The sequence below is a fragment of the Cajanus cajan genome, chromosome 8 (genome assembly GCF_000230855.2).
Source record: "Cajanus cajan strain Asha chromosome 8, NIPB_CcT2T_4, whole genome shotgun sequence".
NCBI lineage: Eukaryota > Viridiplantae > Streptophyta > Magnoliopsida > Fabales > Fabaceae > Cajanus > Cajanus cajan.
The window spans coordinates 803,558-925,453 of record NC_138524.1 but is presented as its reverse complement, the minus strand read 5'-3'; the positions used below and the strand labels follow the sequence as shown (position 1 = coordinate 925,453).

At 33.2% G+C, this 121,896-nt stretch overlaps 14 protein-coding genes, 2 long non-coding RNA genes and 1 pseudogene across 30 annotated transcripts; 11 read left to right on the top strand and 6 right to left on the bottom strand.

Moving 5' to 3' along the window:
* Positions 1 to 271: 271 nt before the first annotated feature.
* LOC109798449 (uncharacterized) lies at positions 272 to 12,328 on the bottom strand. 11 transcript variants are annotated; one of them, XM_083062562.1, is made up of 11 exons: positions 12,179 to 12,328; positions 12,002 to 12,063; positions 11,027 to 11,276; positions 10,712 to 10,927; positions 7,363 to 10,635; positions 6,932 to 7,116; positions 6,674 to 6,816; positions 6,539 to 6,591; positions 5,948 to 6,208; positions 5,717 to 5,886; positions 272 to 3,436 (listed from the first exon to the last, which is right to left on the bottom strand). In XM_083062562.1, exons 3-7 carry the CDS (start codon positions 11,231 to 11,233, stop codon positions 6,735 to 6,737), a joined length of 3,963 nt encoding a protein of 1,320 aa, XP_082918688.1. In that variant the 5' UTR covers positions 11,234 to 11,276; positions 12,002 to 12,063; positions 12,179 to 12,328; the 3' UTR covers positions 272 to 3,436; positions 5,717 to 5,886; positions 5,948 to 6,208; positions 6,539 to 6,591; positions 6,674 to 6,734. The 11 variants fall into 11 exon arrangements, with proteins under 11 accessions (XP_082918688.1, XP_082918689.1, XP_082918691.1 ...); XM_083062563.1 differs by having other exon boundaries at positions 5,717 to 5,875; XM_083062565.1 differs by lacking the exon at positions 5,948 to 6,208 and having other exon boundaries at positions 272 to 3,105; positions 3,300 to 3,436; positions 5,717 to 5,875.
* A 4,070-nt stretch (positions 12,329 to 16,398) lies between these two features.
* LOC109798264 (uncharacterized) lies at positions 16,399 to 21,681 on the top strand. Of its 2 annotated transcripts, XM_020358470.3 has the most exons (13): positions 16,404 to 16,614; positions 16,906 to 17,155; positions 17,282 to 17,408; positions 17,725 to 17,852; positions 17,949 to 18,018; positions 18,140 to 18,242; positions 19,086 to 19,203; positions 19,373 to 19,454; positions 19,623 to 19,684; positions 19,874 to 19,946; positions 20,060 to 20,140; positions 20,525 to 20,605; positions 21,283 to 21,681. In XM_020358470.3, the coding sequence occupies exons 2-13, from the start codon at positions 16,953 to 16,955 to the stop codon at positions 21,448 to 21,450; spliced, it is 1,296 nt and encodes a 431-aa protein (XP_020214059.1). In that variant the 5' UTR covers positions 16,404 to 16,614; positions 16,906 to 16,952; the 3' UTR covers positions 21,451 to 21,681. The 2 variants fall into 2 exon arrangements, with proteins under 2 accessions (XP_029127082.1, XP_020214059.1); XM_029271249.2 differs by lacking the exons at positions 20,060 to 20,140; positions 21,283 to 21,681 and having other exon boundaries at positions 16,399 to 16,614; positions 19,874 to 19,998.
* A 368-nt stretch (positions 21,682 to 22,049) lies between these two features.
* On the top strand, positions 22,050 to 22,534 carry LOC109798900 (photosystem II 5 kDa protein, chloroplastic). Its single transcript, XM_020359332.3, has one exon. It carries the CDS (start codon positions 22,107 to 22,109, stop codon positions 22,425 to 22,427), a length of 321 nt encoding a protein of 106 aa, XP_020214921.1. The 5' UTR covers positions 22,050 to 22,106; the 3' UTR covers positions 22,428 to 22,534.
* Positions 22,535 to 27,175: 4,641 nt separating this feature from the next.
* LOC109813658 (uncharacterized) lies at positions 27,176 to 32,467 on the top strand. The gene has a single exon (XM_020377885.2). It carries the CDS (start codon positions 27,176 to 27,178, stop codon positions 32,465 to 32,467), a length of 5,292 nt encoding a protein of 1,763 aa, XP_020233474.2.
* Positions 32,468 to 37,033: 4,566 nt separating this feature from the next.
* Positions 37,034 to 41,333, top strand: LOC109798690 (40S ribosomal protein S27). The gene is made up of 3 exons (XM_020359044.3): positions 37,034 to 37,320; positions 37,391 to 37,650; positions 38,799 to 41,333. The coding sequence occupies exons 1-3, from the start codon at positions 37,143 to 37,145 to the stop codon at positions 41,022 to 41,024; spliced, it is 2,664 nt and encodes an 887-aa protein (XP_020214633.1). The 5' UTR covers positions 37,034 to 37,142; the 3' UTR covers positions 41,025 to 41,333.
* Positions 41,334 to 42,551: 1,218 nt separating this feature from the next.
* LOC109798808 (actin-related protein 7) lies at positions 42,552 to 49,399 on the top strand. The gene is made up of 7 exons (XM_020359205.3): positions 42,552 to 42,767; positions 43,452 to 43,667; positions 43,925 to 44,066; positions 45,071 to 45,315; positions 46,000 to 46,183; positions 48,645 to 48,712; positions 48,895 to 49,399. Exons 1-7 carry the CDS (start codon positions 42,690 to 42,692, stop codon positions 49,045 to 49,047), a joined length of 1,086 nt encoding a protein of 361 aa, XP_020214794.1. The 5' UTR covers positions 42,552 to 42,689; the 3' UTR covers positions 49,048 to 49,399.
* A 2,242-nt stretch (positions 49,400 to 51,641) lies between these two features.
* Positions 51,642 to 54,482, bottom strand: LOC109798775 (cytokinin riboside 5'-monophosphate phosphoribohydrolase LOG1). The gene is made up of 7 exons (XM_020359170.3): positions 54,098 to 54,482; positions 53,875 to 53,972; positions 53,147 to 53,177; positions 52,956 to 53,055; positions 52,779 to 52,849; positions 52,232 to 52,375; positions 51,642 to 52,071 (listed from the first exon to the last, which is right to left on the bottom strand). The coding sequence occupies exons 1-7, from the start codon at positions 54,257 to 54,259 to the stop codon at positions 51,970 to 51,972; spliced, it is 708 nt and encodes a 235-aa protein (XP_020214759.2). The 5' UTR covers positions 54,260 to 54,482; the 3' UTR covers positions 51,642 to 51,969.
* Positions 54,483 to 56,099: 1,617 nt separating this feature from the next.
* On the bottom strand, positions 56,100 to 57,565 carry LOC145950735 (purple acid phosphatase 10 pseudogene; annotated as a pseudogene). The gene is made up of 3 exons (XR_014428601.1): positions 57,561 to 57,565; positions 56,947 to 57,070; positions 56,100 to 56,737 (listed from the first exon to the last, which is right to left on the bottom strand). The product of XR_014428601.1 is annotated as a purple acid phosphatase 10 pseudogene (transcript).
* A 35-nt stretch (positions 57,566 to 57,600) lies between these two features.
* LOC145950734 (uncharacterized) lies at positions 57,601 to 59,061 on the top strand. The gene is made up of 3 exons (XM_083062423.1): positions 57,601 to 58,038; positions 58,360 to 58,711; positions 58,874 to 59,061. The coding sequence occupies exons 1-3, from the start codon at positions 57,601 to 57,603 to the stop codon at positions 59,059 to 59,061; spliced, it is 978 nt and encodes a 325-aa protein (XP_082918549.1).
* Positions 59,062 to 60,718: 1,657 nt separating this feature from the next.
* On the bottom strand, positions 60,719 to 66,261 carry LOC109798774 (purple acid phosphatase). 2 transcript variants are annotated; one of them, XM_020359167.3, is made up of 9 exons: positions 66,101 to 66,261; positions 65,685 to 65,921; positions 65,073 to 65,273; positions 64,831 to 64,942; positions 64,048 to 64,277; positions 63,745 to 63,883; positions 62,668 to 62,888; positions 62,291 to 62,412; positions 60,719 to 61,169 (listed from the first exon to the last, which is right to left on the bottom strand). In XM_020359167.3, exons 2-9 carry the CDS (start codon positions 65,850 to 65,852, stop codon positions 60,968 to 60,970), a joined length of 1,395 nt encoding a protein of 464 aa, XP_020214756.1. In that variant the 5' UTR covers positions 65,853 to 65,921; positions 66,101 to 66,261; the 3' UTR covers positions 60,719 to 60,967. The 2 variants fall into 2 exon arrangements, with proteins under 2 accessions (XP_020214756.1, XP_020214757.1); XM_020359168.3 differs by lacking the exon at positions 66,101 to 66,261 and adding an exon at positions 66,000 to 66,015.
* Positions 66,262 to 73,537: 7,276 nt separating this feature from the next.
* LOC145950749 (uncharacterized) lies at positions 73,538 to 74,623 on the top strand. Its single transcript, XR_014428610.1, has 2 exons — positions 73,538 to 73,878; positions 74,322 to 74,623. It is a non-coding gene; the product is annotated as an uncharacterized LOC145950749 (long non-coding RNA).
* A 4,315-nt stretch (positions 74,624 to 78,938) lies between these two features.
* LOC109798514 (uncharacterized) lies at positions 78,939 to 82,712 on the top strand. Its single transcript, XM_020358832.3, has 2 exons — positions 78,939 to 81,829; positions 82,164 to 82,712. Exons 1-2 carry the CDS (start codon positions 79,300 to 79,302, stop codon positions 82,472 to 82,474), a joined length of 2,841 nt encoding a protein of 946 aa, XP_020214421.1. The 5' UTR covers positions 78,939 to 79,299; the 3' UTR covers positions 82,475 to 82,712.
* Positions 82,713 to 84,533: 1,821 nt separating this feature from the next.
* LOC109798265 (uncharacterized) lies at positions 84,534 to 87,916 on the top strand. The gene is made up of 2 exons (XM_020358471.3): positions 84,534 to 87,220; positions 87,364 to 87,916. Exons 1-2 carry the CDS (start codon positions 84,697 to 84,699, stop codon positions 87,663 to 87,665), a joined length of 2,826 nt encoding a protein of 941 aa, XP_020214060.1. The 5' UTR covers positions 84,534 to 84,696; the 3' UTR covers positions 87,666 to 87,916.
* Positions 87,917 to 90,866: 2,950 nt separating this feature from the next.
* On the top strand, positions 90,867 to 92,467 carry LOC114915898 (uncharacterized). Its single transcript, XR_003804088.2, has 2 exons — positions 90,867 to 92,077; positions 92,167 to 92,467. It is a non-coding gene; the product is annotated as an uncharacterized LOC114915898 (long non-coding RNA).
* A 12,656-nt stretch (positions 92,468 to 105,123) lies between these two features.
* Positions 105,124 to 107,593, top strand: LOC109798377 (NAD(P)-linked oxidoreductase superfamily protein). Its single transcript, XM_020358617.3, has 5 exons — positions 105,124 to 105,332; positions 105,635 to 105,810; positions 106,194 to 106,437; positions 106,614 to 106,793; positions 106,916 to 107,593. The coding sequence occupies exons 1-5, from the start codon at positions 105,213 to 105,215 to the stop codon at positions 107,141 to 107,143; spliced, it is 948 nt and encodes a 315-aa protein (XP_020214206.1). The 5' UTR covers positions 105,124 to 105,212; the 3' UTR covers positions 107,144 to 107,593.
* Positions 107,594 to 108,344: 751 nt separating this feature from the next.
* LOC109798865 (P-loop containing nucleoside triphosphate hydrolases superfamily protein) lies at positions 108,345 to 115,109 on the bottom strand. Of its 2 annotated transcripts, XM_020359280.3 has the most exons (16): positions 114,840 to 115,107; positions 114,689 to 114,772; positions 114,500 to 114,573; positions 114,380 to 114,413; positions 113,893 to 113,951; positions 113,380 to 113,494; positions 113,102 to 113,139; positions 112,485 to 112,582; positions 112,239 to 112,294; positions 110,911 to 111,187; positions 110,684 to 110,796; positions 110,156 to 110,212; positions 109,875 to 109,940; positions 109,470 to 109,544; positions 108,931 to 109,012; positions 108,345 to 108,604 (listed from the first exon to the last, which is right to left on the bottom strand). In XM_020359280.3, the coding sequence occupies exons 1-15, from the start codon at positions 114,975 to 114,977 to the stop codon at positions 108,962 to 108,964; spliced, it is 1,335 nt and encodes a 444-aa protein (XP_020214869.1). In that variant the 5' UTR covers positions 114,978 to 115,107; the 3' UTR covers positions 108,345 to 108,604; positions 108,931 to 108,961. The 2 variants fall into 2 exon arrangements, with proteins under 2 accessions (XP_020214869.1, XP_029127081.1); XM_029271248.2 differs by lacking the exons at positions 108,345 to 108,604; positions 108,931 to 109,012 and adding an exon at positions 109,074 to 109,390 and having other exon boundaries at positions 114,840 to 115,109.
* Positions 115,110 to 117,648: 2,539 nt separating this feature from the next.
* On the bottom strand, positions 117,649 to 120,633 carry LOC109798819 (F-box protein At5g07670). The gene is made up of 2 exons (XM_020359214.3): positions 119,105 to 120,633; positions 117,649 to 118,263 (listed from the first exon to the last, which is right to left on the bottom strand). Exons 1-2 carry the CDS (start codon positions 120,259 to 120,261, stop codon positions 117,993 to 117,995), a joined length of 1,428 nt encoding a protein of 475 aa, XP_020214803.1. The 5' UTR covers positions 120,262 to 120,633; the 3' UTR covers positions 117,649 to 117,992.
* Positions 120,634 to 121,896: the final 1,263 nt, after the last annotated feature.

Genomic DNA, 121,896 nt, shown 5'->3' with positions numbered 1-121,896 from the left:
TAGGTTGGAATTTATTTTTGGTATCTAACAAAAAAAAATCTTCAAACTATATTAAAAATTAGTAGACTGCTTATACGTTCTACAATTAATTGTATATTTAGTATTTTTTAATAGTTATCAGCACAGGTTTTGCACATCCCATTTATTCTAACACCCAAACTTTTTTTAATATTACATTCATTTATAGTTATTTAACATTTAATTTTTACTTGTTCCAAACAACATTAATAATTAAATAACTTTTTAAATAATGGGAAGAAACAAATCAAAATACTGATGAAATATGTTAACATTACATAACATAACACACCATAGTGAAGATAAAATATTACAAAATAAGTGATCATTGAGCGCAGGTGCCTCATGAATGAAAGGGATATCCGTCAAAAAGCCCTCCTCATGAATGAAAGAGATATCCGTCAAAAAGCCCTCCTCGAATGCTTGTGCAACAGCCTTAGGCCTCTACTATCATTGAGTGTTCATAATACTTTTCCACATTCATTTGAGAGGATGGATCAGAATCTCCGGGGGCCAGGCTTGATTTGTATTGAAGGAATTCTCACCATTGATAATTTAGATTTTCATCTTGTATTTTATTTTATATCTCATTTTCACTTATTTTGTCATATTTCATGCTATGTTAACTAACTTCTTATAAGTATGATAATTTATTTTGATTTGTTTCATATTTGTGACTCATTATTTAACGAGTTAAAATTATTTAAAATAAACAAAAATTAAGCACCAAAATTAATTAAATATTTTTTTAAAATTAATCATCCTAGTAAAAATATTTAAATTAAATTATTTGTATAAATAAGTTAGATACACAAAAAAACATGGTTCTACTGTATATAAGCTCCAACTAACACAACAAAACAAGTTTTGTCTACAATGAAAACGTGTTTTCATCAGGTATTATTATTCAATCAATCCCCCAATTTTCAATTATGATACAACTAAATCAAGATTTCAAAATAAATTTTATACAGCAAAAACATATTTTACTCAAGGATATTTTTGACAATTTTTTTAAAAAAAGTAAGTGTAAGAATAGAAAGTCTAAAATAAGATTTTGGTCCTTTATTTTAGTTTTCGGATTTAGTCAAATCTCCTAAGTTTAAAAATTTTCATTTTGTTTTCTCACTGTGTTTCTGTTAGACAAATTAGTTTTTCCACTAATATTGTGACCAAGAGTATAAATTTTTGTTAATGTGGCATTTCTAATAATTTATCACGTTGGACCAAATTGACAATTTAAAGGATGAGATTTATGCAGATTATCACAATCCTACATTATGCTTGGAGAGACCAAAAAGTTGCTGGTTACGTAATTCACTATCACCCAAAAGTACCCTAGTACAACTATACTTAAAATTGCAAAGAAGACGTATTTCTTCTTATCTACCACCCTAGTACCCTACATGTTCTGCATTTCAAACGTTATCCCTCCAAATCCTTTCTACTTCCTATCCATGGCTTTGGCAGACCACCACCAAGAAACATGTTTTATACTTTTAAATTTTAATTCTTTTAAATATATGGTTGAATCCTCAGGATTTAAATTAGGTTTACAAGGGAAGCCATAAAATACAAGGACAATGTTTTTTTTCTTTTTCTTTCAAATAATAAAAATTGAGATTTTCTTAAAATTTGTTATTGAATAAATAAGAATTTCTTCCCTTCAAAATTTTAAATTTTTAAATTTTTTCCCTCAATCTCTAAGCGACTTTGATTTTTCCAGCCTCCAAGTTAATACATTTAAATTTAAATAAACTATAAGAAAAAGGCCTTTCATGATATTGCTATTTATTAGGTCTTTAAGTTTTTTTTTTTTTTTTTTGAAAAAACGACCAAGATTGCTTTTTTATTTCCCCCAAAACTTAAACTAAAATAATCCCAAACATAAATTTAATTAAAAAAATATTTTCTTTAAAAACACATAAAATGAGCCTTATATTTATGGCTAATATTCATGGGTATTAAGATTTTATCGAGTATTCAACACATGACCGCATATCTCAATTACTGATTCTCTTTTGACTAGGTTTCTTTATTATGTTTAATATTTTTAAAGAGCGATCCTTATATTTTTATATTATTTTTTTTTAATTTCAACTTTATAACTTTTTACTTATTTCACAATAACCATAATTTATACATTCTAAATCTTTTTATTTGTGATATTGTTTTTTTTTAACGTTGTTCCTTGTCCTAAGATACAATCAGACATACACACATAATCACAACATAAAATTATTTCTATTGGTATCGTTTGCAGTAGCTTATTGTTCCATTTATTATTGTCCATTAAAACAATACTCTAGTACAACCTACGACATGGATAGTAATTTTCTATCATAAAACGTAAATGTTCACATTAGAAAGGAAACTGATAAACTAGATGATGTCTCCCACAACATAATATGATTATGAATTGTCTTGGTTATATTAAGTACACAATCTAGAAAGTTTTAGTAATTTGTCATGAGGATTATGAATGCATTTTAATCCTGATAAATCGTCCATAGTTATCTTTTTGCCACAAAAACTTTCCTTATAATATATATTTTATACTTATCCTAAAATAAAAAAAAACTTGGCTACCCCTGACCTTACGCCCAAAACTGCCTTACATTTTCCAACTACACTGCTGAGTCAACCAGAATCAGTTCAGTGTAAGAAAAAACACGATTTTCCTCCGCCTCCCCCTAAATTTTCAATCCCACTCCATAGTTACCGTTGCCACTTGCAACCACTTAATGTATATATAAAAGGTCCAGAAGTTTTTTCCTATCGAATTCAGTTTATTTGTTTGTTAAGTATTTAATCCTCGACTAGTTTTTTATTCCCATTACAAGCCAACTAGATTTTCTTGCAGTCTGTCTCTATTTTGAGGAGGTACATGCATCAGCGAAGAGAGAAATTATCATTATTGTAATCAACAGCTTCAGAACATTTTTATAACTCATTAAGAGGCCAACAAAAGAGCTCTCTTGTTTATAGGAGGGTTACGTTGTAAGTATTGTTGCCCCTATAGAGTTCAAAATCACCCTCTCAAAATGAGTGCACTATGACACGAGGGTTACTCATCCTACATTCCTACTGGATCATAAAATTTGTATCATTGTTAAAATTAAAATAACCATGGCATATTTTACCACAGAAGGAAAACAATAAAGATCAAAGAGATATCATTCATTTATTCAATAGATAAAACAGCCAGCCTAAGGGGCAGGCTGTTTTTGGGTTAAGAAGGAATCTGTTATCATAAATTATTAAGATCGAAAATCACGAACCTGATAAAAACACAATGACAGGGTAGAGATTGAAGCCCAGAATCGCCAATCAAGAAGTCTATCTCACCGCTTCAATGAGCGCTCCCAACATTGTGCAATAGAAAGACGGGATAATCTTTAACTAAGAAGAAGCGGTTCTAGGAAATAATACAAAAAAAAAAAAATCCAACAACCTCTAAATTAGAAGAATTTTAAATTATTGTCACTATTACCACTACATACTATCTGAATCCAAATATAGACTGCAGGTTACTTAATCAAAACCAGTGCACCATAGTGGAATATCCTTAAATATATACTAATGAAATGAATATATCCTTTCCATCTGTCATAAAAGGTTACCATAAACCTAAACTGATCATAGAGTCCACTCCCCAGGTCTCACACCAACTATGAATTTAGACTTTGAAACTTCGGATTTCACACCAACTAGGTTGTCAAAAGGCAACATAACATAATTGACTGAGCATGACATGAATCAATGATACAAATATTGTTTTTTAATTAATTAAAAAAACATGTATAGTAATTTTGGTACACCAATTCTATCATCATTATATAGAAAACTCATATTTTCATGTAATTTTTTCCATTTCATAGGCTGGCACAAAATACCCTAGATATTTTGAAAAGTTGTATCCCCGTATTGTATTTAGTCAACAAGTTCATAAAAGAATTCTTCTTAAACCAGAGGCTTATATCACCTAGTTAGTGTTATGAAATACATCATGCTAAAAGCCAGCCACCAATCTGCCCACAGTCCTCTCAAAACAACATTACAACTCCCAAGGATGAACTGCATCAATATATAGGGTAATAAAGAATAACTAGCTCATAGCCTTATAGTGCTCAAATGTGGGAGATAATAACAAAACTATTGTGTACACTCTTTTCTACTTCATCCATCAATCAAAATGAAATTTTGCTTCATAGAAGTAAAATATGGCAAAGTTTGAATAAATTGTCAGATAATATTGCTTTGATCATTTACTCTAGGTTGATGGTAGACTACAATCATGTACTAGTTACTCCAATCTAACAGAACAGTAACATTTCTCCTAGTCCACAGGAAACCAAGGATTTGTATGGATACTTATAAAAATGTATGTCAAGGTAATTCTCCTAACATTCCTATATTGGGAATATCCAAATTTAGTGCTGAAATAACAGACTGAAAATTTTACAATTTGTTGGAATCATCGACAAATGATGTTTACAATTTCCCATTATTAGAATTCCAAAACCCAATCAAGGTAGTCAAAGGTGAAAGTCACCAGACCCCCAATTGTTGAGGTAAGAGGTACCAAAGATGCACTCCTAATTTGGGGAAAAAAGAAGGAAACTACAAAGAAATGAAAGTACTATAAGCAATAAAAAAGACTTCAATGTGATTGAATTACTTAAAATTAAATTTACATAAAATGGTAATGAATAAAGATGGAGTTTAATGAATGGTCATAAGTAGTTTCAGTTCAATATTAATTTTCCAGTCTTAATGATGCATCATGTCTTTTGTTTAGAGCTTATTTTTTTTTATTCTTTTATTCAATAACAACTCTCGTCTTCTCAACAGTTAATTGCTATTTAATTAACATATTTGAACGTTCTCTCTCTCTTTTTTTTTTTTTTTTATCTCACTAAATTTAATCTTCTATCACCTTTTTACCATTTTCCCCAAAGAACTAATTCACTCCTTTCCTCGAACTAAACATCATCCTTAATTGAGAGCTACGGCTGAGGATGTTTGATACATTCAAACTTAGTAAAATAGGTAAGAATGGAAGTAATTAATGGGGATTTTACTGGAGTAATATATAGTTCAATTTCAATTTGTTTACATCATTTTTTATTATTTCTGAATTTAAAAAATAGGGGATCTGAGCAATCTTCATTTTGTCGGTTGCAATCTAGTTTTTTTCATCTTAAGAATCAGAATCACAAAAACAGCTCAACTCCTGCAGATTTTAAGTGATTGTAGCCAAAATTCAGTCTGTTCCAAGCATTTGGATCACCAGAAATAAATATGCTAAAGTTTGCTAGGGCAGCAAAGCCAAATGTGAAGAAAAGAATTGTGTCATAAATATCAATGCAACACCCTTCCATCAGCTTGGTTTAGCACCTCAAACATCACTGAACCCAATAGGTCATTACTTATGGCACTTGGGATGTGTGTAGAGGAAATATAACTTTGTAGAGACAATTTTTGTAAATATAATAAATAACTTAAGAAAAAATCCTTATAGTATGATGGGTAAGTGGTATAGCTTTATGGTTAATTTGTAATGACTATTTTGATCTCTTCTGTTAGCTATAGTACAAACAAATGTGGGCATTCCTTCCTATAATATAATATAACCATAATGTTCATCAAGAGATTATAACCATGAAGACAAAACTAGACTAGAATATGCAATTACCATCAATGTAAAGTTGTCAATAGAAGAAGGCTTCTATGGCAAGTGAAAAGAAGGGCTATTGATAGTGCACAATAGCAACAGTTGGCTGCTACAGAGCTGTCGGCCTAACTTGGATGATTTGCATGCGTTGGTGCTGCAATGCTTGTTGTTTCAAAAGCCCTGTTTTGACCCTGCTCAAATGTTATTTTGTTTTTTTATAGGGGTAAAAATGAGACTACACTCAGGTAATACCTAAAAGATGGAAAAAAAATCCTATTCCACCCTCCCCAATTAGAGCAACAACTATGTCCGCAGGGAGCCAAACAGAGCCTTCACTATTTCTCTTCTCCAGAGACCATCTCTTCTCTCACCTGCCTACCTTTGCTGGAGAGAATCACTTCTCTGGCCATTTTCTGGTGACTGCAACAGTGCAGCCTTCTCTCTTCTCAGGCCATTTTCGGTCTGTTATTGTTTCTTTCATTTCAGTCATTGTTTACTTGTGTGTTTTTTTCCCTAGAACATGTTATTGATAGTTACCAATATGTCATAGATCGTGACATTTTTTAGCATTAGATACCTAAATATAGTAGAAACAGATTATATATATGTGAAAAAACAAATATAGCAGCCATCCTACTATTGTGATTATGGGGTCAGCTACTATTCGGGATTAATAACTATGGTCAAAAGATTGCCAGCCATCCATAAAAATTGTACTTAACAATAGCATGTAAACAACATAAACAAAATGAAACAATAGAAACTGTTAACAAAGCACCAAGGTTGAGACAACTATTCCAGTTATGAATTATGGATTCAAATTCAAAAGCCAACAAACTTAACTGCCACAGTACTCCAGTTCCGAAAAACATCTCCATTAACATGAAGGCAGCAACCTGAAATAACATAAGTAGCATAAATAACTTTGAAAGAAGGAAAAGGACATCAAATGGTAAGTATTGCTAAATGCAATAATACCATAACATCTTTTGATGACAACTGAATGAGAGGGTATCAGATTACAGCAAATCATAACTACTTAATGCTTATTTCCTCGACCCTCAAAAACAGCATTGTGCATCTTATTTCCTTCATCAACAGAGCCTTGTTCACTGGGTATTCTACAAAACAAAAGATATTTGCGTAATGAAGTGATAGAAGATTTATCTTCCAAATTTAATTTTTTTCAGATGTGTTAAACAGCATTAATAACATCATTAAAAACAAATAGCTTACAATTTCTGTTTCTTTGCATTTTGTTTGATTGTTTTAACTATATCCATGGCCATCATCTGGTGCTCCTTTGTTTGCGAATGCAAGTCCAAACCTTCTACTGTTTCACAGTCAACTTTACATATCCTGCACCACCCCATGCTAGAAGCCTTCCTTCTCCTCAAATTATCAAATGATCTTATATCTCCCTGGAAAAACCACGATGGTAACATGAATAAAAAAAAATATTAAAAAATGAACATCACTTCAATATTGCAGTCAATTTACAACAATAAAATACTACATTCCACCCAAAACATCCGCATTCCATCTACTCAACTTCAATTTTCTAACTCTTACCTATATAATAATAATAATAATAATAATAATAATAATAATAATAATAATAATAATAGCAAATACAGAATTTAGTACAAGGGTAAACAAAACTTAACTGATAAAAATCCAGCATCATTAGGAAATCCTGCAAGAGAGAAGCTGCTCCTAAACCCAGGCTCACCAAGTTGTGGATGACCTGGCCGGTTGCCTTTGTTGAAAGATTCAAAACTACGGAAACCACCAAGTTCAACTGCTCTCATATGACCAGGATGGGCACCAAAACCAACAGGGTCCCCGAGCTGTAAATGTCTAGGAATATTATGTGGACCTAAATGTTCACCTCTCCTAAAATGGCCAGGAAATTCATCTTGACCAATGAAATCACCACTCCTTGGATGTTCACCCATTCGAAAGTTACCAAAACCATCAAATTCATCACCATGTAAATGGCTAGGCAAACGAGGAAATCGACTATCACGGAAATCACCAAAATGACGTGCAACTCTGCCATCAAAATCATCTATACCTGACTTACCAACAAGACTGCCAGAGTGGGGCCCCAATCTCCGGGATGACATCTCAGCATATTCACCAACAGGACTTCTTGGAGCCATACCATCCATATGATGTCTCCCATATCCAGGACCTGGTCCAAGATAACCAGGATGAAGAGTAGAACCTAATTTCTTAATGACATTGTCATGAATACCAACCGGTCTCTTTCCAGCTTCATGTGCCCCTAATGAAAAATTTCCAAATTTTGAAACTGGCTCAGCATCCAAAGGCATCCTAGAAAATTTCTTAAGATCATCATCAAACTCTCTTCTATCAATATTTTGTTGATTTGGCACATGGAAAGGTTTGAACCTTCCATCCTGCAAACCAAAACCTTCAGGGGCATGTGGGGGTACATTGGCTGTCATTCGACCATGCATATCTCCAGGAAGTGGTGCACCAAATTGAGGCCCTCCAAGGCGAGACAAATTGGATGCTCCAGCATGAAAAGGAGGCTCATGGACTTGGTTAAATGGTCGTGGGGGTCCAAGAGACTGAGATTGAAAGCTCCGCCCTGGATTATTAAATTGGATGTCAGAATCTTGCTGTTGCTTAAACATGGTTTGTGGAAAATTCTCTGTTAAGGGCTGTCCTGAATGATGAGCATGGGCAGATCCATGATTCCTAACAAGGGCTGAAGAGTGCTCTGAAGACAGTAACTGATTAGGAACTGTTGGATGTGGCAATTGTGATGCTAACATTGCAGAAGATCTCTGCTGGACAGAAGGAGGCCCATAATTAATCATTTGTTGCTGATGCTTACTCTGATCAGAAAAAGTGGCTGTATGAGACAGCTGGGCAAAACCCCCGTTGCTTTGAGAGACAGAATGTGCGGGATTATCATCATTACCCAATTTATCAGATTCTGAATCAGGGAGTTTTGTCTCTGTCTTCGGTGGATGTCCATCTTGAAATTCATTGCCTTGGACAGAATGCTCATTACTATCATTTTGAACCTCATGCATTGAACCAACTGATTTATTACCAATTGAGGGCTTCCAATTGCTTTCAGCAGACTCCCCCATCCCAAGATTCTTATTCACAGAATCACTATTTTCTAATGCATTGCCATTTGGTACTGAAGTCTTCAGAGAGTGTGGATCTTCATTATTTTGCTTATTCCCAGCCTCAACTGGTTTCAAATCTGTTTCAACTTTTTCAGATTTCAACTCAATTGCTGATCCAGACACTATGTCCAAATCTTTAAAAAATTTACCCTGTTTCCCAGAGGCAGAGTCAGTTTGTTGCTCAACAACATCACCTTGTCTATCAATTGATTCGGGTGCCCTAGACTGCAATTCAGAAGGTAACTGTACTTGATTATTGGTCCCAACCAACAATTTCTGATTTTCAGGCAGGTAGCCAGCACCATTTTGCCCAGGTCTCACTGGAATGGTATTGGGAGATTGTGCAAATGGCTGTAGGTGTCCTGCATGATTAGGAGCTAAAGGCCTTCCTGCAGGATTCTGAGATTGACTGTGCTGAATGCTATTTGATAGTGCAGCATTACCCTGTGACTGCGGATAAGCATGCTTAGGAAATGAATGTGCTGGACCTTGGGGTCGTAAATGAGGTGGCATAGGCATTTGGTGTTGTGCATACGGCTGCTGAGGTATTTGTTGAACGGGTTGTAATGTAGGACGTTGGTTAATTTGCCCAGGTTGTTGATTATGAGTATATATTGGTTGCTGTTGCAGAGGGGGGTTAGTTTGGCCCTGAACGGATGAAGGCAACAAAGCTGGCTGTTGCTGGTTAGGAAACATAGTATGAGATTGATTTGGACGTGTAGTTGGAATTTGTGGAGGGAACTGATTCTGCATCTGTACTGGGTGTTGGGCCTGGGGCTGAGGCCCACTTTGAGCATGCATATGCATAGTATGATGAGGGATTCCTGGTTGCATATTTGGGTGAGGCAGAGGTTGGGGATAAGAATGATGCCCTGTCACTGAATGCGACGTTGCACTTTGCACTTGAGGCTGAACATTGGGAGTCACTGGCTGGTGAGGAGGCATTGGGAGCTGAGACACATGTTGAACTGGAGCATTAGGTTGCAGTTGTGGATGAACTTGAGGTTGGGGAACAGGATACTTCTGAACTGGTTGTTGAATTTGAGGTTGTGAATGCTGCATTTGAGGAAGAGGCTGCTGATAAGGAGGCACTTGCATATGTTGTTGGGGCTGAGGTTGGACAGAATGAGGCTGGACTTGGGGGTAAGGATAAGGCTGAGTTTGAGCCTGAGGGAGGGCTTGCCCATGGCCTGGTGCGTGATTTGTCTGACCATGTGGCTGGACAGCAGGTTGAAGTTGCTGCGGTTGTTGTTGAACTTGCATCTGATTCTGAGATGATGGGGCAACAGGAGCCTGAATATGTGAAGGCGGTTGAGATAGTCCTTGTGCTTGAGGTTGTGGTTGGAGTTGAGGCTGAGATTGGTGTTGGGTCTGTGGCTGGGGCTGTGATTGAGCTTGAGGTTGGGGCTGACCATAGGCCTGCTGGTACTGTGGAACCCCAGATTGTTGATATGGGTAGTAATGTTGATACTGCTGTTGGTATGGATCTTGTCCAGGGTATTGCTGGTAGTATTGTTGATATTGTTGCTGCTGCTGATACCATTGCTCTGCTGTTGGCTGCACAACAGCTTGGGTTTGGGAAGCAGAGTTAGGTAGCTGATTTGAAACCTGCCCAGGCATAGTTGTGACAGCAGTTTGAGAAGTGAGAGCTTGTGAAGCCGTTGCTGCAACTGGAGCAGTGGTCTGGTTTTGATCCGTAGAAGCAACAGCACTAGTAGCTGAAGGATCCTGGGTAATGGCCACCTGCTGTACCTGACCTTGCACACCCTGCCAATCAACAAACATAAGAACCACACAACCAGAAATAGACAGAAGGAACTAATATATTATAAATGGCACATACAGGGCAGTTTTGTGCATGTTCTTGTACTTGGCGATGCACTATTTGGATCCCACACCTGTTGCAAACAACAGGAGAATTGCCAAAGGCACATCCAGAACAATGAGATGTGCACTCAGACAAAGTTCCTTGCCATGTGCATCCACTCCTATGGTAAAGACAATGAACTGCTATTTTTCCAATAGTTTCAGCAAGTGCCTTATTCGACTCTGTCAGAGGCTGCAATTAAGGCATACAAATAATACACATTCAAAAAAGCAATGGGGAAAATGTATATATTGCACAGGAGCACTTTGGAATGAGAAGTAGGAAAAGAACCTTGGAATCTGCCTCAGTAACCAAGTACCCATCATATGGGCAAGCCCTTGTAGTGCTCACAACGTATGTCAAACATGGCTTGCAGTATAAATGAGTACATTGTGACTGTAAAGCTTCATTTGGAAATACAAGCAGCCGACAGACAGGACAGAAGTACTCTCCAGCGAGAGATTGAATGTTCACTATGCACTCATTATCAAATCCCATGCTTACCTACAAGCACAGCTTCAGTTCCAGGCACGCATAAAACCTAAACAAAATTAATTCAATCAAATATACAGTGAATTAATACTTCCAAGCCAGGAAGTATAAATACAACCATGACATGCATGCGATAAGTCTCGGACAAGAGGCTATGATTTTTTTTATTTAAAAAGAGGTGATTATAATACAAAGTATGAAGTTAATTTAAATTGAACATGAAATAAAACTTTTAAACCACTCATGCACACTGCTTAACCCGAGCTAAACCCCCTTGGAATTACAAGATTAGAATTCGTGTCATGAAACGCTAAAATAAAAGTAAACAATTATAAAAGTGCGATTAAAAATATTCAGAGTGTTCAGCAAGGATACGTGGCAGACCTACAACACGACACTGCTAACGTTTACAAGTACCCATGCTTCTAGCTTCCAGCACACTCTCACGTATTTCAAACAATAGGGAGAAGAAAATGGGACTGGAAGTAGGTTACCAGACATTAAAGAAGTGTTATTTATCATTACACATCACGCAATAGGAAAAACAGATGGAATTTACGCAAAGCATTAGCGTGTCAACAAAAACACGAAAACTAATCCAACACGCGTCTCTGCGTGCTGCATCTACCAAATTATCGTGAATGCAAACGAAATGACGATGCAGAGAATGCGGATTCAGGTAAAGGGGGCAAAAACCATGAAGATTCTGCTCTAAACTAAAAATTAAATAAATAAAGGCGTAAAACCTAAAAGTATTCACCAAAAAATCGGCACCTGAGTTATTCTTAGCGACTCCGGAATCGATTCGAAAACCTAAACCTCAAACGAGCTAAAACCTGCTTCGGAAACAAAAAAAAAAAAAAAAAAAAAACCGCACGAAAAAGTTATAGAAGATCGTGTTGTGTGATAGATGAGAGTGAAAAGAAAACGGAAAAGGAGCTTAATAGTAACTTGAAGGATCGCCCAGGCACGAGGACAAAATTTGCGTTTCGAGAGAGAGCGGTGCGAGCGGAAGAAACAAGGTGTAACTGGGAATGTGAAATGTGTTGTGTATTTATTAGTGAAGGATATGAATAAGGGTATGCTACCTGTAGTACCACCGCAACGACTGCGTTGCCTCTTTTAAGTTCTCCCACTGCTTGATAATTTTTATTTTACTTTAAATATATTTTTAGTTTTTCAAATTTTATATAAATTTATTTTTTTTATTTTTAAATTTTATAATTTAAATAAATCTTATTTTCATTCTTATACTTAAAATTTTATAGAAAATTTATTAAATATCATCACATAAAATTATCTATTAATATTTTTATTAATATTTATGAAAATATCATGTTCATTGATAATATATAATTATCTCAATTTTTCATATATGTTGTTGGTAACTTGGGACACTAAAATAAATTTTTTAAAAATTACATAAACTAAAAATAATAATCTTAAATTTTAGAAACTAAACATAAATTTACCCTAAATTTAAAAGACTAAAAATATATTTAAGTCTTTTATTTTTTTTTCATCATTTATGTTTAGGTTTTGTATACCCAACAAATAATTGGTACAAGTGTAGCTATATTTTTTTTATAATAATATAGTTTATTTAAATTGTATGAAAAAAAACATGATTTTAAAAAATAGTTACAGGAAAAAATTCACTAAATTTGTCCAACCAAATTTTTTATCAAAAGTGGTCATTAGATATTTCATATCAATAATCGATAGTAAAGAAAACAATATATTTAAATTTGGTTAGTTTAAGTAAAAATGTGTGAAAGAAAATGGGTGAATAGAAGTGGACAATAAAATTTAATTATTGCTTTAAAAATAAAAGGAAAAAATGAATATGAGTGACATTTTTTTTTTATACATAAAATGATAGTTGGAGATAACACCCCTAAAATTGTTAAACAATAAGTTAATAACATGTTGAAAATCTTTTGACTAAAAATTATTATTCACTTAATAGTTAATCAGAATTCAATACTCGGGACTTATTTATTGAATTGACAATAGAGGTTCAACGGGTGAATTTCATCCTTAATGTCAAAAGATCTTCTAAAGCAAATATGTCTATTAAATAAATATTTTAATAATAGTAAAAGATATCAAACAGACATCATACAAATTATAAATTCAAATAACATTTTAAACTATTTGTGTCAAATAACATTTTTCCCTAATTTACTACATGCAATCAAATAAATAGGAGCAATAACTATGGCTTATTCCAATTTTTATGTTTTGACAAATTTTGGACGAAAATAAAAGGGAAGGAGATGTTTTATTATATAATAAAGTATATAAAAATTGTTTGTTACATACAACCTAGCTTAAGGGAGATATTCACTTCCTCACTCACATGATTGTAACCTTCTATTTTCGACATTTTCTTGTCTACTAGTGATAAATTTACATGCATGATTTCATCAGAAATAAAAATAAAAAGAATAAAAGTTTGTAGTCAAAACATAAAATAGTTTGATTTTAGTTTAGTTGCAAATAAGGGATGTTTTTATTGTTTTATTTAAGTAACACACTTACAAAAAGTTAGTAACTAAGATATTGTTTTTTTTTTAATAAAGTAATACACATGTAAAAAGTTAGTAACACCAAAGTTAGCACCATTGTAAAATAGTTGTCCTTAATTGTCTAGCATGAGATGTTGGGTTTGTGTATGCTTACACATTATGATTAGTGGGATTTGTTGAAAGCACAACATGTGAGATGTGAAGATGTAGGAAGATGTTGGATGAGATGCAAAGTCACATAAAAATTCATTAGGATTAGTGAAATCGATTAGAAACACAATATGTAAGATGTTAAGATGTTGGATAAGACACAAAGTCACATTAGTTTTATTGGGTATCCAATGTTCAAGACATTAGACTAGCTTATAAGGCATTAGATTAATGTCTAGCTTCTAAAATATTTCTTACTCAACAAACTTGTTGGTAGTGATTTATCTCGACTTTTACAAGACACATGAAAAGTTGAATGTGTTAAAAAATGACTTATCTCGTTACTTGTTCTAATTTTAAGATTTTTTTATTTGCATTTCACACTAAAAACTTAACCATTAAAATATGGATTTGAACCTTCAATTATTTCAATTTCACTCACCGTTACGTCTTCTTAATTGTAATTCTATTATAATTTTCTATTTTCATTATAATTAGGGTTAGATAAATGTTATGCATTTTGTTCATATAAATCTTTGATTTAATAAAATGTTGGTGATATGAGTAATTTTTTTTTTTAGTGTTTTCTTACAATCAACACTTGAATCACTTGATAATATAGACATTTAGGAAATTTGTGATGAAGGATCATGCATGTATGTTATAGTATGGGTTAAATTACCATGTCCTAAGTTGATGTTATGCATAGCACTTTTTAATACAAGTGTTCAAAACCTAATCATCTCAATTGAAAAATAAAAAATTATCAATTTTGTGTATTTTAGTTGTATAGTTCGATTTGCAAATTGAAAATGTAAAATCAATCTAAATCAATCGAACCGCAACTTACGGGTTAAAATTTATTTTAAAAATAAAAAAATCATTTATAACATTGGAAAATGATTTTTCAAGTGACTAATTATATACGTGAGAAACAATATTTAATATGATAATTACAATTATATTAAAAAAAATCACCAAAATAATAAGATAAAAACATGATGCCAAATAGACAATGTTAAAAGTTTAAACTATTTTTATATTTTTAATTTAATTTTTGACATAAAATTTTTAAATAAACAAAATAATATTACATATTTTATATTTATTTATTTTTTGAATAACAAGTTTTTTAAATTGCAAAATCCAAATCAAATTGGGTTGATTTCAGATTTTCACAATACATTTAAACTCTAAAATTTTCTATTTAGTTTAGATGATAAGTTAAAAATTAAGCTAAACCGCATTAGAAATACTTGTACTTTTTAATAGAGTTATTATAATTTTTTTTATGTATAATCGTAAGCCTTTCATAATATACCTGAATTACAACACACGTTAAGATATTATATTATGTCATCATTTATCATATTTTTATAAATAAGAATTAAAACACAATACATGAAAGAGGTCACATTAAATAATTATACGATGCGGTTGTCTAAATATAAAATTATTTTTTCAAATTTTACAAACGATAAATTAACTTTTAATCATAAAAGTTAAAATTTTAAATATAAAATAATTAAAATTTAGGGAAGTGTATTGAATTAGAATTTTAAATGATTTTTTAGTTAAAAAAAGTTTTATAGATTTTAAAAGATCTTGCAGGATTTTCATGACTTTTAAGATTTTGTAAGATTCTGCAAAACTTTCAATCAATATTTTAATGAGATAAAAAAGTCTTATGAATTTTAAAAGATTTTGCAAGATTTTCATGATTTTTAAGATTTTGTAGGATTCTGCAAAACTTTTAATCAAGATTTACATATAGAAGTTTCACCAAATAGGAGAATGGAATGAGAACAATAGTACAATATTATATATATTATTAGCAAGAGAAAAAAATAGAGAAAACATGAGAATAAAAAAATAATAAAAAACTCACTTGAAAATTCATAAAGCACTTGAAAAGTAACCTCAAGCGTGTAGTTCAGCAGTAGGGGTTGATCCACGCTTAAGCAAGGTCAGAGGTTCGAATCGTGCCTTGTGTATGCAGCCGCGTTAAATCTTGGGGCCAGGTGCCTCAAACGTAGCGAGGAGATTAGTCACTGCTATCGACGGTGGATACTCCAGGAACGAAAAAAAGAAAGCACTTAAAAAATTACTTCAAACAATCTTTCAAAATCTGATGAATTTGGATGAGATTATTTTATGAATTTAGTATAGATACCACTAAAAAGTCTTTCAAAATCCTTTTAATATAACAATCATTTAAAATCCTTATATTTTTGAATACTAATTGATTATTTTTAAGTTGTAAAAAGTCTCAAATAAATATCAATGAATTTTAATGGACTCTTTAAAAAATCTTGAAAATCTAAATTGAGTAGTACTAGATTATTTTTAAGTGACATAAAATTCTAATCAAATATCAACAAGTTTTTTACTAATTTTTTTTTTTAAATCTTATGAAATCCTATACCAACACACTCTCCTTAATTACAATTTTTTTTTAGTTTAAAAGCTTAATAATTTTTTTTCAAGAGATTCAAACCCAAACACAAATGTAATAAAGCAGCCAAATCTCTTATCTACAAGCTTCCTTCAGATGTAGAAAAGCTGGTTAACACAAGTTCATAAGTAGCCAAACAGAGTACGTTGGTTTGGTTTCCATTACTTGTCTGGAATCTGGATAAGCTGCAAACCAACATCCACGACCCGTTGTCAAATCCGGCACCAGCATCATAAATTTCTTTCCTTCACGTAAATGTTACTTTCTATACGGCAATGTCATATTCTGACTCTGCACATATTCTATTCGATAAAATGCCTCTCAAATTAGTCTTCTCTTGCTCTCCCAACAATAGTTATTTGCTCCCATTTTAAGGATTTCCCAACTTCACAATATTTACCCTTCAAGTTAAATAAGTTTATTATTAGTTTGGTTTACTTAGGCGAGAAATTAGCATGCCTCATTATTTGTCTCATACATTGACATACGTATGGTGTGTATCAGTGTCACTGTGTCAAAGTTTTGTTTCTTTTGATGGATAGGTAGAAGTAGCTGAGAGAGCAGACCATGGTTTGCTAGAAGGGATGAGATGACGAAGCTTGCAGGATATTCCCTGGCCGTTTCATTTGCTCCCATAAGTTATAATTTAGTTAAAAACAATTGCAGATTCACGATAGGTATATCGCGTAGGAACAAATGCAGCTCTAGGTTATTTTCCATTCATGCCCAGAAAGAACAATTGCATGAGAAACCTGGGGTGGTTGGCAGATACTATTTTCCTCCTTGGTTTAGGTGGGTGCTTGGTAATGATATCTCTGCATTGCTTTATTGGTTTTGGTGCCTGGTTCTCATCTGCGTGTGCTATAATTTATACTGATTTTGTCAAACTGGTTTGGTATTTTGTTGGTTGAGTTTCAGTGTTGCTCCAATGATGGACTGGACAGACCATCACTATAGGACTCTAGCACGCCTCATATCAAAACATTCTTGGCTGTACACTGAGATGCTTGCAGCTGAAACAATTGTTCATCAGAAGGACAATCTGGTAAATTTAGATATATAAGTTTGCTTGTTAACAGAAAATAAGAAATAACTAGTTACCATTACCATGGAGCTAAAAGGGTTTCGCTTGTGTGAATAACTAAGGTATTGATTGCTGTTTTGCAACATTCTTTGTGTTTTCTGTGGTAAATAACATACATTGTAAATATTGGTTTTCATTTAAAACCAATTGTTTATCGTATCTTTGTGGGCATATGTGCAAAAGAGCTCAAAGTAATACTTTGGTTTTGACATCATAGTTTCTGGATAAATTGGTATTGAAAAGCTGTTTATTCTTTTATTTTGTCTATTTTGCTCAGGACAGATTCTTGGCATATTCTCCAGACCAACATCCCATTGTGCTTCAAATTGGAGGGAGTAATATAGAAAGTTTGGCTAAAGCAACTGAACTTGCTAATACTTATTGCTATGACGAGATCAACTTAAAGTTTGTATATTTCCTATCATCTTAAACCTTAAAGTTTTATTGTCCTACTATTGGTCTTTGATGTAAATATTTTTTTTCTCTCAAAATTTATATCAGCTGTGGATGCCCTAGTCCAAAAGTTGCCGGGCATGGGTGTTTTGGTGTGAGCCTTATGCTTAACCCCAAGGTCAGAAAACCATCCTTGATCCTTAATTAAATATGACAACATGCAAACAAATTAAATCATTAAATGTATAATTTTTCTTTGTCAATGCAAATTGATATGAATCTAATGTATACAAGGAAAGTTTGTTGCTGAGGCCATGTCAGCAATTGCTGCCAGCACAAATGTACCTGTCAGTGTCAAATGTCGAATTGGTGTGGATGATCATGATTCTTACCATGAGCTGTGTACGGTTCTTCTGTCTACATTCTTTGTCTATTTTCAATGAATGGGTTTTATCTGCTTCTTTTCATAAAAATTGCAAAATGGTATTACAATGCACCATGTATATGTTAGTATATAAATTATTTTACAAGTTCTTATAACTGATCTTAAACAGTGTCTTGCATTAAGAATGCACTGAAGGGGTTTTTAACTTTCAATGACTGGGTATATTACATGCATACCAGTGGGTGCTTATTATTTCAAAATCCCTGGTTGCTTGTTGCCACTAACTTGAAATTACTACTTTAATTAATGGGAGCCAAATCGTGACATGCTGATAGGAGCCAGGAATCTTCATGTATGATATCTTGATTGCTATAGAAACAATGGGAACAGGGCTCTGAATTTGGTTTGTAACAATCACTGAAAACAAATAACATATGGTTTGCTTGTAGAAAGATACAGAGTCAAACATAAAAATAATTTTGATGGGAATTTTTGGGATCACCCTTTTTGTTTCAGCTACTACTTATTAGGCTTGCAGTTGCAGTTTATTTGTCTGGTAAGATATCGCCTTTGAGAAGATCAGTAGTAAAATGAAGTTATGAATTTATGTTTTCATTTATGCCAGAATCAAATCATTCCTTGTTAACTCAACAGAAGTAGCAATTTGCACTTTTTATACCTCTTGTTACTAGGGATTCATCTAGTATTTTGCGTTTCATTGGTCCTAAAGTATAATGGATCTCTGTTGTACATCATATGTTGCCATTGATGTGGTTTAGATCTGAGGTTATAACTTCTTCTATAAAATACTTGTGCCATGGTTTTTAGGGTTACATATTGAACTTTCTATTGTCTGTCAGGTGATTTTATATACCAGGTTTCTTCTCTATCACCCACTAAGCATTTCATAATTCACTCAAGGAAGGCACTACTCAATGGCATTAGCCCTGCTGAAAATAGGAGTATTCCTCCGTTAAAGTATGTGCTAGTAAAATTTGATTTTGTAGCCACATTATATATACACTAGCATGTTACATGTCATCTCTCTCTCTCTCTGTCTTTTTTTTAATTTATTTTATTTTAATTTTTTTAATTTATATATATATATATATATATATATATATATATTTTTTTTTTTTTAATGCAGGTATGAATACTTCTATGGCCTCTTACGTGACTTTCCTGACCTAACATTTACAATCAATGGTGGTATTACTAGTGTTGATGAGGTGACCTGTTGTCATTATAATCTTTTTTTTTGTGTATTGAATCATAATATTCATATGAATTTCTAGGAATTTTCCAGGTCTAAAGCTGTTCTCCTCATAATCACTACATATTGTCCTGACTCCTGATATTTCTATTTTTGCTGGTGTATGTGCGGATTTTGATTGTAGGTCAGTGCAGCTCGAGAAGCTGGGGCTCATGGTGTTATGGTTGGACGTGCAGCATACAACAAGTAAGTTTCAAATACAATAGTTTCCACCTTTTGCCTGTTTGACGTATCAGGATTCTGCTTTTCTGAAAAAATATCCTAAAAGCTTATGGTGTTAGATGGGGACATTGAAATTGTATATTTATAACCATGCTTGTTGTTTGTATAAATTGATGTGGTAGTTTGGGTAACCATCGTTGATAATCTTAACAGCCCTTGGCATATTTTGGGACATGTTGATGCTACAATTTATGGTACACCAAGGTGTGGTCTTACACGTCGTCAGGTTCATTTACATAATATTTGGCTTTCCATGGATTCATCTGCACCAATTCTGAGTAAACTTTCACATTACTCTATCATTTTTGGTTTTACTTATTAATTTCTCATTTAATTAAGGTCCTTGAAAAATATCTAGCCTATGGGGACTCGGAGTTGGGAAAATATGGACATAAGCCAACTGTGCGGGATATTGTGAAGGTGGTGATAAATATAACCGTCTGTTTGTTGATTTTCTAATTTCTTCATACCATTTGCTGTAAATTTCTATGTAGTATTGAATAGATGATATATAAAGCCATATTCTTTTATGTAGATGTATCTTTAAGCTGTTTTACTAGTATGGTAGACACATTTTCAGTATTTTTGGGTATTTATAAAGCGAACATACTTGTTTGATTCCTTGCAGTCTAATGCATGAACTCTATTAATGGATTCCTATTTTATTTTAAAAGATTGGAGGTTTTTTGTCCCACCTCCTCCCTTTCATTTGCATTAAGCAAATTATATATCTATTAATGGCATTCAAATTTCTACCTCCAATTTGCTGCTATTATACATCAATTGTCTGTTTTGTTGCTGCAGCCTTTACTCCATCTTTTCCATTCGGAACCTGGGAATGGACTTTGGAAGCGCAAAGCTGATGCTGCTTTCAGAAATTGCACGGTAAGATTAGAGACTAAACTATCAACAGACTACGGGATTTACAATTATTTTAATCATCGATATCAAGAAAAGCTTATACATGTAGTCTTTTATATTTACCGTTCTTTTCCATGATTTCTATCTCATGGATGCTAAGGTGCAATGGTTCATGGCATGGTGATCTGGCATATATTATTATCATATATATGTCAACATCCATCTATCTTTTTTTAGCTGAACCCTTTTGCCCTATAGCTTACATGGAGTTGTCTCTATTTCTCTAGAAATTTGAAAATAATGTTTTTAATATGAAAGACTCATTAAGGATCCTTATTTGATACCAGCTACATTATTAGATTATAGATAGGATAGATTGCACCGAAGCAAAGTTGTGGAAATAAACTGGGAGGAAAGATGAGGCAGAGATTATCCATGGAATTAATGACTACTGTGGAGAGTGAGGATGACGCCAAAAGAAGAGTGTTTATTGGGATAATGTATTCTTCTATTCTGTCGTGGAAATTAGGGACGTACATTTACATGTACTAAGATAGCTAGTTCTTTCATTCCCTCGTTATTTGAAGTATTTAGGTCAAGCTTTTGTGTTACATAATTTGTTTACTATAATCTATCCATTTACCACTTTCAGTTGCTATATTAATTGATTTAAATGATAACTGGATTCTTGCATCTTGCAGACAATCGAATCATTTTTTGAAGAAACCCTTGTAGCAATTCCCGACTCAGTATTGGATTCGCCTGTTGCGGAACCACCACCCGGCCGTGGAGATCTTTTTGCTAACATACACAATTTATTGCCTCCTTCATACAGAAAAAGGGAAGAAGCAGTAACCATCTGTGCTTAGCTTCACGTGTGCCCTGCAAAACCAAGCTGTAGTCATTGCCTCTTTTATTTGTTTATTTATTTTTATTTGTAAAATGAAGTGATAGGTCTCATGTAACAGCTCATATTAATACAACATAAATGCATAAGCTATTTTTTGTAAGCAATTGATTTTGAATGTAATCCATTCGATGTAGAAGCCAGGAGCATAAAATAGTGGATTGAAATTCTATGTTGCGTTTGCTTTCACTCATGTTTGGGCCACGGAATCTTGTAATGGATGTTAAAACTATAATATAGAATATTGACAAAAAAAAAAAAAGAAGAAGAAAAACACTGCTAACAAGATTGTTGGGTGGCTCACATAACTCTGTATTAGATAAGCCCAAACCCTACACGAAAAATAGAAAAGTAGAAATTGAAAGAAATTTTAAACGAGATAGATATTTTTTCCTTGGCAGCTATTCATATAACACATTATACACCCAATGACCACTAGTTCCAGTGGATCACTTATTCTACGTGGCAATAATTTATTGGTCATTTCATAAACCGGATAAGATAGTGGGGGGTCCAACCAGTTCCTTGTTTGTGAATTACATTGCATATATTCTTTTATCAAACTTAACTACTTGTAACATTCGGGGGCTTGTTCAGAACTGAGATCACATAGCAGCAATGGCATCAATCACCATGACAGCATCATTCCTTGGCACCTCAACCATCGGCCACCGGTCTCCGGTGGCGTCGCAGAGGAGGCTGGTGGTGGCAAATTCTGCCAAATCAGTTGAAGGAGAAAAGGTGAAGATGAGTTATGAGAATGAGAAAGAAGGAAGCAATGGAAGGAGGAACATGATGTTTGCTGCTGCTGCTGCAGCTGTTTGCTCTGTTGCTGGGATGGCTGTGGCAGATGAGCCCAAACGTGGCACCCCTGAAGCTAGGAAACTCTATTCCCCTGTTTGTGTCACTATGCCAACAGCCAGGATTTGTCACAAGTGAGGGCTATGTCTACCAAAAGAACAATGGGGATGTAATGTTTTCCATTTCATATGACGATCATTTGACTCTGTGTACTATTTGTTCATGAAACAATCTACTTTTCCTTCCTTGTGTCTTTTGTCTGATTCTGTTTCTTTTCTTTATCCCCTTTTAGTTTAGAGCTTTTGAAGTTGAATGTGCTGTTATTAATCTTCTTGAGAAGGGAAGGAAGATATTAGATTTGCACTATACAAAGATGAAAGGAAACAACCTTTAGTAGGTTTACCTAGAAGCCATTGGGATCAAAAACTATTTGGATGCATTCTTTAATTCAACTTCAACCAACTGACAAGTAGATTAGTATTATACTACTCTCACAGCCTACTCAAGAGAACTACATAATAAATCAAAACAGATGTTTCAGAAATAACATGTTTGAAGGAAAGTTTATCCTGACAACCCTTTATTTATTTATTTTTAAAAGAACACGCATTACCCCTAGATTTTTGTTTGTTTGGTGTATAACCACCATAAGGATAAAATTTAAGATGTCACACTATCCAAATTCCTTACTACTTCGTTTCCTTATATTTTTAATGGACGATTTCTGCTGACTTAACAATATTTTAAAATAAAGAGAAATCAAACATGAAAATACTAAACCAATTTTTCGTATTTTAGAACAGGTCTTACAATTATTGAGTAGAAGAGTTAATTAAAAGACTTACCTTTACATATAGGGATAAGTAACTGAATTAAAGCCATGATAAAAAAGAATTAGAAAACAACTAGAAATATGATAAATTAAAAAAAATTAAAAAAGATAAATGTTTTTACTGAATAAATTTTTTCTAAAAAATGATGAATTTCACACACACACACATATATATATATATATATATATATATATATATATATATATTAATGTTTCCTCAAAAGATGACAAAAGAAGAAATAACGAACGGTTGTTGCATGTTGGTAAGAACTTATTAATTAAAAAAACTAAGGGGGGTGTATTGGATTAGGATTTTAAAGGACTTTTTTAGTTAAAAAAAATCCTACGGATTTTAAAAGATTTTGCAGGATTTTCATGACTTTTAAGATTTTGCAGGATTCTACAAGACTTAAAATCAGGATTTTAATGGATTCTGCAAGACTTTTAAATCAGGATTTTAATGGATTCTGTTGGATTTTGTAGTATTTTCATGGATTTTTGACATTTGATAAGATTTCAAAAAAAAATTCATACATTCAAATTTAAAGAGTCAAAGACAAAAATAATAAAAAAAATAATGTCTAGAGAATTAATAATAATAATAATAATAATAATTCTCCATAATATCTTGTCCTCTTAAATAGCATTCACTCACATATTCATATCTATACTAGTCCTCCAAGCATTAGCGTATTTTCGCTCTTGTTCCTGGATTTGAATAATAGGTTCAAAAGTATGATCTTCATTAATTGGTAACGTTGAAGATGAAGGTTCATCCACCACTTCAATTAGAAATTCATCAGAACGACATTCTTTACGTAGAAAATTATGTAGTGTTACACATACTAACACAAGTTCTACTCGTGTCTTAAATAAAAATGGAGATGCTGACTTAAAAATTGTGAACCTTGATTTAAAAATACCAAATATTTTCTCGATCACATTCCTTAAAGACGCATGACAAAGATTGAACAATTCTTTCTCATTTTCAGGGTGATTATACCCTGACCTGCAAAATCTTGTAGATGATACCTTACACCTCGAAATGGAGCTAAAAAATGGCGTCGATTAGGAAATCCACAATCCACCAAAAAAATAGTTACCTAATTACATATGCAATATATATAATATTAGTATAATAATAATAATAATAATAATTATTATTATTATTATTTAAAGAATAAGCATTTAGATATAAGGAATATATATATATATATATATATATATATATATTATTTTAGTTATATATTATATGATAATTTTTAACGATATTTATAAATATAAATTATTCTAACAAATATTTTAACAATATTTCCTCTTTTAAAAAATAAGCTAATGAAGACATAAATTCTAAACCCTAAAAAATTAGATACTGCAACGTTTTATGTTAATTTTCTCTTTTAAAATATAAAAAAGTCCTAATTTCACAATATAAAAAGAAAAAGAAAAATTCATAGTAAAAAAAATAAAATAATTGTTGAGTCATAAAAGGAGGAGAATAAGAGTAACAAACTTAAGGGAAGAAGATAAATCGCAATTTTTATGCTAAGAGGGTTCTTCCCCCAATTAAGATCAATTTTCATCTCATTTTACTCACAGAAACCCTAACAAATTCATCTTATATATATATATATATATATATATATATTGTAGAGATTATAATATCAATTTCATCTTTCACTTTTTTCTTTTCTTGATGTGTGTTATAAAAAAAATTACCACTTAAAAGTTAAAATTTTAAGCATTTTTTTGTGTTATATAAAGGAACAAATTCAACTACATAGAATAAAATAAAGCAAGTCAATTAAAGAGAACGAACAGAAAAATAGAACAAATCAATGACACTATCATTTATATATCAGAGTTTCACAAAATAGGAGAATGAGATGAGAACAATATTACAATATTATATATGAGCAATGAACAATAGTACAATATTATTAGCAAAGAAAAAATGGAGAAGACAGGAGCATAGAAAAAAAAGATAAAAAAACTCACTTGAAAAGTCACTTCAAACAATCCTTCGAAATCCGATGGGTTTGGATGGGATTGTTTTATGAATTTGGTATTTATAGATAACACTAGAAAGTCCTTCAAAATCCCTCTCACACAACAATCCTTTAAAATCCTTATATTTTTGAATACCAATGGATTGTTTTTAAGTTGTAAAAAATCTCAAATGAATACCAATGGATTTTAATGGACTCTTTAAAAAATCTTGAAAATCCTGATTGAATACCACTGAATTATTTTTAAGTGACATAAAATCCTGATTGAATACCAATGGATTTTTTTACTCAAAAAAAGTCTTTTAAAATCCTACGAAATCCTAAACCAATACACCCCCCTAAGACTTAAAAACATGTTCTTCATTCTCTATCATCCGAAGGTCCATTCTGTAAGTATATAATAAACATGGATTTTGTAATGTAGGTGTTTCATAATCTTTAAATTATGGTCTGTTTGAAGTTTAAATAATTATGGGTTAAATTACTATTTTGTTATATTATTCTATTCATATTTGCTTGCACAATAAATTATTGAGTTTTTTTTTTAATTAGATCGTTGAGTTTACATAGAAAACATTGTTATTTCACAGGAGTTTAAATTTTTATAACATTTGAATGATAAATTTCTCTCTAATTTTATTATTGTTTATTGCTAAATTTAATTATATTGTCCTAAACATTTTCAAATATATTAAATATAATTGTGTACGAAAATGTAAAGTTTATATTAATTTTGATTTAAATATTTATAATTACATTTTTATATGTATAACAAACATACATATATCACCGTGTAATGCACAGGTAGACGCACTATTATAATAATAATAATAATAATAATAATAATAATAATAATAATAATAATAATAATAAGAATATCTGTAATCATTCTTATTTATATTAACCCAGCCAATTCGCGACATATTCTATAAAAAGAAAAAAGTATTCCTAAGACTCAAAAAAAATTATCTGGAAGATGATGAAGAAAATATGTACCTATGCACGCCTGAAGGAGGATTAAGAAAAGATAATGAAAATCTTAATGGTATAGTATAGTGGTCGAAATTTGTGAATGCTAGAAATAAGATATGTTCTCAATTTTTTTTTTTTGATTTTCTGTTGGTCATAAATCTCTTTACGTTAGCATTAAGAGAGTAGTTGTTTTGTGTAAAGTTTTATATTTTTAGTATTTTTTTTTAATCTTTGGTCCACTTAAAATTCTTTTAAGAACGCCCAATAGACGAGTGCACCTAAGTTAATTCCATATTTCAATTTTAATTTTATTGCATGTCAATGTTTCTTTTATTTCAAAGTATCGTACCTTTATTTGAAAAATGGGTAGAATTTATTGACAGTGCATCGTATTCTTTTTAAATAAAATAACAAAAATAACCTTTTTAAAAAAATTATACTTGGACATTGAATCTGTACCGGAAGGTCCCTATCGGTCACGTTGACCAACACGTGCCGTTCTGTCAGACACCTACGCCATGATGTCGGAAACATCGGTCCAGCCAACGTCCGGGACGAATGTTACTAACGGCTCGGCATAAGACCGAGCCGGAGAGTCCCCCGTAGGGCAGGATAGTTAGACAACCGTTGATCAACCCGATTAATAATAGCGCCCCATTCCTTTACCTATCGGATCGGCAAAATACCGTACCGATAGGTGAAGAGCGGTTATTAATCATGATTAGCAGGTAAGCGCATGGTTAAGTTAGTAAGTAAGTAATTAACATCGTATTACCTAATTTAGTAAACACCTGAAAAAGCCCACAATGCTCAGGCCCACGTCAGGCACTATAAATAGGTCACACATAACGAGGTATGTCACTGTTCATTTTTACCCTAGATATTCGTGCATATACTGACTTGAGCGTCGGAGTACCCTTTGCAGGTACCTCCCCCATCCCTTGGAGATATCGTTGGAGCTCTTATTCGGTCCCCTTTCACCCAGAAGAAAAGGAGTGTGCCCTTAGACAGGTACATTTTGGCGCCCACCGTGGGGCCGAACCGAGAGCTATTCCGAGATTATTATTGAAAGAATGGTGAAGACGAGAAAGAATAACGTTGAAGAACACCAGTCCGAGGACGAGCATCAGTTAGGAGCCGAGACAACGGAAGAGACAAACTTGAACAGTATGATGCGACAGATGAAAGAGGAGATGGCCGCTATGAAGCAACAGCGGGAGAGAGATGCGGCCGAAATGGCTGCGCTACGGGCGGAAAATGCCACCCTCAAGAACCAATACCACGATCCTACATGGAAGCCCTCCAAGACAACCCACACTCAAGGGTCGTTCCATTCGCATGGCCAGCACACCTCGGTCCCTTATACTTCTGTTGCCCCTGCCGCCCACGCCTCGGCTAGCCGACCAATACAGCCCATGCCGGCAGGATCACACCGACATCCCTTTACACCCAATATCATGCAGTCCGCCCTCCTTGACAATTGGAAGTCCTTGTCTCTCGACAAGTACGACGGAACCACCGATCCAGATGAACATGTTGACGTGTTCTTGACTCAGGTCACATTAAGCACCACTGATGACGCCGCCCTGTGCCGAATTTTCCCGACGTCGCTAAAAGGACGAGCGTTGAGCTGGTTCACTCGGCTCCCGACCAATTCGATCGACTCATTCGACACCTTAGCCTCTCAGTTTACCATCCAGTTCGCTACAAGCCGACCACACCAGTTGACTTCTCTATCACTAGTCAGCATCCGCCAGGAGAAAAAGGAGTCTCTCCGGGCGTTCATGAGCCGATTCAACAAGGCGGCATTAGAGATCAGGGACCTCAACCCAGCCGTCGCCTTACACCATCTAACCACCGCGTTGAAGCCGGGTCCCTTTGCCAACAGTATTTGTAAAAAGCCACCGGCAAACATGGATGACCTTCGGCGCAGGGCCGACAAGTATATGCAGATGGAAGAACTAGCCGAGTTTCGCAACCAGGCCAGAGCAGAAGTGGTGAGCAAGACAGAAAAGCCAATAGAAAACAATTTTCGCGGTCGTCCAAAAGAACTCGTACCCCGCGAGCGGCCACCCCGTGGTCCGAAGTATACACAGTACACACCACTGAACACCAGCCGGTCAGCAGTACTAGAACAAGCATTGGCTTCAGAAGTGCTGACTATCCCGAAGAGAGCATCGACCCCTCCCCGAGCCGACACAACCAAATCCTGCAGATTTCACCGCAATCGTGGGCATTCAACTGACGAATGTTCAGCCTTGAAAGACAAAATTGAAGATTTGATCAAGCAAGGACAGTTGCAAGGTTTTGTGAACCGTCCCGACCGGCCCCGACACGGCGAACAATCACAGAGACGTGACCATTCCGAACACCGCAGAGCAGAAACGCGCTCGTATAGAGAGCGCAGTCGGTCACGGGATAGGCATGAAGAACAGCAAGCAACACAGCCACGACGAGTTATTAACACCATTGCTGGCGGTTTTGCTGGCGGGGGCTCATCTTCGTCGGCACAACGAAGACACCTGCGAGCTGTCCGACATGTGCATGCCGTGGAAACAAATCGTTGCCGTCTGCCAACCATTACCTTCACCGAGGCCGACTTCAAGGGAATCGACCCAGATCAGGACGATCCGATGGTGATCAGCGTTGAAATTCACAATTGCATCGTCCGTAAGACATTGGTTGACCAAGGAAGTTCAGCGGACATACTATATTGGAATACGTTCAAGCAGTTGGGAATTCCAGAGTCCGAACTGGTCCCTTACGATGAACCTTTGGTGGGATTTTCTGGTGAACGAGTCAAAACAAAAGGATATATCAAGTTATCAACACGATTTGGGTACGAAGGGGCGGAATACCGAGACATCTCGGTTAAATACATGGTTGTTCATGCGAGCACCTCCTATAACATTCTGCTCGGTCGGCCATCCTTGAATCGGCTCGGAGCAATTGTGTCTACTCCTCATTTAGCTATGAAGTTTCCGGCACAGTCAGGACGGGTTATCACGGTACACGCCGATCAAAAAACCGCACGCGAATGCTACTTTGCCAGCTTGCGGCTACCGAAAGTGCAAGACGAAACGATCAAAGAGCCACAGAAAGTCCACTCGGTAACCCAACAGTCCTCCATAGACCTCGACCCCCGAATCGGGCATGACGAAAGGGTCGAGCCTATTGAAGAAAGGCAACCACTCCAAGTTGGAACCCTTGATACCCAACTGACTTATTTGGGAACTGTTCTGACGGAACAAGAGAAAGCAGCCATCGGACAGGTAATACTTGATAACCGAGATCTATTTGCATGGCACCCCTCCGATATGCCGGGTATCGATCCAGAGTTTTTGTGCCATAAGCTCTCAATTAGTAGGGAGGCAAGGCCGATCGCCCAGCGGCGTCGGAAGACTGGAGAGGAGAAGAAGGCGACAATCGATGCTGAGGTAGCCAAATTATTAGAAGCACAGTTTATACGGGAGATCCACTACACGACGTGGTTGGCTAATGTGGTCATGGTCCGAAAGCCGAACGGGAAATGGCGTATGTGTACCGATTACACAAACTTGAATAAAGCTTGCCCGAAAGACGCCTACCCGTTGCCCAATATTGATCGTCTCGTAGATGGGGCGTCTGGCCACCGTTTCCTATCCTTCTTAGACGCGTATTCGGGGTATAACCAAATTCGCATGCACCCTCACGATGAAGACAAAACAGCATTCATCACCGAGACAGCCAACTATTGCTACCGTGTAATGCCGTTCGGTCTGAAGAACGCCGGTGCCACATACCAGCGTCTGATGAATAAAATTTTCCAGAGTCAGATTGGTCAGTGCCTCGAAGTGTATGTTGATGACATGGTCGTCAAATCTGATGAAGTTTCTGCCCATGTACGCCACCTGGCCGAGGTATTCCAAGCGCTCAGACAACACCAAATGAGGCTGAACCTCGAAAAATGTGTGTTCGGTGTATTAGGTGGAAAATTCTTGGGATTCATGTTGTCTAGCCGGGGCATCGAGGCAAACCCAGACAAATGCCAAGCCATACTGGAGATGAAGAGCCCCACCACTCTCAAAGATGGACAAAAGTTGGCAGGGCGGCTAACTTCGCTTTCACGGTTCCTTCCCCGGCTTGCCGAGATATCTCAACCTATCCTCGCCCTGCTGAAGAAAGCAAAGCAATTTACATGGACTCATGAATGTGAAGAAGCGTTCCAACAGTTTAAGCATCGCCTTAGTTCACCTCCCATACTGTCCAAACCTACTGCCGGCTCCGACATGGTCATTTACCTTGCCGTGTCAGGACATTCAGTCAGTGCTGTTTTAATACAGGAACAGAGGGATCAAAGGCCGATATACTTCACCAGTCGAACACTGCAAGAAGCCGAGAAGCGTTACCAGTTAATTGAAAAGGTAGCTCTAGCGCTCGTCTACACGGCTCGCAGGCTCAGGCAATACTTCCAGAGTCATAGGGTGGTTGTCCGAACCGACTGCCCGATTGCGAAAGTTCTTCGTAAACCGGAAATCGCTGGCAGGATGATGGCCTGGTCGGTCGAACTCTCAGAGTTTGACATATCGTTCGAGCCGAGAGGACCCATCAAATCACAGCATTTGGCCGACTTCGTCAATGAGCTTACCCCAGCAGGTAGTTTTCACGACGAGCCGTGGACAATGCATGTCGACGGCTCATCCAGTGCGCAGGGAAGCGGAGCGGGAATAATTCTAGCCAGCCCTTCGGGCATCACGGTCGAACAGTCACTCCGGTTCGGTTTTCGGGCATCTAATAACCAAGCCGAGTACGAAGCACTGCTGGCCGGTATGAGACTAGCAGCCGAGATGGGTGTGACAAGGGTCGTATGCTGTACCGATTCAAAGATCGTGGCCGAACAGGTCAACGACAATTTTCAAATTAAGGATGCTAATTTGTTGCAGTATTACCACCTCTTCCAGAAGCTCAAAGAGGAGTTCACTGACGTACAAATCCGACACGTTCCCAGGAGCACCAACGAACGAGCCGATCAGTTGGCTCGGCTTGCTAGTAGTCGAAAACCAGGACAGCTGAGAACAACCATTCACCTGGAAATCCCTGCCCCAAGTGTGGCGATTGAGTGCATGGCGGCCGATATTGACACACCGAACTGGATGACTCCTATTCGGAACTACATCCTCCAACAAGAGTTGCCCACCGATCCGAAGGAGGCAAAAAAGCTTCGCACTCAGGCCGCTCGGTACTCCATAGTGGCTAACGACCTCTACAGGCGAGGATTCTCCACTCCGTTGCTCAAGTGCATTGATAACTCGCAGGCGGATTATGTGATGCGGGAAGTTCATGAAGGTATCTGTGGGTCCCATTCCGGAGGCCGTACCCTAGCTGCAAAAGTGTCACGAGCTGGTTATTATTGGCCAACTCTGAAAGGGGATTGCGCTGAGTTCGTCAAACGTTGCATACAATGTCAGCGACATGGAAACCTCATCCATGCCTCCGCCGCCGAGCTGCACAGCATCAGCTCTCCATGGCCGTTTGCCTTATGGGGCATTGACGTACTTGGCCCGTTCCCCGTGGCAAAGGGACAGGTTAAGTTCCTCCTCGTGGCAGTAGATTACTTCATAAAGTGGATTGAGGCCGAGCCGCTCGCCTGCATCTCCGCTGCTAACGTCCAAAAGTTTGTATGGAAGAACATCATCACCCGTTTTGGCATCCCATATGCCATCATCTCCGATAACGGCTTACAATTTACAGACAAAAAGTTCAACTCATTCCTCGAAAACCTTGGCATTTGGCACAGATTTACATCGGTGGAGCACCCTCAGTCAAACGGCCAAGCCGAAGCAGCCAACAAGGTTATCCTGACTGAATTAAAAAGAAGACTCGGCTCGGCAAAAGGAGTGTGGGCCGATGAATTGCCAGAGGTTCTCTGGGCGTACCGGTGTACACCACAATCCACTAATAGAGAAACACCCTTCCGCCTCACATACGACACTGATGCGATGATCCCGGTTGAGGTTGGAGAACCATCTTTCCGGCGACAAAGCTTTCAGGAGGAATCTAACGACGACGCACTCCGAGCCGAACTCGATGTCCTCGAGGAAGTGCGGGACAAGGCACAGGTGGTGGCCGAGGCATGCAAACAGCGAATGACTCGGCGCTTTAATTCCAATCTAAAGCCAAGAACTTTTCACGAGGGCGACCTTGTGTGGCGTGCAACGGGGGCAGCCAGGCGTAACTCTTCTGAAGGAAAGCTCTCTGCCAATTGGGATGGACCATTCCGGATACGACATGCACTCCACAATGGGGCCTACAAGCTAGAAGAGCTGTCCGGCAAGGTTATTCCAAGAACATGGAATTCTACCCACCTAAAGACATACTACAGTTAAATTCGAATTTGTAATACTCGAACTATGTAATTGTATCGCGGTGCACTCTTTTCCTTGACTGATCTTTTTCCCTCTTGTAAAAATGTGAAAAGAGGTTTTTGATTAGCAAGGTTTTTAACGAGGCACCTTCTTATCAATGAAAATACATCTCCCTCTTAATTATCTCCACTCATTTCTTCAAGTCTTCCCTCCCGAAAAGTCTCTCGGCCAAGGATGTGGCTTAAATTTAATTACAAGTCTTCCCTCCCGAGAAGTCTCTCGGCCAAGGATGTGGCTTAAATTTAATTACAAGTCTTCCCTCCCGAGAAGTCTCTCGGCCAAGGACGTGGCTTAAATAAATAATTATAAGTCTTCCCTCCCGAGAAGTCTCTCGGCCAAGGACGTGGCTTAAATAAATAATTACGTCTTCCTTCGCGAGAAGTCTTTCGGTTACGGATTTAACAGAATTACCCAAAAATTGCGAGAATTTAAATTTCATTCAAAAGGCCCTAATAGGCCTAGAAGTACATGCAAGGGGGGGGCGCTATCGGCCCAGCATTACAAAATAAAAATTTCAAGACACGACCTCAGGCTCTCCCTGGTTCGCATCATCCTCGGCAGCGGGCTCCTCGTAAGCCGTTTCCTCCTCATTCGGCCTGGCGGGCCGCTCTGGGGCCTCAGCATCGGCCTCTTGATCCGGCGGAATCGAGCTTAAGTCCACCAACTTCCCCTGAAAGAAGTCCTTCGTCATATCCAGTTGAAAGTCAGGGGGGAAGTCACCAAAGTAGCTAGCTTGCCGAGCAGCTTGGGCAAAGCCAGCCTCATGCTGGGACAGGAGCTTGTCGCGAGCCTTTTCCCTGAAGGAACCAAAAGATATTTTCTCGGCCTCCAGTTCCTTTTGAAGCAGGGTAGCCTTCTCAGTTTCATTCTTCAAAGACGTCTCCAAGCGCTGGACCTTTAAGGTGAGATCGTCAACCATACGCCCTCGGCGGTCAACCTCGGCCTGGAACTTGCCGTTAGACGTCTAAGCATCGGTCAACGCCGTCAGCGTCTCTCGCAGCGACTTCTCCTGCTCAGCTAGTTGACGGCGAAGTCCATCAGCCTCCCCATTCGGTTCCATGACGATGCTTTGAGCCAAAGCCACAGCCCGAACTTGGAACTCACAGAAGAAGTTCCACTTCTGCGCCGAACTCATCCGGCCCAGAACTGCCTGCCCAGCCTCAGAAGTCAAGTCTTGGCTTAGGAAATCCTGCGCGTTCACATTACTGGCCAAGAAGTTTGGCCCAACCAAGCTCTCTGGGGCATTGGGATTGGCTAGCCGCTGCTGCTTGGCTTGGCGGCTCTCCTCCACAGCCCTCCCTTCAGTAGGCTTTCTTTTTTCGGGCTGCCGAGAGGAACCCTTGCCTTTCTTGGGATTGGTGGGTTGCCCCGCTCCGCCCTGTCGTGGAGCCGGTTGATTCCCACCTGCACGCGTCTCGGTCGGGGTCTTGTTTCCTGTGACCCCTGCCACTCGGCTCCCGATCAGATTGTGGATATTCAAGTCATGGTCAAAGTTCGCCATAATACCTGCACATCATTAGTCAAAATCAATGGTAACGCAGGAATTTAAACAAACAAGAGTTACTATACCGATTAGTTCCTCGGTGACGTTGGCCGATTCGAATAATCGGACCAGGGGACGACACGGTAATGGCCGTGGCAATTTCTCCAAAATATCCAAGCTCTGCCTTTCCTCCGGCGACATTCGGGATTTCGATACGGTATCGTACTTTCTCGGCCTTCGGGTCCAATACAGGGGAAAGACCGAGTTCCCCTCATCGTCAAAAAAGTATTTATTCCCCGTCTCGGGTCGAATCATCACCTTTATAAAACCCACTTTAAATTTTTTGTAAGAAGTGGTGAATGGCTGAAGCAAGCAATCACTGTGTCGAATCAATGACAACCACTTCGCCTTCTTCGTCGGCCGAGAGGAGTAGTAATATAAAAATAAATGTGGAGTAGGTTGGAGGCCAAGAGCTAAGCACAACCGTCTAAATCCTTGCATTGCTGCCCAGGTGTTGGGATGGACCTGAGAAGGCGCCACGTTCAGAAGACGAAGTATACCCGAGAAATAATTATCAAAGGGGAGGGATATCTTCAAATCCCGAAACATATAGTCATACACATAAAAGAACGGGTATTTGGATGACCCCTGGTCTAGATAAACAAAATCCGGATTAGGAACCCCATCACCTCGGCATGGCTGGAAAAAGATAGCAGACGGCTCCTCGTCTTCGGGAAAGTTTAAAAATTTCATTGCCGATACGAAGTTAACAAGTGATTTCTTGGTCGTATACCGGGAGTACACACTACCAACTTCCCCGTGTACCCATGAAAATCCAAGCGTCGATACGGGAGGAAAGCTTCTTGATGAACCCCCACCCCCACTTGGACGGTCATCAGAACCTATAGCCGAGGCGGAACCACTTCCACTAACGCTCTGGGCCTGCTCAGATCCAGAAAAGGACTCGGTGCGATCTCCATTAGAGGCCGAAGCTGAGGCAGCGTCCCGGACCGGAGATATTCTCCGTCTCGATTCCCCTTCGTCACCGGAGGAGTCGACATGAACAATATTTAAATTTGCCATTACGTACCTGAATGCTAAACTTCAGATCTTCCTTCGACGAACACTCGAATGCTGATTTACTAATTCGGATCCGGAGATAATGATTGTGCACGTATGTGGAGCCCCCTCTTCATGCCTATTTATAGACCCTGCATGTTACACATTCAAACGTCGCAGCCTTGGGAAACCGTTGGATCAATTTAATCCAACGATCCTCAATACGCAACCCCTCGTATGCTCCACCTAAGCCCAACTGACACAACCTTTGGCGTTCCACACTTAATGCGAACCCTAGCATGCGCTATTCCACGCACAATGATGGCAACCCTTGACATCCCATCAGCAGTTGTAACCCCTCACGCGTAATTAATGTCTGTCAGTTATGCACCAGAGAAATTAATGCTTGTCAGCTACGCATCAGAGAGGCACTTTAATCATAACCCCTCACATTCCTGAATCTTTCATCGTATCCCAATCGGAACAATTAACCCTTTGCGTCGCTTCCCTCCTCAAGGCTGGGGGGCTTGTGTACCGGAAGGTCCCTATCGGTCACGTTGACCAACACGTGCCGTTCTGTCAGACACCTACGCCATGATGTCGGAAACATCAGTCCAGCCAACGTCCGGGACGAATGTTACTAACGGCTCGGCATAAGACCGAGCTGGAGAGTCCCCCGTAGGGCAGGATAGTTAGACAACCGTTGATCAACCCGATTAATAATAGCGCCCCATTCCTTTACCTATCGGATCGGCGAAATACCGTACCGATAGGTGAAGAGCGGTTATTAATCATGATTAGCAGGTAAGCGCATGGTTAAGTTAGTAAGTAAGTAATTAACATCGTATTACCTAATTTAGTAAACACCTGAAAAAGCCCACAATGCTCAGGCCCACGTCAGGCACTATAAATAGGTCACACATAACGAGGTATGTCACTGTTCATTTTTACCCTAGATATTCGTGCATATACTGACTTGAGCGTCGGAGTACCCTTTGCAGGTACCTCCCCCATCCCTTGGAGATATCGTTGGAGCTCTTATTCGGTCCCCTTTCACCCAGAAGAAAAGGAGTGTGCCCTTAGACAGGTACAGAATCAACTAACAATAGTTTATGGTTCAACTTCTTTTTGCAAAGACATTAGCTTGGATGTCAGACAACATTATTCATGATAGTTTACTAATTGTTATCTATAAATTATATTTTTAAATATAAAATTATTAAATCTTTATTTATAATTTATAATCCATTGTTTTCTAACTCCAAGAGTGTGGTTCAGCGGTTGATCTCTTAAGTAAGGTTAGTGATTCGAATCTTGTCTTGTGTATGCAGCTGCGTTAAATTTTGGAGCCAACTATCCTACTCTTTGAGGTGCCTCCAACTTAGCGAAGAGATTAGTCATCCTTGAATATTCCAGGAACGAACTAAAAAAAATAATCTATTGTTTTCTATACATGTATATATATATATACACACTAGTTTAATATATATAAGTATTTAAATAAAAAAAATAGAACGAGAATAATAATAAGTCAAAATAAATATTAAAATTTAAACACAAATACACATTAAATAAAGAATATAACAATTTATGTAACAATATCTCGATCCTCGATTTTAGAAGAAAAAAATATTTATTTGTTCTAAATTTACAATTTGATTGGTTATACAAATCTCCTTAATTAATTAAATAATTTAATTAACAAATTATTGTTATTATCGTCTTAGGTGTAAATCTTACAACTGATAGCTTTTGTCTTCTCATATAAAATGGTTATAAAAATGAACAAAGATATCGCATTTCATAATCTGTAATTAAATATTAATGTAAAGAATCTCAGTGTGTATATATATATAGTATTTTCTGATAAATAAAAAAGTAATGATAATAATTTCATAAAAATAAAGAAAAAATGTGCGTTAAAAAAGAAAAAAAGAAATGTAACGAATGAAGAAGAATGATAGGAGAAGAAGATACGGAGTGTGCAGAAGAATATAAATATAAAGGGCGAAAGAAAGTGAAAGTAGTGTGTTTTGTAGGTTGCTTCATTTCTCCGCTCGCTCACGACCTTTGGATTGCTCTTGTTGACGAGTGATGGAGGGTGATTGGAGTTCCCAAAGCAACTGGACCATTGCCTCCGGCTCAGTCCGCGACTGCATCACCTTCCATTCCTCTCTCTCTTTCTCCGACCACCACGCAACCCAATCCACTCCCACTCCTCTCCTTCTCCATCCTCCTTCGCCGCATCATTCCCCTCCCTGCCAGATCAAGAGTAACTTCTCTTCTTTTCTCACTCTTTTTTTTTCTTCTTTTTCTTTCTGATTATCAATTATGCTGCGCAGTTACTTTTCCGGAGAAACACGAGCTCAGACAAATCTACGTCCGTAGCACGGCGCGTGTCTACGAGATTTACTATGCTCCTGACTCTCGTTCTAACGACGACTATCTCTGCACAGTTCGATGCGGCGTTGCTGTTAGAGACGACGTCGTTCTTTCTTCTCCTTCTGTTCCACATCTGACCGACGATAGTGTTAAAATGGAAGATGATTGGGTTGAAGTCAAAGTTCCTGATGTTGCAAAACACTCCGCCAAAACCTCTCAGGTGTTTATTCTGTTGCGGCTTTTTTTATTATTCTTCGTAATTAAATTATTGCCCAATTTTGTTTGATTTATTTTAGATTAGTATGCAGAAAGTAGACAATGAAAAGTTACCTGTGGTCTACGGACTCGAACTTGGTTTGCTAATCTAAACTACTGATGGAGGATACATGTGATCTATAAAAAAAATAAAGGAAGTAAACAATGGATATTCTCTATAAAGATCGAAGGATTTAGTAAAGGAGAACTTGCATAATGTTCTTCCATGCCTCTAAAATATAATTTAGCAGGTAACCCTCTTCTGCAATTGCAATTGAGGGTCCGTTTGAATAAATTTTTTCCATAAACACTTGTATGATAAGAAAATATAAAAGGAAAATGAAATAAAATTCTCTATAAATTTAAAATTAATTTATATGTAAATTAGTTTTAGCATATAGAGAAGTTAATTCCATTTTTTCTTTCTGTTTTCTTCTCCTATAAGTGATTCTAGAGAAATTTATCCAGAGACCTTGAATAAACTTGATTGTAGTTTATGCGTGCCAGATAATCCTCTAGGTAGGCCTACGCTGGCTTTCCCAACATGCTATTGGGCTTGGCGTCCTGGTTGAGCTAATCTTGGTGATCTCAACATGTCATTGGCAGTCCCTCTAGACACAGATTTATACATGCTGTATTTTTTGTAACCTGAAGTGGCTTCAGGAACAATTTTTTCTTTTTGCTCTCTAAATTGTTATCACTGGCTAGGTTTGAATCCCTGCTGTTGACTTTTAAACTTCATGAGATATTCCTGGATGAATATGATAGCATGGTGTTTGAAATGTTATTTTATCATTTAAAATCATAAATTTGATAGTAGGTTATTCAAAATTAGCTATAGGTGTTTTCGAGAGCCAGGAAAATTTCTTTGGTAGGAATGTTGATGAATGATTGTTTTTTATCACAATGAACTAAAAAGTAACACATTTCGTTTCTTAGGAAATGGGAATGAAGTTTTTAAAATTAAAGGTTATGAATAAAAGTACGAAAGCATACCTCAAATAATATATTCTTTTCCTAACTTCTAGATTCTCATGTGCCACATTAGATGATGGTATCATTTGAATGTTAGTTTGATTTTCTGATTTCAGTGTCCTCTTTTCCTGTGTCCAGGATCTTTATGAGGCTACGGCAGAGATTGATGATGCAAATCCTTGCATTTCTGTTACACTTCGTTTGCTCTCGCTTCAGAATAAAGGCTGTGTTTATGTTGATGAGATTTATGTGTTTGCGGATCCTGTTGATTCAGCTGATACAGAAAGCCAGGAAAGCCATAATGAAAACACATCTGGCAGTTCCCTCATGGCTATGTTTCTGCCCACTCTAATGCAATTATCCAAGACAAAAGGGCTCAGCAATCTAAATGCTCTAAGAAAGGAAAATCAACATGTTTTGGGGAATGATTTGGAAGCAACTCATCCAAGTGATTCTGTAATTAAAACTCAGCTAAAAGGAGAAGCTACCATAACTGATCCTCAAGAAGTGAAGTTGAATGAGGTGCAAGGTGGTTGGATGGGTCCACACCCGCTAGATACATTCTCACAACTTGCTAAAATGGAGGGAAACCATACTTCAGTACCCTCACAAACTACTAAAATCAACAACACTCACAGTTTCATACCCTCAAAAATTGCTGAAAAGGAGAACGACCACAGTGCCATTCCCTTTCAAAGTGCTAAAACAGAGTGCAATATTAATTCTGTCCCCATGCAAGTGGCTATTTCTGAGAGCAATCCTGGTGATTCTTTGGGTGGTAATGTTGAAAGGGTCCTGGAACAGCTTGTATCACGCATGGACAGGATAGAAGAAATCTGTTTGGGCTTTCAAGAGAAAATGGTGCTGCCCATGAACAGCATTGAGGCAAGACTCCAGCGAGTTGAGCAGCAACTGGATACACTGACTAAGAAATCACAGAATTCGACATTGCCATCATGTTCTAGAATTTTCGCTCCTGATGCTTCTTGTAGTGATTCAGATGCCATCTCCTGTGACAATTGTCCTGATTATGCTGCCACTAAGGAAAGTGAATCAGATGAGAAACATTTACACACAGAGGTAAGATATGTCTCTGCTCATATATCTGATTCAGCAAATACTACTCAATTGCTCCCAGGTCTTGTAGTTACAGCTCCCGAGTTTCCTGATGGTGAGGATGAGGAAGTTGATGCATCGGGACTAGAAACAGATGTGGATGAAAAAGTTGATGCATCAGGACTAGAAGCAGACAAGGATGAAGAAGTTGATGCATCAGGACTAGAAGCAGACAAGGATGAAGAAGTTGATGCATCAGGGCTAGAAGCAGATGAGGATGAAGAAGTTGATGCATCAGGACCAGAAACAGATTCTTCAAAAAATAAAGCAAAGCAGTCAATTGATGATGCTTTATCTTCTGCTTTAGCTAATTTTTTGTCTTCCACGCCTTTAAATTCTCCAAAGTATACTAAAAGTCTAACTGTTAAAGCCCCCGAGTTTTTAAATGAAGATGCTGACGACCATGAGAGCAATAGTCAGATAGTGAAAAATGACTCAGTTCATCTCACAGACAGGGAGGAATTTGGTCACATCCAAGTGTTGGCTTCATCCAATACTTCGTTGGAAAATAGTGAGAAGATAAACCCAGATTCTAATGATAAAAACTCTGAAAATACTTCCCAGGAAGCTGAAGAACATGACCAATTTTGCAGTGCAGAAGGAGATCAAGATGAGGCAACTTTGAAAACTACTGAACATAGTCCAAAAGCAGATGTTGTTGACAACTTTGAAGAAGACAAAAATGGAAAAATCAATGGTAAGAAAAGTGATGGTTTGTCGTCCAATACAAGTGATATTTCAAATGGGTTGCTCGACAATCTGACCCCCTGCGGTTACAATAGTATCAATGAGGAAGAACCACTCTCAGGGACTGAACTTACTGTTGCATCAGAGGTCTCAAGGAAAACCCATGAGAACATCATAGAGAATGTTCTTGGATTTTCACTTGCTTCCTCCATTGTAGATTTTGAAAACCCAATCTTGGATGTGAAATTCATTTCTCAGAGAACTCCTGCTACAGAGAGTTTCCTTGAAGATTTTCTGGTTGAAACACAAGAGGCCAAGGAAAGCAATGGTGATTTTCCTGTACTGAAAAGCAATGGTGATCTCTCGGTTGAGGAGCAGTCTAATTTGATTTCAATAGAAGATGGGGAACTGGTGAATCCAACTAGCGATAGCCATTTTGCTGTGGACAAAGACTTGTGTACTTCGATTGCTGCTGAACCTGTGAACATCGAAGGTGATAATCTGCCAGTGCTGGAGGATCATAAGCGAAAACGTGATCAAATGTCTTCAAGTCTCATATGAAGTGGTTTCTAGTCCCTGTTTCAGTTCATGAGTCTAGAATGTTTAGGCATTTGTATATAGCTATTTTCATGAATATCGTCTTGTTTCTTTCTCTAAATTTTCAACAATCTTTAGCTTTTCTGCTTAGAGTCAATAGAAGTTACTTCGAACAAACATGTTGCAGCTGTTCCTTGTTTAGGGCGTGGTTGGATTCATGATAACTGTAAATAGTCTCATTTCGTGGTCGTAGTTGCAGGATAATTATTGGGAGTTGATATTTTTCATACATGCATTAATAGATAATTGAATAATGAAAATATCTTTCCTTTATTTTTTTGTGCGTTTGGCGGTTGTTTTAGTAATTATTATCATTTTTATTTAATTAATAGGTGTAATGCTATTGCCATTATCAAAACTTGGCAATTTTTTTTAAACCAGAGCCGCTGTTTTATATATATATATATATATATATATATATATATTATTTTTTTTTAACGTAAAAATCACATAATTAAATATTTTTCAACCAATAATATATTTTTTTTGGGAACAAAAATATTTTCTTTTTCTTTTACACACAATAATGATGATGAGAAATATATTAAAATAACATTATAAAAGAAAAGATCACACAAATTTATTTAACGTGGTTCAGTCCCTCATGCTTACGTCTATAAGGATGTTTACTATTTATTTCATAATGTGTTACATATATATTGAAAATCCTCTTGAAAATTACACGGATGTTCATCACTCACAAGTTTTTTGAGGAAACTTGGAAACTTTCCTTCATATGATCTCCTCTCTCATTTAAGGCGGTGACCACCTCTATAGGTCATGTGGTTTTTCTTATCTCAAGAGTCTCTATTTGTTGACCTTACATCATTATTTTAAAAAATGAAACAAATATCTAAAATAAATACAATATATTTCAATTCTAAACAATATTATAAAAGAATCAATATCTTTTAAAATCTAAATAATATCTTAGAGTTTAAATTTAAAAAATTTGAATTGTTTTTCCAACAATTTCAATGTAAAGTTTTATTTTAATCCTTACACATACCAGTGATTTATGCATAAATTTCAAGGAGTTGTTCTAAACTACTTATTTGTACACCCTAAATCTTTGTCTATATAACAAAATATCTCATTTTCAATCTTATATTATTAAAGAGTATTGCGTAATTTCAGAAAAGAAATAATAACTAGTTAGAAAAATGACATTTCACAATTGAAAGTTAATATTTAATTATTAGTTTTAAGATGATATGTGGATTATGTTATTAATTTGCTATGATTTATTTTTAAAATTTTTTTAATTAATTTTCTAGCAGAATTTTAAAAAATATTTATTATTTTCTAAATAATGTATATTAAACAAAGTGTATGGAAAAGTTTCTTTAGAAAAATCGGTTTTGGAAATAAATTTCAATATTTTAAGGAATGAATTTTTAATATAAATTTCAGAGCATTTGGAGAGATTAATTTTTAATTTCCCGCTACCCAGTTAAAAAAAATTGTCTAAGAAACGAAAACTCGACATAATAATCGGGCGTAAGCAAGCAGAGTGAAAAGAGAGGTTTGAAATTGACAGGTACAGTTGAAGTGAAGAAAGAGAGAAAGAAGGATATTGATTCATTCATTGTTTGCGAAAGAAAAGGATAGGGTTTGGTGAAGTAGAGGATGGAAGCGGCGGTGGTGGACGTCGGCTCTAAGCTCCTCAAAGCGGGTTTTGCAATTCCCGACCAGACTCCCGCCATGGTTTCATTCTTCTCTCTCTATGATCACCGTTGTTGCATTTAATTTCATATTACAAACCCAAATGGCACAAGTTTTCATTCTCAACTCAACTATGCTTTCTACTCTGCCATGACCATCACGTTCTTGTCTTACTCTTCTTGACCAGCTGTTATTAGTGACTGCACTAGATTATAGAGATATTTAGTTTTTGGGTGAACATTGTACATCCTAACTAGAAGTTAAGGACTAATCCACCAAAGTATTGAAATCCATTTAAAGGATTTAGAGCCTTTTTGTAGATAAGTTTAGGAATATTTTTGAGAGCTTTTGTACTAAAAATACTCTTTATTTTCATTACAGAAGTTCTTAAAAGCACTTATATCCAAACAGATTTTTACTCTCTTAACAAATATTTTTCTATATACACGGACCTAACTCCTGACTATATACTCAAGGAACAAGGTTATTTATCTGGCAATTATGCCATACTTTGTTGATCTAGACTCTAGACCAAAGAGAGATGACCTCGATGTTGGAGATGGTCTATCTCCTTTAACGCACAATTGTGTGCAATACTGACTAATTCTAACTCACTCAGCTCTTGTCAACTATAACCTTTGACTTTATAACCACACAATCATCATGCCAATTTTACTGCCTAATTATCTCAGAATCCCTAATTGGGCCTCCTTTCATATGATTCAGATAATTCCCACTCAGATGAAACAAATGCTTGATGATGGATCAGTCACTGATAACTCACCGGCTGACAATGTCACCGTCGATCCAGTTGTGCGAGGATTTATTAGAGATTGGGATGCCATTGAGGATTTGTTGCACCATGTTTTATATTCGGGCCTTGGATGGGAAATTGGCAATGAAGGACAAATACTATTTACAGATCCACTTTGTACCCCAAAGGTTTCTGAAACTTGTCTGTTTTCTCTTTTCTTATACACATTTATTCCTAGATAATTTTGCATACCAATTTTATATGTACAAAACATGTATTATTTGGAAGATTTTTTTTTCCTTTTTATCTTTCTGAACTACTCATGAAACCTTTTGTTAAATGGAATTGCCAGTATTAAGTTAGTGTTCTTGTTTTGATGTGTATTGTATATAGGCATATAGCTTTTCTTAATTGTTGTATGCATTATTGTTTTTCACTTTTACAGGCCAACAAAGAGCAGTTGGTGCAACTAATGTTTGAAACATTCAACATATCAGGGTTTTATGCCTCAGAACAAGCAGTGTTATCGCTGTATGCTGTGGGACGTATCTCAGGATGCAGTGTTGATATTGGACATGGAAAAATAGGTATCAATGCCTGAAGCAATAACAACTTTATTTGAATTATGTAAATAAGTTCTATATCGAATAGATGGTTTCTTTTATCTGCTTGCTCTGTGGGTCAGACTGTCTTTTGTTGATGTGGGAGGGTGTTATCTCCAGCACATAATCGTGTAGGTTTTCATGCACTGTGGGATCTGTTGGTAACAGGACATCTGATGTTTTGCCTTCATTATTTTGCAACGGAGTAAATAAATAATAATTGTATTAAATTTCTTTATTCTGGCTCAATAATAAAATGAAATAACTTATAGTTAGTCCACCTGCAATTGAAAAGATTCAAAGTGATGAAACAATACTTTTCTCCATTTCTTGCCATTTTATATTCCTTATGCCTTGCCTATTCTAGAGACCATATATTTTTCTTCAATATTCTTTATGTCTTGTTATCTGCATAGCTGAGTGGAAAGAATCATGTAATTTGGATCCTATGTCAGATTAGATTCCTTTCTAGGATTAATTGTTTCATGGTTCCACCTAGCCAGTATTTCCTTAACATCTTGTTTTTCTCATGGAATCAAATTTAAAGATGTGAAAAGTTAAATTTTGCAGTTTTCTCTTCTGCAGATAAGTGTGAGGAGTTAATATATTTCAACTTTCACACGAGATCATGAATAACTCTAGATTATAAGTGTAGTTGGTAAATACAATGAGGAAAATATTACTCTAAAATTATTGAAAAAGAATATTAAATTCTTCCTATCATTAATATGTTTCAATTGCATTTTTTACACTTTCTATTTTTTAAACTAAACAATACAAACATAAGATTAGGGGCAAAGATCTCTGATATATTATTTTTTTCAACCTTGGTTTGAGATGGCCATTATAACAGTGTTCTAGTAAATAATTGCATGCACAATTGGAGTAAATAAATTGCTGTCTGAGTGTTTCTCTTCAAATATGAAACATGGTCTCAGGCTTACTGGTTGTTATGATGTGCATCATGATCTTTTTGGTTTTATAACTAGATATTGCACCGGTAATTGAGGGAGCTGTTCATCACATTGCTTCAAGAAGATTTGAGTTTGGAGGTACTGATCTAACTAATTTCCTGGCTCAAGAACTTGGCAAGTCAAATCCACATGTAAATATCAGCCTGTCTGATGTGGAGAAAATAAAAGAGCAGTACTCGTGCTGTGCTGAAGATGAAGTAGCTTATCAGAAGATCCAATATTCTTGTCCTGTGGAGAAGCACACCCTTCCTGATGGACAGGTCTGCTTTCTGAATATCCTTGATAATTCTACTTTTGAATAGTGATATTGATCGGTAGAGGGTGAATGAAAATGAAAGGAAAGGTGGGAATGAAGAATCAGTTAGGAGAGAACAGGGCTTTCTTTGGATTATTATGATTGATTGATTTAAGCAAAACTTATGAGCAGAAGTTTGGAGGTGGCTGATGTTTGTTACTTTGGAGTATGTTCTGTTAGTCTGTTTCCAACTTTACGTGATTTAGCAATTAAAATCTGATGTTTTTGGCTTATCATGAAGATTTCTTTTATTGTTTATATATTTTAATTAGCTTTTTGAGGAAACCCTTCGTAAGTTCTTAGCAAGCCCAATCTGTTAAAAGTTGTATCAGTAATTTTCATATTCCACTAGGAGGCGCAGTGTAACAGTATGCCTTCCAAAGGGCATTCAAGTTGGCTCTCTATTTAACATGCCAGCTGCTATTGTTAGACCAGGCTGACAAAGATTTGTCTTTCAAAATTCTGGACCAGCCTGAAGGTTATTTTGCTTCCAAGCCAAACAGGCTGGTTTGATGGGATAAAAACTATCAAACCCATCAACCTTTGTTCTGTTCCCCCCTAGTGTCAACTATGTGTTTTTATATTCTAAGTTCCATAAATGGGTCTTCAATAATTTATGACTTCATCTGAAAGGTGAATTATCTTATAGGTCATAACAATTGGGAGAGAAAGATACACTGTTGGGGAAGCTTTATTCCAGCCATGTCTATTGGGTTTAGAGGCTCATGGCATTGTTGATCAGCTTGTGCGTGCTATTTCAACTGTGTCATCTGATAACCAACGGCAGCTGCTGGAAAATACTGTAGTTTGCGGTGGCACTTCTTCCATGATTGGTAAATTTTATCTTCATTAGTTCTAGTGAATTTAGGATAAGCTTGATGTAAAGTTCTAATTTGTTATACTTTTTCTTGTCTTTTCCCATCGAAAGACAATGTGCTGATCTTTAGTTTGTGAATCCATATTTATTAAATAGTATATTTTCTACTTTGACAGTAAGGAACCTTTTAGGATATAGAATAAAGGGAATTAGAATAGTTATTAGTTAGAAAGATATCATGGGCTAGGCCCATCACATCTATAAATAGGAGGTTACTTGGTAGAGGGGAGGATTGAGATTTGTTCACATTTGTTTAATAAAATCTTTCTTTTCTTTCTCTTTCCTAATTCTTGGTTCCTAACAACTGGTCCAACCTGCCGGATCTTCAAGGGAGAGCCAGTGTTACTAGAGATGGAGGAAGCACATATTTGGGCCAAGGGGAAGCTGCCAGTCTTTGTGGGTACAAACCCATTGGGGTGGATTGCTAAGGCTGAGAAATTCTTTGAAGTGCAAGAAATTCATTCTTTCCATAAGTTGCAATATGCTTTCATGAGCATGGAAAGAGTAGCAATGCGGTGGTTCTACTTTTGGAGTCAAAAGAACCCAGATTCTGATTGGGAGTCATTCTCCACATCATTGATCAAAAGATTCTTGAAGCAAGAAAATAAAAGGGACAAAGAAAGTTTGAAGATCAAGAATTATGGTGGCAAAAAATCTGAGATTAAGAAGAGACTCGGTGAGGTTTTAGAGATCAAGAAACTCATTAATGAGATCACAACAAAACTTGGGGAAAAAGATAAGCTTCAGGAGGATCTTGATCACCTATTGCAAAAACAGGACTTGACAGAAGACATTGGCACCAGCAACCCAGTTCTGGACAGATTCAAGAAAAATGCAGAAAATACCAAAGGCAGTGAGTCAGATTGCAGAGATGACCTGGTGCATTCTTGGGAAAAACAAGTGGAGTTACCCACCTTTGATGGAAGCATAGAACAGAGAATTAACATGAAGGGTAGCGGTCTAAGGTGTAACAGTAACCTGTTGCAATTCTTGAAGTTAGAAAACAGAAATAAAGAAGTTTTAATCATCAAGAACAACACTATATGTGGTCGGGAAGACCACTTTCTAGGTGAGCCTTCATCATTAAACATCGTTGCATCTATGGATGACAACAGGACAATGGAGCCTAGGCAAAAGGAAAGTACGAAGGCAACAATTGTGATTCAAGTTATATGAAGTCCACCCTCATCTCCACTACCACCGAAGCCGTCAGACATGGGTTTGTATGCAGTGGCCAAAGGGTTCGTTGCTGATCCATCATGGGTAGACAACAAAGAGACACATTCTGTTAGAGCAAGTGATTTGGCTCTAGAGGATGAGAAAGAAGAAGGGGTAGATTTGGAATTCTACAAAGTGGATCCAATTGCCCAAACCTATGAAAAAGTAGTTTCTTAGGGGTGTTGTTTCACTTTAGTCCCAACTATAGTGTGTTTTGATGTCATTTTTTTATTTATTTTGGTTTTCACATTCCAACCTTGAGGACAAGGTTGATTTTCAAGGGGGTGGTATTGTTAGGATATAGAATAAAGGGAATTAGAATAGTTATTAGTTAGAAAGATATCATGGGCTAGGCCCATCACATCTATAAATAGGAGGTTACTTGGTAGAGGGGAGGATTGAGATTTGTTCACATTTGTAAATTGAGCATTAGCTCTTTGTGAAAGGAGAAATCCTTTGTGAAGGGGAAACCCTTGGAGGAGATATTTCTCTCCTATTTTTTGTTCTTTTCAACATATTCAATAAAATCTTTCTTTTCTTTCTCTTTCCTAATTCTTGGTTCCTAACAGAACCCTATTTTTCTTTTGGGTTAGAGTAGAATACAAACTAATGGCTGATATTTGACCAATAAATTTATAAATTCATACTATGTAGTTAGAAACCTGGATAGTAGCTAAGAAAGTTTGAAATTTAGTTACAGAAACGAGGAATTAGGCTCATGAATTACAGAAGACAGAAATAAAAATCACTGAAACTGAAAGCAAAGGCGACCTAGTGCGCAAGGCTCCCATTAATCAGGGTTTGGAAAGGATAGATAAATGTAGTATTACGCTGGCAAATGTAGAGGTTTTTTCTAGGATTTGGACATGTAAACTCCTGTTCACAAGGTTGCTCTTACTACCGTTGCATCAAGGGTCGCCCTCAAATCACATGCCATGTGGGCTGGTGTTTAATTTTCAGCCCCCTCTTCATCTCATTCCTCACATTCCTCAAGTCCTGTACTGTCCAGCAAAGCTGCACAGGGATTCCTAACTTTTTAAAAATAATATTTATGGATCCAAATCCTAATTTGAACTTATCTGGTGGAATTTACTGTATGTCACAATAAATAGTAAATAACAATACACAGCTCTAACTCTGTATGCCAATGCTGTTACTATGAGTAACTTCTGACAGGCTAGTGCTGCTTCTCGTTGCAGGTTTTGAAGAGAGATTTCAGAAGGAATCTAGCTTAAGTTCATCTGCTGTTCAACCTACCCTCGTTAAGGTAATTTGGTTATCTTGTCAAGTAACTTCAAATTATAACAATTTGAGATGAAAACTTGACGAGAGGGAATAAAAGGGTTTTTGCCTCTTTTATATGAATAACATTAAAATCTGCAAAGCTACTATCATTATTCTTGTTTTAATTTATGTTTCCACTGGTGAATTATCTCTGGCTTACTGCAGCCTCCAGAATACATGCCAGAAAACTTAACCATGTATTCTGCATGGGTGGGTGGTGCCATACTTGCCAAAGTGGTTTTCCCTCAAAATCAGCATATAACTAAGGGAGACTATGATGAAACCGGACCTTCCATTGTTCACCGGAAATGCTTCTGACAGTGTTCGTCTGCATGACTCCTCTGCGTCTACTAGTACTGTTACATGCTGTAATCCTTGTATGATTTTAAAAGCTTCAGTGTTCTCCATTGATGCAATCCTCTGCACGAGTTCCTGGGTAGTAGTAGAAGATTTCCGTAAATACTTGTTTATCAGACATGTTTATATTCGAGCACTAGGAGCTTGCATTTCTTGTAATGAGGATATCCCTGTAAAATATTCATCTAGGCCTGTTGTAACCTTGTAGCTACACCACTTCTAGCACACCCCTTTGTTCCTTTTATATGATAGTTTGTAATCTATGCTTTAGTTTATGGATTAGTAAAATATCTCAGTAATAATGTTTTGTTAATAGTTTGAAAGGAAAATTATACGCAAGACTCTTCAAATCAACTTTCCCTTCGGAAATCCAGTACTATACAGCTGTTATTACTTTTACACGACAATGGTTTCAATGAAAAAGTGGTGTGAAATGAGAGCCAGATTTATCTGACATGGATGATGGAACCTTGAAATTGCTGTACCTTTGAAGTTGCATAGAAGCGTCATGAAGAGCGTAGGTCTAAATTAAACGCTTTTATTCCGTAGTTAGCAGTGACCTTTTATAATTGATATCAGTTATTCCCTTGTTTCTCTAGTCTCCTAGAAATGAAATGAACGTGTGTATTAAACAGCGAAGTTGGGTTACATTGACATGATCTAGCACATAGATCATTTTCCTTCAGTGCAGCAGCACTGTGTCATCCTGGTCATGCATCACCTTAACGCAATAAATCCCCCCGAGCGTGTGGTTTTCATGTTAAATTTATGTTAGATGAGCAAGACGATGATGCTATGCATGTTATACCTGTGTTATAAATTGGATCTGTACCTAAACATACATGCAGCCACGTCGTGAGCATTACCTTCTGGTACTCATTATTGATTGCCCCTCCACTTCAAATTTTATTCACAATCATGAACGAATGATTTCTGCGGAAGAATTGATGATAATATTTTATGTAGATTAAATTATATTGATTTCTAATATTATATGATTCACGATTCTGATATACTTTTTGAATAATGCAATTTATTCTTCCAACTAAATTTGCGATTTAGAAAATAATAAAAATAATTGCAAGGAGAATTGAACCCATGACACTCCCCCTCTTTTTCACCACGGGAAGCATATCAAGTCATTTAGTCTGTTTAACAGTTTAAGTAATGATATAAATTTATTTTTAAATATTTTTATTATAAGTGTATTTTTAACATTATTCATGAGTTAATTATGTTTTTAGTTTAGTCAAACATCTTAGTTTAATGATTATAAGGCTTAAGACACAGGAGGTCCACTTAGTATTCTTAGGTTCGATTTTCATTTTTAATTTTCCACAATTAACCCTAAATCTTTAAATTTTATTTAATACTCTATTTCTATTATTTTAATTTTAAAATTTATTAAATAATTATAGCGAAATATTCATTGAAAACTGTCAACTAAAAGCGCGTTTCACTTATTTATTTATACATATTTCAACATGTAAAACTCCTCAATTAGTCCATAACAATATTATACATTTACATAAGCTCATTTCATTCATTTAAAACACAAATTAAAATAAAATCATCGCAAACTTGCATTTATAATATTAAAATAAATAATATAATTTTAATGATGTGCTAAAAAAAAAAGAAAATAGGATAAAAAAGAAGATGAAAGACAAAAGTAATCGTATGTTTATGTTTCGTAAATGAAAATATATTAACTAATAAATTATATAATTTATTTATTAATTTTTTTTGTTACATAAATTTTTTATTTAATATAATATTTTCATACTAGATTTAACATTAAATAAGTATTTAAAAATACATTTATTTCTGTTATACAATATAATGTTTATATTAAAACAAACTAAATGACTTGGGGTGTGTTTGGAATTTCTTAAGCGGAAAATTTCACTATCCAAAATAGCAAATGTATAAGAAAGGAATAGGGTGGATTGACATTTGATTCAACATGATGAAATTCTAAACCCGCGCTTAGTAATTTTGATAGTAGTAGAGAAGAGGAAGATTGTGAGTTTAAGTTCTTTTTTTTTTTTTAATTATTTATATTATTTTTTAAATCATAAATTTTGTTAAGAAACTAAAATTATTTAATTAAAACAAATCAAATATTATACTGAATTAAAAATATAATTTAATCTAAATATTATTAAACTATAATGATCAATAAATGAATATTTAAGTATTAGGTCATAAATGTGAATTTTACAAAATTAAAGAACTAAAATAAAAAAAAATAAAAAATTAGAAGACTAAAATTATAAATTAAATATCATAGGATAAACATACTATTTGTCTATTAAAGTCTAGGGTTATAGTATTCTACTTCTGCCAAGGAAAAAATGATTCTAAATTCACCCAACTCCCTTTAATGGTGAATCTGTTATTATCTTTGGTGCCCTTTGTTGAATAGGAAATGTTACCCAACTATTTGCATTGCGTAGTTGAAAGGCACTAAAAACAAAGATGTCAATTGCACAGTGGGAATGGGGTCCGGCCCCCAACCAGTCGAGTCAAATCCCAATTCACACATCACACTCTTAACAAACAACTTCTTCATATAAATAAAACAAAGAGCACAAGTGGACGGGTCCGTGACCCTTCCCCATAAAAATAGTCTTAATTAACAACAACATTATCTTCCTATTTTCTCCCCACCTTAGTAATGGTACATATTTTAATGACAGAGTCAATGGGCCTTTCAGGGAAACATATTCAAACTAAATTTAGTATTATTCAATTGATTTGAACATGCACGTTTCATGCTTAATAATGAGGAATCTTGAGATTTCCGCTAGAGAGTAAATGAGACTTTTTTCTCTTTGTTACTTGCTTTATATGTTCTTTATGCATAAGGATGATGCAGAACTAAGATCTTAGGGTCTCCCTTGTTTCAGCTGACTCTAATAATAATTGGTCCGTTGCCCAACTTTGTCTTGGTGCAACCTTTTGATGGTTGGGAACATATTCCTGAAAGAAAAAAAAAAGGTAGTTCACTACTTTTGAGTAATATCATACAAATACAACTACAATTTCTGATTTGTTGTCCAACAATTCATAAAGCAGTTGGAACAAAATTATTTTTCTTAGATTGGAAGATAATAAGCATTTTTTGTGTAATATATCATACCTCCATTTTCCTTATGAGTTCTGCTGCTGTGTCTGCTATGACCACAATATGCCTTGCAGAGATGTCTATAAAACCCTCTTCCACTCCCTTGTCAAATAAGGTCAGCAAGCAGTTGAAATACCCATCTACATTCAGCAAACCTACCTGCATATTCACAGTTAGAATCACAATTATTAGTAACAAATTAAAGGAGAAAAAGAAAATTCCACATCCAAAATTCAATTTTGAAGAAGCCTTTCTAAATATTTCTTGCTTTCCAAGCATCAAGTTTTAATGATATTTGACAATCGGATTGAGGACTTACAAGTCTCTCATTCTATGGCCCAATATATACTACTTTCAATCCTTTTTAAAAGAAATGACACTTAAATAATCTATGACTTGTTTCTTATAAAAAAAGACCAAAGATAGTAGTTTCTAGATCGACACACTCAATAAATAGCTCTCTAGTTATGCATAGTATAATTTACCGAAGTTTCTTGAGTTATATTAGGCTTTATGACTCATTAATGAGTGTGTTCTTTGGGGCGAATGAGGATAATCTTACTGGTTTATCATGTATTCCTAGTTGGGACCAGGCTACCACCTCCATCAACTCTTCCATGGTTCCATAGCCTCCTGAACAGTTTACAACTTTGATTGAATTTCTACGCATGTGAAGTTACTATGATTAAGAATGTTCAAACATGGAAAAGAACTTTGAAATTTCATGTCTATAGTATACCAGGAAGGGCTATGAACGCATCAGCATGTTTAGCCATCACTGATTTCCTTTCATGCATATCTGCAACTGTTTTCACTTCTCCAAAAGTTTCCCCAGATATCTAATTGCATGCTTTGATCAGTTTAAGCCTTTCATGACGAAAAATTAAAGAAGCGCATGATCATAGTAATCAAGGGTGAAAATAATTGTACCTCACGAGGCAGCAGAGCTTGAGGAATCACGCTAACAAGGGAAAAAAAGTAAACAATGAAGATCATGAATTAAAGTAAGAATAATATAATCTACTCTTAGAATAGTGGATTAAGCCTAACTCAACCCTACAAAACCGGCTTGTATGGTGAGGGTTGCTTTCCACTTATATACTATTTAATTGCCTAATCTCTAGTTGATGTGGGACTTGGGTTTTTCCCAATACACCCCCCTCACGTCCAGCACTATTAGGCTTGGTACGTGGATAAATGGTAGGTGACCCTTTTTTTCAATGATCTAGGATTGGCGGGACTTGAAATACACCCCCTCATGCCCATGGTGCATGTATCAATGAATAGTAGGTGGCCCTTTTTTAATGACGGGACTTGAATACACCCCTCATGCCCATGGTGCATGTATCAATGACCATTTTTAAGAATCTAGGATAGCTCTGATACCATCTTAGAATAGTGGATTAAGCCTAACTCAACCCTACAAAACCGGCTTGTATGGTGAGGGTTGCTTTCCACTTATATACTATTTAATTGCCTAATCTCTAGTCGATGTTAATGTTAGAATAGTGGATTAAGCCTAACTCAACCCTACAAAACCGGCTTGTATGGTGAGGGTTGCTTTCCACTTATATACTATTTAATTGCCTAATCTCTAGTCGATGTGGGACTTGGGTTTTTCCCAATATCTACTAAGAAAATTAAATAAATTAAAGTACCCAAGAACATGGCAACCTCCCTTTAGCACAGTTTGAGAGATCAAACCCATTAGTCCTAATCTTCCTCCTCCATAAACCAAATCAATCTTCCTTTCAACCTATCAAAATAATAATAAACAAACACGTGCAAGAGTTATACAAAGAGAAGAACAATACTTTATACGAGGGTCTAGGGGCATAACCAAATTTATGAATTGCCATATGATAGTAGAAAAAGAATTACCAGCAATTTTCCGAGCTCAAGAGCTGCATCACTAAATGAAGACTTATACCCAACTCTACTACCACAGAAGACACATATTCTTTGGAACCTTCCTTTCTGATTATTTTCTGATGACACCTTTGCTTCTCCTTCCATCCTTCCAATATAATGGTTCACTTCCATTGAAAGTACAAGTGGTAATCCAGAAAGAGAGAGGCGATAGAAAAAATAAAAATGGTTGTTCTTTAGCTTTAGGGCAATAGAAGGAGACACCCTTTTTAAGAAACTACACAATTGACAAATTTATCTCAAACACACCCTTCTGTCTCCTTGAAAAGAACTTGGCTGGACAAAGACAAGATAAGACCCCTCTCCATCTTCTATTATTCTTGTCAACTGTATAATAACGTTGATGAACAATATTCTTGGATACTCCATTATTTTAAAGATAAAACTTCGATATAGTATGTATGATATATTGATATTATTCTTTAATCATAGTTATAATTTTATCTTAGTAATACATATTGACATTTAATTAGAACTTTTATTATGTATATTTCTAAACTGAAACTGAAGAACAACATCAATAATATTTATGATATTGTATATAAGTTTTATTTTATTTTAAATACATTATCAACCCTCTTAATTTCTTTCAATCTCTCTTTTTATCACATCATATCACTTATCATTCTTATAATTTCTTTTCTATGATCTTGTAAGTGTTGAATAACATTAGTTAAGGTTGTCTAAGAATATTTTTTTCTTTAATAAACTGCGTTGACCAATGACCAAAACAATTGTCCACAGTAAACACTATACTGTGCAATGAATGTGTTTGTTCAATTAAATCATGCTATGGTGAATTTCAGAAGCAACTGTTACCTCAATACATTCAAATCAAAGTCCCTTTCATTTTTCATTTTTTTACTGTATGGATAGTGGCAGTTCAGCCAGTTCTATATAGTGATAACTTTCTACCTTGTTAATTATTATTATTATTATTATTTTTATTTATGTTTGAAATCAAGCTATTTTCAATAAGAATATATCACTCGATCGTAACTGCTTGATCCGTGATTTAGCTTTGTCCATTTTTGCAAACGTCAATGGAGTTCCTTACCTCGTACGGACAAAGACAAATTCCTTAGGACATGGATAAAAAGTTATGCAAATTGACCATATTACTTTTCCAATTTTGGTGTTCCCCCCACAGGCTGTTCGTAGATTAATGTGTCTTCACTACATCCACACACATATAAATGCATGACTTTTTTTAGTCTATTAACTCAATTTTTATTTTAAACATACATGTATAGTTGGATAATAGGAGTACAAATTTATAGTTCTTACCATCTATATATCCAATAAAATATATATAAAAAAATTAATGTCTTTTGTATCAATCAACAACAAATATAGTATACCTACTTTAAATAATTAATTCAACACGTAGACCAAGCCCATATAGTATACCTATACTTTAAATAGAACTTAGGTGTAGCCTAACTGGGATGCTTTGTATTTGTAGACCTCTATGCTGGGTTCAGAAATCAGTGTTTGGTAGTGTTGTTCTCCAATTATAATTCAAGTTAATTTTAAACAGTCAAGCATGGTGCTGGTTTTCGTGGCTCGTGGTTTTGTTACTTTATAACCAAAGGAGAATAAAAAAAAATATTAGATGGGAGACAAGTGTCTCCAAACAAAATGCACAATAAAACACCAGTCTCCTAAGCTCTTGTACATTCATATATACTTTATGAAGGAACAAGGGCAATGGAAGTTGGGAGAGGAAAAACAAAACTAGTGGTTTTGATATTTTTAGTAGTTTATGGAGCAATGCAATTCAAAAGGTAGACCAGCTTCCAGTTTCAACTTTCAACCGTCATCTACTATTCAATTCACGGGGTGCAAAGTATCTTGAGAAGCTTATTGGGTGATGGATTTGATAAGTAGCTGTTTTATGTGTTTATCCAGTGCCACCTAAAATCATGTGATGAGTGTAAAGTGTTTCAGAATAGAAGCAAGCAATTTGCAACTATGTGACAGAGATACAGAGACCAGTGACTTTTTGTGTTAATGTGAAACATGAGCGGTAGAATCATCAACTGGGTGCCAGTATCTGTTGTAAAACCAAACAGAATCAGCCTCCACAGCAACTCCATCTTGATTTCGGTGCCAGCCGAAGTGAGCATGAGTTCGGTTCTTTATCTCAAAAATGGCATGTCCAAAGCTGGCCTCTCAGAATGCTGAGTACTCTGGCTGTGGTTCTGTCATGCTGCAGCTCAAATGTTGTTTATGTCAGACAGACTTAGTGGTAAAAAAGTAAGAAATGTGAAAAGACTCATCATGTTACATATATAGAACTAGACAAAACTTAGATACAGTAGTACTATAGGTACTGTTCTTCAATCAGAACTGAAGATTTACATTAAATGTAAATATAAATTAGTGAGGTGAAAGTTCAGTTTTGATTAGAGAACAACACCAACAGTATTTATAATATTGTACCTAAGTTTTATATTATAGAGCTTACTTGGTTGCTAAGCCGTCAAGATTTCCTCCATCGCCAATGGTTATATATACAGGAGCTGATTGATCTTTTATAGGACTGCAAAGACCATTTACAACATTGTATGCAACATTGGAAATACGCTCCTGATACATAGTAACACATCAATCAGATACAAATTCACAGAAGATTATTGAAGTTCATTATTTGTACAATATTTTTGTACTATATTTCCCACTAAATTTTTTAGGGACAGAAACTGACGTTTACTTACATATTTATCTTTTCAAATTTGAATGCAAGCCTAATGATGTAGAAACATCAAATGCGGAATTGAAGTGTTGGTAGCTCTTACAGATCGTTCATAGGCATGAACATGACCAGCAAGCACTACATCAACCTTGTACTTCACAAACAAGGGCTCATACATTACTCTCATCGTTTCCCCTTCCATATAGTGATAATTGTAGCTATTATACCTGTCAAAATATCAAGAGACCAGAAAATATTTTACGGTATGTGTTAGGATTCAAACAAGTCCCACATCGATAAAATAATACAACAAATAACAACTTATATAATACAAACATACTTCAATGATTGAAGAGGCCTTTTGGGTGATGACCAAAAGCAAAACCGTGAGGGTTAAGGCCCAAAGCGGACAATATCTCATCATTGTGGAGTATGTTTGTGTAATAACCTTATAAAAATAATTCATAAAAATAACCTCATCAGTGTGCCATATAAAGACAGATTCCGCTGCATGAAAGGTTAGGTCCCTTGTTTGAGAGGAGGATTGTACTTATATAATACAAACATACTTCAATGATTGAGAGACCTTTTGGGTGATGACCAAAAAGCAAAACCGTGAGGGCTAAGGCCCAAAGCGGACAATATCTCATCATTGTGGAGTATGTTTGTGTAATAACCTTATAAAATATCCTCTCAGACAAATACCATAAAAATAACCCCATCATTGGTATCTAGAGCTAAGGTTACGATCTTGGAGATGGAAGCAGAAACAACCTTTTCACAAATTTCCCCACCTATTTTTGATGGAGAAAGTTACGATCTTTGGGCGGTGAGAATGGAGGCATACCTAGAAGGTTTAGATCTCTGGGAAGTTGTAGAAGAAGATTATGATGTTTCCGCGTTGCCAGAAAATCCTACCGTAGCCCAAATGAAAATTCACAAGGAAAGGAAAATCAAGAAGGCAAAGGCAAAAAGTTGTCTCTTTGCTTGTGTTTCACAAAATGTTTTCACAAGGATCATGACTCTCAAATCGGCAAAAGCAATTTGGGATTATCTAAAGGAAGAATATGCTGGAGATAAAAGGATTCGAAGCATGCAAGTATTAAATTTAATGAGAGAATTTGAAATACAAAGAATGAAGGAGACAGAGACAATCAAACAATACTCTGACAAACTGCTTGGCATTGCTAATAAGGTACGATTACTAGGAACGTAATTTCTTGATTCTAGAATTGTTGAAAAAATTCTAGTAACTATACCTGAAAGATATGAAGCTTCAATATCAGCTTTGGAAAACACAAAGGATCTGAGTAAGATCACTTTGGCAGAAGTGTTACATGCATTGTAAGCATTAGAACAAAGGAGGCTTATGAGAGAAGAAGGATCCGTGGAGGGTGTATATTTAGCCAAATGGAAGAACAAAAATAGTGGCAAAAACAAGAAGAAGGAATTGTTTCAAGAGAACAGTCAACATAATAACACTCAAATTTTTTCACCATGTCCTTATTGCAAAAAGACTAATCATCCACAACAAAGATGTTGGTGGAGACCTGATGTAAAATGTGACAATTGTGAAAAATTAGGACACCTAAAACATGTATGCAAATCTCATGAGCAACAAAAAGAAGCCAACATTGTTGAAGATCAACAAGAAGAGGGAGAAGAAGAACTACTTTCAATGTCATGCTTTATGACCAAAAAACCCTCAAAAGCTTGGATTATTGATAGTGGTTGTACAAATCATATGACCTATGATCGAGAACTCTTCAAAGAACTCAACAAAACTAACATCTCTAAAGTTCAAATGGGGAATGGAGCACACCTTGCAGTAAAAGGCAAAGGAACACTTGCTATTAAGAGTCATTCAGGTTTTAAATTAATATCTGATGTTTTATACGTTCCTGATATTAACCAAAATTTGTTGAGTGTTTCTCAATTATTAGGAAAAGGCTATAAAGTGTTATTTGAAGATAAAAATTGTGTGATTAAAGATATACACAACAAAGAATTGTTCAATGTTCATATGAAAGGCAAAAGTTTTGCTTTAAATTTGGAGAAGGAGGAGCCAATTATAAATGAAGATACAAGTGAAGAGCACAAAGATGCATGTCTTCAAAAGAAGTTTGATGATCAAGAGGAGAATGAAGATGATGAAAAATCACCTTCAAAAGAGAAGTTCGAGACAAATGTTAAAGTGGTCCCACTCAAGAAGAATTAGAACAAAAATCACAAAAAGAAGAAACTAATCAAAAAGAGAAAAGGCAGATTTTGAAACTCAAATTAGGTGATAAAGATATTCAGTCAAGGAGGAGTGTTGGGAATATACCTAAATATCTTTAGGAGATTAAATTAGTTTTTATAAGAATATTTTATTTATATTTCGAATATTTTATTTATATTTAGATTTAATCTATTCTGATTATTTTAGGATTTTTTTCCTTATTTTAGAATAGGATAATATCAATATTTGATTTTGTATAACAAATTTTCTCTATAAATAGAGACTCATGAATAAAATTATATTATGCTTCTCTGATAAAAAATAAGTCTTATTATAAGATATCCTCTCAAACAAATATCATAAAATAACCTCATCAGTATGACAGAGCTTTTTTGTTTTGAAAAACTGATCTGTCTTCTACAACTCCTCTTTCTTAAATAGAAAGCAAGATATATCTTTTTACAAGGAGATGAAATATTACAGAAGTTATATAAAGAAGGGAGAGATTATAAGAGATTTTCTAACAACTAGAATATATACTACATACAAAATAATACAGCTATACTACATACAAAATAATACAACTATAATCCTATTAAAACAGGTAATAAATTACATTAAATATATATATTAACATCTCCTCAAATTATTGCTGGTAAGATAATCGGTAACAATTTGTCAACAAGAAACATGGCGCTGTCTAGTCATAGCTTTGGTAAAGATTGATCAAGGTCACAACACTCGATCGCTTATTTATTGTTCCAATCCAATGTAATCCCTATAATGATAACTAATAAGGGTGGCATATGATGAGGACTATTTACTAGTCAGATTAGAAGTCAACTAGTCAACGGATCCATGAAGCAAGCAACATATTCCATCGTTTTCTTCGAAAGACCAAAAACAGTTCGGTTTATGATAACCACGAAGACTCGAAGGAACGACCAAATGAATGGTTTCAGTTGAGTTGAGGCGGTGAACTGAAAATAGTAATAATATATTAACCATAGTGTCTGTCTGGATAAAATTTTTGAAGAGTTAGAGAATTTTTATTTATTTATTTTATTGAAAAACCTCATTATTTTCTTACAAGTTTTCATAAGTTCTTCAAAATTTGTATATAAACATGTTCATGCATTTATCTTGATATCACGTCACATCATGCATCTCAGTTTCTCTCTCTTATTTATTCTTTTTTCTCTCTCTTTTTCTTCCATCTTACACGAAAAGTAAGTTGTTGAAGAAAGGTTTTTAATAAATGATATGTGAAAAGGTCAACTTTGAATTGCAAAATATGGTGACGTTCAGATCATAAAAATTGCCCGAATGGACCGGACAAACCCAGTAAAACAGTAGTTCTAAAAAATACTCTGTAAATTTATTTGTCACAAGTGTTTCCAAACAAAGTGCACAATAAAACCAGTCTCCTCCTAAGCTTTTCTACATTCACATATACTTTAAGAAGGAATAAGGTGGAATAAGAAAAACTAGTGGTTTAGAGATTTTAGTAGTTTAAGGAGCAATGCCATTCAAAAGGTAGATCAGCTTCGAGTTTCAACTTTCAACCGTCCTCTACTATTTTTTAATTCACGGGGTGCAAAGGGTAGCACTCTTAGATTTATATTTTGTGTCAAAATGCTACTGCACCGAAGTATGTTGAGAAGTTTATTGGATGATGGATTTGATAAGCAACTGTTTTATGTGTTTATCCAGTGCCACCAAAAATTACATGATGAGAATGTGAAGTGTTTCAGAATAGAAGCAAGCAATTTGCAATTATGTGACAAAGATACAAAGATACTACTAATCAATGTTGATGGTATTGGCATACAATCAATTTCGTGAATTTATTGACATCAGATTGGGTGGTATTCTCCCTCCTCAAAAGACCAATGACTGTGTGTTAATGTGAAACATGAACGGTGGAATCATCAACTGGGTGCCAGAATCTGTTGTAAAACCAAAGGGAATCAGCCTCCACAGCAACTCCATCTTGATTTCGGTGCCAGCCGTAGTAAGCATGAGTTCGGTTCTTTATCTCAAAAATAGCATGTCCGAAGCTGGCCTCTCGGAATGCTGAGTACTCTGGCTGTGGTTCTGTCATACTGCAGCTCAAATGTTGTTTATGTCAGACAGACTTGGTGGTAAAAAAGTAAGAAGTGTGACAAGACTCACGGTGTTACATATATAAAAATGGACAACTTAGATATAGTAGTATTATATGTACTCTCGGTGCTATTATTGAATCAAAATTGAAAGTTTACATTAAATGTAAATACATATGGGTGAGATGAAAGTTCAATTCTAATTAGAGAATAATTATCAGTAGGGATGCAGTTAGAATTAAACTATAGCAGGGACCAAATATAAGAAAAAATTATTTAATAAATATATAAATATCAAAATTTTGTATAAAATATCTATAATACTCATTTTCAAAGTGTTTCACAAATATTTTAGAGAATATGTTTAATAGTAAACAAGTATTATTAATTGTTATAAGAATCTGCCAAATCAAAATAACTTATGCCACTCAACAATTTTTTTTGAACAATAATAGTCAATAATAATCAATAAAAATAAAATTTTCAGTAAATTATTAATCAAGGCAATAATAGTCAATAAGAATTGAAGATAATAAAACCACAAAGAGATGAGAAAAAAAATATAAAAAAATTATCGTAAAATATGAAAGAAATTCTGTTAATGTCATTTACAGTTCAATATGTCAATCTCTTATATAATGTACAAATATTTGTCTTATCAACAAATATTAATAATAATTTTTAATTCTCAAATTAATTTATAATCAAGTTCATACAAAAGGAATGAAAAGAAGTTCATTTTTATCACAAATACCATTATTTATAACTTTTAAAATTGCTATAAAAATTATATAAAGAAAAGAAACAATTAAAAAAATCAATTTATGTTAGTAAATAATTTGCTTTAAAATAGAAGAAAAAAAATCTAAGATCATAAAAAGAAAAACAGAATATTTGTCTATAAAAATATTTAAATAAAAACTATAAAAAGATAATAAAATATTTTGTCAAATAAAAAATAAAAAATAATATTATATTCATAATAAATAATAATTTTAATATATATAAGAAAAATTAAAATTAAAAAAATTCAGGGAGGGTCATGGGCTCCCTAACGTAGCTCCATTCCTGACTAACAATACTTATAATATTGTATCTAAGTTTTATCCTATAGAGCTTACTTGGTTGCTAAGCCTTCAAGATTTCCTCCATCGCCAATGGTTATATATACAGGAGCTGATTGATCTTTTATAGGACTGCAAAGACCATTTACAACATTGTATGCAACATTGGAAACACGCTCCTGATACATAGTAGCACATCAATCAGATACAATTTCACAGAAGAATATTGAAGTTCATTAGTTGTAAAATATTTTTGTGCTTTTTTCCCGCAGGAACAGAAACTGAAGTTTACTTGCATGCGTATCTTACCAAGTTTGAATGCAAGCCTAATGATACATGATTGAATCTCGTGGTTTTCAGAAGCATGGTGTAAAAAATTTAAAAGGAGGAATTGAAGTGTTGGTAGCTTAAGAAGCAAAAGTATTAGCACTTACAGATCGTTCATAGGCATGAACATGACCAGCAAACACTACATCAACCTTGTACTTCACAAACCAGGGCTCATACATTACTCTCATCGTTTCCCCTTCCATATAGTGATAATTGTAGCTATTATACCAAGGTGAATGCATGAGAACAATCAACCAAGGAGTCTCTGTCCTGTTAACTTTCGGTAGCTCCTCTTCAAGCCATTTATATTGTGGTGTATATTTGCCTGGGAAAAATGAAGATTATTATAACAAAAGCAGTGACATCACATATAACTAGTGTATTTAATCCCAGTAGAAACAGAGCGGCAAAAGAAAGCAATTTAACTTTGATATGTTTGCACAGACACACAAGCACAGATTAGTTAATGCAAGTGTTGCTGGTTAAGGACTTAAGGACACCGACATCATGCTTTAGATAAACAGTAACATTCCACATTAAATGGAGAGAGATATTATTTAAAGTAAATGTTGTTGTTCAAGGCTTGAGGACACCGACATCATGCTTCAGATAAACAGTAACAATCCACATCGAATGGATACAAACATACATATTGTACCTTCCAGGCCCAGAGCCAATTAAAATATTTTTATCGAGTATATGTGGACTATTGTGTCAATTATCTATCAACTTAATCAAGACAAAAGCTCAACGGTTTAGCATCATAATTATATATACGGTAACTAGGTAATTATACACGGTAACTAAGGTCTAAGGTATTTATGTTGGGTTTTTTTGGAAAATATTTCAAGAAAATTGAGATATTAATGCACCCAAATACAAATATATAACCCCTTCTGGGTTTAAGATGGACAGGTTACCCACTTTGAATGCTCTGATCTTGGATAGTCACTAAGCCTTCTCTAATAACTTTTTCATACCGGAACACATACCGACAAATATATACATAGATAAATAGATTTAAGAATCAGAAATTATTTAGTCGAATTTGATCTTTGTAAGTTAAAGGTAATCACTAAGGTGAAATTATTACAAACAGAAGTGTGTTCTTCTGAAATCATAGAATCAGCCAGTGTTCTCTAAGTAAGTATATATCATGCAAAAGACATATCTAGTATTACCATATGCTGAATATGAGGCCAAGACAATGATGTGTGCTGAAGCTCTCTTGATAGAATACCAGAAGGGTGAAGTACTCTGAGATGCTCTATAAGGAACACGGTAACGGTGGGTATACGGCTTGAATGGTACGGTTTCACCCTGCAACATAGCAGTGATCTATGTTAAAAACTAACTTCTTCCGAAAATTTGAAATAGGAAAATGCATTACACGAAGGTTACAATTTATTGTTGAAAGACAAAATAAATAAAAGTTTCTCAAATAGTTTAAAACAAAATAAAGTCAATTCTTATAAGAAGCTTACAATTTCTGGAGCAAAATCAATTTCATGGTTCCCTGCAGTCCATATCCATGGCTGATAAGCAACACTCCTTTCTGTGAACCTTCCCCAAGTATCCCATCTAACATTATCATGATTTGGGTAGTTATCCGCATAAGACAGGTCTCCAACAAACAGTATAGTTTGTCCTTTTCTTGGGTTCAATTCATAGTGAGAAAGAGTCTTATTAGAATCAAAACTCTGACCAAGATCCCCTGCAAATAACGCCAACCAATTTAAAGCAAACATATTAGCCTATTAGGACACAGAGATATAGCACTTTTCCTTCTCAAATTCATGGTGGTGAATGTTCAACGGTTCATGGTGATAAATGTTAGGATACAAACAAAGTTTCGTACAATTGTGAAATACAAACAAGGTTTCATACAATTGATGAGATAAAAAAAAAAGGATCTCATACCGTTGAAATAAGAAGAGAAATAAGAGTTTATAAAGAACTAAGATACTCCAATGATTGAGAAATTTTTTATAATCAAAAACAAAATATTGAAGACTTAGGTCTAAAGCGAACGAAATCTCACCCGAGTTGTGTCGTGTGTGCAAATACCCCCCATATTAGCCTGCTACAACTATCTACATTATGAAATCTTGTCTAGAAAAAAAAAAACAATTATTCCCAACCACCCAATACACTGCAAAATTAAGAAACCAACTACTTCAAAGACAATTGATAAACATGAATATGTTTGTACCAAATGACAGCTCATATAGCAATCCCGGATTAATTTGATAGAATAATACACTTACCTATGAGACCAAATGTGTATGGCACATCAGGACCAATTTCAGGAGGAGTCATAAACCAAAACTGCCTTGTTGTGTTTGTAAGCCCAACTTCATAGTAGTATTTGCTGTTGTACTGCTCCAAAAGAAGCACAAATATCAACAATTGATTCATAAAACAAAATGCCCTTTTTCTTTTCTTCGTAGCTTGGCATCAAACTGGACAATAAACAGCATAAAAATAAAATAATGGACACGAGAAGTACCTCCAAGTGGCTGATGGTGGTGTGATGAATAAACCCAGAAGAGTAATTGAAGTACCTATAAGTAACAACTTTGCCTTCAGCAATCTTCTTCCTGTGACTGTTCTCACGCCAGTAACGTACTTCACTCGACCCCGGTTCATCCACCGTTACCCATGACACAATCACTGCTCTCCCCACAAGGTCACCTTGAGTTATATGAACCTAAATGCAGTGCAGCCATTGATTCAATTTCAAATCAAAGCAAGGAAAAAATCCCAAAAGGGTGAAAAAAGGCAAAAACATTGAACTTCAAAATGAGAATTCTAAAGTAGTCCACAACTTGATTCACAAAGCAAAACACCGTTCACCACTTCCCTCTTCTCCGAAGTCTTATCTTAGCTTGTAAATTGTAATCCTCCATCTAACAACAACAACTCAAGGTGCAGAAAAATAGAATTCAATCTTACAATTCCAGGGTTTGAACCTAACTCAACGTCAAAATCTAGCTTACAGGATAGGATTATTTTGACTTATATACACTATTTTGATCGCATCAGTGACTAACCTGAGATTTCTAAAATTGAAAAACAAGGGTAACCCAAATAAGGTACAAGAGATGAAAAGAGTAGGTACCTGTTGAGGAGCATTGTAACCAGGAGGGACTGTAAAGACATCGCTGTCAAGTGGCATATCCACAGTCTTCTCGACCTTCCTAACGAAGGAGCTGCTTGTGCCTCCATTGCACACCACACACACATTCAGAACCAAAGCAAATGCTAAAAGACCCTCCACAGTACCCATGTTGTGGATCCTATTGATCCAGGTCGTAGCACTCGATCTCGTATTTATTGTTCCAATCCAATGCAATCCCTATAAATATTAACTAATAAATAAGGATGTGCTAAGTATTAATGAATTGAATGGAATATGATGAGGAATATCCACTACTCAGATTATAAGTCAACTTGACAACGGGTCCGTGAAGCAAGCAACACAACATTTTACATCGTTTTGTTCGAAAGACAAAAAACAGTTCGGTTTAGGATTACCGCGAAGAAACGAACCAATGGATGGTTTCAGCTGAGTTGAGACTTCGAGGCGGTGAAATGAAAATAATAATAATAAAGTAATCATATAATATTCATGCATCTATCACGTCACATCATGCATCTTTCACTTTCTCTCTCTTACTTATTCTTTAATCTCTTTTTCTTCCATCTCATTCCAAAACCAAGTTAGGGACTGATATATGGAAGCCCTATTTTCGAATAAGGAAAAGATGCTGTAGATCATATTAAATATACAAATTTAACTCTTCTAAAATAAAAATAATAATATATACTCACAGTTATTAATTATAAAATCGATTGATATTTATAATAGAATAAAAAAAATTAAAATTAATAATAATATAATAGTTAAATTTTAATTAATAATTATTATATATACACACACGAAAAAGGAAGTTATTGAAGAAAGGTTTTAGATACAATGATGATGTGAAAAGGTTGACTTTGAATTGCAGCATATTGTATGGTATGGTGGCATTCAGACCATAGAAATTGCACGAATGGACCGGACAAAGCCAGTAAAACACTTTTTCTATATATGGTGTGAAGCATATTGGAATCTTTATGTAGTGATCTGGTTTATTACATTTTTCAATGTCATTTTCAAAAGAAGTGGCTATACAATCTATTCGGTTTCACGTAACAAAATGTAATGTGTGTTTGGATGAGTGTTGGGAAAATTAATTTTTGAATAAAATTGATTTAGTTAAACCTAATTTTGAATTGATATGATTTATGTTTAATTGTTTTTATTATAAAACAATATTTAACATATTTAAGTCTTTACAACTATGTTTGAATATATAAAAGTTACAAGATTTTTATAAATTGAGATCGTAATATATTACTTTCACTGAAACGTAGTATCATGTTTTATAAATACTACTTGTCATATATAAAAATGAATAAATTATATTATAATCAATCATAATTAATAAATTAAGATGTAAAATTAACATAAAAAATAAGATATTTAATTTCATTTCTTATATATAACAAATAATAATTTTGCCTCTAAAGATAAAAAGTAATAAATTATAAATATTTTAGTAAATTATAACTTTTTTAAATATAATGTTAGAAGTAGATTAGTGAATTGAAAAGTAAAAATAATATCAAAAATGATAAAAAATTTATTACTCATAATATATTAAAAAAAATTACATGTAATTATCTTATTTATATAAAATAATAAATTTATTAATTAATTAAATTATACATGTAAAAATAATTTGGTTGTCATAATTTAAAATAGACTTAAATATATTTTTAATCTCTTATAGAGTAAATTTGGTTTTGGTCCCTTAACTTTAAAATTGATCCTTTTAGTTTCTTATATACAAAAATATCTTGTTTAGTCTCTCAGAATACAAATAATATATTTGACACTGACAGATTGAAATAGTTATATAACATGAATTGAGTTTAATGTGATATTTTTACTAACAAAGATATTAATATGTGAATCTTGTGCGATAGTATTTCATATATTCATTAACAAAAATTTGGCCATAAGGATTAAAACAAAATTTGTTTAAGTTACAGGACTAAAAAGATCAATTTAAAATTTGAGATACCAAAAATAAATTTATCATACTTGAGAAACTAAAAATATATTTAAACTTTTAAAATATCATTAGTCATTTCAATTATTTTAATCAATATTCTATATTTTTCCAACTATTTCAACATTAAACTAACTAGAGTTAGAGTCAAGGACTAAAAGAGAACATTAAGAAAATGTCAAGGACCTAAAAATGACAAAAAAAACTTTACTGGGACTAAAACAAGACAAAGCGATATTTATTGGAACTAAAATCATATTTAAGTATAAAAATAATGCTTATATGTATTTGTTATTTTCTAAAATAAACAAGTTTTGATTTTGATCTTGTAAAATTTTCTCACTGATTTTAATACCTTTAAAATTTAAGAGTGTATTTTCAGTCCCTATTATATATTTCATGATCATTTATAATTATTGTGTGTTAGAAAATCAAGTAACCAACCCCAAGCGTGTGGTTCAGCAGTAGGGGTTGATCCACGTTTAAGTAAGGTTAGGGGTTCAAATCCTGCCTTGTGTATGCAGCCGCGTTAAATCTTGGGGTCAGCTATCCCGTCCTTTGAGGTGCCTCCAACGCTATCGACGGTGGCTACTTCAGGGACGAACAAAAAAAAAAAAAATCAAGTAACCATCTTAGATGATATCCACAAATGTATGTGATACTTTATTAGTTTACAACACCTTTAAAATTTGGCTATGTATAAGTGTAAGTAATCCTCAATTTATTAAATCAAGTACGAGATTAAGATAAGTATATATATACCTGTCATGTACATGTACCTCTTCTCCCTTTAAATTTATAAAAACTTAATATAAATTTTGTATGATTTACTTGACATTTACATAATTTTTATTTTATTTTAAATAAAACTTAATTAATATAATCCTATAATTGTTACTTTGTTGAATTTATATATATTCTAAAAAAATAATTAACTTTTGAGTGAAAGTAAACTCGATACTCAACAGGAGAATAAAGATGGAGATGAAAATTTTATCCCCAAGTGAGATGAAAACAAAAATAAATATAAGATAAGAAAACAATAAAAAAAATGTGGATACTAAAATAAGTATCTGTCACACCTTATTGTCATACTTATCATTAGGGAAAAAAAATAATAATTTTATATTTTAGAGAAATAAAAATATTTGACATGCATCAAAACTAATTTTTATTCATTTTACAAAGATAAAAAATAATGTTAACAAATTTTTAAAATAATGTAAAAAAATTAATGCAACCATAATACAATTTTACTTATTTTAAAGAAATTAAAAATATATTTATAATGATTAATTACATTTTTCAATGACATTTTGAAAAGAAATGATCAAATAAAATGTTCTATTTCTCATTATGTGTATAATTTGAAATTCGATTCAACTTTTTTCGTACTTTACAAATATTATACATTAAATAAAAAATTAAATATGAGAAGCTTTATATTAATTTATGAAGAAATAAAATAAAATTCATCTACCAAACACTTATTAACATTCTCAATTTTATATGGTTGAAAAAAAAACTTTTCGAATAAAAATTTTATAAAACTAATGAGTATAACTTTTATATTCAAGCATGATTCCTTTTTTTTTTCTTTCTTTTTTTATTCAAACATATTGGAATATTTTACACTGATTGATTACATTTTTCAACGTCACTATGAAAATAAATGGTCATAGTCAAATCAAATCAACTTATAGGCTGATGCTATTTAACTGTTTTAATGGAAAAGTTACAAATGTTACGATTATTTTATGAGATATGCTTGATAAGTAACTTTTCTTTCAACATCCACGACAATTATTTTATGAGATATGCTTGATCCGTATATTTTTAACCCATATTTTAATCTTTTATTTTATTTATTAAATTTATTTTAGTTTTTTTAAAATATTTATTTTGATCTTTTATCTTTTAAATTTGAATTTAGTTATTTTAGAATAATTATTATTTTTCTTCTAATTTTGGATATTTTTTTATTAATTCAAAAACTTGAAATTTATCACATAAATTTTTTTTATACGAAAATTATTAAACATAATTGAAGTTTGAATAATTTTTTTTATAAATATAGTAAAAATTACATTAAAATAAGTTTAAAAAACAATTAAAAATTTTAAAAATATAATTTTATATTATTTTTTAATTATTTATGAGACATATTTTTTACACAATTTTTATTATTTTATAATTTTTGGATTTGAACACCGATTAAATTTCATAGTTTTTATATATTAAATTTAATGGTATAAATTTTAAGTGTTGAATTAGTCTAAAATTAATTTAAAATTATATTATAAAATTAAAAATTATTATTATTTAAAAAAATCAAATTAATCCAAATATAAAGATAAAAAACTAAAATAAACATTTTAATAAATAAAAAATTAAAATAAATCTTAAAGAATAAGATAAAGGATCAAAAGTATAATTTAACTAAATATTAAAAACATAAAACTTATAAAGTTAGTAACACTTCATATCTCTCTCAACTTTCAAGGAGTCACAATTGGTTTTGCACCCGGTGATTGAAGTTTTTTTTACCGAATTTTATTCATTTGAGGAGGTGTATTTATCAAAGAGATATGATACATTCCAAATTTTTTTTTTGAAAGGTGAAAAGTTGAAATAATTAAATTAAAATATTATTTTATTTTAATTAAATTGACAAAATGTTAAGCTTTAAAAGATCGAAAGATTTTTTTTACTGATTTTTGTTCACTTGAGGAGATGTATTCTTCCAAGAGATATGATACATTCCAAATTATTGTTTGAAAGGTGAAAAGTTGAAAATATTAAATTAAATTACTATTTTTATTTTAATTAAGTTGACAAAATATTAAACTTTAAAAGGTCGAAAGATTTTTCGGTATTTGAAATTCAAAGGATACAGTATTTTCCTTTACCAAAAGCAACATAATGTATTATACTTTTTTTTTTTTGAAGGGATAATGTATTATACTTATGTAACAAATATTTATATATATCTCTACATTGATATTGAATTAAATTTTATCAATTTATTTTTAGTTATTATTTAAAATATCTCATTTAAATGAAGAATATATATATGTTATATATATGTAAAAAAAAATTAGTGATGTGAGATCGTATTTATAGTGTAGCTCAAAAAAATGTTTGGAGGAATCAAAATAATTAAATATAATTATTTTAATAATATCATTTTTATAGATATTTCAAACATTCATATAATTCTAATTCTACGTATAAGATATACTAATGTTTTATTTAATAAAGAAGAAATAGATAAAAAAAAATGATAGAAAGTAAAAATAAGAAAGGCTTTTTAGTTGAAGAGAAATATAAAAGAGAAAAATTGAAAGATGATGGCTTTCATCTTTTTATTTATTTATTTATTTCTCTTTTCTGTCTCTTATACATATCTTATTTTTATACATTTTTCACCTATTTTTCTTTAACTAAATAATCAAATTTCTATTTTATTTTTTATTTTTTATTTTTCTTCCCTCTATTTATTTTTCATCTATTTATTTTCTTTCTACCAAATACAAGATAACACATTCTCATCGACATGTCCATCAATTATGGTGTCTAGATATATAATGTTAAAAAAGAAGAACAAATCTGAATAATTAAAAGGTATCATCATAATCAGTAAAAAGTAGTCAAAAAGTTAGCCAAAAACTGAAAAGTTAACTACTAAAGTTAGTAGTTGAAAGCTGTGAAATTAGTTTATTGAATTATTAATGTTTATTAAAATTGTATATCGAAGTAGCTAATAATATTAAATGATAGAAATAAACATGTTGATATGATATTTGTATATAAATATTGCTAAAAAATATATATTTTATAGTAAATTTAACTTTAAATGTTCAAAACTAGCTGCAAATGTTGTTTATATAAACATACTTTAAAGTTTAAACTTAAATACGTATATCTATAATAATAGACAAAAATATAATAATAGACAAAGAGATACTTTCTCCTCCTTTGATAGGGGAGAAGATATTGCAACTAAATCTGAACTCCTTACTTTCTTCCATGGTTTAACTCTCGTCTGGGAAAAAGGTTTTAGAAACTTACTATGTCAAATGGATTCTTTGTATATTGTAGAAACCATAAATTCTAGTGTTTGTCCACCTCATCACCCTCATGCAAGCCTTATTCTTTTACTCTTGGAACTGTTAGAAGTAAATATGAAGCAAGTGTGCTGAAAACTAAGAAAAATTATTTGAGAAACATATTCCTTATTTTCCTTAAATGGATCGTGGAAAGTTTAATCCTTGGCTATCGAGTAAGGGATACCTTAATTTCCTTCTTGGATTTACTTTGTTTCGTATTAGTATTACATTATCTCTTAATTTTTTTATAGTTTTAATTATTTTAAAAATTAAGAATGCATTAACTATTTATTATATATTACATAAATATTTAAGTAATTCATAAGTATATCTTTAAATTATTTTAGCAAGGATATTTCAGTTGAGAAAATTATTTTGCCGCAATATTTCATATAATAAATAGTTTTTTCTTAACATTATATAATATATATATAAGACAAAAGAGGTTTGGTCATACGTGCAAACATTTCTGAAGGGAATACGAGAAAAAACGTTGTTTTGGTCGTATATGCATATTATATATGTCCACATGTGACATGCCTATATATTTTCATTTGAATATGAAAAATATCATATTTTTCTTCTCAAACAGAAAGATTCTGCATTCAGACGACGAGTACCATAAAATATGAATGTGAAAATCATGCTATATAATTATATTCAGCAAAAGAACGATGACTTTTTCTTGCGACTGGGAACAACCATAAAGAAAGTCAGTTCAACATTAAGGTTCGGTGGATTGGACATATTTATATTTTTAAAACCATCTTCATCTCTATTAGATTTTGTTGAGTTTGAATAAATTCATGGGTATCCATCATTTTTTTAAAATTTTAATTCACTTATATATTTTAAATAAATTTAATTATAAATTAATAATTATATTATAATATAAATAATATAAAAAAATAATAAATAAAAAGAATTTATAAATAGAATATTTAAGGGAGTTACATATCCAAATTTATACTCAAATCTGATTTCTCAAGTTGGAAAAAACTCATACTCAAATTTATACTTGACAAAAATGAGTTTTCTCTGTTAAAATTGGGTCGATTGAATGTCCATGGATGAAAGTTTAGTTGTCATACCTGATCAACATGTAATTTTGAGTATAACTTGTTTCTTTTTCTTTAAGTGTAGTTTAAAGTGTTTGTCCCCTCACCACCTTTTTGTTTTCGAAAAATTGTCTCCCGAGCATTTAAATAGGGCGTTTGCAAAAAAGGAGAAGAATATCTCAGTTATTTCTGCCTTTTGATTTTTAAAAGACTTGTTTTTGTAAATTCTTAAAAGTTAAATTGATTTTGGATGAAAAAACTGATCGTTGAGCAGTGTAAAAAAAAAAAAAGAAGTAAAAAAATTAATACGCCTCAAGTGTTTTTGGTGTTGTTTTGCAAGTTGGAATATCATTTTGGTAACATGTTAATCTTTAATGCAATGTTTTATTATTATTATTCATTAAATTAAAAATAATACAAAAAGTAAATTATTTTGGTAACATATGTTAATTTTAATTTACTATTATACTTTATCAAAACGTTTGAAAAGTAAAGGATAAGAGTTTATCTCGTGCATAGAAGAAGTCTCATTAAGAAAGCTATTCCCATCGTACTTGTAAATGTTTTTGACTTGATCAATAAGATTGTCTTTCATTAAAATTGCCTACACTCCCAAGACAAAAAGAGAATTATCTTATTCTTAAACACACTTCTTGTTTTGTACAAGGCTTTTTTTCCCATCATATTATTTATTTTATCAAGAAGTTATACAAGAAGTGATGTGTTAAAAAAAAAAACAGATAAGACAAGTCCAGATAGAGAAAAACCACACGTTGACTTGGTAGCTGGAAGCTGGTAGAACAAAAAAGTTGAGAATCATCAACTTTATATATAAATACACAAACAGAGGCAAGTTTGAATGTACAAAGCACACAGAACAGAACTATCATCTTCTTTGTTGGAACTTTACAAGATGGTTTCATGTTTTGATTTTTTTGGTTCACTGAAAGTTGGCAAAATGGCAAAGCGTCTTGTTTGGTGGACTGATAAAGCTCAAGATCTGCCTCAGCCATCAAAGTCTAATTGTAAGTCTGGTGGGCACCCAAGATTTACATTAAACTTTTTCACTTTGAGTTTAAAATTTCATAATTTTGTTTTAATCATCACTAATATAAAAGATCTTTTCCTAATGAAAATTATGTTTGCTTTGTAAACTGATCATGTCTATTCTCTTATTAAAATCATTTTTATACTTTCATTAAATTTCACTCCTTACCTTGTTGCTTTCATGTCTCAAGAATTTTTCGCTAGACTTCTTGAATATCTGTTTCAAACTCCATTCATTTGTTACTCTTTTGAAAGCATGTTGGACTATTTAAAAATCATATTTTATTTCACCAAAATATGTCCAGAATTTAAAGTACTTATAGGAATTTTAATTACCATGCATGAATAGAGTATACCTTCCACATATATTTATATAAAAATTTAATTAATTAGAAATTGAAATATGTTTGCTCATGTGCAGCGGTATCACGAGACCTTCCAAGGGGACACAATTATTAGTTGTGATAAATACATGCAGATGCAGATGCAGATGCAGAACACTCGCCAGTTACTGTATATATCTCTTCAGATGATGTCATATATTTCTGTGACCTCTTAGGTGTTATTATGGTTACTTATTGTTATGGTTTCAGTCCTGGTCAAAGTTTTAGTTTCTATATTTCGCAGAAGATTTAGGTCGTTAATTTAATTACTGAAGTGAAGTTATCAAATTTTTTCTTTTACTTTAAGCTGTATAAAAGTTGTAATTAAATTGTTGCAGCAGTAATGGTGAGTTCGGTATTGTGAATATATCCGAGTACTCCGTAGAAATATTATTGTCAACAGATATCATTTTTAGTGTATGGAAGTAAGACGAGTGATAAAAAAAAAGTAATAATAAATATAATGATAAACAAAAATATAAAGTGAGAAGAAAAATAAGATAAAAATGAAAGGAAATAATAATAATAATAATAATAATAATAATAATAAAACTCCAGATAATACAAAGTAAAAGTTTTGAGTAATCATAAGAATGGTGCTTGAAACATCAAAAAGGTTATTACACTGTGATAGGCTTAGTAAAATAAGTGTGTTTGGTTTACTGTCCAATATTTGAACATAATTCACTTTTTTTTTTCAACCTATCACTGCTTTTTCATTTTGAGCTTTGAAATGAGCAAGCAGATGTTTAGTGTCACTATGACAATAATCTTGTGGAGAAAAAAAAACTTCTTTCTTTTACGCACAATAATGATGATGAGAAATAAATTAAAATAATATTATAAAAGAAATAGAAAAAGATTACATAAATTTATTTAACGTAATTCAGCCCTTCATGCTTATGTCCACAAGGATATTTATTATTTATTTCAAAATGTGTTACATATATCTTGAAAATCCTCCCTTTAAGTTTTATGGGTTAAACTTGAAAACCCTTACCTCACAAGTTTTATGGGTGAAACTTGGAAATTCTTTCCTCACAAATTTTGTGGCGAAACTTGAAAACCATCATTCACAAGTTTTCTGACGAAACTTGTAAACCTTCATTCGTATATCCTCCTCTCATTTAAGGTAGTGACCCTCTCTACAGGTCGGATGGTTCTTCTCATCTCAAGAGTCTCTATTTATTAATCTTACATCACTATTTTAAAAAAGAAAACAAATCTCTAAAATAAATATAATATATTTCAATTCTAAATAATATCATAAAAGAATCAATATCTTTTAAAATCTAAATAATATTTTAGAGATTTGAATTTAAAAATTTGAATTGTTTTCCCAACAAATCTAAACACACACCAAATAATTTATGTGAGATATGTTCTACGTCTTAATTAGCTTTAATATTTTTGTATCTTCATTGTGTAAATAAAAAAAATTAGTAAACAGAATTTCTGAATCAAAAACGAAATTTCGATAAATTTTTTTCTTTATTATTTAATTTTCATAACAAATTATAATATATAGGGAAGATTTTAATGGTAAAAAAATTCTACCATATGTTACACATAATTGAAAAGATTCATAATTTGATAATAAAAAAATAATAAAACTAAGAATATGGAAATTTTATCATGGTAAAAATGATAGAAACTTTTCACCTTAATTATTTGAAAAAAAATTTATACATAAACGACACACATGCAAAATATAATTAATACAACATTCCTTTATAGACCAGTATATTGATCTGCCTCTGATTTTGTATATGCTTACATCACTTCATTGTAAATTTACCAACAAGCAATTCAATGTATAACTCTTGAACATTGAATATTCATGCTATCAAAGAAAAAAACAAGTGGAATTTTCATTTTAGTTAAACTCGTCTCTATTTATTCGTTAATATACTTGATAAATATTTTAATTTACGTGAGATCAGTGGCAGTTGGATTTTTATTTTTATTTATTTTAATAAACTATCGTCACAATTTTTTTAAAATATAAGTGACGACGTTAGATATTAGTGTGTTTGAATATTCTATAAGTTTGGGGCCGTTAAACACTCTACCAACCTTTGATGATAACATGACACAATCATATAATAAGTAATTAGTCAACTCTTCAAAATACATAAATATTATTTCTTGATACGTTAATCCCCCAACGGGTGCAAACTGCAAACATTGACATCAAATGGTTTATTAATTAGCCTTCAAATGTACATCACTGTATGCACCACTTATACTTAATTAAGACCTGAGTGTCAGATAAATTATGTATATTTAGGAGAATTCACTAAATTAAAGCTTATTTGGATATAAAAAGAAAAGGTCGGATTGAAAACAATTGCTTTTGAGACTTTTTTTCTAATTGAAAATATAAAAACTCTCAATAATATTTTAAGCTTATATTTAAGCAGATTCTTATAAAAACATGTTCTTATTAAAGTACTTGTTATATGAGATATATGACTTATATTTTTGAAAGTTATATTAATTGTATGACTTATACTTTCAGAGACATATTAATTATATCATACTTTTCCAAATTTAAGAAGTTCAAGGTAACGCAGTCATCATAAAGGTCATTAAGTTTCACCTAAATTTTATTTTGATGAGCGATTATTTTATGTTTATATTTTATAAAGATATATTTTTATTAGAGAATTATAATTAATTTTATTCATAAACTATCTATATATAGAGAAAAACTGTAGTATAATAATCAAATATTAATATTACTCTATTCTAAAAATAGGAAAACAAGTCCTAAAATAATTTAAATAAATTAAATTTAAATATTTGAAATATAAATAATTTTTTTTATCAAACTAATTTATTTTCTTAAAGATATTTAGAATATTTTCAAACCCCTTCTTAACTAGATATCTTTAATTACACAATTTTTATCTTCAAGTAAAACTTTGTAACCTTTTTCCAACAACTAAAAAATACTTAACAAATTTTGATTAATATAAAAAATGTATAAAACATTATATATTAATTTCAAACCTAAGTGATTTTTTAATAGCAATTGTTCTTTTGCTTTTTATTGCAAGGTATGCTTCATTCCCCATTTGATCTTTAAAGATATCAATTTTGTTAAGTTCTTTAAATAGTTATCGTCATAAGTCATATGTTTTGTATAACCACTATTAATAATTCAAGTCTTTGAAGGTTTTTTGGTTTTAAAACATGACATTGAGGGTAATTATTTTTCTTCCTCTTCTTATTGATTTTTAACAATGTTGGTTTCTTCTTGTTGTGGATGACTAATCTTTTTGCAATAAGGACATGGTGAAAAAATTTAAATGCTATTATTTTGGTAGTTCTCTTGGAATGATTTTTCTTGTTTTTGCCACCATTTTCTCTCATTTGGCTAAATATGCACCTTTCACAATTCTTTCATCTCATAAATCTCTATAGTTCTAATGCTTGTAATGCATGTAACACTTCTCACAATCTTACTCAAGATCCTTTATGTTCTTCAAGGCCGTTATTGAAGGTTCATATCTTTTGGGTATAGTTACTAGAAATTTTTTAACAATTCTAAAATAAAAAAATTGTGTTCCTAGTAATTGTACATTATTGTTTGATTATCTCAATTTGCTTCATTCTTTGTAACTTAAATTCTCTCATTAAATTCAACACTTGCATGCTTCAAATCTTTTCATCTCCAACATATTCGCATATTCTCCCTTCGGTTAATCCCAAATTGTTTTTGACAATTTGAGAGTCATGATATTGGTGAAAACATTTCATGAGACATAGAAAAATAGACAACTCTTTACTTTTGTCTTCTTTGATTTTCCTTTCTTTGTGAATTTTCATTTGGATTACGGTAGATTGTCTAGCAATGTGAAAACATCATAATCTTTTTCTACAACTTTCTAGGTACATAAAGCCTCTAGGTATGTCTCCGTTCTCATCACACAAAGATTGTAGCTTTCTCTATCAAAGATAAGTGAGAAAATTTGTAAAACAGAAAAGTTTATTTTGGCTTCCATCTCCGAATCCTTGGCTAATGATGGATTATTTCATATATGTATTTTGTAAAGATATATTTTTACCAATAACCTAATTCTATTCATGAACTCTCTATATATAAAGAAAATTTGTAATACAAGAATCAAATATTAATATTATCCTATTCTAAAAATAAGAAAACAAATCCTAAAATAATCTAAATAAACTAAATTTAAAATTTTATTCTCTAAAAAATATTTAGACATATTTCAACAAATACTTTGTTTAGGCAATTGACTCCATTCTCCAATGATATTAGAAATCATTGGGACCCTTTTCAAAAGTCGTCCAACAACTCGATTAAAATTTAATGAAAAAATATAAAGTAAAATTGATTATAGTGGACTCTTCTCGATTTGCTCGTTGTTACTAAGAAAATTCCGGTTAGTTTCTTTTCCTCTACTTATTGATATACTCAAAGTTTTCCCCCCTCAAAATGCACTAAAAATCAAATATACAAGCACCAGGTTTTGTTAAAACAAAAGTTTAAAAAAACAAAACCAACGTTGCAAAGCCCAATTTTTAGTTGTTGTTTGAAGTAATGTTTTTTCACGTGGACCCACCAAAATTCTCCCCCCTAACCCAACATTTTTCTTCCTTTTCACTTCCACTCTCAAACAAAATAAAAAGGGATGGAAATGAATATATTTATGTTTACGAAGAATGCTAACAACATATTTTTAAATATTAAAAAATTATAAATTTAAGAGAAAAAATTATTAAATAAAGTATGAAACTCGTCAAATTTTATATATTTTTTTAATAAATTTTAACCAATAAAAAAAATGTATTTAAAATAGTTTGACAGAGAAAAATCATGTTCCCATATATAGTCAACTATCCGATCTCTCATGCCACAAAAGTCCACCGAAGTATGCAGTGGATGGAATAGGGGATCAAAGTCAAATTTACATGAACACGCAAACATACTAAAAAAACTTGATTAAACAATGAAACAGGTGAAACAACCATTTTGAGTTTCTGAACATGACAATGAGCAACCATACATGTTATCATGCATGTCTTGCAATACAAACTACGTTTCTGATTTTGCTGGCTCTTTGTCAAGCCACTTCAGGGCAAACACAAGCCGAGGCCCTTCTCAAGTGGAAACAAAGTCTTCCCAACCAACCCATTTTGGATTCATGGGTGATGAATTCCACTACTAGCCCATGTTCATGGAGAGGTATTACTTGTGACTCTCAAGGCACTGTCACAATAATAAACTTGGCTTACACAGGACTCACAGGTACCCTTCAAAACTTGAACTTTTCTTTTTTCCCCAACCTTCTACGTCTTGATCTCAAAGAAAACAACCTCACTGGCCCCATACCACAAAACATTGGAGTCCTCTCAAACCTCCAATTCCTTGACCTTTCCTCCAACTATCTCAATGGCTCTCTTCCTCTTTCCATTGCCAATTTGACTCAAGTTCATGAGCTTGATGTTTCAAGAAATGATATAACAGGGATACTAGACCCTCGCTTATTTCCTGATGGATCTGATAGCCCCAAAAGTGGACTAATTGGTATCAGGAATCTCCTCTTCCAGGATACCCTTCTAGGTGGCACAATCCCAAATGAAATAGGTAACATAAGAAACTTGACTCTGCTAGCTTTAGATGGAAACAACTTCTATGGGCCTATTCCTCCTTCTCTAGGCAATTGCACACATCTAAGCATTCTTAGAATGCCTGAAAACCAACTCACAGGTCCAATACCTCCAAGTATTGGTAAATTGACCAACTTAACTGATGTGAGGTTTCAAATTAACAACTTAAATGGTACGGTGCCACGAGAATTTGGAAACTTGTCTTCCTTGATTGTGCTGCATCTTGCTGAGAACAACTTTGTTGGTGAATTACCACCACAAGTGTGCAAGAGTGGCACACTTGTGAATTTCAGTGCAGCCTACAATAGCTTCACTGGCCCACTTCCAATGAGTCTTAGAAACTGCCCTGCCTTGTATAGAGTTAGACTTGAATACAACCGGTTGTCAGGTTATGCAGATCAGGATTTTGGAGTGTATCCTAACCTCACTTATTTGGACTTCAGCTATAATAGAGTGGAAGGTGACATCTCTCCAAATTGGGGTGCTTGCAAAAACTTGCAATCTCTCAACATGGCTGGGAATGCAATTAGTAGCAACATTCCAGGTGAGCTTTTTCAGTTGGACCAACTACAAGAGCTTGACCTATCCTCAAACCAAATATCAGGAGAGATTCCACCACAGATAGGAAACTCCTCCAACTTGTATGAATTGAATTTGAGTGACAATAAACTCTCTGGGATGGTACCACCAGATATTGGAAAGCTTTCCAATTTGAGATCCTTAGACCTCTCTATGAACATGCTGTTGGGACCAATCCCAAATCAATTAGGGGACATCTCCAACTTGCGGAATTTAAATCTGAGCAACAATGACTTTAATGGCACAATCCCCTACCAAGTTGGAAACCTTGCACAATTACAAGATTTTTTGGACTTGAGTTACAATTCACTTTCAGGAGAAATTCCTTCTGATGTTGGGAGGCTTTCAAATTTGATAAGCTTGAATATTTCTCACAACAATCTGTCAGGTTCTATCCCTGACACAATTAGTAAAATGTTGAGTTTGTCAGCCATCAACCTCTCTTACAACAATTTGGAGGGTCCAGTTCCCGAAGGTGGAATATTCAACTCTTCTCATCCCCTTGATTTGAGCAACAACAAAGGTTTATGCGGAAATATTCAAGGTTTGCAACCTTGTAATGTCTCTCTCACTAAACCTGATGGTAGATCAAGTAACAAAAAGAAGGTTGTGATCCCTATTGTTGCTTCCTTGGGAGGTGCTCTTTTTGTTTCTTTGGTGTGCATTGGGAGTGTTTTCTTTTGCTATAAGAGAAATTCAAGAACTCGAAGGCAAAAAAGTTCAATCAAAATACCAAATCCATTTTCCATTTGGTACTTTAATGGTAGAGTTGTGTATGGAGACATAATAGAAGCTACCAAGAACTTTGACAACCAGTATTGCATTGGGGAAGGAGCACTAGGAAAAGTTTACAAAGCGGAGATGAAAGGACGTCAAGTATTTGCTGTAAAGAAGTTGAAGTGTGATGCAGATAACTTGGACGTTGAGAGTATAAAAAACTTTCAGAATGAGGTTGAAGCCATGACAGAAACACGCCACAGAAACATTGTCAAGCTATATGGATTTTGCTGTGAAGGGATGCACACTTTTTTAATTTATGAATATATGGATAGAGGGAACTTATCTGAAATGCTGAGAAATGACACGGATGCATTGGAACTAGATTGGCCTAAGAGGGTTGACATTATCAAAGATGTAGCAAGTGCTTTGTCCTATATGCATCATGATTGTGCTCCACCTTTAATCCACAGAGACATATCAAGCAAGAATATTTTACTGTCCTCCAATCTGGAAGCTCATGTCTCAGATTTTGGAACTGCAAGGTTTCTGAAGCCGGATTCGCCTATTTGGACATCATTTGCCGGCACATTTGGCTATGCTGCTCCAGGTGAGTTTGTCTGACTATTTGAAATTCATTTAGTACCATTTTGGTTTTTAGCGAATAAACAATAAATTTGGTCCTTGAAAGTAGTGAATGTAGTCTTTTTTGAATTTTGAACTAATGTGATTATTAAATTGTACTTTCAATAACTTAGTTGATATTTTCTCAATTTCATAGACTAATACAGTATCTTCTACCAAGTTCACGGACCAAAGTGACCCTTTACTCGTTTTTAGTTCTTGATTGTGGATATTTACTTGTACCATATACCATAACATACCAATACCAAATAAAACTTGGTCTTTATGTTTGCAATTGATTAATATTAATTGTACTGCAGAGCTTGCTTACACAATGGCAGTGACCGAGAAATGTGATGTGTTTAGCTTTGGCGTTTTGGCTTTTGAGGTGCTTACGGGAAAGCACCCTGGTGACCTTGTTTCCTACATACAAACATCTAGTGAGCAGAAAATAAACTTCAAAGAGATTTTAGACCCTCGCCTCTTGCCTCCTCCTAAGAGCCATATTTTGAAGGAATTGGCATTGATTGCCGACCTAGCACTTTCATGTCTACAAACAAATCCTCAATCTAGACCAACTATGCGGAGCATAGCTCAGCTCCTTGAAATGGAGACTGCAGAGCAGACATGAGTGATTGTTTTCACTTGCATAACTAGCAATGTGTTAAGGCAGTAAAACTTTTCCTTTATTTTTTTCCTGTTGTAATTAATTATTGTTGTTTGTATTAGTAGGTAAAATTTTGCTGTAATTATGTTTATTTAGTCCAGTGAATAATATCTTGTTAGGTATCTGATTTTAGTCAAATCTTGTTGAGATACAAACAAGTCTCACATTGATAAAATAAGAGAAAAAATAACAACTTATAAAATACTGTAATAACCTTATGTAAGAGAGGTTTATTGGGTGATGACCAAAAGCAAAACCGTGAGGACTTAGTCTCAAAGCAGACAATATCTCATCATTGTAGAGTATGTTTGTGTAATAACCTTATAAAAAATAATACTCATAAAATATCCCTCAGACAAATACTATAAAATAACATCATCAAATCTATACACTTAATGATGGTGGAAACAATATTTATGAACTTTATGTATGACTGTCATTTTTTATGTATTTGTCTTATTTATAAATGAAAAACATGCAGAATGATATGGTTATCCAATAAGTACGAAATTCCTCTGGTACCTAACCTTTCCTTTTTTCTGTTTTATGATTTTATATAGTTTTGTGTTTTATGCCCGGTGTCCATGGCATGTCTTAATAAAATGAAATGGTTACAAAGTTTTCTTCAACAATCCTGCCTCGAGATGAAATAGTTATGGAAGGAGATTTGTTTGTACTTTAAATGTTTCCCTGTTTCTATTCCACAATTTCTTTCCCTACCTTGCCCTTTTGATTTGGTTAATTGTGCACATGCAAGTGACCACAACCAACTAATTATTTTAGTGAGAATTGTTGTTTCAAGGAATGATTTATTTCGCTGGACCTTTCTAAAAATGTTGGCAGAGTCGTCATTATTATTATTATTTTGAATTCAGAATTGCCCTGTTCATAAGCTAAAATAAAACAAAAAATGGTATATGACTATATACGGTTAAATGGTTATATCTCAGATATCATCCAGAAATAGACGACAAAAGCTTAAATAGAACAAAAATAATACATTAATGAAACGCTTTTAACTATAAAAATTTTAAGATAAAGTTTATGAGATTACAAGAATAAAAGAGTAATTGTTACACTTAAAAATTAAAAACAATTTTTCTTGACAGAATTTGAACCTTATTCACTAAAACAAAGAACATAGTTATGAATACCCTAAAATATTATCTGGTTGGAGGGAAGCTGAGGGGGAGAGATTAAAAATATTATTTTGGAGGCAATTAAGAGCTTAGGTTTGGGGTGGCATGGTATGTATGGTGAGCAGACGGAGTTTTAGTTGCAGAGGTTTGATATATGATTCATGGGAGTTTGAAGTTAGCTGGTTCTCATCAGGGAAACCAAGAGAAGACTCTGCTGGTGTGGCTTCATTGTTTTTTCCCTTTTGTTTCACATTACAAATTTCTATTGTTTTATTTCGTCTTTTCCTTACTTTTTACTTATTTATTTTGGTATTTTACGGACAAACATAATAATTGGAGCATTATTGAGAGCTGTACTATTTATGAGTTGGATTAAGATGCAATGATAAATAAATAAAACCGTCAAAGTAAAAAAGTTAACATTATGTTAGTATGATACAGTGAAATCGTTGCAGACAAGATCTTAAAGTTATGACAATGTTATGAGAGGTAGAATGAGAAATTTGACGCGTACTTTGCCGACAAACACGCACGGCTAATAGACTAATTTCTTAAGTTGACTCTCTTGTACTTAAAGTCATACACTAAACTCGTTTAGAAAGATAGAAATAAGATCCAAAGAAAACACATGATTCACAACAAAACTCTTCTGTGGTTACTTTAAAAAGCAGTCCCTGAAAGAACAATACCGTGTGGGATCCAACACAGAAAAGTAAAGACTAAAGAGATGAGCCCCACCTTATAATCTTAAAAAACTTAACGTAAAGTTGATTTGAGTCGGAGAAAAAACGGGAAGTGCTTTTACAAGAGAATGCTACGTGCATGACTTTTAATGAGAAACCAAGAAGTTATTAGGTACTTTTCTACCAGTGTTTATACTTTATACTCTCAAATCAATATCTACTATACGTCTATACACATGCAGTCAACAATCCAAGTCTCCCATCCCATGTTATAAAGGTCTCTCACTTCATGGAGGGATCAAACAAACATACATAAAAGTCTCCACTAAACAGAGGCAACCAGTTTCAGTTTCTCAACATTACAATGTCCAACTCCAATCATGCATGTCATGCATGGCTAGCAATCCCAGCTACGTTGCTGGTTTTGCTGGCTCTTTGTGAAGGCACTTCTGGGCTAACACAAGCTGAGGCCCTACTCAGGTGGAAACAAAGTCTCCCTAACCAACCCATTTTGGATTCATGGGTGATGAATTCCACTACTAGCCCATGTTCATGGCGAGGTATTACTTGTGACACTCAAGGCACAGTGACTATAATAAACTTGGCTAGAGCTAAACTAGCAGGTACCCTTCGAAACTTTAACTTGTCCCTATTCCCTAACCTACTTCATCTTGATCTCAGTGATAACAGTTTCACTGGCCCCATACCACAAAACATTGGGCTGCTCTCAATGCTCCAATTCCTTGACTTTTCCGGCAATAATCTCAATGGCACTCTTCCTCTTTCTATTGCCAATCTCACTCAAGTTTATGAGCTTGATGTTTCAAGAAATCATATAACAGGGATATTAGACCCTCGCTTATTTCCAGATGGATCTGATGAGCCCAAAAGTGGACTCATTGGTATCGGGAATCTCCTCTTCCAGGACACCTCGCTAAGTGGCACAATCCCAAATGAAATAGGGAACATAAGAAACTTAACTCTGCTTGCTCTAGATGGAAGCCACTTCTATGGGCCTATTCCTTCATCTCTAGGCAACTGCACACACTTAAGCACCCTTAGAATGAGTCAAAACAATCTCACTGGCCCAATACCCCCAAGTATTGGTAAATTAACCAATCTAACCGAGGTCTTCCTTCATCAAAACCACTTAAATGGCACGGTGCCTCAAGAATTTGGAAACTTGTCATCCTTGGTTGTGCTGCATCTTGCTGAGAACAACTTTGTTGGTGAGTTACCACCACAAGTGTGCAAGAGTGGCACACTTGTAAATTTCAGTGCAGCCTACAATAGTTTCACTGGCCCAATTCCAATAAGCCTTAGAAACTGTCCAGCCTTGTATAGAGTTCGAATTGAATATAACAGGCTGACAGGTTATGCAGATCAAGATTTTGGAGTGTACCCTAACCTCACTTACATGGACTTCAGTTATAACAGGGTGCAAGGTAGGATTTCAGAAAATTGGGGGTCTTGCAAAAACTTGCAATCTCTCAACATGGCTGGGAATGCAATTAGTGGCAACATTCCAGGTGAGCTTTTTCAGTTGGACCAACTACAAGAGCTTGACCTATCCTCAAACCAAATATCAGGAGAGATTCCACCACAGATAGGAAACTCCTCCAAGTTATATAAGTTAAATTTGAGTGACAACAAGTTCTCTGGTCTGCTACCAGCAAAAATTGGAAGGCTTTCCAATTTGCAGTCCTTAGACCTGTCTAGGAACATGCTGTTGGGACCAATCCCAAATGAAATAGGGGATATCTCCAACTTGCAGAATTTAAATCTTAGCAACAATTACTTTAGTGGCACAATCCCCTACCAAGTTGGAAACCTTGCAGCTTTACAACAATTTTTGGACTTGAGTTACAATTCACTTTCAGGAGATATTCCTTCTAATCTTGGGAAGCTTTCAAACTTGATAAGCTTGAATATCTCCCACAATAATCTGTCAGGTTCTATCCCTGACCCCCTTAGTGACTTGTTGAGTTTGTTAGAAATCAACCTCTCCTACAATTATTTGGAGGGCCCAGTTCCTAAAGGTGGCATATTCAACTCTTCTCAGTTCCTAGATTTGAGCAAAAACAAAAATTTATGTGGGAATATTCGAGGTTTGAATCCTTGTAATGTCCCTCACACTAAACCTGATGGGGGATCAAGGAACAAAAACATGCTTGTGATCCCTATTGTTGCTTCCTTGGGAGGTGTTCTTTTCCTTTATTTGGTGTTAGTTGGGATTATTTTCTTTTGCTATAAGAGAAAATCAAGAGCTCCAAGACAAAGAAATTCATTCAGATCGAATCCATTTTCAATTTGGCACTTCAATGGCAAAGTTGTGTATAGAGACATAATCGAAGCTACCAGGAACTTTGATGACCAATATTGCATTGGGGAAGGAGCACTGGGAAAAGTTTACAAAGCAGAGATGCAAGGAGGTGAAGTATATGCTGTAAAAAAGTTGAAGTGTGATTCAGACAACATAGACATTGAGAGTATAAAATGCTTTCAGAATGAGGTTGAAGCCATGACAGAAACTCGCCACCGAAACATTGTCAAGCTATACGGATTTTGCTGTGAAGGGATGCACACATTTTTAATTTATGAGTATATGGATAGAGGGAACTTAGCAGACATGCTGAGAAATGACAAGGAGGCATTGGAACTAGATTGGCACAAGAGGGTTGATATTATCAAATGTGTAGCAAGTGCTTTGTCCTACATGCATCATGATTGTGCTCCTCCTTTAATTCACAGAGACATATCAAGCAATAACATTTTATTGTCCTCCAATCTGGAAGCTCATGTCTCAGATTTTGGAACTGCAAGGTTTCTGAAGCCTGATTCCTCTATTTGGACATCATTTGCTGGCACATATGGCTATGCTGCTCCAGGTGAGTTTGTCTCGGTGTTTGAAATTTATTTAGCACCGATGCCAAATGTGGCATTTTGGTTTAAAGTTATTGATTACGGATATTTACTTGTATCATACCTTACAAATACCAAATACAATTGACTAATATTCTCTTTGCTACAGAACTTGCTTACACAATGGCAGTGACTGAGAAGTGTGATGTATTCAGCTTTGGCGTTTTGGTTTTGGAGATTCTGACGGGAAAGCACCCTGGTGACCTTGTTTCATCCATGCAAACTAGTGGTGAACAAAAAGTAAACTTGAAGGACATTTTGGACCCTCGTCTCTCGCCTCCTTCCAAGAGGCATATTTTGAACGAATTGGATTTTATCGTAAATTTAGCTCTTTCATGTTTAAAAACAAACCCTCAATCTCGACCAACAATGCGAAGCATAGCTCAGTTGCTTCAAATGGATACTGCATAAGTGTGATATCTCATAAGTTTTTGTTATCTGGGTTGCAATAAACAACTTTCATTTTCTATATGTTGGCACTTAACATGTATCATATTGTATCCTTCATCATAGTGGTTGTTTTCTTTTTCTTAATTAAGAAACAAGGTACTTGAGTAAAGTGGTTAGAATATTTTACTCTTCAATAATGCTTTCTTTTCTTCGCTCGTAGATGACAAAGAATAGTTATGTAATGCAATTGCTTTAGTCCTACTTTGATGTTTCATCTACTTTCGTTTTTGTTCTCTGCTTTTCATTTGGCCTTTTGATTTGGCAATTGCTAACCAATCATTTAAGTAGAATTTGTCGTTTATACTTTCTACTGATGATTGATTTTATTTGACCAATTATTCATTTCATAATAAACTTGAGTAAATCAGTTTTTATTTAGCAATAAATTGAGGAAATCAGGTAAGAACAATATATCAGTTTTTATTAAACCGGTTAATTAATCGGTTTTGATAAAATATTTATAATTAAATAGTTTATAAAATAATATTAAATAAATATAATATCATAATTTGATAACCCTAAAAATTAAAATAAAATATCATCTTATAAGTTCTTAACATTCAAAGTACACATAGAATTCAAATTAAATATAATATAATGTTTAAGTTTCAATTTTAATAAAATATAACAATGTATATAAACAATAACAAGTTTATAATTAGAATAAAAAGGTAAAAATAATATATATAAAATTATATAAAAAAAATTGAGATATGAAAAATTGTAAATTAATATAAATGACTAAATTATTTATTTTATAAGAAAAGTATTAAAAATAATTGATAAAATAACTTATTCTAATTTTATCATTTTTATTAATATATATTTTTATGTTCCTTACAAATATTTTAAATTAAATTTTATCAATTAAAAATTATTTCTTTAAACAGTATCGGTTCAAACCAAAATTTGACACCAATTTTGGAGTAATTCTAAATGCTCCCGTGTTTGCTAACTAACGGATTCATCCCCAGCCCAATTCTTTCGCATTGTATTTGTCTTTATATTTGTGTGAATATTCATTAAGTATATATTTACATATACTTTTAATATTTATGAATTTTTTGTGTGAATATTTATCTTAAAAAATTAATTTTTAAAAAATATTTTAATAATACTTTTTATTTATTATAATAATTTCTTTAAAAGCAATAATTTAAAAATTAAAATTAAAATTATTAAAATATTATACTCAATTTCATTTATTAATATTCTTCAATAAAATATATTTAATTAATTATTAAAGTATCATTTCTATAAGTTTAAAAAAATTTAATAAACTAAAATAATTCAATTTCACAAGTTCATAATAAAAGTTAAAAAGTATAATATTTCAATCTCACAAATCTAAATAACATAAATTTAAATAACATTATATTTTGTTGTGTTCATATATATTATATATATTCTCCTCAAATTAGGTATGTACGAATGTTTCTCTCGTAAGATTTTCTTTTCTCTAATATAACATATTTTAATAATAAGTTAAGGTCCTTAATTGATCAATAACCACAAACTAATGGAGACTGAGTATCCATAGTCAATCATATTGTATTGTTTTTTGACGATGTCAACATTATGAACACAAGAATCAGTCTTTCCAATAAGACAAGTATAATACAAAATTTTATACTTCTCTTATTGCAACTCTTTAATACCACTGCATTGAATTGGTTATCCTGCTTATTTTTTTATTTTAACTTTTAATGAAAAGGTTTAACTTCGGTCCCCATGGAGTTATATGCTTTACTGAACAGATTTAATATTATGGAATCCCACAAAAAATTGAAAGAAAAATGATATATTTCTACAAAATTTTATAATTCTTTTACCATATTGTAAAGGACTCGACCGTGAATTTAAAACTTAATTAATACCAGTATTAAAAAGAATTACATCATTAAAAAAAAACAAACCTTAAAACTCCTTACCTCATTTGCAAATAGATATTCTAAACTATAGTTTCATATTCATCCTAATTTATCCTTAAACAATACTTCTTTACATATAAATATCTTAAACGTATTTCAAATGATCCTTAGCCTTTATCTCTCTGTTTAGATATAAGCACCTTTAATTTCAATTTTATCTGAATTAATATTTGAAATTTATATCTTTCGCAAGTCTCTTATATGAAATCGGGATTAAACTACTAATAAAGCATAAATCTCAACCACTTATTTATTTTATCATTTATTAATTTTATTTTTAATTTATAAATCACTTTTTTGAACAAATATTTAGAATTAAATAAATAATTTTGGTTTTTATTTTCTAAATTAATATTTTTATTATATTTAAATATATGAAAAATAAATTGTGACAAAAGAAGAAAAATTTTAATAAATGATTGAGTTTGGTATAAATAATTAAACTCTAATTTGATAGAAAGAAGTCAAAGAACTACTTGTAAAAAAAAACATTGATAAATTTTAAAAAACAATTAGCATGAAATTAAAGTTCAAAGTATTTATTAACAGAAACGGTGAAATTCAAAAGATCAATTAAAATAAATTAAATTTTATGATACCTATTTATTAATGAGATAAGATTTAAGGACCAATTAAATAAAAATTAAAATTTAGAATATATGAAAAGAATAAAGGTTAAGAGAATGAATACTTTTTTCTCTTTATTTATTACGTTAAATCTTATTTGTACAAATTTATATTTTTCAAATATAAATATTAAAATAATTATTTTCTTTATACATCATAAAAGATATAAAACAAAAAAGATAATAAGAAATAAACTACTACTGCTTAATAAAGACAATGCCATGCCAACGTAAGGTGAGATATATATCCGACGGACAAGAGACAGAATCTCGAAGGAGTTAGTTATAAACTTCAAATAATTATGGGTTAACATGAAATTGAATTAACTTTATTTTAAAACATTTTCTCAATGCATTTGTCATTTACTAAATCTTGCTAACAAGTGTCTTCACGACAATAGTAAAAAAAATCAATAAATAAGTAGAAAGTATTTAATGAAATGCATTCTTACACCTTTTAATGATTTTTTTAAACTTTTTATTCTTCTTTATTCAAACATAGGTGTTAGCTAGCTATATGTTTTATCATTGTTTGCGATCTATTGAAAATTACAAAATTATAAGAGATTTATTAAATTTTAAAAAATTAAAATTATTTTCAATAAAATTTTAATCAATGTTAAGAAAGTGTATTTGAAAAAGTATATCAGAGAATATATTATAAACAGTTCTTTTACTAAAAAATATATATATTATTATGACAAATTTCGACGGTTGGAAAATGATCTGGTTGATGAAAATTTGAATTTAACAAGAATAAAAATTCTTATAGTATAAATCTCTTCATATGTATTTTTAAGAAAATAACTAATATATAATAATTTTTTCATAAATTAAAATTAGTTTCTCTATAATTTAATAAATTAATTTTTAAAAAAAATTAATATAAGAGAACTTTTATAAATTAATTTATATTTAACTTGTCTACAAATCTTATTTCTTTTAACATTTGCATATAACATTAATTATGTCTAATTTACGTAAAGCTTATTAAATAAGCTATAAATCCTAATTATGCTGGAATATTTGACTTTTTCTGAATGAAGAACCGATGAATTGAATTCTTTTTCTTTTCAAAGATTCAACAAATTTCGTTATCACGTGAAGTTATTATATATGTTATTATGACCTACGGCGTACACAGCTTTCACGCAGGATTTGTTTAATTTCATACATATATTTTATATTGCATGAACAAAACCCTAATAACAATGGCTATTTTAATTGACTACATTGTAGTAGTTCTCATTTATATGCCACCCATTGACTCAGTTTAACGCGGAATCATCCAAGAATAATAATGTACACAACTAAATTTCCCTGCACTTGCATTGACACAAGAATATTTGCAAAAACCTAAATATCACATTGAATTAAAAATAAGGCAACAAGATAAATGAGGACCACTTCATCTTACACACCGTTAATATTGAATCTGTCGACTCTCAATCCTATTTTATAGAATATAATAAATAAAATATATTAGTAAACTCACTAGTTGAAATTAATTTTATAAGATTAAATTATTAGAGTACTTTATACCATTATATAAGAAACGAAAAATGATAGACATAAGCTAAACTAGTCTGCAAAGTTAACGACAGAACCAAATATAGATTAAATAAAATAGTTGAAAAGTATGCAATAACGAGTGATTTTTGGATTATAAAAAGAAGCATACATGCGTGGAGTAGATTGTGTTTTGTGCTAGCTAGAGTGATGGCTTCTAAGAGTAAGAGGTGCTCATCGTTTATTTTTGTGTTTCTCTTAGTTTGTTTGTTGAGTTTTTCTGCCAAAGCTTATGAACCTAATCATGGTAAGTGAACGACTCTTTCCATATCCTTGAGTTTGTTTTCTTATATGAATGGAAAAAAAAGTGTTTATATATATAATATTTGTGAGTAGTTTCAGAATTCAGATGAAAGAAGGGGTGGAGCGAGAGTGCTTGAACAGCGTCCACCATGTAAGAGAAGAATGACTTCCTCCGGCGTGGGTCCATTTCGCAGGAGTGAACCAAAAGATGATCCACGTTGCCACAATTATCTCTGATCTCATCTCTAATATATGCATGCATGTCTTCTAATTCTCAGGATCAAGTATATATACAAATAATAATCACATATGAAATGAAACTGGTTTTATGTTTAGTTCATGCAATTTTTCTTAATTTCTCTAAGAATAATTTCAATATAAGATCAAATTTACACAGCTATGTCCCAAGTAGAAGGTTACTACGAATTTGCGATTTAAAGGAGATTCGATTAATGGTGTACACTTTTTTTTTTTAATTAGTCGGTATTAATTAATGAAAAAATTCAAACTTACGATTATCCTAATATTATCTTATCTTAACACTTCACCGTTAGCACGATTTTAGTGGCTCCTTTTGGTGTACACTCCCTTTTAAGTATGTAAGGGTGTTTGGTGGGACTAAGATTGCTTATATATCTAAATATTTAACTTTGAAAATTTGTACTTGACTCGCTCAATATTCCATAAGATTAGATCAACTCAATTTATTAGCATAATATACTAATTTTAATATTAAATGTATTAATTAGATCATAAAATTTTAAAAAAAAAGTATACAAGTATTATTAAATCATAATTTATAATATATATTTATAGATAAATAATATCAATATAGATGCAATATCATACTAGATAAATTATTATTTATTAAATCAAAAGATTTCATTATTAACAAATTATTTAAAATTATTAAATACAAAATATTAGAAGATTCGAAAGACAACTCAAATCTATTAAATACATTAGATCTATTTTATTAAAGTGACAAGATAATAAAAGTGATTTGCTTTTCACATTTAAATATATATACACAAAACTGATTAATAGTTAGAAAAACTTTTTTTATAATATGTTATCAAACTGTGAAAATGTTATGTAATAACTTGATATTTATTATTAATTTTCTTAATTCAATATTAAGTTTTTGACAATAATTCACTTCTTTTATCAAGTGTGTAATAAAAAAAAAAAAAAAAAAAAGAATGAAGTCATTGTAATTAAGGGATAAAATGTAACATTTGTAAAAGTTGAAGATATGTATAATTGTACTTGTGAGATGTACGATTATATTACAAAGTATGATTTTGTTTATCAATATGTAGAGTTGTACTTTCCTTAAAGTACTCCTAAATACATATTTTTATTTTTTGGGAATAAAAAATAATAAGTCATAACTCTCATATTTTTTATTTTAATAAAAAAAATCTAGTATTTAATCCTTAATTTTTAAATCATTATTCTTTCCAATCAAATTCTATTTCTTCAAATCGTTAAAAATCAAGACTAGATTAGTAACTGTTTAAATTTATTCCTTAGAATTTGATATTTAAACTTTACACGTTATTATTACTATAATAAAATACACTTACGTTAAGCGCATTTTAAAAACAACATAAATCCTATTAATTTTGGAATTACACCCACCAAATAGAAAATAGACCATCAAGATCGAAGACCCACGTTAAATTTTACTTAATATAGAAGTGTGTGGTGTAGAGTATATTCAAGCATTTCAATATAACATGATTCAAGAGATTGAATAAAATTCAAATATTTGTTCACTCTCTTAACTCTCCTATTGTATTTTTTTTTTAAAAAATTTTCAAAGTAGAAGAATATCGATATTTAATTTGTTTGGACAATTTTCAATTTTTCAAAATATTTTTTAAGAAATTTTAAGAAAACAATCTTTTGAAATACGTCCTTGATCCCATTCTTTTTTGGGTGTAAATAAATAAAATTTGAGAGAGAAAAAATATGATGAAAATACTAAATTTTCACAATTTGAGAGAAAAAATAAAAAAGAAAGTATTTTCTTTTTTGGAGTCACATAAAAATTCTCTCATGAATTAAGGGAAAATGTATGTTGCATTTTAAAAAAAAAAATTTAAGAAATTAAATATTTTTTTTTAGAACAGAGTAAGTAATAGAGAGTTATATGTCATGTCAAAATAATAATATATAAACATTTAAATTATCCTTTAATAATGTTTATATAGTTGATACTCTTAATCACTTATCTTTTTCAATAAGTTTTATTTTATTTTTATCCCTAAAATAATTTTTTACAATATTTTAAAAATATAAAATAATTAAAAATTTATTATAAATTAAAAATGTTTATTTATTGTAACTTATCATATTTATAATAATATAATTCATATAAAATATTTATTTATTTTGATTATATAAAAATTCACAATTATAATATTCAATATTCAAACAAAAGTGTATATCTACATTTAAACATATTTTAAAAATAATAGTTAAAATAATACTAAATAAAAGAAATCTCTTTTCACTTTTGGGCCATTCTCTGTTTTGGTCCACACTATTAGCCCATTTAAAGATCAACATTTTGGCCCATTCAATTTTTTAAAAAAACATCATATTAGTTTTTTAGCCAGTTAACCTACAAAGTTCAACGCCACTTAATTTTTCCGGGCCAACTCGGCAACTCGTCACAAAATGGTGTGGATTATAATTTTCAACTTACTTCATTAGAGTTACCTATTAATATTTAAATGAAAAAAACAATATTTTTTTTTCCATTTAAATAGTGAGTTTCAAAAGAAACTCGATGTTTAAATCGAAAAATTACCAGCTAAAAATGTTAAATTAACTCTGCATGAAACCTATTAATAATATGAAATGATTTTTCTTAGACATCACGTGCTTACCATGTAATTTAGTCAAATTTATGCTGTACACATAAATTAAAAAAAATGAAGTTGAAATTGTCAAAATGATGAAGTCAAAATCTAAGGATTTAATTTATTGTAAAAAGAAGGGTTCAAAAGCCCCACTCACAAAAGAAAGTTCCAACTATAAACTTTAATACCCACTAGAGAAATGAGTCATATAATCACCAGACAAAATGACAAAAGAAATAAAAGGAGACATAACAAAATAATTACAATAAATAAAACGAAATGTAATTCCTCTTTAATTAAAAGGTCACCTACTTGGTTGGATTCGTGAAATACATGCTTTCAGTTGCATGAATGTGCAAATTTATCCTTCACTAAGGTTTTGCATGCATGTGCTGAAGAAGCTTAATTTACGACTAGCATGAAATCAAATTCAACTATTATATTTGTATAACCCATGTACAATCCTTTCAAAACACTTTGGATTATCAATAAAATAAAAATACACTATCAATCGGGAGAATGACTCATTAAACAAAAACTACAAGTTACATAAATTTGTAATTGTCAATAAATTTTGACTAACAATATAATAAAATATATTCAAAAGAAAATATATGTCAGAAAATATATTGTGCCGCCTGAGTCCCCGAACATACACTTCTCGGGGTTGAGCCTCATTTGGTGGTGCCGAAGCGCCTGGAACACCTCGGTCAAGTCTTGTGCATGTGCAGATACGTCGCTTGACTTTACCACCATGTCATTGACGTACACCTCCATACTTCGGCCAATATGGTTACTGAAAATTTTGTTCATCAGTCGCTGATAGGTGGCTCCAGCGTTTTTCAATCCGAAAGGCATCACTCGGTAATAGTAGTTGGCCGTTTCGGTGATGAACACAGTTTTCTCTTCGTCTTGGGGGTGCATACGGATTTGATTGTATCCGGAGTACGCATCCAGAAAAGACAAAAATTTGTGACCAGATACCCCATCCACAAGCCGATCAATATTTGGTAGGGGGTAGGCGTCCTTCGGGCAAGCTTTGTTTAAGTTGGTGTAGTCGGTACACATGCGCCACTTCCCATTCGACTTCTTTACCATGACTACATTGGCCAGCCAGGTTGTATAATGCACCTCTTGGATGAACCGAGCATCTAATAGCTTGCCGACCTCGGCCTCAATTGCTGCCTTCCTTTCCTCTCCGGCTTTCCGGCGCCGTTGAGCAATCGGCCTTGCTTCCTTGCTTATTGATAATTTGTGGCAGAGGAAATTAGGATCGATTCCAGGCATGTCGGATGGATGCCAAGCAAATAAATCATTGTTCTCGAGGATCACTTGGCTGATAATCAATCGTTCATGTTCATATAAATTAGAACCTATGTAAGTAACTTGGGATTCCAGCATTCCCACTTGAACCGATTGCTTATCTTCAATGGGTTCTACCCTCTCTTCCTGATCGATTCGGGGGTCGAGGTCCATGGCCGAATGCTGTGACACCGAGTGAACGCCTCTCAGCTCCTTAGGCGCTTCGTCCTTCACCCTTGGTAATCGCAAGCTGGCAAAGTAGCATTCTCGCGCAGTCTTCTGATCAGCATGGACCGTGATGACTCGTTTTGACTCGGCCGGGAACTTCATGGCTAAATGAGGGGTGGACACAACCGCCCCAAGCTGATTCAGGGAGGGCCGGCCGAGCAGAATATTATAAGATGTGCTGGCATGAACTACCACATATTTGACCGAGATGTCACGATATTCGGCTCCTTCAAACCCAAACCGGGTTGACAGCTTGATATATCCCTTTGTCTTGACTCGTTCGCCTGAGAACCCAACCAGAGGTTCATCATAAGGAACTAGCTCGGATTCTGGGATACCCAACTGCTTGAACGTGTTCCAATACAGGATGTCGGCTGAACTTCCCTGATCAACCAACGTTTTACGCACAATACCGTTGTGAATTTCAACACTGATTACCATCGGATCATCTTGGTTCGGGTCGATGCCTTTAAAGTCGGCCTCGGTGAAAGTGATGGTGGGAAGGCGGCGACGAGTTGTTTCTACTGCATGCACGTGCCGAACGGCTCGCAGGTGTCTCCGTTGGGCCGATGAGGATGAGCCCCCGCCAGCGAATCCACCGGCTATGGTGTTGATGACTCGTCGAGGTTGCGCCGATGGCTCTTCCTCTCGCCTATCTCTCGACCGGCTACGTTCCCTGTATGAGTGTGTTCCCGCTCTCCTCTGATCAGGCTGATCATGCCGCTGAGACCGGTCGACGTGTCGGGATGAGGTCGGACGGTCTATGAAGCCTTGTAGTTGCCCCTGCTTGATTAAGTCTTCAATTTTGTCTTTCAAAGCCGCGCATTCCTTTGTGGAATGCCCCCGATTACGATGGTATCTGCAAGACTTTGTTGTATTAGCCCTGGGAGGGGTCGAAGCTCGCTTTGGGACTGCTAGCACCTCTGAGGCAAGTGCTTGCTCTAGGACGGCCGATCTTCTTGTATTGAGTGGCGTATATTGTGAGTATCTCGGCCCGCGAGGAGGCTTCTCGCGAGGAATCAGCTCTTTCGGACGACTCCGGAAATTAGTCTCAGCCGATTTGTCAGATTTTGCCGACACCTCCGCTCGGGCTTGGTTCCGGAACTCAGCCAATTCTTCCATCTACATGTATTTGTCGGCTCGCCGACGCAAGTCATCCATGTCAGTAGGGGGTTTCTTACAAATGCTGTTGGCGAAAGGCCCCAGTTTCAAGGCGGTGGTGAGGTGGTGCAGAGCCACAGCAGGGTTCAGGTCTCGGATTTCAAGGGCCGCTTTGTTGAATCGGCTCATGAACGCCCGAAGGGACTCCTTTTTCTCCTAACGGATGCTAACTAGTGCCAAAGAGGTCAACTGGTGAGGCCGGCTTGTAGCGAACTGAATGGTGAACTGGGATGCTAACGTGTTGAACGAGTCAACCGAATTAGCAGGAAGCCGGGTAAACCAACTCAGTGCTCGTCCTTTTAATGATGTTGGGAAGATTCAGCACAAGACGACATCATCAGTAGTGCTTAGAGTAACTTGAGTTAAGAACACATCGACGTGCTCATCTAGGTCGGTGGTACCATCATACTTGTCTAGGGGTAAGGACTTCCAATGGTCAAGAAGTGCAGACTGCATGATGTTTGGGGTAAAGGGGTGTCGGTGTGCTCCGGTCGGCATCGGTTGTATCGGCCGGTTGACCGAAGCATGGACAGCTGGGGCAGCAACAGAAGTGTGAGGGATAAAGGTGTGATGGCCGTGCGAATGGAACGACCCCTGAGTGTGGGTCGTCTCAGAGAGTTTCCATGTGGGATCCCGGTACTGATTTTTGAGGGCAGCATTCTCCTCTCGCAACGCAGCCATCTTAGCAGCATCTCTCTCCCGTTGCTGTTTCATGGCGGCCATGTCTTCCTTCATTTGGCGCACCATGTCGGTCAAGTTTGTCTCCTTTACCGTCTCGGCATTGTCTGCCCCGGACGGGTGCTCATCTTCGGACTGATGGTCTTCAAGGTTAGTTCTTCTTGTCTTTGCCATAATGTCTTCAAAAAGTCTCTTCACAGCTATCGGTTCGGCCCCACGGTGGGCGCAAAAATGTACATGTCTGAGGGTATACTCGTAGTCTTCTAGGTGGTGAAGGGCCGAACGAATACTTCTGGTGGACACTTCAGAGGGGGGAGGTACCTGCAAAAGGCACTCCGATGCTCAAGTCAGGACAAACACGATTTTCTAGGGTAAAGAATGAACAGTGACGTACCTCGTTACGTGTGACCTATTTATAATACCTGACATGGGCTTGAACATGGTGGGCCTTTTCTGACACTTACCAAATTAGGTAATAAGATGCTAATCAGTTAATCATGTCTTAATCATGCACTTATCCTTGTTAACTGTGATTTGTACTATAATCCGTTTAACCTTTCGGTGCATTGTCGAGCCGACAGGAAGAGGCTTGGGAAAATGCACGTCTTCGGCTGTTGACCGGACCGACAAACGCTTACTCAGTTACCTTACTTACTCGGCGTTTGGCCGAGCCGATAGGTAGTGTATGGAGATGCATCATGTTGTTTGCATCGGCCTTAAACCGAGCCGATATGTGCTAGTAGACTATTCTCAGCCTTCGGCTGTAGGCCGAACCGATGCTATCATCAAGGTTTTAGGAATGGTTCAGTTCGCATGGGTGTCTGACAGAACGACACGTGTTGGTCCACGTGACCGATAGGGTCCTCTCGGTACATTAACCATTTCTCTTACTCAAAAAATATCATTAGTGACACACTTTTGCATATTTGAAGGATTGGAAATAAACTGGTTGATCATGATTTTGAATTTAACAAACATAAAATTTATTATGGTATAAATTTTTTTTCATAAATACTCCGAATGAAAGAAAATAAAAAAAATCAAAATAATTTTTTATAAATTAAAATTATCTTTTACAAATCAAAATTTATTTTCTACAAAATTAAATTATACGAGAAAATTCTCAAAATAAGTTAATATGCATTAACTTTTGGAGAAAACTTATTTAGATCTTTAGCTTTTGTATATATCACTAAATGATGTTTACGTATATTTTATTTATTAAATAAATAATACGAATCTTTGATTATGCTGGAACTTGACTTTTTCTAAATGAAGAACTGGTGAAAATTCAACTATTTTTCCTTTCACTAATGATAAAGTTTCAAATCTTTCAATACCCGCGTACAACTGATTAACAATTTTTTAATCTTATGGCATGAAGATGTTATATACTATTTTATTAAATCAAGTAGGTCGTAAAATACGTTAACACGTACTTAGTTTCATATATATTTTATATTGCATGAAGACAACACGAATAACAATGGACATTTTAATGGACAACACTCTGCTTCTCTTTTTTCGCACCCATTGACTCGGTATACGCGGAATCATCCGAGAATAATAATGTACACAATTCTATTAAAGATGATCATAAATACTATCAATAAAATTAACTAATAATATAATTAAAAAAAATTGTTCTACATAAGAAAAATGACATATAAGCAAAGTCAAACTCCATGCCAATTAAATAAAATAGATGAAAAGTAAGCAATAAGCAGCGATTTTTTGATTATAAAGGTAGCATGCATGCGTGGAGTGGATTGTGATGTGGTAGCTAGAGTAATGGGTTCCAAAAGCAAGAGGTGTTCCCTTATTTGGGTTATTCTCTTTGTTTGTTTGTTGAGTTTTTCTGCCAAAGCTCATGAACCTAATGAAGGTAAGTGAACCACTCTTCCCTCCTTGTGTTTGTTTTCTTATATGTATGTAGAAATTAATGGAAATAAGAATTGGTTGCTATATTATGATATATGATATATGATATATGATATGTGTGTGTAACTTTGTAGTTTGGGGTGGACGGAGTAGGAGACTTCTTGCATGTAAGAAGGGAAGAATGACTTTAGATATGGAAGTGAACAAAGCAACAGCAAGAGATGCTCCACGTTGTCACAATTATCTCTGATATATCTACATATATGTGTTGTATTTGTGAGAATGCATGGAGAGTATATAATAATAATAATAATAATTAAAAAGACATAAGACATGTCATTGTTTGTTCCGTTTACTTCATGCAATTTCTCTCAGAATATATAAGATAACATCAAACTTAAACGTTAATATTACGCTTTGTTTATACACTTGCAGCACACTGTGGCTAAAGTAGAATTACCACTTAGCGATTTGAGAAGAGTAGGTTTTGGTGTACGCTTCTTTTAAACAGGCATTGATTGTAACAACTCTTATTATATATAAATAAATTCTTCCCAATTATAAATATAAGAGAATTTATCATTTTGAATGTTAAACTGCATTGGATGAAGTTATTTTTTATTAACAAATATTACACAGAAAAGGGCATATTGAATAAAGGATTATGAGTAAATTAAACATATTTATTTGTTGTAAATTATAGCATATTATATTAATATAATTTATATACTGAAAATATTTATTTATTATAAATTTTAATTTTAATAATATAAAACAAACATTTATCTTTTTTCAATATTCAAACAAAAATGTTTATCTACAGCCTGGTCGGAAAGGTTGGAGATAAGGCAGGGGCTAAACTAAAAACAACCTAAAGAAGGCTGATGATATATACACCTCCTTTTTTTTTATAAGTATACCTCCTTTTAAAACAAAAAAAAATATAAAATATTATAATTTTTTAAAAAAAATTTAATTTTACATTTTCAACTTTTAGTTTGCTACTTTCTTCTTCTTATTCACACACTTTTTTTCCTATTTCAATTTTCACATGTTATCAAAATAGGTGGAGTGAAAGAAAAATAAGGGAGTGCATGTAAAAATTAAAAAAAGAGGAAAGATGTGTGATAAAAAAATACTAAATTAAATGTTGTGGACGTAAAATTAAAAAATTTAAAATAAAAAATAAAAAATATTTTAAAATTTCAATTATTTTTTTTAAAAAGAGATGTACTTATAGAAAAAATGAGGTATATATATCATAAACCTAAAGAAACCTCTTTTCACTTTTGGCCCATTATTTGATTTGGTCAAATCAATGGGCCCATTTAAACATCATAATTGTGGGCTCAAAACTGTGTCCTATTAAGAGCAAATCCGTTCCTCCTTTTTTCGGCCCTCACTTCAAAATCCATTCTAGCTATAGCTAGAAAATAGAAATGTCGTTAATAGCGCTTAAAAAAATTATTTATAAATTTTATATTAAATTTATTTTTGACTTAATTATACTTTTAGTCCTCTATTTTTGTCGATCTAGAATTTTGATATTTCTATTCTAAAATATAAACATTTAGTCTCCTATTTTTTAAAATAGACAATTTTGATTTTTTCATCCAATTTATATTTATTGATTGTTAATTTTTATGTTTTTTTTATGATTTTTTTATATCATTTAAGTATAATTTTTATGTTTTTTAATGATTTTTTATCATTTAAGTAATGTAATATTTAGTGATGTGATGTATAGTGATAAAAATTAAAAATAACACGTAAAAGACTTGTATTTATATCTATTTTTACGAGTGATTAATATTTATTTTATTAATAAAAATTTATTTATTTTTTTTTAATTTTTTATATTTTTAAATATCATGTTACTAAAATATCATATTATTCAAATATGAGTAAACATTAAAATTTAATGACTAGTAAATGTCAATTTGCAAGAGAACTAAAATTTCATACTTTAAAAATTAGAAAAATTAAATGACTATATTTTAAAATAGAGAAACAAAATTCCATATTAATAAAAATATTAAAAAAAAATCAAAAGTAGAATTTAGTTAAAATCTTTTTATATACTAATAACATAGCTAAATTTCCGAAACACATTTAAATCACTTTTAAGGATTTTATTTTTGAAAACATGTAAAATATTTTTTAGAAAAATTAATTTGTAATATATTCAAAATACTCTTTAGGAAATTTGATTAACATTTATTTGCATGCAGACGTCGAGACAACGTTAAAAAACAGCCACGAAATTCAAAACATAGATAGTTCAAAGAATCAAAGCCCAAGTTATAACCAATTCAACAATTTTTTCACAATGAAAAGCATTATTCGGAGAAATCGTCTAAACGTAGATACAGTGTTATTTATGTGATCACTATCAAACCATATATCAATTCAACAAATTTTTAACAGCTGTCCTTGATCGATGAAATCTTGAAATTGAGAAACTATACATTGTGTTAATCGATTCGAGGAGGAATCAAGAGTTACACATGATCGATTATGTTGGCTCGACAAATATCAAAAAATGATTTACGGTATCATGCAAATAAGAATAAGGATTTTACTAATGGATTTGACAAGCTAGACACTTTGTCACATACATACCCTAACAACATATTACGAGAAAATATCCAATTCACGTGCCAAGAATCATCAAAACATCATGGTTTGTGGTGACGGTGCACCGACTCAAGTACATTTATATCGTACACTATCAAACATTATTTCCTTCAAATTATTATCATATACTTTATTTGAATTTTTGTACTTAACCAATGAAGTCAAACCCACTTCTATCAAGTTTTTTTACTTTTCCTTTTCCTAAAGCTACTTAGATTTTAGATTTCCAATCAGAACCCAAACCACATAGAAGCTTCTCTATTCAAACCACAAATATATTTCCAGATTGTACAGTTGTGGGTCATTGCCACCAATGGAAGGTGATGATGCATTTAAGTTACATTTATGAAGAGAAATGTCCACGCAGAGGTTGACTCAGATAAATCATTATTAAAAAGGTTGACTTATTATAAATTAAAATGAAAGGTAGTAAAAGAAAACTTGTGAGATTCATCATGGAACAACAAAATCTTTGGTCTCACATGATATGATTTTAACACCTATTGTGGCGGTGTACCTAAATTCTATTTCAATTTCAACTTCAACGTACCACTCAAACTTGAACTTAATATAGGCCCCTTTTACACTGACAAACAAGGAATTCAATGGACCTTTTATCTCTTTCTATGATTTTCCTCCCCCACCCTTGTTTCTGGTTAAAAATTTAGATTATTTTGGTAGTTCCAATTCACCATGAAGTCTAAATGGAGCAATACATGTGCATTATTTCAATTCAAAACAAAAAAATGTAAGTATTGTTTGATAAGCGAAACGGAACAAAATAAACTAATTTTACATTTTGTTTATTGCATTTTAAAGTTAAAAAAAAAATTACAGGACCCACGAGTATAATTATATTAAAATAATTAATATAAATTATAATAAGATAGCTTATATTAAAAAATTATTACAATAATTTTCACATGAAAAAAATGTTAAGTAAAATAATTTTACTAATATCCAACTACAATTCTGTTTAAATACTACTAAACTTTTCTTTGCCGATATTACAAATATAACTGTATTTTACTAATGTATGATATATTAACAAATATAGAACAATTTTACATTATCATTTAATCATAAATTACTATAAATAATAAATTTTTAACTTTTATAATAAATAAATAAAATGTCATATTAATATAAATATTTGATTGATTGATAATGTAAAATTATTCTAGTTGTATCATCATTAAACTCTTAATTTTAAATATAACTCTATAAGAGAAACTTATTATTAATTTGTTTTAATACAATTAAAAAAAAATGTGATAAACCGACACGTTTTGCCGGTCAATACGTTATATATCATGATTGTGTTACGCATGAACATTCTTATTCATTAACTGAATATTTAAAATTTACAACATTATTCATTTTTTTTTTGGTACATTCTAATTTTCTGTATACATTTCAATATTATTCATTTAATCATTAATTAAACATAAAGAAAAGTATATTATGCCAACCCAAAAACTGTAGACTTCTGACTTGACTATCTTTCAAGAGAATCAAGACCAAGGTTAACGGAAACAAAGTATTTCATTTAGGTATGCATGCTTGAGATAATGCTAAGCAACAGAAACATATATATATATAAATCTTAATGCACTTTTATATTTTGTCAGCGATGTCAACTCTATAAGAGATTATATATAAAATAGTTAGAAAGTGACAGATAACAGAAAAACGTATTTTTTATGACAAAAAAACTGTGGATGGCTTTGTTGAGTGAATAAAATATCCTATGCTTTGACAATTTAGAATGTCAAAAAATAGTTTAGTTATTCAACATAATGGTTGCCCACAAAACCAATGTTGAAGAAAGTTGAGTTTCATGCACCAACAAGCTGCAACATCATATATTTAAATGGTTTTATTGTTAAAATCACATATAGGGAGAAGACTTTGGCCTTTTTCATGATAATCAAAATGGTTGAAGTGCCAGCTCACTGACCGACCTTGAGACTATGCACCACGTTAGTATATCTTATGTATTATAATATTATTGATAATATTATAGCGTGGAATTAACTTCCAGTGAGGGACTAACGCACAAAGTTATTAAATTTGCTTTTGGATGATGGATTGGGTCATTTAATAAAATCCCAAGAGACAGGGAAGATCGCATGCTTTGATTTGCATTCCTCAATAATTGATTGTAACTCTTCAACATCTGTTATATCTTCCACAATCAAATGCAATATTTTAATTAGATATGACTAATTAATTTAGATGCTCCTAAAAGCTTCAAGCCTAAACAATAAACTAACTAGTTAGCACACCTTGACTCCAAGAATCTATATATAGCCAAAGTTGGAGACATATTAGCACTGTGGCAAAAGTTAGAAAAACACAGACACAGAAACAGACAGAATGAGGAGCAATCATGTGCGTTTGAACTGTGGCATTACATTGCCTCGTATTGGATTTGGCACTTATTCCTTCCCAAATGATAGGAAGACAACAGAACTTGCTGTCCACAAGGCCCTTGAGGTACTAACCATACTTATATAGTGCCTTAAAACCCTTTTGCATTGGGATTTCTTTTATACAATTTTATGTCCCCTATTTCACTATCTCTTATGCGCACTACTATTATAGAAAGGAAAAGCTACATGGCTTTCTATATTTTAAGCTTGTTTAAATACGAATTTAGAAGAACTTCTTTATTTAGAAAAAACTCTTTACATTCAATACAAAAAGCCAATCTCAAAAGTCCTGTAATTAAACATACTCTAAATTCTTAACTTTGCTTATTGTTGATATTTGATACACGTGCATGTACATATATGCAGATGGGTTATAGGCATTTTGACTCAGCAAAAATATATGGTTCTGAGCCAGCAGTTGGCAAAGCCATAAATGAGGCAATTTGCGTGGGAGAAATAGAGAGAGAAGACATTTTCTTAACATCCAAACTGTGGGGGAGTGATCACCATGATCCCGTTTCTGCATTGAAGCAAACTCTAGAGTAAGCAAATAGAATCTTTGAAGATGTGAATTGCATGCCTTGGCTTTCCAACAAACTTGAGGGAAATTTTCAGATACACCCCTACCATATCTTAACCCTTGGCTTTTCATGATTTTTCTAAAGTAAATAAGCTAAAATGCATGTGGTGTATCATAATTACCAAAATCAAAATCTCATGGGATAACAAAAACAATGGAGTTAACTTGTGGCCAAGAATGACTGAATATTGTCTTGTCATGCCCCACAAGTGGACATGGGAAACAAATATGTGACAGAATCTTTCTTAATATTGCAGCTAATTACTTAATTTTGAAGAATGGGGACAAATCGTGTTGGAAATCTAATGTTGATTTTATTCGTTTCATTAATTGAATACAAAACAGGAATATGGGCATGGAGTACTTGGACATGTACCTAGTGCACTGGCCTGTGAGTTTGAAGCCATGGGTTGACTACCCTGTACCGAATGAAGACGACTTTGAAAAGTTGGACCTTGAAACCACATGGGCGGGGATGGAGAAATGCCTAGAAATGGGGTTGTGTAGGTGCATTGGAGTTAGCAATTTCTCTAGCAACAAGATTGAGTGCCTATTGGATTATGCTTCTACACCTCCAGCTGTAAATCAGGTCAGTAGAGTTAAATCTTGAGGGGCATTAGTACTATTTATTCACATTATAATAATTTGTTTATTATTCATTGATAATCGAACTTGGTATCAAGAGACTTTCAACACTCGTACATCTTGTTCAACTTACTTGATTGACCATTACAATAATTTAACACACCCAATATTGGTACACAGGTGGAAATGCATCCAATGTGGAGGCAAGGAAGGTTGAGAAAGACTTGTGGAGATCACAAGATACATGTAAGTGCTTATTCACCACTTGGTGGGCCAGGGAATGCATGGGGATCAACAGCAGTGGTTAATCACCCAATCATTCGATCAATTGCCTTCAAACACAAAGCAACTCCAGCACAGGTAAAACTCAACTCCAAACCCTTGTTTATTAGGTGCAATGGTGTGAAATTATATCAGATATTTGAATTTTATCATTAGTTGAATGAAAATATTTAACATAGGTTTTCACTATGCTTTTGAAGGTTGCATTGAAATGGGGACTATCAAAGGGGTCAAGTATGATTGTGAAAAGTTTCAATCATGGAAGAATGAAGGAAAATATAGGAGCGTTTGATCTGAGACTTGATAATGAGGATATGTTGGAGATTGAGAAATTGGAGGAAGTGAAGATTATGAGGGGGGAGTTTCACGTTAATGATACCACAAGTCCCTACAAAACAATTGAGGAACTTTGGGATGGTGAAATTTGAATGCAAAGACAAATGTAATGTTTGTCTTGGTGACCAGATTCTTCATTCCTTAGAATTGAGAAATGGTGATGATTTAGAATGATCACAGCATAAAAAAAGAAAAAAACAAAGAAACACCTATTTTGTACAACTAAACTTGCTTTTGCGAGTTACTGTAACTATATTTTACTTATGTTGCTTATGAATGATATTTCTCTCACTTTCTCCGCAATTGTCATCATCGTATTTAAAATTTTAAGCGTGTGGCTCCAAGCCCAACTTTTGACTATGTGCTCATGGAACACCTAAATATGAACTAATACATCATATATGATTAATATTTATGTGTTTGAATTATAGTTAAACTTAACTTTTTAAACCAACTTTAAAAAATAAGCAACATTTTTCTTATTTTTGATCTAACTGAGATTTACTAACAATTCACACACACACACACAAAAAAAAAAAAAAAAAAAACTACAAGACATAGATATTATATTTGAAATCAGCTAACTAAAGTTGTAAAATGCAGACGTGTATTCTAACATAGGTATCACCGGATCAAGATAAATAAATAACCCAAAGAATTTGTATTCTCTTGTTGAGTAACATAATATAATTATGAGTTTTGCTTATCACTTTTTTTTTTTTTATGAAAAAATGCTTTAAGAAATTAAAAATGTATTTTTAATGAGATGTGTAGTAGACGAGTAACACACTCCGGATTTCTAATATAACTTTTCAAAAATATAATTTCCGCTTTCAACTTATGACTTTTTTATTTATACACTCCATGTTTTATTCCCCCAAGAACATTCTTTTAAAAAAACTAGTTTGGAAACATATTTCCTTCTCTCCTTACCTTTGTCATTCACTTTCCCCATTCCATTGGATGGAGGATTCTTTTTATTCAACAAAAACCGAAATCCTCTTCCGCCGAAGGTCAACCACTCCAGTTCTCTTGCATCTGTCCACCTTCCACCATTAGCCCGTCATCTAAGTCGTAATAGAACTTTTCAGCCAAACGGTTAAATAATAGTAATAATCATTTTTTCTTTTAGGCATCTCTAAATATTCATTTCGGATAAATAATTTCAAGAGGTAAAAAGCCATCAAAGCAAATCAAATACTGCACAAAAGGCAGAGCCCCCTAGATGGGTAATTTAAGATTAACTAGCTATGCTATTATTTTTATTAGCATACTACTCACAACACAATGGAATAGAAGCATAAAATTCTTCATCCAAACACATAATCATACAAATAATTTAGTAGCAATTAGCAAATTTAGATAATGCCATAATTACAACATCTGTTTGAGCGGGCATGCTGATCTCTTTTTTCCCAAAAGTCATGATCTTGACTGGGCTGGCGATCAGTTGAGTAGATGGTTTTGAACATGTTCGTACTTCCCTTTTGATTTGATAATTTATTCTCCAGCATCATCCATTTACAACGTCAGGTTGAATCTAGAAACCATTTCTGAATAATTGGAGAGGTAATTATAATAAATGGGAAAGATAATTCTCCAATATAGTCTAATTAAAAAAGGTAAAATTCATAAATGGCCGATATATAACTGAATGCTTCATTCAGGGTTGGAACTAGAATTGAATTTATAATATGGGGCGCAGTTTCGCATACCCAATAACCTTTTGATTAAAAAGTCAACAGAATGTATCGTCAGTCATACATGCCTACCTAAAAACTCTAAACAGTTGACCCTTTGGTCAATGATATTCATAGTGCACAAAGACCTTGGAGAAGACTACAACAGAAGTAAAATTTAATGACTGTCATTTGCATACCTGTCAAAATTGGAATCATTCATTACATGAGCTATGCTGCAACTACTTGTGTAACATTTTCTTTAATACCTTGCTCGATGCACTGAAAGAAATTTAAAGTCATTTCTGAAGAAAAGGAATACATGACTAATTTTATGATGTCAACAAAACGCTCTAAGAAGCATGTAAAAATATCAGCCTATAGTTGGACAACTCCAATTTGCAAGAGAAGAATTTTAATAATAAAAATGCTATGTATTTTTAGTAGAGCATTAATAGTTAAACACACTAGCTTTTCAGTCCTTGCATGCATGCTACCATGATAAGAATGTCTAAAAGGTTTCATTACTCCAAAACATGACCATTTCACTTTTCATGACGTCATTATGCTATTTATTTAATATTTTGGTTAAGGAGGATATCTCATCGTTCTCTTTCTCTGCACTTCTTTCTCTTTTCTAATAAACTTCTCCCATCAATCCTAAAGCAATATTGAATATTGAGTAGTAGAAGATAAATATACTCTTAAGATCCAAATATTGCATCTATAAAAATTTTACCTGAAGAAGGTAACCATGCAGCCAATCCAATGTTTGAGGAAATGTTGTTGCCGATACATTGACAACAGTCAACCCCTGTAACATCAGATAGCAAAAATTTAAGTAAGAAAAATAATCACAGATGATAAAAATTCAAATCTTAAATTTATAAGGGCTTTAGGTAATTCAACAATCAGTGAATAATATTTGTATCGTTTCACATTCATTAGTTAATAAATGGAAGTAATTCACCATGGAAACAAAGGGTAAAAAGAAAACTATAGAACAAGTAGATATAGAACAATTTGAATTGGAAAAATGTCCAAAATTGTCTTGGTTATCATCAAAACAAACAACATACCAGAAAAAAGGATTTTCCACTAAAATTTCCGATAATCAATATGACAGTATATGTTTTGGGCATACCTGTGACGTGAATGAGCACAGATAATCCTGTATGGTTTTCAAGTTGGCTACAAGCTTCTCATTATCCTGAAAATTGAACAACAAAATTCAGAAAGAGTTGAGACAGATTGAGTCCCAATCTAATACAAGTTTATGTGAACTCCTTATGGTTCTTTTTTTTTTTTGTGTCTTGGATGGTTGTTCACAACAGGATTGGCAAGCCTAGTTGTCTCAATGTGTTTTCCTGTTTCAGTCTTATTTATGCAGTATAAATCGTATTACAAGAAGATAAAATACTGTACCAGGTCTGGACATTTGTCATTAAATGTGCGAGAGGTGATCCATTCCTCAAGTAACGCCTGCAAATAGGGTATGAATAAGATGAGTATCATTAGATTATTTGATTTTTTTTGAAATATAAGGTGGAATTTGATTGAGTAAGACTTGTGCATGTAGCAAGACTTGTGCACTTGACCTAAGTTGTTTTCAAGAAATTCAACCTATCCTACTACTATTGACATAGGACAGAAGAAGGCAACAATTAAGAAAACACCGAGACCACAGTTATTGTTTCTTTTCCATGTCATTGTCAATATTACAATTGTTGTAAATCCATGTATCAACCCATAAACAGTATTATTATTTTCATTGACTGCATTAAGTTCCTCATGCACTATTGGAACACAAACATCCTAGAGATACACAGGACCTGTCTGTAACCTTGGACAACCAAATAAGTTCCTGAAGTCAGACGTGCAACAAGTGAAAACAAAAAACACTTATGCGCATAATTGTCACTTTCACAAAAACAATGGAGAATGAGAGAAAACCTTATGATCAAATTCAGCCATCTTCAAAACAATAGGCACAATTATTGGTTTGGGACCCGACTTCGCCTTACTAATAGCAGGTTTGTCTGTCTCCAGTTCCCTAAGAGAAGCACCTACAAGGCAAACTTATTTTTTAAAATTGAAACAATGCCCAACATTCATATTATTGCTTATCTCTTAGTAATAAAGTAATCAGCACTAAAATACGGCAAATAAAACAGACCAACCTTTATGTTCAGAGATGCTTTCAATGAGGCCCATGGATGCCATAGAATTTGATACTGAATCAACCTGGTCAGTAGATACTCCTTCATTAGAGCTCAAAATCTTGGAGCCACCATTATTCTCATCACTGCTACCCTCATGAATATTTTTTTCTTGTATAGTAGCACTATCATCTACTGTCACAGATGCTGGATTTATCACTTTATTTTCTGAATGTACACCAGAAGGTGATTTATTCTCATCGTCCACTAAATAGATGCTAGGATCCAAATGTATTCCCTGTCATTATGAACACATAAACAAAAAAAAAATGAGAGCTCACTGAGAGAAACACTTTGACTGCATGATATAAAATTAAAAAAAAAAAAAAACCTAATTATTACAACAAAATATAATTGGACATATTTATGGGAGACCAAAGTCACATGAAATTATCATTTTTTTTTTTAATTATTTGATTTCATCTGACAGTATCTTCAATTATTTAAGGTATGAAAACAAAGGTTTCAAATTGTGTGTTTTATTTCTATCAATAAAAGAAAAAATAGTATAAAAAATTGAAATAGGTACAGAAAAAGGGAAAAACAAAATATCTCTCTACAAGGAAAGGAAAGACGAAAATAGAGAAACACCCATAACAATAATTCTCTATGATCCATCCACATATCAAGTATTTGTTTTCATCTGTAAAAGGATGAGTGGTGTAATACTGTAAAATGTAAATAACTAATTTATAAGTGTCAGAATATATTGAATTTTTTAAGATTTAGAACTGAGTGGGTATAGACTAAGCCACCAAACCCTACTACAGGACAGAAAAATAAAGAAACATGAAAGAAGAGAACAGGGAGGTGAGAGAAAATATGGAGATTTAATACTGTAAGTAACCAATTGGCAGCTTTCAGGATAACATATATTTCTACATCGACCAAACCAAACCCAATTTTGCATATATGTTAATCTATGAAACTGAAAGTGCAAGAAAAATTTAATACACCATTTATTCTTGCACTGTAAGACAGCTACTTTCCTCTGGGACAGCCTTTACGGGACCCTTATACTTTGGATCAATTTTTGATTGTTTTCCTAAAAGGTAATGGTATTTAAAAGAGAAAAAAATACGTTGTCCACTATAAAACTACAAATGCTTTTTTATCATAATTATCTCGAGATTTTGTGGAAGTAGTCATCAACAGAGAAATGTTCATCTACTCATGGTTAGTATTTTATGAAATAAACTAATCAAAAATTGATTGACCAATCTAAAAACTGCAAGGATGTTAAACAGGGTATACAAGGAACCTTCCATTAAATACATGTTGATACATACCTCAATAATTATTGGCTTCCCATCTTTCATTGCCTTTTTCAGATCACCAGCCAAACCTAGAAATCAATTGCCAATTTAACATTTAAAAACAATCAAGTATCCATGGCATTCTAAAAAAAAAATGGACTACTTATATGGATGAAATATCCATGGCATTCTATAAAAAAATGGACTACTTATATGGATGAAAACCAAATTAAATTTAGAAAATGATAAAGAACTCAAGCTAGAAACAACTGAGAAAACCTTTACGAACAACCCTGCATTCTCTGCAAAATTCAGTTATTAACTCCTCTGACGAACTAAAGTCTCTGGCCCATACAGGAGTCGATGCCAATGGTGCACTACATCATAAACAAGAAAATCATTTAGATTTGATATATAAATATATGCAATTATTGATCACTTCAGTGATTAAAGAGATGAAAATCAACAGGCCAAAAGATGAGCATGCCAGCATAAAAGTTAAGATTTGTCAATTTCTTTCATGCTGACACCTACTAACATCAGTACTGAACAAATTCAAAGGAAAAATGGAGAAATATAGCATTAAAAATCAACACGTAAATGAAAATATATATCAATTTACACAGAAACTAAAAATTCAGCCATACTATATGAATTCAAGCATAATATTGCATTAATAGACATAGATTTTGCTATGCAGTAATAAAATTATGAATGCTGAGTGTGTTTGTGTATCCATGAGCTTGATTTCATAAGTAAATAATTTTAGGCAAAAGGTAGCCTTAGCATGGTCCCTTATGAAAACAGTTGAATAAATAACTGTGTAGACAAACAGAACTTTCAATCAAAAAAATACTAGTCGGCTTTAGGAAGAAATAAAGAAGTTCAGGACATACTCTGTTGATGTGCGCAACAATTCATAAACCATATCTGTCTATCAGAATCAACAAGAAAAATGTCAAAATTATTTGTAATTTTGTATACTATATAAACTATCAAAATAAAATAAAGGGACAACTCCCATTAGGTGCCAGATAGATAACCAGGACTATATGAATCCACTTTGGTTGTTAGATACACCAAATTGGAGATACTTTGGTTAACTTGCACTTAATTGAGCCCTTATTGTATGTGGTGAGAAGATGCAGTTATATTAAAGGTATTCAATGCCTACCTGTAATACATTTGGTAAATTTAGCCTCTGTGCAAGCAGGGTGGCAATAGTAGACTTCCCAACACAAGCAGTTCCACAGACAAGGATTACTAACGGAACTCTCTGATGGTGAAATCTGGATAAATGGGGAAAGCAAGAAAATGGAAAAATGCCTCAATATTACTACAATACGTGTCCCCCCTCAAGTAATTTCTTTTTTCCAGGAAACATGAATATGGAAAATTAGACACAATTTGCAAACATTTATGTACATATACATATTGTTCAAACAGATGCAAATTTGAAAATATTTACATACATACATATATAAAGATGAAATGTCTATGCATACATATATACATGTAGACAGAAATGACATACATGCATGCATGCTAATCTTATCATCATCTTTTAAGAAAGGAAGGAAATAAGAACAGAATTTTGTCTATGTTAGAAAATGAGGATAAGATATTGACACAGTTACATGTTTTGGAGGAACAAAAATTGTCTCAACCAGAAAGATTGCATACTTACCTTGTCATCATCTTGTAACGATTTATGTACTCTTCTCCATATCCCCGCCGCTCCATAAGCTGCACATATGGCACACACTTAGAACATTTCTATAGGTTAACTCAGCATTTAGAAATTTGAGGAATTCCCGCACATATATAATGAAATCCAACTTCCTCCTATTAAGAGACAGTCCCAAACAAAGAATCAATTGACTACATTTTTTTATACACACAGGTTTCCTGTATAAGTAAATACGCAAGGGGAATAAAGACATGTCATGCAAATAGATGTACACTATTTTATTCTTCAAGTAATATTTGTCCACAAAAGTTTAATCTTGACCATTAGTTCAAACAAAAAAAAGCTAATGATGAAAGTTCGCACAAAATTTCCCCAAGGTGGTGTGTATCAACAGAGCATACAAACAGAGAGAAGAACCCAAAGGGAGGAAAACTTTAACTGTGTGTGATGGACAAATAAAACCAAAATTTTGGCTTTGGCATACCTTAAATAAGTTGGCTTCCAAGTCAGATTGAGAGCTGCAGCACAGAAACACAATAATTTATTTATTAATTTTTTGGTAAAACTAATTCAAAAACAGAGAGAGAGAAGCGAAACAGCATACACATCGAGAAGGCTGTTGTCGATGAGCAGCTTCTTGAGTTCAAGAGCAATTTTGATAGCTACATGGTTTGGAATCTGAAAGGAACAAGCTAATAATAAATGATCCGATGCAGTAACTAATTTTGGGAAAATGAAGTCCAATCCATAGAAATTGAAAGAGAATTGAAAGATGAAAAGCAGCGTCCGATACCTTGGTTACGGTGAGCATTCTGCTGAGCAAGAATCTGGAGAGAACGTAGTAGTGGTCGGCATTGTCACCCAACCAAACCTTGACCTGCGGGAAGAAAGCGTTAAGAAATAGAAGGAAGAGAGAAGAAAGAGAGAGGGTGAAATTGGAAGACCTTGACGAAATCGTATTTGGAGGAACCGTTGCGAGAAGAGAATCTGACGGAGGGAAAGGAAGAGCTTTGCTTATCATCGCTGTCTTCGCCACTCACAGGGCTTGTTACATTCACAATCTTCTCCTTTTCCTTCTTCATCGATTCGATCCAATTCACTCACTGTTCTTCAATCAACCTTCCAATGCCATCAACTATTCATTCTCTCACACCTTTTTTTCATTTCCAAACTCACAAAATAAACGGACACAATTCCACGACTATTTCTCTTCACACCAATATTAAATTAAATTTAATTATATGTATTTTTATTTAAGATTTTAATGCTTATCCATTCACCACAATTTTACACTTTCTTTTTCAGGTTTACATCCAACTTAGAACTTACTGCTACAGGAAAGACACATTTCGGTTTTCGTATATCTCTATATTTATATTTGTTTTTTAAGGTTTTTAAGTGAACGTGGTTGTTAAAAAATATTATAATAAGATTTGAGTATAAATTTGTACATGAGAGTGGGTGATTTTTTATTTATTTATTATTTACTACAGAAATAATAATTTTTAAAAGAGAATTGTTAATAACACTCTTTCTAATATATTTCTCTTAATACATTTATTCTCATTAATTAGAGAATTTATTGAAAATTATGGAATTAAGAGAGAAAGTTGTTAAATAAGACATTAGATTTATTACATTTTATGTTTTACAATACATTTTAACTAATTAAATAGTGTGTTATTTGTATTTCTCTTTTTAAAATTATAAAGTGTATGGATGAATAAAAGCATCTAATAAAAATGAAAATTAAATGGTAGTTATCATAATATGTATCCATTTTATAATATATATATATATATATAAGTTACGAGTGTGTTTGAATATTCATTCACACACATTCTAATGTATACAAACATAAGAATGAGTGCGGATGGATTGAATTTTGTTTGAATACTTATCCACACACATTTAGATATATTCAAACTAAAAAAATGTAAGAATGAGTGAATTGAATTAAACGCACGTTTGTCTAAAAATAAACATGGTTTACATCTTTCAACTTTTGTTACTAATTTGATTATACTTTTTTTTTTAAAAAAAAATGTAATTATCAAACCATGATATATATTATTTTGAGTAAATTTTATAGCAATTAAGAAATTTAGTTTTTTTTTATAGAGTTAATAAATTTATATTAAAATACTTTTTTAATCCATATAATTTTACTTACTTTATTTTTTAATTTTTTATAATTTAAAAAATATATTTTTAGTCTCCTTATTTATCTTTTTTTTTAATATGTTTTAGTTCTTATAGTTTAATATATATATTTTTAATCCTTTACTTTCAATTTTTTAATTCTTATTCTTTATTTTTAATTTCTTTATAACATTGACTTTTTTATGTTGATTTGACAAATGTATTTAACACAAAAATTGAAGACATTTATCACATGTGTTCAAAAGAAACAATATTACAAAAAATTGATATGGACTAAGAAAAGATAAGTAAAGAAATTAAAAAGATATATATTAAACTATAGAGATTAAAAATAAATAATAAAGATAAATATAAAATTAAAGATATCTATTTTAAACTATAAAAACTATAAACCCCAAGCGTGTGGTTCAGCGGTAGGGGTTGATCCACGCTTAAGCAAGGTCAGGGGTTCGAATTCTGTCTTGTGTATGCAGCCGCGTTAAATCTTGGGGTCAGCTATCTCACCCTTTGAGGTGCTTCCAACGTAGCGAGGAGATTAGTCACTGCTGTCGGCGGTGGATACTCCAGGGACGAACAAAAAAAAAAAAAAAACTATAAAAACTATAATGTAAAGTAAATAAAATTATAGGGACTAAAAAAAATATTTTAACCGTAAATTTATTATATATGAAAAAAATTTATTGATTAATAGTATATAAAATCTTTAGACAGTTTTGTATATATATCATTTTCTCCTTATTTAATATTTTAAATATATAAAAGTAATTGATTGTTTTCACTTAATAAGTAAAAATTAATAAAAATAAATGTTGTAATACGATTTGGGTTACGCTAATCAGTGTCCCAAGATCATTAAATAAGAAATAAATAAATAAATAAATATACGTTAGGGTTGCATTAGAATTTAAGAGCGAGTGCACCATTACAATTTTCTAATAAAAAAACTATTTTAAATTCTTTAATTAACTCTTTTAGATATTGGTTAACATTTTCTTTATAAGATTTACATTTTTTTTAATCTTAAAATTAGGGAGTTTATCCTCAACAGTCAACAGTCAACAGTCAACACCTTCGGTTTTCAGTTATCAATTTGTAAATAAGAGCATGCTTCAAAGTTGCTATAGTTTTATTGTTAATTGAGATTAAATTGTTTTTGGACTAATGAACACATCTCACATTAAACTAACTAATTTAATACCCCAATTCAATATTTAAAGAAAAGTTAAATACAAATTATTATTCAACGAGATAATGACATGATATTTAGGAGAACCAATATAATTGCTTAATATTCTGTTACTTTGAAGCAATTGATTTAATTAACCGCTTCCTTTGTTTTGTTGATATCTGCCCTTGGGTTTACTACGATTGTTATAGATTAATTGGTATTAATATTAAGATTTATTAGTAGATTCCTCGTACTACGTTAATTTTTCCACTAAGATACTTGGGAGAGAAAAATGTTAAATGTAACTCGTATGAACTTTATTTGTATCTTATCTCTAGAAAAGTAACATCCAAATATGCTTTATGATGTAGTCATTCTATGGTTGTGCAAAGAAGCTTATGAAGAAATAAAGACATCCAAACTACAGCCATTAACAACTTTAAGTGTTGCATGACATTGACATGTGAATTAAAAAAAGTTTAAAGCATCTTCAAGTGCCACAGGCCCACAGATAACGGTAGCATTTCTTTAAGTAGAAAAAAGAATGCAGAAAGAACAAGGTGCCCTACCCAATTTCAGCATTGAGTGAACTGGGTTAGACTTTTACATTATTATTACATCTCTAACCCTAACAAAGAAAAGAACAAACTTCCACCGTCAACATCTAAGTTAACCGTTATAAGGTAAAATTTTCGCTAATGTTAGTAAAAAGAAACTGATACTAAGATAATACTATAATGGCCTAGAATTACTATACTATATTTAGTTATCGTGTCCTTCTGAAAAATTTACCACCTTTCTTTCCCATGGTTGTCCCCGCAAGACTTGAAGGAAGAAGTGATTTGGTATCTGGGCTCCATCTCAACTCCTTGAGAGTGGTAAACAAGGTTGCGAGCGCAGGAGATATCTCATTATCCTTTATATTCTTACATGACACTACTCTAAGGCGTTGAAGCTCCTTCCATGAATGAATCACAGACTCCAAACCATCTGTTGTTATCAATGAGCAACCTTCTAAGTATAACAATTTCACGCGCCTGAAATAGAGAAACAACCATCAATTCATACATAATAATAAATCCCAAATTATTCCATCCGGTTGGAGCACTTCCATAATCCACATAGCTTTTTTACTCACAACAGCAAAACAATATTAAAAAAGATAACAAATATGTAACTACAAAAGCTACAAGTAGAGTCTATTTGAATACAATTTTAGAAGTGTTTTTGAAAATTTCTCTCCTAGAAAAAAGCTCATTATTTTTCAACAGAGAAACTCTTAAAATCACATGTAACTTGTATCTAAACACACTCATAGTAGTAAATAGTGATAGTAACAATTCCTTCCTAACAGACTCTTCTATTGGTTAAAATAGGTTTAAATACCCTTTTGGTCCATGGTCTAATAAACTTTACCTTTTAGTCTATATAATTAAAAATATTTTATTTTAGTATATATAGTTTGTATTTCCTTTCGGTCTCCATAGTTTCACAAATTTTACTTTTTAGCTCGTGTAATAATAAATAACAGAGACTTAAAAAATACAAAAATGGTATGTATAGGACCTAAAATAGAATATTTTTAACTGGAGAGACTAAAAGTAATAAAGTTCATGCAACGGATCAAAAGAGTACTTAAACCAAATAGTGAAACCCACAGAAATTTGTGATTTTTGATAAACTTCAGGTTACAATATATATAGCACATTACAAATTGTGTTGCTAGTAACTCTAGTATTTGAAGGATCATTTCACAGTAATATCATTCCAAGCATATTGAACCCATAAATTATTAACGAATTACAAACTTCCTAAGATTTCCTTTGCAAGTTCATTTGAAGACCATCTAAAGAAAAATATACAAAACACCAACATTACCTGCATGTTATTGCAAGACTGAAAATGCCATCATCGAAACCCCAGCAATCCTGAAGAACAACCTCCCTAACATTCCTGCACACAGAGAACAAAGCCGCAACGCTCTTCTTATCCCGCAACAGACATTTCTCCAAATGCAAGCGTTCAAGCGCAGAGCAAGAACCCAAATACTCCTCCATACCCGGATTGGAATCAATTCGCTTGCAAGACACAATCCTCAAAGTCTTCAAATTCTCACAGAATGAGAGAGCCGCGAGCCACCCATCATCCATTCTGTGATCAGAAAAAGTCAATTCCTCCAACATTTGGCAGCATTTCCCAATTGCCTTAACCCCATCAAAGCTCCCTTCACAGCCACTAAGCTCCAATTTCACAAGACGCTTACACCCCTGAGCCAGAATGGTCAACCCAATATCGGAAACCACCGAATTGTAGAATCCATCCACATGTCCCACGAGTTTCAGGATCTGGAGATTCCGGCAGGCGGCGATGCCGCGCAAGACGGCATCGCTGCAGCGCTGGAGCTCCAGGTCCTGCAGCGTGGGGCAGTCCTCGGCGACGCTGAGGACCCCCATCTCGGAGGCGCCGATGAGGCGGAGGCGGCGGAGGTTGGGGCAGGCGGCGGCGAGGGAGGCGAGGCCGGTGTCGATGACCTCGACGGGGAGCATGGCGTCCTCGCAGAAGCACCAGTTGGGGGAAGTGGCTGCGGTGAGGTGCACGGTGAGGACGCGGTTGCTGAGGAGGATGCCGGAGTTGCGAGGGGAGACGAAGGTGGCGGAGGTGAGGTCGACGTGGTTGAGATTTGGGAAGCGGTGGATGAGTCTGCCGGAGAGGAGGAAGTTCCAGTCGGAGATTGCGAGCGAGCGGAGGAGGCGGCCCTGGAGGTTGAGCCACCGCTTGCAGACGAGTGAGTTGGCGTTGCGCTGCGTTTGGGAATCGGAGATCGCGGCGAGGATTTTCAGGAGAAGCTCGTCGGAGAGGAGGAGGGTTCTGTCGGCGATGGCGAGGGGGGACTGAAGCTTCATCGCCATCACCATTTCGGTTAGGGGTTTTGATCTTAACCATATGTCCGACCATCGCTTCTTCGACGGAGGAGTGGGACTAGGGTTTGGGTTTGGGTTAGGGTTTGGGTTCTGATTTTCCGATCGGAACGACATCGAGTCTTGTATCTGTTTGTGTTAATTACTGAATGGATGAATTGAAGTGTTTGGTTTTGTTTTGATGCCAACGGAAATGTTTGTTGAATGATGAGCGTCTCTTTCTCTCTCTCTCTCTGTGGGACTCAGATTTTGAATATTTGCGATCTTATGAATGCGCCTTTTTGTTTTCTTGTGGATACTTCTAACGGCACATTACATAACAGACAAAATGCCTCTTTTTTCTTTTTTTCTGTAAAAACTAAAAAGGGAATGTTATAGTGATATGTGTGAATATCAGAAACTGTGATTTGGATTGAATTGGTGAGGGAGGGAAACATGTTCCCAAGTCATCATCCATGGTGTTAAATTAGTGAAAGAATCACTGAATTTTTCAGCTTCTGTTTATTCAAATTTGTTGTTTTTGTTACTTATTTTAAGGTAGAAAAACAAAAGGTGGGTATTTTGCTATAAATTATGGTTTTGACTTAGTAAAACAAAGTAACGGCCGGGTTAAGCAGTTTAAGAGTAATTGTTTTTTTTTTTTTGGTAGTTTGTAATTGTTAGGTCTTTAAAAAGAACAATATATTACATATATTTTGTCAGATTTCTTAATCCGTTCTTTTTAAACATTCGAGGAGTTATTGTTTCGTTAACAATTTCATTTAGCACTAAAATTATCATTATGACTCTTGACTCAACCAAATATGAATAGAAAGAAAAATATTTTAATAAATAAAAATATAATAATTTCCTATTTTTTTTAATAAATCACTTCATATAATAATTTTAAATTTTTAAGATATTATTCAAATATAGAAAAATATTATATCTTTCAAATATAGTTTAGAATTAAAATATTTATACTTATTTTAAAGATTTATTTCTTCTTTTAAGATTATTACTCAACCTATGTAGTGTTATAAGAAAAAAGATTTACCAAGTTTATGATTTAGGGTTTCTAAGCTTCATCTACAAAATTTGTGAGAAAAATTTTTCAAGTTTTATCCGTAAAATTTATAAGAAAATTTTCATAAACATATATTGTATATTTTGAGATAATAAGCATTTTTGTGAACGCAATTATAAGAGTAAAATCATATTAAATAAATTGTGTGATTTTTCTTTAATCTTTTATGACATTTTTGTTTGTTCATTCATGCATAAATAAAAATTGTACATATTAACATACCATAGGTTAATAGAAAAAGTTTAAAAGGTTACTTAAACGCATAGATAAAAAATTATAGAGCTATTATTAACTTGCAAACAAAATTCATTTTCTACTTATTTAATAGTGTAAAACATCATTCAGGTTCTTAAAAATATATGTTATTGACACTTTAGTTCTTGAAAGTATAAAAATATAAAATAAGTCCCAAAAAATGTAAAATGATACTCACTTTGCTAGAATCATTCCCAAGGGTTTAATTCTAAAGGAGTTAAGGGGATGAGTTAGGCTTGAAAGTACAAAGTCCAAGCTCTTTATTAAGTATTGGATTATTTTTAGTCCATTTTCTTTTACTTGTAAACATTTTTCTTGTACATATTCTTTTATTTTTGTCTTTGTATAATGAGCCAAGTAGCATAGGATTTAATTTCCATGCATTTCTTTTGTGTAACTAGTAGGTACATCTAATGAATGATCCATATAAC

Bases quoted from the DNA above. Each gene is read 5' to 3' on its own strand.
- LOC109798774 (XM_020359167.3), bottom strand. From the start codon at position 65,852: ATGGGTACTGTGGAGGGTCTTTTAGCATTTGCTTTGGTTCTGAATGTG. The intron at 65,274-65,684 runs GTACCTACTCTT...CACTGCATTTAG, and splicing joins GTTACAATGCTCCTCAACAG to GTTCATATAACTCAAGGTGA. The intron at 62,413-62,667 runs GTAAGTGCTAAT...ACTATGTATCAG, and splicing joins TTCATGCCTATGAACGATCT to GAGCGTGTTTCCAATGTTGC.
- LOC109798265 (XM_020358471.3), top strand. From the start codon at position 84,697: ATGTCCAACTCCAATCATGCATGTCATGCATGGCTAGCAATCCCAGCT. The intron at 87,221-87,363 runs GTGAGTTTGTCT...TCTTTGCTACAG, and splicing joins ATATGGCTATGCTGCTCCAG to AACTTGCTTACACAATGGCA.
- LOC109813658 (XM_020377885.2), top strand. From the start codon at position 27,176: ATGGTGAAGACGAGAAAGAATAACGTTGAAGAACACCAGTCCGAGGAC.
- LOC109798819 (XM_020359214.3), bottom strand. From the start codon at position 120,261: ATGTCGTTCCGATCGGAAAATCAGAACCCAAACCCTAACCCAAACCCA. The intron at 118,264-119,104 runs GTAATGTTGGTG...TCTCTATTTCAG, and splicing joins AGTCTTGCAATAACATGCAG to GCGCGTGAAATTGTTATACT.
- LOC109798449 (XM_083062562.1), bottom strand. From the start codon at position 11,233: ATGGGATTTGATAATGAGTGCATAGTGAACATTCAATCTCTCGCTGGA. The intron at 7,117-7,362 runs GTTAAGTTTTGT...TGGTTTTTCCAG, and splicing joins ATGATGCTGGATTTTTATCA to GGAGATATAAGATCATTTGA. The intron at 6,817-6,931 runs GTAAGCTATTTG...TTTGTTTTGTAG, and splicing joins AATGCAAAGAAACAGAAATT to AATACCCAGTGAACAAGGCT.
- LOC109798377 (XM_020358617.3), top strand. From the start codon at position 105,213: ATGAGGAGCAATCATGTGCGTTTGAACTGTGGCATTACATTGCCTCGT. The intron at 105,333-105,634 runs GTACTAACCATA...ACATATATGCAG, and splicing joins CTGTCCACAAGGCCCTTGAG to ATGGGTTATAGGCATTTTGA. The intron at 105,811-106,193 runs GTAAGCAAATAG...AATACAAAACAG, and splicing joins GCATTGAAGCAAACTCTAGA to GAATATGGGCATGGAGTACT.
- LOC145950734 (XM_083062423.1), top strand. From the start codon at position 57,601: ATGGAAGCAGAAACAACCTTTTCACAAATTTCCCCACCTATTTTTGAT. The intron at 58,039-58,359 runs GTACGATTACTA...TATTGCAAAAAG, and splicing joins TGCTTGGCATTGCTAATAAG to ACTAATCATCCACAACAAAG. The intron at 58,712-58,873 runs GTTTTAAATTAA...TTCATATGAAAG, and splicing joins TGCTATTAAGAGTCATTCAG to GCAAAAGTTTTGCTTTAAAT.
- LOC109798900 (XM_020359332.3), top strand. From the start codon at position 22,107: ATGGCATCAATCACCATGACAGCATCATTCCTTGGCACCTCAACCATC.
- LOC109798775 (XM_020359170.3), bottom strand. From the start codon at position 54,259: ATGGAAGTGAACCATTATATTGGAAGGATGGAAGGAGAAGCAAAGGTG. The intron at 53,056-53,146 runs GTACAATTATTT...GCATGCAATTAG, and splicing joins AAGCTCTGCTGCCTCGTGAG to ATATCTGGGGAAACTTTTGG. The intron at 52,850-52,955 runs GTATACTATAGA...TAAACTGTTCAG, and splicing joins TGCGTTCATAGCCCTTCCTG to GAGGCTATGGAACCATGGAA.
- LOC109798514 (XM_020358832.3), top strand. From the start codon at position 79,300: ATGACAATGAGCAACCATACATGTTATCATGCATGTCTTGCAATACAA. The intron at 81,830-82,163 runs GTGAGTTTGTCT...ATTGTACTGCAG, and splicing joins ATTTGGCTATGCTGCTCCAG to AGCTTGCTTACACAATGGCA.
- LOC109798690 (XM_020359044.3), top strand. From the start codon at position 37,143: ATGGAGGGTGATTGGAGTTCCCAAAGCAACTGGACCATTGCCTCCGGC. The intron at 37,321-37,390 runs GTAACTTCTCTT...TATGCTGCGCAG, and splicing joins CCCTCCCTGCCAGATCAAGA to TTACTTTTCCGGAGAAACAC. The intron at 37,651-38,798 runs GTGTTTATTCTG...TCCTGTGTCCAG, and splicing joins ACTCCGCCAAAACCTCTCAG to GATCTTTATGAGGCTACGGC.
- LOC109798808 (XM_020359205.3), top strand. From the start codon at position 42,690: ATGGAAGCGGCGGTGGTGGACGTCGGCTCTAAGCTCCTCAAAGCGGGT. The intron at 42,768-43,451 runs GTTTCATTCTTC...CATATGATTCAG, and splicing joins CCGACCAGACTCCCGCCATG to ATAATTCCCACTCAGATGAA. The intron at 44,067-45,070 runs GTATCAATGCCT...TTTTATAACTAG, and splicing joins TATTGGACATGGAAAAATAG to ATATTGCACCGGTAATTGAG.
- LOC109798865 (XM_020359280.3), bottom strand. From the start codon at position 114,977: ATGAAGAAGGAAAAGGAGAAGATTGTGAATGTAACAAGCCCTGTGAGT. The intron at 114,414-114,499 runs GTATGCTGTTTC...TCTGTGCTGCAG, and splicing joins GACAACAGCCTTCTCGATGT to CTCTCAATCTGACTTGGAAG. The intron at 109,941-110,155 runs GTACAGTATTTT...TTCAATTTTCAG, and splicing joins ATGACAAATGTCCAGACCTG to GATAATGAGAAGCTTGTAGC.
- LOC109798264 (XM_020358470.3), top strand. From the start codon at position 16,953: ATGACGAAGCTTGCAGGATATTCCCTGGCCGTTTCATTTGCTCCCATA. The intron at 17,853-17,948 runs GTTTGTATATTT...AATTTATATCAG, and splicing joins TATGACGAGATCAACTTAAA to CTGTGGATGCCCTAGTCCAA. The intron at 18,243-19,085 runs GTACGGTTCTTC...ATTGTCTGTCAG, and splicing joins TGATTCTTACCATGAGCTGT to GTGATTTTATATACCAGGTT.